We start from the raw sequence: 127,138 nt of genomic DNA, 5'->3' as shown, positions 1-127,138 counted from the left end.
TAAAAAAAAAAAACACTAAAAAATTTCCATCCGCTTTTTTTCTTAACCCAAACTGACTCATTCGAAACGGCTGTTTTGTGTGAGCCGCAGTCCCAAACCCCAAAATGCTCAGTTTACTGTTATAGAAGTGCAAATATTAACATTTCAGACACAGAAGTCGGTCAGTTTTTCTTTTTTTGCTTAAAAATGCCATGAACAAATAATCTCTGTTAAAACTGGTGCTGATTCGGTTTCAGTCAGTAGTTGCTTAATCTTCAGATCTTTTCAGGTCTAGGTAACCAAATTTTCCTTTTAGCTTATGTCTGCTGGGCTTGATTTTAAGGGTTCAAAAGCATTTGGTGATAGTCGTCCATAGTCGTGCACGTGACAATCCTAGCGGTCAGAAAATATTCAGAAATATGTTGTTTTTAAGAAGCTGCAATGAAGCCAAAACGTGCTGGCCACTGTATCTGTAGGGAGTGACTGGGCGAGCACCTGAGCACCACTGTGACAACACCTGTGCTCCTCCCTGCGCAGAAAAAAAAATGCAGAACTGAAACATAATGAAAGAGCTATTGAAAATACACCATGCACCTGCTTTTTGTTGACTCATTTTATACCTGTAAAGACAGAGAAGAATGAAATCCCTCCACCTATTCACACTGGTGGTGGTACAGCTAAAAGCTAAACACCAACAGAAAGCTGATGAGCTGCCTTTGTGACACACTCAGACTGGCTGACAGACTCAGATAGGTCAGGCCGTGTGTAATGTCCTGCCTCGGGGCATATTGTCACGGCTCTCTCCTACGTGGCCATTGTGACACTCGTCATCTGTGCTTCCTCGAATGAAAGAGACATGGACAGGAGAGGACGAGGCATGCTGAGCCACTGCTGGTTATATGGGCCATTATAGTTTGTTAGATGTGTGGACTGACAGCACTCTTTCTTTACAAACAGCTTCAGGCCCAAATTACACTCTCTGGTTTTCATGTGTTGCTTGAGGGGTTTGATGTTTATTAGAGTATTCGATGAATAGACGAGAGCCTTCATAAATTATACTCTCAAAACATCTTATTGGTCCTTGTATTTTGCCTGTCTTTGACTTGTTTTGGCTTTCTCAGATATCCCTGTGTATTGGACACAGGGGCAACACTGACGTGAATGGGGCCATTGTTTCGAACACAGCAGGCTCTTTATTTTGAAAATTAGCCAGGAATTAAAAGAGTGGGATTCATGTGGTATTTCAGCTCATGCAGACTCTGTCAAAAACACCTATCTTTTTGTATTCGGCACTAATTCAATATTTGGCTTTTGATGTCCATTTCTTTAAAATAGATAAATAAATGGACAGTCATTCTTTTGTAGAAGCATTTCTGTCTCTCTCCCAGCCTCTAAGAATGAATTAGAGTCTGCTTGTGAGCTTCTGTGTAGTAGTAAATTGTCCTTTTTTATCTGTTTCTGTGACTGTACCATCAGAGATGCATTTACAAAGACCAATGTACATATTCTCTACTACGCTGGGGTCATTAAGATGTCTGCAGTGGTGTCTGGCAGACTTGGCTCCAGCCTAGTCCTGTAAAATCCCAGCAAACACACCATAAATCTTACAGCACGCTTGAATCTGTCTTTCATTCCCCGGGCCAGACAGGCTGATATGATGTCCCAGCTTTACAATACTTGCCTGTTTTGCTCCTTCCTCCACCTCACGCCCCACAGGAAATGGTCCCATTGTCCTTGGGAGAGGAAGTGGCCTGAAGAAGACCACTAGCTCACTGGATTAAGGGATACTGTGGTAAATTATTAATCATCACTTACAAATGGAAGAAGCATGGACACTGTAGTGCTGGCTCTCCACTGAGGAATGTTTTGGAACAATGGACAGTGGAGCTGCAGCTGGCCACGTGTACCATGAGAGATACCCTGGTGTTTTCAGTATAAACACATGTTTTAGCGGCTCTAGCATTTGCTATGGGAGAGAGATATAATACACATCAAGAGTTTTTACCAGATTCAGTCCAAGAGTTGCAGGATTTTCCAAACCCACTGAGGTGCTCAATCAGAGGTGATTTGAGAGTTCATTTCTGCCCTTGGAAACAGCAGTTGCCTCTCCACTCAAGGTTCATTTACTCACTACTTCTGGAGCTTTGGACCCTGTCACTCTGTCTTCATGGAGTTTTCTCAGTGCTTAAGGAACTGTAGATGTTCCGACTTACATTATTCTGAGGTAAGATTTGAAACATCACTCAAGGTCCACTTTCTTAATTATTCTAGAGCTTTCAACCAGATCAAGCAATGTTGTTTATAAAGCTCTCATTACTCCATAAGACAAATTCACCGGCTTGATTTTAAATTAGTATTTTTGTATCTTAAGTGAAATCTTCTTAACTTAATTGAAATATTCACAAAAGCTCACACATGATTGAGCCAGAAATCTTTGAACAAGATGGTAAGGATGACGACAATCGTTCCGTTCATTCAGACTTTTACCACTAGAGGTCGACAGAGTCTCATGCGATAAGTTAACGCTCAACATGCAGTACCGCAGGCATTTGTTATGGACACATAAATTTGTGTAAGTTTGAATGTGCATAGTATGTCTGTCCACATCCTTTGCCAGTCTTGGTGGTTGGGTTCAGGCTTTCAGAGTTAAAATAGCTCAGCATTTGGTACAGTCACATAGTCAGCCTGTGAAAATGTGAAAATGCCTTGCAGTCACTCCAGTATTTGACATATGAAGAAGTTGTCCTGTCCTTGTTAGTCATGCCGGTGAACTTGCAGTAACAATAACTTCTGTATACCTTAGGTTTTACTGCAGGTTCAGACAGCACAGACTCCGACAAGGTGCACCCTCTGTGCACACATACTGGTGGGAAATGAATGGCATCTTTGTGTGTAAACCGCACATTATTCACTGTGTATTCAACACAGAGATTTAAAGCAGGGCACTGGCTTCCTGTAGGCTGATTGGAAAGCATTTTTAACCCAAATACAACCTAAAATCAGATCTACCAAATAGCTCAGCATTTGGTACAGTCACATGTTGGTGTCCTTATTAGTTAAAGAAGAATCATATAAAGCTAGAGAGGCAGCTGAAAATAACTAGATGTTGTGTTAAGGCACACATAACATTCAGGCCAACATTAAGCTTGTAAGGGTCATTGTTGCTAATGAAATGACATCTATGTTTATCACAATACATCATTTTTATGATAGCTAATTTTTATTTGTTAGCAATGTAGCCCTTCATGTCCAGGCCAACATGTGGTACGTGCTGTGTTTATATAGGCCTTTTTCTCCAGCAGATAGTGGTGAAAGTCTGTCACCTGTCACACACTGTGTAAGCTCGATCTATGTCAGATAGGACAACCAAAAATATCAGCAGGGCTTGATGTAGTTTCTCTGGCTTAAAATACTCGGCATGTGACCAGTTGCTCCCAGAGCCTTGCTTAATTTCCACGAGTCCATCACCATCTTATTTACAGTGTATTAGGTGGAGGCATCTCAAATTGCACCAATCAGAAACAAACAAACAAACAAACAAACACAGCCATAAAAAATACTGTTACTGTCAGATACAAGTAACATAAAAAAAATGTGTTCAAATAGTTCAAGAGGTTTTTGAATAATGGCACCAAAACCCAAACCTGTTATAATTTTCCCCATACAGTAAAGGCATGGAGGACTCGGTCTGTGGTGTAGCTGACTCAAGTTCAGCACAGACTCTTTAACAGCTCTCCCAGCAGCTAAAAAATCTACCCGTCTTTGCGCGTATTACCCTGGGTTCAGCTTTACCATGGATTTGTTTACTTCTTACAAACTCCACTGCTATGTGATCAGTGCTGCGGCATTCCGTCGAAGAACTACACGTCCCATGATGCCTCACGTTCAAGATGACCAAATGGAACAGAGTAGACCAGCCGCCGTGACAGCTGAGACTCAAGTTTGCTGCGACCACTACGACCTTGAATAGACACGAATAAAATAAATATGTAAGTTTTGCCCCTCTTTCTTCACATCTTACTGTCATTACATAGACACTTCTGCTATAGTCCTGTTGCCTCGGTGTTGTTTAACTGTTTGTCAAGGGAAATTTCCGTAACGCTGCAGGGTGGGTGGGATTCTTCCGTGGGTGTTGATTCAAGTTGTACTGTTTTTATCCTCTTAACGGCTACCTTTTTATTAACATGTGAAAACGGAATCATTACTTTATTGTACAGAGCTGAATGAAGCAGATACTAATCATTAAAATGTGCTGTTTAAGGTATATGTTGCCAAAGTTTGAACGTTAACCTCTGACTTGATCTCTGTAGTGTGGTTTTGCTAATTATCTGTCACAGTGACAGCTAGCTAGCTCTGTGCCTCATGAAATCAAATAAAAGTTAGATAAAGAATGGTTAGCACTTTATTGTATGAGTTTTGTACATTGTTTTTGTTCCTTGACAGTAAAACGTTCAACACAGTCACCTTTTCAGTCACATTAAGTTAGCCTGTTAGAATGAAAATGCCTTTTATCTCCAGTCACTCCAGTATTTGACATATGAAGAAGTTGTCCTGTCCTTGTTAGTCATGCCGGTGAACTTGCAGTAACAATAGCTTCTGTATACCTTAGGTTTTACTGCAGGTTCAGACAGCGCAGACTCAGACAAGGTGCACCCTCTGTGCACACTTACTGGTGGGAAATGAATGGCATCTTTGTGTGTATTCAACACAGAGATTTAAGCAGGGGACTGGCTTCCTGTAGGCTGATTGGAAAACATTTTTAACCCAAATACAACCTAAAATGAGGTCCGGGTATTATATTCTGTATGGAGAAAAAAGCACATGATTCATCTGTGTCAGCCTGCCTTTCTCTCCTCTGGCTCTCCTGGTTGTTTGCTTCCCTCATGGTTTCATTTATTATATAAGAATATTGACAAAGAATATTAACACGAACAATACCACAATACATCAAAACATTTTTAGAGTGTACTGTTATCAGGAGGGCTGTCTGTTGGTAAAAATCTGGCAATACAATATATATGCCTATACAGGGGTTATAATTCATAATACTGAATTGAATGTATTGAAAACTGTCGTGGTATAAAGAGCCCAGCGCCATGTGCATGAAATCTGAGTAAAAAAAAAGGTTTCCTTTTTATGTACTGAGAACAATTTTTATTTAACACACTCCCTATAACATCCAACACCATACTACACTATACCTTATATACAACCCAAGTAAAGGAACCATTTATTTATTCAGTTGTTTATTTTAAATGTTTGCATCAGTAAAAATAAGCAAACAAATAAAGGTGCATGCAGAATTTTTGGGGTAAACAAACTAAGAAATAAATATTGTAACAATAACTGCCATAACGCTTTGCATGTAAACTATTAAAAATCACTAGCGTTTTTGGGAATCAGTATCACAAAACATAAAATCACAGTACTCAAGTATCAATATTTTCTTACACAGCTAATGAGTAATAGAACTGTGGACATAACAGTAAAAACTGTGTCTTTAACACTTTGAGTTGGCGAGCCATACATCTGAAGGTGTCAAGAAGGTATCATTATTGCATTAGCACCAAAGTGCAAGTATTATATGGCCATGAGTATCATGTCAACAGACACAGTGCCCTAATTAATAATAGATAACAGTCTATGACATTTCATAGACTGCTGTTTGCTTTATTTTAATTTATTTATAAATTATTATAAGAGATAACTAAAGTAGGTTTAAACCAAATTACAAAATTTTAAATTATTTCTTTCTTAACAGTTTTTTTTTCTTTCTGAAGGTTTATTTCATCTGACCATGCAAAAAACAAGTGGACATTTAATTGCCGTAGAGTGTCTTACCCTGCATGCACTACCGCCAACATTACTTCCCGTATTTTAACTGTTGCTTCCTTGTTGTGGTGTATTTGACTTAGTGTTTTGGTTTTGTTCCTTGATCTTTGTGCTTCTTTGTTGCTGAGGGATAAAAAAAGCTAATTAATTTTTATTGACACACGTGTTTGTGGATTGTAGAAGTGGGTCTTTTTGAAGAGCAGAATGAGCTCATAGAGTTCAGAGTACTTGAGGAATTTAAGCCCCTTACTTTTGGACAGCATCTTTTGTGATGTAATGGATATTTTAGCTATTTCCTGTGATATCATGACTGTATCAGGTTATGTGCTGGACAACAGAGGGGGTGGGAGTCTTGCTGCTATTTTAGAACAAGTGGTAGCTCTATAAGAAACTTCAATGACCATTTTTGGTAAACATGCAATCCTTAAATAACACTTGCCCATGCCACAATTTGAACACGCACATCAGAAGGAAATACAAATGTCATTTGTTTGGAAGAATGAATTTCTCTCCATCTTCTTGATGGTTTGCTCGCTTTTAGCAAAAGGAAAAGAGATGGGAGAATTTCGAGTAGCATAAGCAGTACTGTTGATTGTTTTGTGATCATGTTTTGCCAGTGTTCTTGTTTGTTGTTTCTTATTATGACTAAACTAGCTCAGTGTGACCCCCCCGGTATTAGGATAAGCCAGCTTTAACAAAAAGTTTAGGCTTCTGAGAGCTTCAAGTTGAACTAGTTACTGTGCACAACAGTGCTGTTGTCCTGTAAGTCAGTGTCTGTGTTGTCTCTCCCTCAGAATGTTGGCTAAGCTTCCCATCAAGAAACTGTAAACCTTTCAGATGTAAACATGCAAGATAAAGTAAAGTCCGAATAATATCAGAGACAGACACAACATTCACAAGATTGCTTTATCAAATGTAGCCATTGTAACAAAATAGGATTGTTTTTTTTTTGTTTATTCAGTTTCAGATAGCCAGTAATTAATCACTGATTGAGGATCAGTTAATCAGTGACAAGTAGTGCTAGGAAACACACTTGGCATTGGTCACTGTGGTAAAGGCTGCACCAAAGGCGTACATTTAATTTGTATAGAGTAGAAATTGGAGCCTGGAGCTTTTACGGTGTTATGATGATGCAAATGACTGTCTATAAGGAAGAGGGAAATCCTGGCCTGCTGCTGTAGTATGATAACCTGGACAAGTTCTGGCCCACAAAGCTCCGTCATACTCTTTTATTGCTTCTGTCTACCCGTTGTTTCTCAGGCACACAATGCACCAACACGCCTTTTATCTGAACGTCCCTCCTCCTCCTCCTCTTTCATTCCCCTTCAGCCCCACCTCCGCTCCACCTCATTATTGCTTTCTCTCTCTCCTTCTGACAGGACACACTCAGGACAGGACAGAAGCCGGCCGGTAAAGCAGCATTAGCGGCAGAGAGCATTTAAGCATTTTATATACACACAGTAAAGGAGTACCCTACATACTCAGAACATCACATGACAGAACACCAAGATAACTACTGCAGCAGCGCAGTAAGTCTGTTTCAGTTTTTTTTTTATTAATTCTACAACTTGCTGGTTTGTCCACTGTTATTAGCATTTAGCATGTTGTCTCTGTGGCTGTACTCAGCCTGTGTTGATTAGCCTTCATCCAGCATAGAAGCCTTTACCTGTTTGTATTAATTCCCTCCTGCTCCTTTATATATCTATATGTTTTGTCTTTTGTCTATGCTTTAATCTGTGCCAAAAAAAACAAAGCAGGAATCTATTTTCATATGCTGTTGATCATTTTGTTTTAGTTGAGTTAGTTGCAGTAATGTTTAGATTTTGCCTCAGGCTTGTCTCTTTGTACTCTTGAACCAACCTTGCTGATTAGATGTCCCGAGGCAATTTCATTTTTCATAACACTGTGTGTTAAGAATTGTCAGATGTGGCTGAACAACTAATTTAGATAGATAGATAGATACTTTATTGATCGCAAGGGAAATTCAAGATTCAATTTGTGCATTTGTATGATGAGACATAAAACTCCAGGATTCAAGACTGAACATGTTGACTTTGTGCTGTAGCTGTCATTACCACTGACTTAAAGGTCCAGTGTGTAGGATTTAGTGGCATCTAGAAGTGAGGGTGCAACCAGCTGAATCCCCCACATCTCACTCTCCCTTTCAAAGCGTGTTGGACATTCTACAGTAGCCACTAAAAATGAGAAAGGCGCTCTTTAGAACCAGTGTTTGGTTTGTCCATTCTGGGCTACTGTAGAAACATGGTGGTACAACATGGTGGACGGAAATGCAATTTTCAATATTATATGCAACTTGAGTTGAGAATGGCCCCTAAATGTGTGCAGAAATGCTTTCTGATTTCTGATGTCTTAGAGTGTCTTAAAGCCACTTACAGTGGTGTACAGTAACCTGCAACACAATGAATGAAATACACCTGAGCTACAGTTTAATCTGTTGTAAGCTGAGGTAGTTATGTGTGGCTTGGGCTCTATTATTTTTTTTCTCCCAGATTTCAGTTCCATATTCAGCTTTGGGTTATGGAAGTGCTGAGAGAACTTTCAAATACAGGATATAATAATCAGATTACAACATTTTTTTATGGAAATAAAATTGATTGAGGTGGATTTAAATGGGCTCCAGATTGCCTTGAATCTACTGCTTCCATCTGTTAGTCTGTTTTGGAAATAATGATGTGAATTTGCAGCATGGGATGATTATTTCAGCCTTGCCTCTTCATCAGTCATTCGCATCTCTGCTTAAAAAGTCAACGCGGTCAGTAAGTCAGCAGACTGACTCTGTTCAAATCTGAGTCAGAATCTCAAAGTCCAAATCTCGAAGATCTACAGGATGATTAAATTAGAATATGGGCCTGGTCTCTTGAGCTGAAGCTATGTGAGTCTCTTTTATGCTCCTCTTGGAGTAGATTTAAATGACTGCACGTTGAGTGAACAGGACAGATTGCCCTTTAGAAAGTGAGCAAGTGGTATTTGGGTTTTTGTGACCACTTTCTTTTCACATGGCGTTGCGGTCCAGATATAGCTCCCCAGTTGTCATGGTGGCATTCTTGCTCGTGTTGAGGTCCTCTGTACATCGACTTGTTGTTTGTTTCACAGTGTTGCTCTTGTTGTTTGTCTGCTTTATCTCTGTGTCTAATGCTGTCTAGCTGCTAAGCTGTCTTTCTCATGTCTTCTCCTCCCACCCATCTGAACACCATATTCTCTCCTGTAATTAGTCAGTTAATCACAAATTCAGTTATTGTTTGTCATAAACTAAGCTGTCTTTAAAGTAACTTAAGTTATCAAAATTGCCTCTAATATGTAATGGAATGGAAGTATTAAGTAACAAATATTGGAAATACTCAATTGTATTACAAGTACTACAACTGTACTAGAGTAAATTATGCATATTTTCTGTACATTTCATTACTGGTTATTCTGAACTTTAAACAGTAAGATTTTTAGTTTTACTACAAATGTATTTTGGTATCGCTTATGGGTCTCTTTTGATTACTAATTTTTTTGTGTAATATAACATAGTAATTTGGCGTAATAATATTTATGTTAAGTTCAATATTATATAATATGTACAATAACATATTTGGAATCGACTTGACTCGGACTTGACTGAGATCAGTAGTAGACTCGACTCGAATTTTTCTCTGATAACTTGTACTTGACTTGGACTCGAACACTGTGAGCTTGGCTACAATGCTGCCGATATGTGATAGTTGCAGCCCTACTCCCTCCTTTCATTCTCCAGGTTTTCATCTAATCCTCATTGTAAACGTTTCCCAAGCCTTTCCTGTTGTCTTTAACATGGCAGACTTCAATATTTGTTTTGTGGCAGGCCTGAGTTTGATATTGAAATCAGGTGTTGTTAATAGTACAGCAACGTATCAGCACGTATGTCATTTTATAGCATATGTTGAGAGCCATAGCCTCGTGGCAAGATGACATCAAGCTATATTGCTGTTTACTAGATTTTGATATCCTTTTCATGCTCCCATTTCCCAGCTCCAGTTACCTTTATGACTGATATCTCAGACTGACTAATAAACCTGTCCCTTCATGGAAACCTACTGGTAGTGTTAATGGTTAACCAAACGATTCTCCTAATTCAACGCTATGGGAGAGTGTGGAGGTGCTTCAGAGCAACTGTCAGTGACAATCATGAGTGCATGATGTCATTCATGGGATACATCAGGATTAATCAAATTAAGGTTCCCTCAAAATTTTTTTAAACAGGTTTTAGAGAAGATATTTGACAGCTGAAAAGTAAAGTTGTCATTATTTTTTGGTGGACAAACTACAAACCGGTGACCTTGTTTTTAAATATATCTGTGGGATTTCTGTGTATCACTTTATTGGCATTTATGAGTTGACACATGCACCCATACTGAATATCTGCTATGGGGAAATATCCTTACCACAAAATTTAGTTTTTTTTTCTTTACTTTAGGGTGATAGTCATTAAAAAGGTTCAGTGTAATTACTCAGCCTGCTTGAATGTCACGTGACCACACAGATAGACATGCATTACTTGTTAAACATCATATTGCAGTTTGATTGGTCCATAAATGTCTTGTGATGCAGAGTGTGTGTGTGTGTACAAGCAGGTTGCACTTATCGGGAATTGTTTGTGTACTGCTCAGATCGTGACCTGATCCACGCCCGCTTATCTCTGGATGATAACACATTGCAGATGCACTGATGGGTCATCCTATTCTCTGAGGTGATTACCTTTTAATCCAGCCCGAAGCTTGGATCTTGGCAGTTTTACAGAGTAGTATTTGAAGAACTAATTCATGTTTTGATGATTTTCTGTTGTGCTGGCTTTGTAACATCATCACCATGTTTCATGACATGAGATATTTTTTTCAAAAGTGCTTGTAGTTTATTCCACAGCGCATTAGAACAGAATATCTCAAAGCATTTCTGTAATGCATAGCCTCTTAGCTCAGCCTGCAAAACTCTCTGATGACTGTGAAGTGGTGCATTCTAGAGTTAAGTGACTTTATTTGCACTCCAAGGGTTTTAAAACACTTTGAGCCAAGTCCCTCTTTACTTAAGCTGCTATCTCACAGATTTGCAAACAAATTCAAAGGCAAATCATTTTCTATTTAATATGGTTAGCTCTCTTGTTACATTAATAATAACCCCAGAGGCTGGATTCAGACTGTCATGTAAGTTATGAAAGCAACCCTTTACTGCTTGCTCTTTTAGGCTGAGATGAGATGAAAGTGCCAGTAAGAGAAGAGAGGAATTAGACAACTTTGCTAAATGAACAAACTACAGACAGTTGTTCCTGATTTCCAAGGAGCAGCAGTAACTTTAGAGATGTAGATCCCTTCAGCTAGTTATGTAGATGTCAAAAGAAAAGCGCCTTTTGGCCAGCATAGTCAATCTGTCAGTGACTAAGTACCTCATGTCTCAAAAACACATCACCTTCAACCCATTTAGTCCATTCTCTGTCCCTCCCCCTCCTCCCCCTGTCTCGCTTTCACTCCTGTGTGCCTCTGCTCACGTACACACCCTCCTGGAAGGTCATTGTTTGCCCAGAGCACCAATGTCGAGCTTTTCAAACAGCCTTTACCTCTGTTGAGTTCAGCTCAGGCCCAGGCTTCAGGGTCAAAGGCAGAATTTTCTACAACTTAGTTTCAGTTCATATGTAACTTCAAGCCAGTCACATGAAACACCAGGCTCTCTTACTGAAGTTCATGTGATTTGTTTTGTTTTCATTTTATTTTATTTGTTTTATTACATTAGTGTCACATTGATTCTGATTACAGTGCACTTTCTTAAACCCCTGATGGTATTTTAAGTCTGTTTTGCATTTTTTCTGGTGCTGTTACTAAACACAGAGGTTGGTGTGCTAATCTTTCTCTGCAGCTCCATTATGTTCTGCACAAATGATGATCTAGCTGATTACTCAGCTGACAGTTTTCCCCCTCTGGCATCCTGCCTAGCTCACTAAAAAGATGAGGATACAAAGGAGAGAGAGAGAGAGAGAGACGGCTAATAACCATGTCCCCTAGTGTGACCCCTAAGTGGGTGACAGGGTCTCGCTTGGCTGCATAGTTAACTGTGTGTTTCACTCACTGCTAAATTGGAACTGACAGAGTGTTAATGTGAAAAGCTTGGAGATGTCTGTTTTTTCCCTCCTCCATTAGTATACAGCTTGTGTTTTGTATGCATGTGAAATTAAACTGATATTTTTATACCCACAAAATCACCAAGAAGCGATTGTTGTTCTGTTGTAGGTAATTGTGCGAACCTTTTCCACCCTCGCTGCACACATAGATCACTGCCAGAAATTATCTGTCAGGTGGGGTCGAATATAAAGGCTGAAGTGTATGCAGGCGGTGTGACTCTGCTGACATCTGTAAGAGAGAGAGAGAGAGACACGATTGATGGGGAGGTGTTGGCGACACACAAACGCACTCAGTTGATTGGATGGATTGTGTAGTGGAGAGCAGAGGAGCTTGCCCTCTGGCTAGCATGTTTTATTGACTGTGATAACTGGGTTGTGATATCAAGTGTCTTTTTATTATTAGTCTGGGTAAAGCATGAGGCCTTTATGTGACTTAAGGAACAGTATTAATGTAACAGTAATACACAACTTTTTAAACCTTGTTAGAATTATTTTTAATATCCATGTTAAAAGTCTCTTAAGGCAGCCATTCACACTATGCCTCAAAAGCACCTTCTATTCATCTGCAGAGGAGGTGGTACTGCCAGTGAGATTATATGTTTATTAATTTACTCATGTATTTATCTATTTGTTTATAATTTACAAAGCTAGTTGTTTCTATATCAGAATGTGCCCGAACAATTCACAAAAACATCAAATAAAAATGGCTAATTTCAGTGACCAGTTACATTTGAATATCACCATGCCACTCATGAACAAGAAGTAGAGACAGACATGTTTTACTGGTGTTAGTTAGCCAATGTTCCCTCAGATGCTGTGACACAGAATGTCAACTTTTGATATGACTATAAAAACATGTGTGTCACAACGTCAAAGCAATGAATGAAGTCAAAACGACTTTTGAATGCTACTCAGGTGCTCACACATCTGAACATGACTTGATCTCATTATTTTCCCAGAAGAAGCCTAAATGTCCCACTGAGAGTAAGCAGAATATTAGAGCTAGCAGTGGCATAATGCACATTTACGACCCGGTTTAGTTTTTCTCTTTTTTTGTTTTGTGAAGGTGATCCTCTTGATTTTTGAAAAAAATCTTTTCTGCAAACATTATTCAGCTAACAGTTATTAGAACATGTACATCTCTGCCCCATGATGTGTCGTGATTTGTTGTGGTGATATTTAAACGTAAGCAGATTTGTATATCAAGAGACCAGGCTTTGTGTTACTAAAACAAACCTTTTAAAAAAGAAGAAAAAAAAAATCCACTTGGCAGTAGCACTCCCTTTATTGTCCATTAGATGGCGCTCTAACGCGTGGATCCACAGGTTGGTGGATTACGGTTACTAGAACTTAATATTTTTGAGCTTATTGTGTACTGTTGTATGTACATAATATGTTACATAAAGTTGAATTAAATCTGTGAGTTTATATTCTTTAAAAACATCTACATGCATTATACACTCTGTAGTCCCCCCTCCCCCTTCATGGAGGTTATAATGTTTAGTTGTTGAAACTGTTTTTGAGAGGTGTTGACTCATCTTTGAAGGATGTAGTTTGTGATGAACTCAGACACCAGACAGGTGTTTCTGTTATTAAGCCTCATTGATATAAATGGGTTGTATTAGACTGCATGGGTGGACTTAATACTGGCAAATGAGTGTATGCTGAAATGCAAAGATTGTAAACCTTACAACAGTCACAGATCTTTTCGAATGTTTACTGACCTTTTGTATTATACTGTATGGAATAAGACAAGTCTTATGGAATAAGACATGTCCTAGAAGTAGCTGTTGGTGTTACTGGTTCTGTGTGTAGCTCGTATAACGTGTGCTGCTTAATGCTCTGTGTGCTGAAAGTGTTGTTGACTGTGTTACAATTATGCTGAGGAACTTGATCTGTGTGTAGCCTCAGGCAGAGGTAACTCTATCTTTGTGACCCTGAAACACAGACGGGAGAGCAGGCCCTGCTCTGTTTTATAGTGAAAGGCTCTTTGATGAAACAAAAGGTTTGATGGTTGGAGGGCTCAGATCTTCTGAAAAATGAATGAATCTCAGATGAAGTAGAAACTGTAGCCTAGATCAGTGGTTGGCAAAGTTTTTAACATCAAGAACCCCCAAAGTGACATCATTTAGATCCCATCTGATGTTTTATTAGAGAAAAGGCATGAAAGACATCACCACAATAGTAATAAATTCTGTTATAGTGTTACTTACGGATTAAGGTTGTCACAATATCAGAATTGATTCAATACTACAATAAAAGCAAAACACAACAACAGGTCACTGAACTCATTTATGATAGTATTAATATTATCTGTCCAGACTGGGGTTAAATTGGTATTTTGAGTACTATCAAATGTTAATATTAAGCCATTTTAAAAATGTGATATTGAAAAATGAATGATAGTTTGATACTTTTGACAACTTAATAACTTAACTTAATTGACTCAATTATAGTGAAAATAAATTATTCTCCTTTTTGTTTGGGATTCCATGGAAGTCCCTTGAGAACCCCTGGAGGTTCCTGGACCCCTCTGGCATAGATAACAAGTATTATACTTATAACTTATTACTACATTTAAGTATTGTTGTAATTTGTAGCAAATTAACTGTCATATCAGTGTCATGCAGATACTGATATATTAAAGACAGTCCTTCACTTAACTTTGTTAACAATGATTTTGTTTCTGCCCTCTTGCATACCCTCATTTCTTTTTTGTTCTTTTCCTTTCTTTAGTCATTATCCTCTCTGCCAATTGGAGCCCTGATGCCCTGGAAGCCTGCGCTGTCTTCCTGAACCACCAGGGGGCCTCAGTCCCACAGTGGGACACCCAGCTCAGAGTTTTGCCTTCACCCTGAACCCTCCAGCCCCAGTCAAGCTGTCCCACCTTGCTTCCTCTCCCTTGTCCTCTTCTCCTCCTGCTCCTCTTTCTCCTCCCTTCTGGCCCCTACAGGCCCACCTGGACCCCCAGTCAGCCTTCTCCCTCTATGAGGGGCGAGGGGAGGTGTCGGGGACACTGGATGTGGTCCCACAGCCTCTTCATCTTGTCTCACCTGGGAACCTCAGGGACCTGGGCCACCAATCCCGCCATGATGTGTCAACTTTAACCGGTAAGTCAGAAAGAAAACTTCAGAAATCATCATGTGTTGATGATAAGCAGAAAAGGTTAATTATGTATTTCATAATGTGAGTAAGAGAACAGTGTAGGTTCATGGATTTATCAGCAGAGGGCAGTGTGTCATTGTATGTGATATGTCAGCATAGTTGTGATTGTTGCACTGCTGCTTACTTTCTCTTTGTTCCTTTGTCTTTCCTCATACATAAACCCATATACATGTAAATGCACACATGTGCATTCAGACCTTTGTTCAGATCTGCCGGAGTTGGAGATAGTGAGCCTCCTGTCAGAGGGTCAGCCCAACTACACTCTCAGAGCAGACAGTGTGTTTGGATACGACAATGACGACTGGCTTCACACCCCTCTGCTGCCACCAGAAGTCGCTCTGGGACTCACATACGAGCAGATTGAAGAGACGCTCAAGTACTTCTGTGAGTACTATTTTATTACCACATAAAGTATATACACTGTACATATTCTATAGTGTGCAATAATGGGATTAACAATGTCGGGCTCTGTGGGCTTCACTGAAGCCTCACTTTTTGTTTCCGACGTTACCTTTTGACCTTTTAATGTGAAATATTTTGGGACTGGGTGCTTTGTCTCCGGTGAGGGGTAGGGACTATCATTTAATGGTTCAATCTCATTTTAGGCCATATGTGTGCAGTGTTGTCAGTCCATTCAAGCTTCCATTCCATTCAAAAGTTGTTTCATAACACTTTCCAAGCAGAGCAGGTCTAGTCTGCCTTCTCATAACGCAGTCCTTAATGTATAGAGACCCCACCTTTCCCCATGAGCAAGCACTGTGACAGTGAGAGAGAGACCGAGAGGGGGTCCACATAGCAACAGCAATAATAATAGAAAGAATGGAACAGTAGCTAACAATAACATTAATAATAATGATAGTATAGAAATATGACTAATATTATTGGTAGCAGCCAGCGTCAAGCAGGTCCACAGCAGGGGGTCCACCCACAATCTGTGGGAACCTGTCATACATATATTTTTCTGTTTTTGCTGTATTGGTGGCTTCATGTTACAAGACATTGTACAACTGAACAAAAATCTGATTTATATGTGGAATATGTTGGGTAGCAATGAAATAAATATATCTTAACACGGAAGTAAAATATGAGACTGCAGGGATTGTCCCAACATTTCACCTCTGAGTTCAATCTTTACACAAGGTGTGTTGAGGTTTGTTGAAAGTTAATGCTTCACTTTTGACGGCTTGCCAAGAAGCTGATCAGAGCAACTTTGTATTTGCAAACATTGAAGCAAGCCATATCTAATGCAACTGTCACCTGTCAGCACAGCTGAGAGTTGAAAACAATAAAAAAATAATCAAAGATCTTTACGGGACTGTATGGTGTTGTGTCAGTGCTTAAAAGATGTGTCCTTAACTGTGCATTGCATTGTACATCTGCTTGTTGATTTTCATAAATATAAAAAAGAAAATGGCCCTGCGATTGACTGGCGACCAGTCTAGGGTGAACCCTGCCTCTCACCCGTAGTCAGCTGGGATAGGCTCCAGCTCCCTGACGGATAAGCGGTATAGAAAATGGATGGATGGATTAAAAAGAAAATCAATCAAATCGAGAATGCACCTCTGGTGTATCATTTACTGATAATATTAACATTCATTTGTTCATTTCTGTTTTTTTGCGAGGTAGACCAGCACCTGTAGAGCATGAACACTAAAAACACTACATTATTTTATCATCATCATCATCATCATCATCATCATCACAGTGCATCAGTAACTGCGGAGTTGTTTGAAGTGGTTGTGAGGTTTTGCTTCTATTATTACTTTCTGTATCTGTACATGCTGAACTCTTAGCTTAGTTAACAAGCCTCTCTATCTCTTGAGCCACAGCAGACTCCCAGCTTCCAGGGCTGTTTTTCGTTACTTTAAACTATATGAATATGATTAATGTTGTATTGTTATTCTCATATTTTGCCCAGAAGTCATCAAGAACTCAATTAGCTCAAGTGTGTGTGTTTGTAATGACCTGTGTGAAGCCTAACCTTCCTCCCCTCTCCCCCACATGCTCACATTTTAGTCACAGATGTCAGATGTCACCAAGCCGATTAACCTGCCGTCACTTGGCATCCTAAACAGTTTCCGCTGGAATACTGGCCACAGACGACATATCCCAGTGGCCACTCTGACATCATGATGACATTGTTGACATGTCAGTAGCCCCAGCAAACCAGAAAGAATTTATAATTGAATACACAGGTTGTCAGTGTCTGTGGGATGATGGCATTTTGTGTGCATCCAAATTACTATAACTACTTGGCTTGATGTTATAGTTATGTAAATGAGTGATAATTTTTTAGACTTTTTAGTGACTAATGGACAGTTGTTTAGCAAGCGTTAGAAGATTTTCATTAAATAACATTATTAGTCATTAAATGTTTAAACTCACCTTTTTAAGACCCTTTTAGTACTGGAGGCCCTCATCTCAGAACAGTTTGACATTCATTATTCAAAGCCAGTAAATCAGTGGTTCAGTCATCAACTTATATTATTCAACACAGTGTGAATGTGCAAGTATCAGCCATGTTTGCTTTGCAAAGATATCTGAAAAGATTAAGAAGCGTTGTTTTGTGACAGAAGTTTTATTCCCAGACATCTCTTTAACCCTGATGACCTTGCTATTGCATGATAGGATTTTATGAGATCGTATGGCTGCATCCTCATAATGCTAAGTAGGCTGTACCTACTTGATGCCAAGCCACATGTTCCCATCAGGACCAGGACAGACTAACTTGATCTGTGCAGACTGTGCCATGCTGTGCCATGCTGCAGTGTTTGACTCTTTTTGGCAGGTGGCATATGGTGTTGTTTGTTTTTAGTGTTCCCTCTCTGTTCCATCTGTTTGTGGTTTGATTCCAGATTCGTATTCTGTTTGCGTGTCTCCTGTAATTTAGTGAAACACTTTTTCCAGTCCATTTTATAATTGAGTTTTCATCTGGTCTTAAATATTCATCCAAGTTATATAGCAAGCTGTACATATTGCAGTGCCATGCACCATATGTGGCACATCACACAGTTGTTAAAGCTGCAACAGTCAATATTTTATATTAACAATACATCAAATAACTATGTTCTTTTGCAAGGGCAAGATCATACTGATGAACCCACCCTGACTTGGCAGTTCCATCAGTTCTATGGAGTGTTTAAACCCTTTCAGCTGATTGTTTTGGTTATAGAAGACAGCTGTTTTCAGTGGCTACAGACCCACTATAAGCTAAACAAAACTGCAGACAGGTAAAGTAAGCAAGTAGCTAGTAAACATGTTAATGCATTTAGCAGCTGACATTTTTCTCATAGATTGGTGGAGATCAAAACAGAGCTTTTATTCGAGTGCACTTTGGCCTTACATTTATCAGCTTTATCAGCTAACACAGCTCTAAATGAATGCTCGTGTCACTCCTTGTCTGCAAGATCTAAATAGCCATCTGTTAATTATATCAACTTTATAAAGTGAGATAATGTCCATGTTATATACCAAAATTTTATTTTTATTCAGGGTTTAAGGGACATCTCCTGCAGAATTTGATTTTGTTTAAATCTTTTTTTTTTTTTGGTAATGTTGTCTGTCACCTTTTGTCTTCACATCTTCTCAGTTTCAGCAGTTGCAGATCACAGATCACATTTCAGTGAATTACGCAAGCAGTATTACAAGGAAGCATTTGAAGCCACACACAAAAATAACATTAATGATAATCCCAAGGACAGATCCACAACAAACGTTGTACACGGGAAATACTCATGAATCACCTCAGACGTGCAGTGCTGCACGGGAGCTCGCCACTCTGGTTAAAGTGTAAACACTGTCTGCAGCAAGTTTTATTGTTGTGATGGGGAGTTAGAAGACTGTGGGTAGAGCATGTCTAATCAGTAAAGATTGTTATTTATTAGATCAGAGGTACCAGCATAACGTGATGCATTGATGGATTTCTGTGTGTGCTCTGGGCCAAACATTGTGGCAAATGACCTTTCAGGGTATGTGCTCTGACAAATATTTACCTGTGATATCAGTTTGCTGAGACTTATATTGGTGATAACATACTTATTATTTCTTTGCTTTCACTGCAAGCAAAGATATAATAAGCATAATGGTGAACTGAGCTGAGATTTTATTCTAACTGTACCTTGTTTCCTCTATTTTGTAGCCAGCTGTCCCTCAAGGATTTGTTAATGAATGGTTAATATAGCTAATATAAGATTTTTATCGATCATCCAGGTCCGGTGTATGTTGACTTTATTACTGGGAGGTGACTCATAGGCGAAGCTTTTGTCATGTCTTTGCTTGTTATTGTGGGCAAAGTACTTCAGATATTACTTCCTTATTACCAGTTTTCCATTGCAGCATTGGCTTGCAAAGACAGCACAAAGAAGATGGGATAGAGAAGATGGTGAAAGTTGTGTCTGCACTGTCTCTTGCGTGCGGCATTTGACCTGGAAAGAGTCACTTTGTGTATGAAAAATGAATGAGGTGGTTAATATTTGATTGTAAGAAAACTGCTGTGTCGAGGGTAGCAACTGCAAGGGCATGGGATGGACAGACACAAGTTGGTGAACATACTGACTGATCATCGCAACACAATTCAGTTCAGGTGGATTCATTAGAAATGTTTTAAAGTCTTTGTGACTGCCTTTATAATATAGGAAATCTAATGTAGGAAATCATCTCATCCTCAGAACTTATGAAATATTATTTTTCTGCAATTAGTTATTTTATTATTAATTATTTTTATCTGTATCAACTTAAAATGTACAATTACACAAAATAAATTAGGATTTTACTACAGGGATAACAATGTATGAGGAGATAGAATTTTAAAAAAGGCTTCATGAATACATTATGAATTCTTCTAACACACCCTAAATAATCCTAGTCAAAACATAAAATCATAAAATGTGTTCACTCTTTTGCCTCCGTCAGGCCCCTGTGAAGTGGGTGGGGCTCTGTCTGCAGCAGTGTGACGCAGTCCCCCCTTCCTATCTGCTATAATGTTTGTGTGCAGCACAGTCATTGGCATGGATGGAACCTACCATTTGTCAATTTCACGGGGGTGGGTGGTCTTAACGCACCATCCTTTTATACAGCACCGGCTTTTATATCCTGAATTATTTTCTCAGTTGTATGACACTTATCTTATTGTGCTTGGGCAAGGTCAATGTGAGTAATATCAGCTTTTGTGGCTTGTGGTTCAGATTCTGATTCCCCCTTTATCCCTCGTCCTCTTCCTCCCCTCTTTTCTTACCCAGTAGTCCAACGTGGCCAGGTGAACGAAGGCAGGAATGACGACAGATGGCCCTTACTGTCTGAGGGATTATATATTAACACCATGCAGCTCAGATTCCTTTGCACACACAAACACAGGTGTACACACCCACTTGTGTAGGCTAGTGGGTACTGTTTTCGCCAACACACAGGCCAGCAGAATGATGCCAGACACACAAGCAGTGTGTCACAGCACAGCGAATGCACAGTAGAATCAGAAGAACAAGGGTTTTAGCCGATGGACAGAGGAGAGATGGAGGGTTTTTCTCCCGTCATCATGGAGGAGTGGAGCTGCTCGGCATCTGACGAGGAGGACGAAGAAAAAAGCATTTCCAGCCTTTCAGATGAAGTCTTGGTGGAAGAGATGGCATGCCATAACAGCAATAACAATAATAACAAGGACAGCTTTTGCCAAGAGGTGACACAAGGTGGGTTAAGGGAATACGTGACAAGGCAGAGGATAGGCAGAAGATATGCACTAGAAAATGCTCAGTGATCTGCAGGGACTATGCATGGAGAGAGAGTTGAGGAAAATGAGATATCGGTATGAAGTGTCATGATTGTCATTGTTCTCCTCTGTGAGACAGAGCTGTCTTGTGTGCCTTGTACATTACAGAACTATGGAAGAAGATGGAATAGTGCAGATGGTGAAAGGTCTTGGTTATCTAAGTGCTTAAATACTTTATAGCACACTGCACGTACTGCAGGGTGCAGTGATGTCACTGAAGATACATCACACGCACAAGGACTACCATTCAAACAGAATACTTGTTTTTCTAGCTCTTGTCATAAGACTCCTTTACTTCAATAAGAAAGGACCCTGAGACATGTAAAACTTTGTGTTGTAAATATATCCAGGTTGTATGTTTCCTCATAGTGTGGTGAAGGTCACTCAGTGTGTGTGTGGGTATGTGAGTGACCACACATGCTGCAGCAGCAAAATCGAGTCCTGTGTACGTGTAAGCCGTTGCGACTGAAGGCATTGTGAACTTGTGTCCCGTTTGTACTGAAGTTATTCAATGGAAGTCAGAGGTATAGCATTCGAGAATGGCATTTTAATGCTATGTTTCCTTTTTTATTTTTTTGATTTCTTTCTGTCTGATGTGGTTTAGCTCTTATGTAAACAAAAAAATGTAACTGTTTAATTGAGACTGAAGGAATGACCTGAATGCTCTTCTGAAGAGGTGACTGATGCTGAAGATTGTCTACATTGTGGTCTGTAGTTCAGAACAAAGACTGCAGTTACATTAGCTGTACCACTGCCCTGTCTTCTCAGTTGTCCTTGCTTTTCCTGTAATGAAATGTTGATACATTTCATTTAATATAATAAGAACAAGTTTTGTGTTTTGTTTTTTTAAAAAAGCGATAATTTCCCGGGCTTTCAGTATACAGCAGTTTGTACTGGCACATTTTAACCTTATTGCAGTATTTATCAAAAAGATGTGTGCGTTTTTTAGGAACATGATCGTACATCGGAGATTAAAAAACTGATGTTGTGCTTTAACATAGCAGTTAATGTGAGAAGGGATTCTCCTCTATGTCTCCTCTGTGTGGGACATCCTTTGTTTAAACGGGCATGTGGCTGGCACCCAAACCAATACTGCGACATGGTCACCCCACCAGAGATGCAGGACAGAATTCATTAGTAACACTGATAATATTAATAACGCTAATAATGTTATTTATAACTCCTCATAATTCTTTATTGTGAAATTGATGTTACCACTATAAAATACTTATGCTCTTAAGATATTTATATGAGACACGTTTTTGCTCCTGCCAGTCTCGTCAAGTCTGCTCCTTCAGAACAATCGATAGGGGGATCAATGTGAATCTTGTTTTCGGAGCTCATCCATTCATGTCTGATCCCCACAACATAACAGACGTCATAAGTATACCTAAGTCAGCAACGTTCATCCATAGGTACAGTATTAGGCCAACAGTTCAGGCTTCAGCTGCCTGGATTTAGCTCACCCTAAAACCTCAAGCTGGCATAGCAGCACCTCTTCCCTTGATCTGCTCTATGCTGTGGCGGTCAGGTCAAGAGGAAATAGATCAGGCATTTCAGCAAGTGAGACTTAATGGATGCCCAGTTTAGGTGCCTACCAAAGGATGCAAAGCCACTCAAAAAAACCACTGTGTCTGAAATACCACGATGTTCAATTGACAGAATTACCATAGTTCATTCCTTGTCAATAATAAACAGCAGCAGTACTTTCATATTCCTGGTTCAGATTTACTTGACCATCTGAATGATTTTGAAGTGAAGTGTGTATCTGTGCACTCACTGTATCTGAAACGCTGACAGTCTTGCTGCTGACTTTATTTTTAGCACAAGTGCTACAATACACTTTAAGTACAATAGGATTTGTGGAAGTTGAGCTGTTATCTGATTAGCTTTGTTAATTTGTATAATGTGTTTGGATAATTACACAGTTAGCCTTTTACTGCTCATGAAGACTGGTATGTAAACGTAATTATGCGTGAATCAGCTTGCTGTGAGCTGTATATGAAAAAATCAGTAGATGTGATTTGCCCAGTTGTCATGGAATCGTAGATTTTAAATTATCCACTTTTCTGAACACACTAAGGACCTTCGCCAACACTGGCTTAAAAGTTACAATTTAGAAGATTTTGAGATTTGATGTGGCTACCTTATTTGGCTTTTCAGATTCCAGCAATATCTTTTTAATTTAATCATCAGAACTGAATAAATTAGAAATCCTTGAGATTCAGTGTTTCATTTAATTAACCCTGGTGCCATGTGCTGCCATGTACTCGAGTGGAACACAAGCTCCTGCCTGCAGGCCTGTTACATAGCCAACAGAGAGCTCTGAAATTAAATTAACATCATTCGTCAGCTTTTTCATCTTCATAATTGAACTTTTGCACGAGTGACGCTGACACATTATTGTTAGTCTGCAACGAATGGGTTAAAATGTTTTCAGTACCACACTCAGATATTTTTGTTTCATTTTCATATATACTTAGTCAAAATGGAAACATGAACTTTTCCTTATAGTAAATGATATAATGACATGATATAATGCTTCATAATTCATGGCCAGGAGCAGTATACTTTACAATGCAACAATTCAGTCCAAGTGAAGGCTCTTTCCATTAGGCTGATTAGACACTGATACAGCCTCCCAATCGCTGTGCTTCCAGGCCAAATTCAAGGAGCTCAGTCTAATTACTTTGCTGTATGACAACTTCCCTTCTCTTTAGCCCAGCTAAGCTTTCTACCAAAGTAAGATTACACAACAGATCTTGGTTTAGAAGTATACAGTGTCATTCAGAATCACCTGTCAGTCCAGACAAATTTTTAACATCTTTGAGCACAGATAAGTCAGGTGTTAAAAAATGCCTTGTAAATCAATGAGTTCTGCTCAAAAAACATAAAATCTGCAGTTGCAGGTATTACAAAAGTAGCACAAATGTAAAACACGTTGTACTTGATGATAATTAACAACTTAAAAATAATATTTTGTTTTCATTGTTTGGCTAATGTACATCCGTGTATGTGTGTTCATTACTGGTTTCAGTTCAGAGGCACGTCAGTACTAAGTTCATTAGAACTGAGAAAATGTCTTAGTGACCTTCAGTGCTTCTTTACCCTCATTAACTTTGAAGTGGACACAAACAAACTGTTCTCCAGGATGTAAACAAAGTAGCAGTAGCCAATCACTGTTATCCTTTCCATGCTGTACATGTCTTGCTGGTGTGAGCACATTGTCAGTACAGCCCTGGCAGTCTCTCCCATCGAGCTATATTGGTGTCCAGTGGGAACGAGGTCTTTATTGGCGTCTTATCTGGATCAGGCTAAGAGGATCAGTATCTGGCTGACCGCGTGGAGATGTTGTGGTCTGTTGCTGTGGAAACTTAAAGCATAAATAAGATCTACTAAAAGCATTCATTCATATGAAGAATGTGTGTAGTTTTTGTTGTTACGGGTTAATATCAAAAATTAATTATGTGACAAAGGCGTAACAACACTGGAGATATGAGTTAATTCTTAATGCACTGCTCAGAAACAGCATTATCACCTTAATAAATGAAGTTAATTAACTTGTTACAGTATCCTTTGTGTGTCATCTACAGCTCTGTCTTCATTCATTAAATCCCACTCTCCCTCCTCCCTCAGTGCTGTGCTCAGACAGAGTGGGCCAGGTCACCAAGACGTATCATGACATCAAGGCAGTCACCCACCTGCTGGAGGAGGTAAGAGGACAGCAGCTGAGCAGCAGCGGATTATAGAGGATTAAACTTATCTGCCTCACTGACCATTGCTGTTTGTCACCACTTTCAGCACTCAGTTCAATTTGGTTATAAAAAAAACATAACTGCAATTGTGATTTCTTTGTTGAAACTGGGATTGTGTGTCTGCAATGTCATCATGCAAAATAAACGCAGTAATTATATGTCACTTTGCAGAAAGAGCGGGATCTTGAGTTAGCAGCGCGGATCGGTCAGTCCCTCCTGAAGCAAAACCAAGAACTGACGGCACGCAATGAAATGCTGGATGAACAGCTTGACATTGCAAAGGAAGAGGTATAAAGAAACGTTATGACACACAGCTGCACGGTCTCACTGAAACACATCATCCGTTTGGTGTTAGCAATGTGGTGCCTCTTCTGCCTGCTGAGTTCAAATGATGTTTATTTGCTGTATGTTTCTAGATCGCTCAGCTTCGTCATGAACTCTCAATGCGAGACGACCTCCTTCAGTTCTATGCGAGCTCTGAGGAGATCGAGAATGCTGAATCGCACTCACTGTGAGTTCACACACACACACACACACACACACACACACGGGTTGAAGTGATACCATTGGAAGTATTTAGATTTATGAAAAGTCCTGCAGTAGATCATCACATCACTAAATAATTTAAACTCCATGATGGCAGCACCGAGTTGTGGCAGCTCTGCCCCCTCTTCTCTTCTTTTTAGCTTTTTCTACTGTCTCTTGGCGTGTTTTACTTGTTTTCTTTAATGTGATCAAATCCTGTCACAAATGTGCACACAGTCTCCCCGCTGTAGGATCAATAAAGTTCATTTTATCTTATCTCAAGGAAATTCAATCGAATGCAACTGGACTTAGTTATTTGTCTTTGAAGACGTTTCACCTCTCATCCAAGAGGCTTCATCAGTTCATGCTCGCTTGACTAGGCTGGGACAGCATTCGATTGAATTTCCTTGAGATAACCATGACCTGGATGAATGAGAATATTCACAGGCTCATCTTATCTTATCTTAAAAAGTGCCCTTCTGCTACAGTTGTTCATCATAAAAAACAATCGGAATGTTTATGGTGCTCCGAGCTCTAAGCTCTAAGCTTTGTGATTAACACATCAGCAATTAATTATTAACCCTATTCTTTACTGTTCTCGTTTAGTTTCTTTTCATTGCATCGACTTGTTAAAATATATGCTTGTTATAGTATAAAGATATTTATTGGCACCGCCCCCCCCCAGTTTATCTTTTTATAGTTGATACTGAAGGATGTCTAATGCAGACAATATTTTTGTTTTTCTTGTTGTAGAATAAAAAGGAACGAATCATGCAGTTCTCTCAGCAACTTCGTCCACTACGACTTCCTGCAGCAGAAACTGAAGGGTTTAGAGGACGAGAACCGCAAACTGCGATTAGAGGTGGGCAACAGTGAACAGTTCTTTCATTGAGTGAAATGAAAGTCCCTCAAACATACGATACTGAATAAGACTCTTTTTTTTTAGAAAATTTCAGGATAATTTCTTATGGTCATGTCAGTGTTTGATATTGTTTTATGAACTACTAACTACATTCTGTTTTAATCCTTAATGAATAGTTTCAGTCATACAGTAGCATTGCTTGCTTTATTCACTCTCATATTACACTGCACAGTGCAAACTAAATACAGTTCTAACTGTGATACTGATGAGTTCTGTCAGTATTTGGAGAAGTAACATCCATTTATTTACATGGCTTTTTTATAGTGTGCATACAAATATTAGGATTCATTCAGGTGTGCTGTGGATTTAATTTAACTTTAATATTTTAAGTACATTAAATACATGTGGTACCTCAAAATGGCACAGAAAAATATCAAGATGTAAGATTTCAATGTTTTATTTACCCTGGCATTGAAAGTATGACATTTTTGTGATGTTTTTTCTGCAGGCCAACGAACTCACAGCAGAGACGACCAACTATGAGGAGCAAGAACAGGAGCTGATGATGGTGTGTGTGGAAGAACTCTGTAAGTGCTACAGTCTTTTTGCACTCTATGAAAACACAGCATAGATGATCAGTTACAGGTGTACTTATCGGACTTGTGTGTTTCAGCCTCTGTCAATAAGCAGGTGGTCGACCTGTCAGAGGAGCTAGCCAGGAAAGTAGAGGACTGTGTCCGACAACAGGAGGAGATCAGCTCGCTGCTCGCTCAGATTGTTGACCTGCAGGCCCGTTGCAAAACGGTAAGAGAAACTCAAATGCTTATGTAAAACATCTACTGACTTTATAAAGAGTTAATATGTAATTTCTGTAAAATGGGTGCGTATACTCTTATTATGTCACATTACATTAAAACTCTCCTAATTTTCTTGTCCCTCCAGCTCACCCATGAGAATGAAGAGCTGAACCAAACCCTGGGTACCTCCCGTGAGAGCCAGCTGAAACTTAAATCAGAGGCAAGGATCCTTACTCAGTTTTGTTTTCCTTTTTGAGAGGCAACACCCAGAATGTCGACACCTAAAACATGTACAGGTGTCGTACGTAAACATTTGTAAAGCCAATCTACTTTTTAGCTACTGGTTGACTTAACCGATCAGGGCGTAGTAACCTTCAGAACTCTTATCAGTCCTCTGGAGGCCTGGGCAAAGTCAAGATACAGTTGATTGTCTTCAGACGTCCACCAGCTGCTGTTTTTGGAGCTGGCGTTTTTAAAACTCGCTTTCAATGGAACCACTTTCATTTTTCATGTGTAGATTTATGCACATCATATTGTCTGAAAGCCTTCACGTAGTTTCCCATAATCATCTTCTGTGTGGGCCCACACAGACCTGTTTATGTGTGTCTTTGCAGAAGAACACTTTATCCTTAGTGTAAATAGCACAACATATTGTCCTTCTACTATAGTCTGACATATATGTGTCCACATGTGTGCAGCTTAAAGACCTGCAGGACAAGTACTCTGAGTGTGAGGACATGCTTAGCGAGGCCCGAGAGGACATCAAGAACTTGCGGAATAAGAGCCTACCCAACAGCACGGTGCAGCGGTACACTGCACTGGCCTCTGTCCTCCCCATGGACTCCCTGGCGGCTGAGATAGAGGGCACCTTCCGTAAAGGCCTGGACACCCCGGCTCCCTCAGAGTACAAGTGAGTCTTATATATGTGCAAGGCTTTGTCGGAGTTCTCTTAACCAGATAGATACAATTCAGGATTTCTCCTGAAAGGCCCTGCGAGGTCTGCACGCCTCCTACCTTTAGCAGGCATTAAACTAAAAAGTGACCCTCCAGAGTCTCTTTAATGCTCAAAATCTGTTTAAGTTTTTGTGTGAGGGAGCTCAACTTTGTCGTGCAAAAGGATAGCAAAGGAAGCAGTTTATCTTGTCATATGTGTGTGTGTGGGGGGGATACGTTTTTGTATCAAGCTGAGAATACTGCAGGACTGGTTTACGAAGTTTCAGTTGGTGTTTTTTCTTTTCCAACTGCGAAACTTGCCACTGTTGGAATTTGTTGTAATTGGCAAAAATCCAAGCTGCCGTTCTCTGTAAAGGAAAACAGTTTGTTATGATTGCAGGGGTTAACTACTGGTCTTTGGCTAAATCCAAAGATAGTAACATAGAAAGTTGAGATGCATTGTAAATCGTTTGCCATAATCAATATGCAGCGCATGTGTGGAGACAGCAGGTCAACATCTTTACTACTCAAATCACAGTGTGACGTTTATCATTTGTGGGTTTTAAAATGTTCATGTCAATATTTTCTAAAGTTAAAATGTTTAAATGTTCTGAAAAAGTATTAATGATTTGCACACACCATCAAGGGAAAGCCTCATAGTTGGGTAGGAAATCTAATATAATTGAGTATTTTAGAGAACAAAATCTGAGAAATGACATTAAAATGTGGCAGAAAAAAGTGTTCTTGAAGCCACATGTCGGTAAAATGCTGACACTCAAGGATTCAAGGATTCAAGGAACTTTATTGTCATACCAGCTCACATTCACATGTTTATGGTATGAAATTAGGACTCAGGTACACTTTCAACTCATACTGTGCTTTACCTTAGTATTCCCCTTTTATTCTACTTGTTCTATGTCAGAGGGAAATATTTTTCTCCTAAAAGCCTATAAGATGGCAGTGTGTTCTCACAACAAATGGTTGTTGGTCCAGGGTGCACATTTAGCAACATTTTAATGAAAAGATGATGACAGTTTTAAGGTTGTTGGTTTATGTTGCCAGCATCAGACAAGTCGTACCGGCACAGTGCTGATAAAGCAGGCTAGCTGTGGTCTTGATTATTAGACAACACCTGAGAATGCTCTTTTCCAAACTTGTGGTATTGAAATTTTATTGTCACAGAGAAATGCCTTAAGCCTTTAGGTTTTAAAAATGTTTTAGAAAGCAGTCCAAACCAACCACAATGTTTGCTGACAGCAATTTCCAGGTAGAAAATACTTGTGTTACATAGCTTACATACAATTTCATTTTCTTTTTTCATTATGTTATTTCAGAGTGTATTCATCACATGTATCTAAAATGCATGTTTGATACTTGAGTTTACCCAAAACTAGTGGTAGATCAGATGCTATCACAGTACATAAAACAAGCATAGCAGGAGTGTCAGATAGACCAGACCACTGTGTATAGCTACATACCGTATTTTCCGGACTTTAAGCCACTACTTTTTTCCCACGCCTTCAACTCTGTGGCCTAAACAACGATGCAGCTAATCTATAGATTTTTACGGGCTAACGGCCCGGTGACGTGAAGAGGAAGACGCTAGTTTTAAGCATAACTTTTAACAGTCATTTTGCGTGTCATGCACATACCGTCAGCATGGAAACCACTCGAAAAAATGCATATGATGCAGCTTTTAAGCAATCGAACTGGCTGTCCAAGAAGGAAATAGAGCTGCTGCACGTAAGCTTGGCATAAATGAATCAATGGTGAGACGTTGGAGACGGCAGCGTGAAGAACTGATGCAGTGCAAAAAGACGACAAAAGCTTTCAGAGGTAATAAAAGCAGATGGCCCAGACTTGAAAACGTATGTCATGTTACAATGTGGACACCTGCAGGTTATAGTCAAGTGCGGCCTATATATGTCCAAATATTATTTATTTATTTTTTTTTCACTTGGTGGGTTCGGCTTATACTCAGGTGCGTTCTATAGTCCAGAAAATACGGTATTTTGAAACATTTCTGTTCTGGCTTAAAATCAGGGCAGAAATAAACAATCTGTCATCTGCAATATCACAATGATTCAGTCTAGTAGGACTGGAAATAAAGGTGACCTTTTTCTTTCAGTGCACACCTGAGGGAAGCTCCAAATTGGAGATAAATCTCTGAAGGGTGGGCGGACACGTGAACTTCAGCTGATGGACTTATTGTAACCCTAATAAACTCAGTAGCATTCTGTCCAGTCAGTCTGCCCAGTCAGTCTGAGTGACTGTGGGGCCCATCAATCTAAATGTGCATGACACCACTATGTAACGATGAAGAGCATCCCTCCTCCATTACCAATTTCTTCACATAGTTCTGCAACTGAGATGAATAATATAGATTAGGTGTTGTCATTTTATGCCCACTCAGGCCTTGTTTCTCCTTGCAGGAACCACCCGTGGCGTGTGTTTGAGACTGTAAAGGTAGTAAACAAGGCTGTGAAGCAGCGGTCTCTGTGCCACTCCCCGGCTCTGCCCGGCTCCAGCCCGGCGTCCACCCACTCCAGTTGTACCAGCACCCCCCGAACCAGCTACTATGGCTCAGATAACGCCAGCCTTACTCTGGAGGACAAGCCCAGCTCCAATAACACTCAGAAAGAAGACAACAGGTGTGTCTCAGCATGCATTCATCTACATATTTAAGATTCCAGATCTATTTTTTCATCATTTTATTTCACATATTATTTTTAATTGATTGATCTAAAGTAAGAATGTCTTTTGTGTTACAAACTTCACGTTTCAGCCACATGTATTTAGTATATTAGAACACTGTCACATGTATTTCATAGTGGGCCAAAGCGTCTGGGCCAGCCAGGCACACCGGGGGGCCAGGACCTTGAAGCTGCCTTGCGCACCCTGTCAGTCCGCCAGCAGAGACACTCCTCCGAGCGGCCTTTCTTTGATGTGGAGCGCGAGCGTAAACTTCACGCCTTGGCAGCGAAGTGCGAGGAGGGTGATGGATCCAGTGGCTTCCTGACACCAAATGACAGCTTGGTCTCCAGTCCAGCAGCATCGACAGGCACCAACTACTCCAATGGCAGCTCACGACATTCTTGTGGCTCCTCAGGAGGATCCAGGTCCTACCTTCCAGACCGCCTGCAGATTGTCAAACCTCTGGAAGGTAAAAGCGTCAGCTTGATATTGTGTCTTTTCAAGTTTTTGGAGCTTATCCCAGCAAATCAAATGTGTTGGGAAAAAATCCAGATAAAGAAATGCAGCAGTGCATCAGAAAGGCAGACTGCTGGCAGGTTAACATGGATGCAAACAGTGAAGCTTTCATATTCTTGTAAAAATTTGTTTTGCAAATGTTTTATGAGGAATGAAATGCATTTAACAGAAATGTTAAATTGCCAAAAAAAAAATAAAAAAAATCATGATGTACCAAACTTTGCAATGAGCAAGAGCAATTTATAACAGGATATCTCTGGACTCTCCTCAACAAACAAAAGTCTTCAATATTTTCTCTTGTAATGAAAAACCCAGCAGAGAAACCATGCCCCTCAGTCTGCCATACATATAATTCATTTTAAAATTAATTTTAAAATTTTGCACCTGGTAAGTTTTTTTTTTTTGAGTTGTCTTCAGTTGCTACAACACATGTTATAAACATCTCACTCCATCCACCTCCCTCCATTGACTTTATATGCATTTATATACACATTACATACACACTATATACTTATTATAGTATTTTTTTACATTTCATTTTTAATCTTTGGACCTTCCCAGCAAAACAGACCAAGAGTGTTAGTAATAAATGGTAGTTATTTCTGACAGTCTAACTCACATATTAGTGCATCATGTCACATTATTCTTTAGTTACATTTCTCTCTACTCTCTCATCTTTAGGCTCGGTGACTCTGCATCAGTGGCAGCAGTTGGCCAAACCAAACCTGGGTGGCATCCTGCATCCTCGTCCGGGAGTCCTGACTAAAGACTTCAGGGAGCTAGAGGGTGACATACAGCATGTGTACAGTCTGAACGACCTGGAGGAGGATGAACCCGACCTGTCTCACTTCTCCGCAGCACATGGCCTGGGTATGACATACGTAAATGCACATGCTACTCTATTGCACTAGCTTTGTTGTTCCTATTCATGCCTTTAAATGCCCTCTAATATCCACATTTCCTGCTCTCTTTCCTCTTTATTCAAGTTTCATTGTTTGTATCCCTTCAGTTATGTAGTATGTAGCTTCATTGACTCCTACAGTTTCTGATTCAGTGTAGTTTTGTTGTTTAGTTTAACATGCCTTTTTTCCCTCCATGACCTCATAGTCTGTCCATCTGGTCCCAACCTTCCTCAGACCTCTCCCACACATACCATTACCACCTGCCAAGTCCACCAACCCTCCCTTCTCATCCCCTCCTTCTCCACTAGGTAAGAATATACATATCCTAAATAGAACAATTCGCCATTTGTCTTTGTTGAGCATGTTATGTTGTCTTTCTGTATTTCTTGACAGGATAACAAAGCTAAAACTCAAACTTGATTTGGTATCGTTGTGATGGACCTGAGTTACTGCAGCGGACTCCTGAAAGACATTTTTTATGTTCATTAACTCTCAACTTTTTACCCCCTTTTTTGCAGTGTTACTTCCACTCAATAAGTGTGGATATTCCAGATTTCCTGTCTTTCATGCTGCTCTTTCTCTCCCTTAACCTCTGCTCTTCACACCTGCAGTGGCAGAAAGCGTCTGTCGAGGCTCTTTCTCCAACTCTAAAAGGAGCCTTCGGGGCAAAGTAAGAGTTAGTGGTTATGGACACCCCATGAATGCTCGATTTCAACATTAATGACGGAGGCACAGTACAACGTTTGTTTAATTTAATGACATTAAGGTTAATAATTTAAGAGGCCTTTTATTTGTTGGTTGCTGTTTGCCAAGACAACATTCAAAAGTACAGTAAGTCAGTCTCATTCCAAGGTTATGAAATTCGGGTTGGCGATGCACCAACTCAGATCGTTTGACACTTGACAATTGGCTGTCATTCAACTATCCATTTTCTCTATGATCAGCAACGCCCATAAAAGTCCCAAACACAGATAAATACTGAGGAAACAAGAAATACAGTTCACTCCAGTTTATTTATATAGTGCCAATTCACAACAAAAGTTATCTCATGATACTTTCCAATTAGAGCAGGTCTAGATCAAACTCTTGAAATTTCAATTTTTAATTAAATACAGGCAGCCATAATCCTGCACAGTTTATATCCTGTCCCACTTTTCTCCCCATATCACATTTGCGGTGACCTAGTTGAACTGCTCATGCACTGTGTTAAATGCACACCTATCCCTTACTATTAACACTTATTGCTGAGAAGGTGTTACAACTGCTCTAACTTGTTTTTGATGGCTGCATGTTCTTGGCTTGTTATACAATAGTTAAATGTCTCTTGAACTTTTTAGGTTTTCATCTCAGCAAACCGCCAGATCCTGTTTCATCATCACTATCTGACTAACAAACCATGTTTATTGGGTTTACAGCAGCGATACAGACACTAACATGAACTAACTGAACCTGTTTGTTGTTCATTTTTTTCACTATTTGTGTATGAACTTGCATGTCTGTGCAACAAGAAACAGTGTGGTTTTCTTAAATGCTGCTTTTTCTTTTTGTTTTTAAATGATTATTTTTTTTCCATTTTCAGCCTTCACTCTTTCGGCCTGCCATCTTGTCGGAACTGTGAGCTCGTGAGCACTTCCTCGCCATCCCACCAACAGAACTTTGGCCTGGCAGGCCACTCCTCCACCGCCACCACAGACGTAAACGCTTCATCACTGGGACTCGTGCAGCTGCTGCAAGAGCGTGGCATCTCAGCCTGTCCTCATCCCAACCACAGCTGTCAGCACAGCCACAGCACAAAACCTTCACATTCAACAGCAAAAGGAAAAGGTGAAGGCTCATCGTCAGACAATAAGGGAAGAAGGAACGTTTTCAGTCTGAACTTGTTGCAGAAGCTTCACAGTCTGGGGTTGCACAGAGTGGCAGCCTGGGGGATGATGGGCCGCAATGACACCTAGAGAGAGAGAGAAGCAGTCAGACATCCTGTGAAAGTTTGATGAGTGCCCTTCACCACCTAACTCGTCTCTCATTCACCGTAGTGACTTTGCATCCAGCCATGTGCTTCCCACTGTGCACTTCAGGGCACCACGGCTCTGGGGCCTTGAAAACAAAAGCCACAGAATGTGCTAGAGCCATACTTTAAGTTGTCTGTAGTGTACAGTAATATTTTTTTCTATGAATTTGTGTACAATAGTTGTCTGTAAGTGTGTGTGTGTGTGTGTGTGCGTGCGTGCCTGTGACATCTTCATCTCAGGACAATCACCTGGTCACCAGTCTGAATGCAACCTTCAGAAATAACTTCTTTTTACACTCAAAAAAGAAAACATCACCAAGAAAAAACATATTTTTTATACTTTGTTTTGTGATTGTCATTTTACACATTTTCCCTGCTGTTGGTTTTAAAAAACCTCTTCACTTGTCTTTTTTGTTGTTGTTGTTGTTGTTAGTTTCCAAAGTAGAACATCACTTACCATATATGTATATAACAATGTTGTCATTTGGGAAAGTTAAAAAGAAGACTACCTGCCGTACATTATTGTTATCTGAAACCACAAACCAATGCTGTCACACTGAAGAACGTTCAAATGCACTTAAATTCACTCTGGTCTTCCCTGCTTATTAGCTGCTATACTGAGAAAAGCATGTTGTACATAAGACTGTCAAATATACTGAATGAAACACTTGATCAAGGAGCTTTTTAATACACTGGCTGAACTGAAAAACGTTACGCTTTAACTGGCTTGTCACTTGCTCTCACTGAGCACATGTTGTTATGGCTGCATACAGTACAGCATCACCTGTTCGCTGGTCCTGACCTTGTGGACTTTATCCTGAGCCAAATCTCTCACTAAAAGCAATCAGGTTTACCATGCTGCATCAAAGACAGTGAAGCAATATGTTTATTCACTAAAAATCTTTCTTGTCCAAATCTGCGTTATTTCACGTCATCAGGAATTTTGAAATCGCTGGTATGTAAATGAAATCACATTTGTTTCAGAGGCATACAAAGTGGATTCTCTGGTGACATCCATTCAGGGGAGTCTTTATTTAAAGGTAGGTAGTGAAGTGGTCATAGTTATTTCAACAGCATATTTCTTTGAAATTTTCCTGAACAATGGACTGTAGTGAAAAGGCATAGGATACTGTGGATTAAAAAGGGAAGAAATCATCAACACAAATTGTGATGATTTGTGTTCTGACTTAAATCAGCCAAACCACTGTTTCTCTGCACTACTGTTTGCTCTGTTCTGTGTTAGCACCACAGCTCTATATACTGTATGTAGATGTGTGTATAAATTTTACCACCTGTGAATAAAACTTTGCATTTCCATCCAGTGCATTTCTGTGTCTCTCTTACTGCCTCGTAACAGCGACAAATGAACACATCTCGTGATGATTCTGCAAGTTAGTTTATTTATAAAGTTTCAGATAAAGTAAAACATTGACTTTATATAAAATCTGAGCAAAAAGCAGGAAGCCTGTGCTCTCAGGTTGCTGTTGGCATAGTCGTGGGTCAGTCTGCGTCTCGGCGTCCGAAGTCCACCCAGCCCTGGTAGTCTCGATCTGACATGCACTCAGAATTCATCATCTCTGTGAACAAACCATTCCTACATGAACCACACACAAGGGTCGGGTAAACAGATCTGAGCATCTTCCTTGATCTCTGCCCACTCACTCATTCATCCAAATGACACATGGGAAGCAATGAGAGCACTTTCACACCTCAAACCACAACATACCCGAAATGGCTTGCATTATTTGCTTGGTCATAATCTCGCGTTCATCCTCTGATAGGTGTGCCCGTCTCTCCACCCTTGTAGCGTGAGCCCGAGGCGCTGGCTCCTGTATGCCATTTAAGTTTGTCACTCTCTCCCTCTTGGCCACGAGCCGCTGTAGTACATTAGTCTCTGCAGCCTCTCTGGGCGAGGAGGCTGCAATGGATACCAGCAGTGCCACCAACAGGGCAAACACCACAGCAGCTTTACCTGGCATGTCTGTGTTTAAAAGAAGAAAAGAAAAGAGTTATGTTTGTTTGAAGAGGCAAAATAATTCAACCTTTTAACACAGAATGAAAGAAGTTACCTGATACCTGAATAATGACTCTGTGAAATACAAGCAGAACAAAATCCAACAGGTGTGATGTTTCTGGTGCACAACGAGCAGATCTGCTCTTTTATACTACAAGCTTGGTTTAAACAATATGGCCTAAAATCAAAGATAGATAACAGTGTTCGCTGATTGATTGGTGGGCTGGTGCATTGAGAGGATGTGCGTAGAGGAAATGATGGACCACTACACAAACCACATTACTATTGCGCTTCTTTTACCTTGAAAGGCCTTTTTTGTACTGTAATAACAATAAAACAAGTCAATGTGTTTACACAAGAATCCAATACTCCTTTAGAGACCCACACAGAGGATCTGATGTAACTCTGAAGCTACCGGCTGCAAGACTTGGCTGTGGAGGCTCAAAACAGGGAGTTGTCGGTGTTCTCAAGTTGTCAACTTGAATCAGATATCGCCTCTCTAAGCACTAGAAGTTAGTATTACAATTCACACACTTGTCAACACACATGTGTGTCTTAATTTCATCACCGCCTAGGCTGAAGACAACAGTTTGCACTTTTCATTTCAAGAAAGCAGAGCTGGTTGATGATGATTGACAAAAAGCAAAGTGTGTATAATTTAATGATTGGTTGGAGGTAATTACCGCCTTCATCGTGTCATGTTGTGACCTGGACTTTCCACATGACGTACGTGCTAGCCTTTTAGTAAAAATACTACAGAGCGTGGTTGACATTAGTGCTGTTTACATACTGTATAGATTTGTGGTCCAGTTACTGTGTGTCCAGTTTCCACTGACAGCATGTCATGTGCTAATGTTTAGAAAAGCAGACATAAATGCAGCTTTGTTATATTTTTACAGCATCATTTGTCAGCTGGATTTACTCGATGACAACAACTGTGTGATTATATGTTACATCTAAATGTATGCAATGAGTGGAAGTCACAGCAGGACAATGGAAAACAATACTCATCCATATGATCACCCACAGACAAACCCCCAGGAGGCTGTGACTAATGACTAAATCTTTGCCACCTTCCGTCAAATGTAATCCTATACTTGTGTCATGATTTTGCTGGAATGTAACTTGTGACCTTTAGTTAGACTTCTGGCATCATTTCTAATGATCTTGCGATGGAACGACAAACGTAGGCCAAAAGATTTGACATTTATGCGCTCACTAGACCAAAGAGACACACACCCATCAGAGAAATCCGATTAAGGCCTCGACAGCACATACCGCAGACAGCTTCTTCTTTCTGTGCTGCACAGGTCAGATGCAGGTTTTATCAGACAGATGATCATCTCTGCTTCCGGATTATTTTCAGATTTTCACTTTTGTCCTCTGTCAACCAAGTGAATTTTTTAAAAAAAATATATTTCAAGCTGCAGCCTTGCAAGACTTTTAAAAGGTTGTTTACCTGTAGTATAAATGAATTCCTGGTTGTGCAGTCATCTCAGTCTCATCTCCCTGGTTTAACTTTTATGTTTTGGTCCTGATTATCTCTCCAAAGCGAGCAATAATAGCAAGAGTTTTTTTTGTTTGTTTGTTTGTTTTCTTAAAGTTTTAAATACTATTTTGACTGGTATGTTATCCTATGTTGTCCTCAATAAAGCACTCAAAACAAAAGGACTCTTACAAAAAAAGAAAGATCATGTTTGGTTTTCTGTAGTGAAAAAAAAAAGAAATGATTGTGATGCAAACTCTACTGTCATTTAAAGCATCCCTTGGAAAAACGATCTTAATATGTATTGCTGGTATTTGCAAAAGAGTACATTTTCAAAGTAAAGGTCTTAAAGGTGAATGTGAGTGGAAACCAATTATACACAACAGTGGCGTGCAAAGTGTTATCTCTAACTTTCCCCTGATGGGTGTGGTGCACAGAAGATTGAGATGGTTTGGAGATTGTTGTGTCAATCACTTTAGGATGTTTTATTTATTCTGACCCCATGTTAGATAAGCTTTTAATGAAAAGGGTGTGGCAGCTCTCTGTGTGTGTGTGTTGGGGTGGGGGTCAGGTGCTCAGTTCCCAGTCCTGTTTGGAGACATATTTCCTAAATGATTTTGTTGGCCTTGACAACCTCTATTAACTCATTTGCATAATATCTTTGCGTCTCTGGAAAACAGCTACCCGATAGCTATTCAAAGAAAAGATGAATCAATTAAACAAACCAGTTTGTGGTAAAGAAAAAGAGGCCTGTTTTGTTTCCCAGACATTCTGTTCATAGGTTTATTTTTTGCAGTACAGTGTGAAAATTAAATGTGCACTGACTTTGTGAAGTCACTATGAGCTCTGCTATTCTCTAGATGAATTCTACACTTACTCTTACTACAACCGCAAAACCGGAAGCAAACTGCAGGAAGAAGAGAGGTTGACTTGGCTCCCTGTGGTGTTGGACATTTGGAAATTGTAACTTTAGCTGCGCAGCAGGAACTTTGGCAGAAAAACATAATTTAACATTACAACATTAGTGCAATGGTTGCACAAAGAGTCATGAAGTCAGGCAACTGACTCAGTGATGTCAGCCAGTCAGAAACATCCATCCCATTTGTTTATTACCATACTTTTATAAAACACCACATATAAACTACTATTAGCTGGACAAACCAGAACAAATAAGTAGTTATTTAATCCAACTTTTCATTTGTAAGACAAAACATCCAAAAAATGAAAAAAAAAATACATTTTAAAAAATGCAGTCACAGGGCAAGGAACTTCGCAGATCCGGACACTGACACATTCTCCTGGTAGGTCCTAAGTGATGATTGGGATTATTTTTGTGTGAGTCTATGCATTAGTTTTTAAAGGACAGTCTTGCATATTATTTCTTTCAATGAGTTTCTTAAATGCTCTGTACACTGTGTGAGATTAGAAATACCTGAGGAGGCGCTCTAACTAATGAGTGCTCTTAAATCTAAAACAGCCCAGGTTTAACTGACACTAAAGAAAACAAAACACACACAAAAAACAATTATCTTCATGTCTGGCTTAGTATCAGCCAGCAAGTTGCAAAACTAGATGTTCAACCTGTCTTTCGCAGATCATCACTAATGCTGCTGTACACACCTATTAGGTTCAAAAACATTATTTGCATGCCACACATTGTTGTGGCATGGGACCAGACCCGGTCTTCCCCTGTTACACCTATAAAATGCTCGCTGTCCCTGGCACCTACACTCCTCGGAGACTCTCCAGCTCTGTTCATCCCCTGCAGGTCAGCTCCAGGTCCAGCTCTAACTCTCACCATGTCTGTTGTCGGTCGTCAGAGCAGCAGTTACAGCACCCGCAGCATCTCCGGCTCCAGCGGCATAAGCCTGAGCGGGATGCAGCTGATCGGTTCTGGTCAGACCCGCATCTCCACCGGGTCCTTCCAAACTCGTGCACCCAGCGTGTACGGGGGCGCAGGAGGCTACGGGACCCGCATCTCCCAGTCCCAGTCGGTCCTCTCCTCCGGGTCACTGAACGCTTACGCCGAGAGTGCAGTGATCAACAATGAGAAGGTGACCATGCAGAACCTGAACGACCGTCTGGCCTCCTATCTGGCCAAGGTAAGCCATGATGATGATGATTTAGATTAAACCTATAAAATGTTGCACAATCCTCTGAATCCTTGTTAGATTTGCAGTTATAGAAAAACACACTTTTAACCTGCGTCAGAGTGGTACTTTTTAATGGGCTTTTTAATTGTTTTCTCCACAATAAACTGCTCTCTCCTAAAACACACTAACTCGTACCTCACATGCACGCATGGACCCCGAAATGGTAATCTTTAAAGGGTAGATTCACAATAATTGCAATAACGTAATAGAGTATATTACTTATTGTGGTTATTTGTGCATTCATGTGTACATCACTTTAATATTGCAGTATGTAAATGTGTAGCTAAAATTAACTGATGTAATATTTATGTATTATTATTTTATATATACTTATACTTATATATACTTTATGTATACTTCCCTACAGCATGTAAAATATTTCACATGCTGTAGTATGTAGTAGAAGTTCAAAATACTGTAGCAAAGTACAAATACCTCAGAATTGTACTTTGAGCAGTACTTGAGTACATGTGCTTAGTTACTTTCCACCACTGAGTAAAGGATCTGAATATTGCGTCAGACAGGAGGCTGTCAGTAGACTTAATTAAAATAACAATGACAGCATATGAGTATGTATCTTCACCCAACATGCAACCACAGACAACAAACAACCTACAGTCACAAACAATATGATCCACTACCTCCTAAACATCAAGCTACAGGAAGTGTAACTCAACATCTAATTGGCAAAAATAAAACAAACAAACCTCAAACTGCATCCAGGTAGCAGCCAGGAGTTATAACTTAAGTGTTTTTTTTTACAATATCCTCATCTGTCATCTCCCATTGATCACCTGTCATGCGTGATGCCATGGTTGTGTGTGCAGGTGCGCTCCCTGGAGGCGGCCAACAGGAAGCTGGAGCTGCAGATCAAAGAGTATTATGAAAAGAAATCTTTTGGTGTTTCCAAAGACTTCACCAGCTTCTTCGCGACCATCGCTGATCTCCGGGCTAAGGTACTGCACATTGTTTTCAGTACAATAAACAAGAAAGCGCATGTGTTTTGTGCAAGCAAGGATGGATCACTGAAGGAGGCAGCCATTTCTTAATGATTTATTATGTCCGCAATTGTTAATCAGGTCACAGAGGTTAGCAACACATCTCCCTTAGTCAGTCATCGATTTCAAATGTTTCTGTTGCTGACATCTTTACAGCTTAGGTGCAGTTTGGGGTGACTTTCAGTGACTTCGAGGATGATGATGATCAGTCACCATCCAATAGCTCCCAAACAGGTTAATCTGGCCATTTGTACAGCTAGACACTGCATCAAAAATGAACAAAGCAAAAGTGCACTGATGAAACAGATATGGATTTCCTGTTGTGTAAATCCAGGATCTAAACTCCACATCAACATTTTAATCATCTATAGTGGCTTTTATTCAAAACACACCTTGGAAAATGCACCCTTTCATCTTTGGTGTCTCTTAGTGCGTGAAAACAACACACAAATTTACTGATCAGTCTGTCCAGCAAAACAAGCAAACGAACATATGAGTAAATAGAGACTTTTTCCCCCATTTAGATCCATAGGAGATGTGTCGAGAATCAGACCATCAACCTGCAGATTGACAATGCTCAGCTGGCCGCAGATGACTTCAAAATGAAGTAGGTTTACGATTCTTTGTTGCTTAATGCTAAAACTCACACAAACCCCCCAATAATTAAGTTAGGATATACATCAATCAAATTTGAGGAAGTTGTTGTAATGATATGTTGCAGTTTTGTAAACATATATTTATTTTCAAATATTATTAGAATAACATCAGAAAAGCATAGAGACTGAAGATGTATGTTTGCTGTTTTCTTTTGCTCTTTTGATTTAATCACAAGTACACCTGGCTTCCCTCTGTAGGTATGAGATGGAGCTGAACATGCATATGAATGTGGAGGCAGATGTGGCTCGTCTCCGAGGGGTCCGGGACAGCTTGACTCTCACCATCAGTGACCTGGAGGTGCAGATAGAAGGTCTGAAAGAGGAGCTGGCATACATCAAGACCAACCACGACGAGGTGAGAACCATCACGTTACAGAGAAATTCTGCTGTTGTCTTGTTTAAAATAAAATTTATAACAAAAAGACATTGATGATGCGGAGTGATTTAAGAGAAGGATGTCTCAGTGTCTACTCTGTTTTCAAGTACAGTGACGCCATCTGGTGGTGTAGACAGGAGATAACAAACGTGCCCCTTCTTTCATGTTGCAGGAGATGCGCCTTGCCAGGGTCCAGCAGAGTGGCACAGTTAATGTAGAGGTTGACAGCACAGAGTCTGTTGATCTGACAAAGGTCCTGGAAGAAGTGAGGGAACAATATGAGTCTGTGATGATGAAGAACAAGCTGGAGCTCGAGAAATGGTTCAAATCTAAGGTGAGAGATTTCGAAACGAGTCCAAACAAAAACTATGGTGAATGACAGATTGACATTTGACCTTGCGTTTGTGATTTATTATATTATGTGTGTGTGTTTGTGCGTGTGTAAAGGTGGAAATCCTCCAGTCTCAAATCCTTACAAGTACAACAGAGGTGAAGACGTATCACACAGAGCTGTCAGACCTGAAGAGAACCTACCAGAGTTTGGAGATAAATCGCCAAAGCATCCACACAGAGGTAGGTCAAAGGTGAAGTGACTTTCACTGTGTAGGGTTAGCTGATGCAAAGTGTGAACAACTGTCATTCTCGGAGTCACATGAGGCAGGGTGTGGAGGCTCACCCTCCTCTTGACGTCAGAGTTTTTGTCCTGATATGTATCAGGACAAAAACTGAAACTTTAGAACTTGAGAAATGCAACATTGTTTGTGTCTGTCCTGCAGATTCAGTGCCTGCAGCAGAGCGTGGAGGAGGTGAAGAGTCGATACAGTATTCAGCTCAGCCAGCTACAGATGACCATCAACTCCCTGGAGCTGGAGCTGCAGCAGCTGAAAGTGTCCATCGAGAATCAGCAGGCCGAGTACAAACTGCTGCTAGACATCAAGATGAGGCTGGAACTGGAGATCGCTGAGTATAGGAGGCTGCTGGATGGAGAACATTATGAGGAAAAAAAGTGAGAGACAGAGTCCTTAATGTCTTTAAAGCCAAAGTAGTTGGCTGACAGTTAAATCATTAAAAATATGTTCCCACTCTCCATAGGGCTGTGGTCATCAGTAAGGTTGTGGAAGTGCAAGGTAAGAATCCCATATCATTCATTAAAGCCGTTATACATTAGGCTCTCAGCGCTGTAATCACATGATCCATTATGTCTGTTCTCCACCTGTGCAGAGACTAAACCCCACATCGAGAGGAGGGTGAAGACCATCGTGGAAGAGATTGTTGATGGGAAGGTGGTGTCCACCGTTGTTGACACCCAAGTGGAGGACATTCAGTAACCCCTCTGCTCACCTCTGCTGCCACTAAACCTACGTTTTCACATTGATTTGGCCCATGAATGGTCTTAATTCACTAATTATGTGTGCTTAATAAATAATTTAGAGTCAGCTCTTAGCTTCAGCCAGGTGACAAATCACTTTTTTAAACAGGGATTACCTTGACTTTTTCTTTCTTTTCTTATGATTGCAAATATCTAGCAAGGTTGCAGCATGTGACAGTCTTCCCACAATGGGTGCTCGCTCTGTCCAGACAGACAGAAATATGATTAAAAGTCAGAATGCAAAGATAAAGATGTGTATTGTTAATTACTTCTGTGTATTACAATTCATATAGGTGGATTATAGTTTGAACTTGGATTTTTTTTTATTGGCAAAACTCAATCACAGCATAACCCAGCCACCAAAGACATTATTTCACATCAAATTTTGTCTGTAAAAATAACAGGAAGTATGAAGGGGTCAAAATTCAAGCCAGTTTTTATCATACAAAGAAATGCTAAAAAGTTGACAATACTCATGCTCGATGTTGGCGTCTCCTATATATTTCCTGTGTGGATGTTTCAGCGAAAATCGTAACAATACACAAAAATAAAGCAAATTCTGGCACTGATTACAAGTGTTTTGTTGTGTGTAGGATGCAATTTCATTAACGACCACCAGGTGTCACTGTGGCCTTAGACTCAGCTTTGCTTTGGTGGATTGTATAACTTTGCTGAAGGCGTGTCTGCACGAGATCATTGAGAAACAACTGTTTTAACTCAGTCACAGGACAGTAATAATAAGGCACTTGTTGTACAAAACAATGATCTGACACTGATTATGGTTTTCTCACAGAGAAGAAAAGTTTTTTTTCCCTCTATACAACTACAGATTTGATTTACAGTCTTCCTCGAGTCTCCAGTGGCTTCTTTGGGTGGAGTCTTATCAAGTGGAGACTTGAGACCTCCAGTCATCCAATCAACAGTGATTCACCTGCCTATTCACCTAAAATGACTAAATTCACAAGACACTCCCTTCCCTTCTTGTGCTGCAGTCTATGAACACATTTTTGCTAGTCATCTTCAGTGTTATTAAATGTAATTCGTGGCCCTGACAGAATGAGACCGTATTCATTTGACTCACTGTCTAGACCTTGCAATCTTAGGTATACTGCACAATTAGACAAGACGAAATTGAGAAAACAGTGTGTGTCATTGATGGATGCTTGTAACTCACACCTAACATGGAGAAAGTCCTATTTTAAACTGAAATCATAATGTTGAATTCACCCTCCTGGTGTCAAACTTGCCAGATGGTGAAAGTAAAATGCTGTCATGAAGGGTTCCCTGCATGTCCTTTTTCCTGCTGAAGGAAAGGTTCTCCCTGAGCTGACCTCAGGTATCTTGATTGTCAATTTAAACTGTGTGCGCATTGGCTCCTCGTTCAGTTCAGTTGACTCGCAGTAATAAAATGAGGCTGCTGAATTAATATACTGGTAACTTTCATATCTTGTTAATAACAGAAAAGGTGAACTTTGCTCTGCTCAGTTCTGAGTTGAGGAGTTTCTGTTGTAACTTTCTAGATTTTTCTGTGAAGGCTGCCCGTAAAGGGTGTGGTTCATACCTGCAGGGCATAGCAGCAGAAACCAGTCTGAGCCTGAAACAAAGCAAACACAAAGAGGATCATTATTTTTAAAAAAAAATCACTTGATGTTGCAGTGAGTCATGGCAGCTCTCTCCCACATGAGATAAATGAGAGTCAGATATTGTTTCGTGTTGGCCCGTACGTGAGAGTTACACACCCAGGTAAAACTGCAAACTATGCTTCAAGTCACAGCACATTTCAAACACACTCTTCCCTCCCAGGTTGGGGTTAGTTATGTCAGCAAGGCACTTCATACTGAGATCTGAATGGATTTTGCATTCTGAGAAAGTATTCCCATTTACATGAAAAGTGGGGGGTGTTAGACAGTAAATGCGACAAAATGGCTTATTGCCATAACTGATATGGTTTTTGGCAAAAGTCCTGCACTTCCAAGTAGAGCTCCTGCACACCGTTCACTGCTTAGCATACTGTCAACCACTAGACACAAGGTATCTATCAAATATACTGCAGTGAGTTTTGAATACATTTGAATCTTATCTCATGAAAAGCCAAACATTTATTCCAGTGAACAAAGAACACGCTAGTTTACAGGAGTATCTCAGCTGAACACCTCATTCATGCTTTGCTTCCTGCATGAAAACCACAGCCACACCTTGCACTTTTACATAAACCAAGAAGCAAAAACAGGAAAGCTTATTATTTTACTTTATTAACTTTTATATGTACAACCACAGTCTGATGTGAATGCTAGTGAGCAGCTCTTTTGAGTAGCATGGGTTCAAGAACCCAGCTCAGTGGCACCGCAGGCAGTAATCTTCAGGTCACAGGCACAATCCTCCTAAAACTAGCTGAATGCAAGTATAAAGTGGAGGGAGAAGTGAAAAATGACAACTCACATGCAGCCTGAAAAGACATCAGATCTGCTGTTGGAATGCAGAACAGAGAGAGAAACATGAAGTGTTTTAATATGTGTGACGCTAAACTGGCAGAGTTTGTTGCACACCGCTTTCATGAGCAGTGAACCTGCTGCGTTCTGAGACAGAGTATAAAGAGCTGTAAGATCAGCAATGATGAAGCCACAGCCTGTGAGTCTTTGCATTTTATCAAGGAAAGGAAAAGTACCAGTCCTGACCACAGTGGGTGTAAACTCCTGAAATGCTATGGTAGACCACACAGAGTCATTTTCCCTTACAACCCCATTCCAAAAAAAAACAAACAAACAAAAAAAACAAAACTATAGACATTGTGTAAAACATAGATAAAAACAGAATAAAGTGATTTGCAAAGCCCTTTTGACTTAAACATTAGGTGACAGTGAACACTGAAATTGACCTTTGGCCTTTTAGATATAAAATGTCACTTTCATCATAATTTCATCTGATATGTCGGACATTTGCGTGAACATTTGTTATAATTAACTTGTGAGTATGTGAGTTATGTGAGTTATTTTTTATGCCTCTGGTGCAGAAGCATAAAAAAATTTGCTTAATTTTCATACATAGTATTTTATCTTATTATTTCATATTTTTCGCTGCTGAACTCGTTCAGCAACTTGCACATTGCATCATATTTCACAAAAGGAGAGTTAAATCTGCAGATTTTGTCCACAAAATGCAGATTTACAGTTTTACTGAGTCCTGTATGCACTCTGTGACTATCACTGTGAAGCAAGTTTTTCAGGGTGTTGCATGTTTGAAATCTCTAATACATTAAGACATCATTGACAATAGCTCTTTTAATTCTGACACTCATATATAGTAAAGTTTATTTAGAGCAACTCAACCAGCTTTCCAGCAGTGCCACACCCTCATAGCATTCTATCTCAGGGATGTCTCGTTGCATACATGAACATATTTATGTACTTAGAGTGGGAGCTACATGTTTGAAATGTCAAGAAACAATGGTACTCTTCTTTTTGTATTGCTCTGGTAGATTTGCTTTGCTACAAATATTTATAGAGTAAAAGGGCAGGTTTTTCACTTCTCTTCTCTGCAGTAGAACAGAGTGCATGTATCACCAAATGGAGCTGTGAAACTTTTAATGGAGTGCAACTTGAATGTGCAGGGCTAAATGTTACAATGTGTGCACACAAGAAGCTGCTGTGTTGGTGTGAATATGCTGTCTCCAGAGGGACAAAAATATACTCACTCATATATTAATGGACTTTCAAACTAAGCTATATCTTTGGCATTATTTAAAACCACCACAGCATTTGCATAAGATGAGTTTGCAACCTCAAAGTAAAAAAGCAGCAGTGAAAGGAAACATCTGGTTTGTATTACTCAAAGCTGCATTGTAGTAGTCATTAGAGGTAAGACAACTCTTTGTTAGATTTATAAGCAAAATGACTGGAATAATACATGCGTTGTTCTTATAGTTTTCAGTATATGAAAATGAATACAAAACAACCAGTAAATGTTTAAATGACTATGTTTTTTAATTTATTCAACCATTGCTTCATGTTAAACGTTTTGTGGAAAATTTGGAAGAAATGCTGTCGTGCAATCCAAAGAAGCAAACAAGCAGGTGATTGTTCTTGTTTGGGCATGATGCACATTCCTAAGTGCCATGCCAAGTAAAATAAAAAGCATGCAGGCACATCTGTGGTGGCTATTTGGGCAGCAATGTGCCTAGTCTTGAATGAGGCCAGGTATCGACTCACAGAGCCTCTAAATCTTCTTCCCACTGGTTTGTATTGTGCTGGCTGAGAGTCAAGTAAAAAAAAAATAATACTCATTCAATTTACAGAGTATACAAAGCTTGTTGCCTTGGTAATGTAACAGGTTTGGCCAGCAGGGTATGGCAGTCTTGCTCAAGAATTATGGCAAAGACACATCACTTGTCAAAACACTGACACAGTTGAAAACCTGAGAGATTTGACTGGATAACTAACCTGAGGCTAACAGTAACGGGCGTGGCTGTCTGTTTTACAATTCACAGTATACTTTCTGTTTATCCTTACTTTGTAAGGATGAATGGAAAAATGAAGCCATCGTGAAGAGGTGTGCAGGTGAGACTTGAATGAATTCAGTAAATTGCAAAATAGCATTAAGTCTGATCCCACTCTCTCCTTCTCATCATTGCGCAAAATGAACTTGAAGAGTGCATGTGATGGGTAGGGCAGAGCAATCATTTTAAGAAATGCTCCTCCCTTCAGCCCTGTCTGACCACACCCAACCAGAAGCAGCAGCAGCAGCCTCGTGGAGGATAAAAAGGGGACAGAGGCAGATCTACGCATCTCAGTCCATCTCATCGTTTCCTAGGCAGGCAGACCTCCTGAGCAGTCTTCACAATGGCCGCATCATTTAAAACCGTGTCAAGCAGTTTTTCTGGGCGCTCCTATGGTGGTGGAGCCTATGGAGGAAGCCTTGGTGGAGGATTGGTGCGGAGGGAATATGCTTCAAGTGTACATGGTGCAGGTGGCAGTGGTGGAAGAATCTCCATTTCCTCCGGTTCTTTTGGCAGCAGTAGAGGTGCTGCAGGTGGCAGTTATAGTTTTAGCGTGGGAGGGGGTGCAGGCTATGGTGCAGGTGAATGCATTGATATTGGAGCAAATGAGAAGGCCACAATGCAGAACCTGAATGACCGTCTGGCCTCCTACCTGGAGAAGGTGCGCAAACTGGAGAAGGCCAATGCTGAGTTGGAGCTCAAGATCCGCCAGTTCTTGGAGAGTAAGACCTCGCCCACCGCCCGTGACTACTCAGCTTACGAGGCCACCATTGCTGACCTGCAGGGAAAGGTATGTCACATGACTTTTGATCCCCGAATAAGACATCAAAGCATGTCACACTGCAATAACTACTGGATGAATATGTCCAAAATGATGCAGTGGAACTTAAACTCACTCCATGTGGCAATGCATATACATGATTTTGTAGATAGTAATTGAAAGAGACCATCACTGTCATCATGAAGAGTGCTTGACAGTGTACTTAATGTTTACAGAGTATGTTTGCAGTTTGATGAAATAATTACGGTAATTATGTATAATTTTCCATCATCACACAGATCCAAGATGCCACACGTGCCAACGGAGGTGTCTATCTGGCCATTGACAATGCAAAACTGGCAGCAGATGACTTCAGAACAAAGTAATTAATAAGAAGAAATGGAAAAAAAAATGCAAAATGACTCTGAAGCAACACATGGAAAATGTGCAAATGTCTTATGTATTACTGTCTCACAGATATGAAAATGAGCTAGCCATGCGTCAATCAGTTGAGGCAGATATCGCCGGTCTAAAGAGACTGTTGGATGAGCTGACACTGGCCAGATCAGACCTAGAGATGCAGATTGAAGGCCTCAGGGAGGAGCTGATCTTCCTCAAAAAGAACCACGAGGAGGTGTGTAGCAAATGCATAGCAGACATCTGAGTGGACTTATGTCCTAATTGTCTTGAATGCAGAATAAAGTATAGGCTACTCCAACAGCTCCACAAACATGCGCCTCTTACCAAACTCCTCTTATTCAACAGGAAATGGCAGCTTTGAGAAACCAGATGAGTGGACAGATCAACGTGGAGGTGGACGCAAAACCACAGCAAGACCTGTCCACCATTATGGCTGAGATCCGTGAACAGTATGAGAATGTGGCAGCCAAGAACAACAAAGAACTTCAAAACTGGTTCCAAACAAAGGTGAGACTGGACCCTGGTGGTGATGTTAATTGACTGAGTAGACTGTCTTTTGAGCATATGTAGTTATACATAACACTGATGTTGTACTGCAGACAGAGGAGCTGAACAAGGAGGTGGCTGTCAGTACCGAAACTCTCCAAACATCCAAGTCAGAAATCTCTGAGATCCGTCGCACACTCCAGGGACTTGAGATCGAGCTACAGTCACAGCTTAGCATGGTAAGTGACAATCTGGGTTAATTTTTTATTCTTTTTTACCTTTACATCCTCTATCTACCCCATCCTCAAGGAGATACATTTTGATAAACACATGCTATGGTTCAATTTATTAATTCTTTCTCTTCTCTGTCTCTCTTGTCTTTTCCAGAAAGCAGCCCTGGAAGGCACCTTAGCGGACACAGAGGCACGGTATTCCCTGCAGCTCCAAGGCCTCCAGGCACAGGTAATCGCCCTGGAGGAACAACTGATGGCCCTACGTGCTGACATAGAGAACCAAAGCCAAGAGTACAAGCTGCTGCTTGACGTCAAGACACGGCTTGAGATGGAGATTGCACAATACAAGAGGCTGCTTGACGGAGAGACTGGGTAAGTCTCTCTTATCATAAACTAATAAATAACCCTGTAAATGAAAGCATGATGGTGATTATACTTATTTTTAATGCACACATTGTTCTTTTCCCGCTCCGCAGTATCGGCAGTTCAACTTCCACTACTTCTTCCAAGGTCATAGTGGTAACACAAGAACTGAGGGACGGCAAGGTGGTGTCCTCCAGCACCACCTCATAATTTGTCTCATGCAGCAAACTCAGCACAAGGGGCAACACCTGAGGAACATGAGCACAACAACTGAACCTTATATTTTCTTCACAAACACATGTGAACGCAATAAAAGGCTCTCAGTTTGCTGAATACAATTTTGTCTTGTGTGTTTTATTTTATGTCTCAATTCCAATTAATATCATAATGGTGGGATTGTTTTGTCAAAAACCAAATATTGTATAGAATTGCATTTTTTTATTTTTTATTTTTTTATTATATATTATATTATATTATTATGTTTATTATTTTTATTATTTCATCTTCATCCTGACAAGAGTTACTTTAGGTGTTTCCTGGGTCTGATTATTTGACATTATTTATGTGGGTAAAACCTGCTCATAATGAAATCATAAATGCTTGGTCAGACAATTTATGTTCTTGATGTAAAAAGATGAAAAAATGAGTCTGTGAATTTAGGGTTACTATTACACATCCCAAGGCCACTGAAAATCTGAGCAATAATGCTCTCCCCTTTCCTCAACAATTTCCCTTGAGATACCAGTGAGTTCAGGACCTAAGCTCCAGAGGCTACACAGTGCTCAGCATTACAAATGTACAGATATGCAGCAGAGCATGCATGCTCAGCAGAATTTTCTTGTGCAATAACTAAAGATTTATAAACATTTGAAAACACATATTTAGGAATGGCACTAAATATTGTGCCAGTGTAATTCTTTAATGCTTTATAACAATAATCCTGAGTGTAAACCTGCTTCCTTCGGCACTCCAAAGCCAAAGGTGGACCTGAGCATGAATTTGACTGGCAATTTGACAGTCATCTCCGCTTTACTTTCACCCACTGGATTCTGGGATGGGTTCCAGGTCTTCAGGTTGCATTTATTAAAGCTAATTCAATCATTGTTTGACCACTAGGGGGCAGTCCATGAATGCATTTTCAGAAATGAATAACAGATAGTGCTCGTTGAATCCAGAAAACAATTCGCTATGGGCTATGGAAAAACAAATGATGGGTCCCTAGCTGACAGACACAACGTCCTAGACTGACAGGCTACCAAATAATGACATCCCGTAGAAACACATTAATATTATAAGTCCGTTTGAGCCTTTTAGCTCTGGTTTCTCCAGCAACCCTGAAGAAATGTTTGGCTCTTTAGATTCTAGATCGTCTTAACCAGCCAGCAGCTAATTTTTTGCAGTTACTGTACTTTGGTGTTCCTTTCTCTGCTTTTTGGTGCTGTATGTTTAGGTAGCCAGGTAGTGGATAATGGGTTAATTAGAACTTGTATGCTGAAAAAACATCTTGTTTTGGGAGAACAGCAAGGTGGAACCATAAAATGTGCCATAAAACAAGATCTATAAGCTGAAAAGGCTAAAAATAGTACCGTAAAGGTGGAGAACTGAGTAACCTGAGGGTCTGTTATTACGTAAGACCCCTTTCTCACATTGTTAATATAAACATATTGATTGATGCAGCTTTTGAAAATATATGGATGAATATGTTCAAGATTTGTAGATAACAAAGACATTAATAATTAATCAGTGAAGGACAATAATAAAAAACATGCTGTATTCTATTCATTATGAAATTCACACACACACATAAGAAAATTTAATTCAACTGCACGATCTTTATTGATTTTTGCTTCTCATTAATCATTCAATCTGATCCACATCCACATCAACAGTCTTGCTGCTCTCGACCACCTTTCCATCAACAACTGTCTCCACCACTGTGATGACCTTTGTGACCACTGAGGGACAGAAATGAAACAAGAATCGTGAGTAAATCACAATGCATTTCTTAAAACAAATATAATGATAAAATGAGAATCATTTTCATATGAAAAATTGCTTACCTTGTTTTGAACTGGTAATGGAGAGAAAGAGAAGAAAACATTAGTGTTGGACATACCTTCCTTAATTCTCCTTAAATATTAATTTAAATGCTGTTTCTGCCTCTTTGTCAGGTCTCACCTGTCATCCTCCCCATCCAACAGCCTCCTGTACTCTGCAATCTCCAACTCTAGCCTGGTCTTCAGGTCCAGCAGCATGTCGTACTCCTGCTTGTTGCTGGCGATGTTGGCATGGAGCTGAGACAACTGAGACTCCAGGCTTGTGACCATGTTCTGGAGGCTTGCTAGCTGTGCAGCGTAGCGTGCCTGAGTCTCTGCCAGGGTGCCCTCCAATGAACTTTTCTGTTGTGGTTGGAGGAAGAAGTTGTCAGGTGAGTAGGCACTCAGCAGTTAAAATTCAGACATGTCAGTTCTTCACTTCAGATCTGCTGCAAGGCCTGATATTGCGTGACTAGCATCATGTGGTTCTGCATACTTCTGAAAGAGGATTCAGTCTTCTTATCTAACTTAGGGAAGTGGACGTACATATTTCCGAAAACTACAGTGTTGTTAATATGTACAGTGAAATCCAGGAGATAATCAGTCTTTATTGTAAGGATTAGTTGACATACCATGCTTAAATGGGACTGCAGTTCAATCTGAAGTCTCTGGAGGGTGCTCTTCAGATCTTTAATCTCTGTACGGGTCGTCACCAGAGACTCTGAGTGTGTGATCACATCCTGCTCAACTGCTGCAAGCTGAGCATACCAGAAAAAGAACATTGTTTGTTTTACCCATTAATTATAGAAGACGACTGACCTACTAACAAGATAAATAAGTGCAAATGAACCCTTCTAAGCAGTTGTAACTTCTCACCTTGTTCTGGTACCACGCCTCAAGTTCCTTGCGGTTCTTGCCGATCATGCTCTCATAGTGTTCCCTGATATCTGACATAACCTGGTTCAGGTCTGTGGATGGAGAAGCATCCACAGCCACATTGACCTGTCCACTCATCTGACTTCTGAGCAGAGCCATCTCCTGCAGGGGTTAAAGGACAACACATCAGTCAGCCAATAATAATTACTTTATTACTTATTATTTTTTGATTATTAAAACAAGAGTTGATCTTTGTGTGTGTGTGTGTGTGTGTGTGTGTGGAGGATGCAGGGTCAGTATGTCTGAGCGTGTGCATGAGACAAACAGTAGCAATGAGCTAATGGAGGGAGAGAAGAATACAAGGAAGTGTGCAAAGGGAAGAGGTGCCGCTCTGGGAAAAGAGAGAAGGCGACAGGCCTGTTTATAAAAATATTAACCTAACATGGAACATGGAACAGTGTTATCAGAGGTTAAGAGGAGGTCATGTGTGCAAATTCGGACCGGCTTCGGCCACAATAGAAGGGTCTGATGAATGATGACAACTTTATCTTACAGAGAATAGCTGCTGTGTTGAGAAAAAAGATGGATGATTATGAGCAGTGTTAGATCAGTCACCAGTGTGGTAACTTTCAGGTTATGTGCATACACACAGTGGGTGTTGTCCTGCTTGTTAAAATGTATCAGGGAGTGTTGTCAGATGTAAACTCATCAGTTTTGCTGCTTGTAAAACTGCCATCAACAGACTTTGGATTGGTTCCAATCAAAATGCTACTCACTGTCCCTCATCTCTTTCCTCTCACCTCTTGGTGATTCCTCTTGAGCATGATGAGCTCGTCCTTCAGGGCCTCATACTGGCTCTCCAGATCCATTCTGGCCAGGTTCATCTCATCCAGCACCTTCTTCAGTCCAGCAATGTCCGCCTCCACGGCCATCCTCATGGCTAGCTCGTTCTCATACCTGAGAGGATGAACATGCCAGAGGAGTTTTAGTGGATCTTTATCATTAGAAGTTGTCAGCTAGGCATGAGTTCATTCTTTGATGTGCATGTGAAGTTTCACAAATGTGACAATGGGGCATAAGCACGTAGAAGCATGTAGAACTCACTTCATTTTGAAATCATCGGCAGCCAATTTTGCATTGTCGATGTCCAGGACTGTCTTAGCATTGAGCCTAGAGGCGATACGAATCTGTGGAGGAAAAAGCAAATAAGTCAGAAAATGTTCAGTCAAGCTCATGTTTCACACAGTGTGGGATCACCATATCCACTGATACAGGATTTTTGAGACGTGGATACTGATATTACCTGACATACTGATTTATTTATTGATTGATTTTCAGCTCCACTTATTTGGAAAGGATCTGTTTAAAAAATTGTGCTTAAAGAGTTGACAAAAACTTAATTAAATATTAATTAATCATAAAATCATCTGTGCATGTTATATTATATATTCAGCTTGCTGATGCATTATTCTGGCGCTACTGAAAACATCCTTTTGTATTTATTACTTTAACACTGTTGGCTAAGTACGCACAGTTGGAATGAATCTGGCAAGGCATGTCAGTCATGATAATTACCTCGTTACTGCTCTCTGTTTGTGGTATCTGCTTCCTGATACATGACGTGCTATTGAACTATGGCAATGGTGGGTTTTCTAGTTCTCTAACTCAGTTGTCACACATACAGTACATACCAATAGATACATAGCCCTCCCACACGTTCACAGTGAATCCAACAGAAAACCCTGCAGCACAGACTCATATCTGTCTCCTTTCTCTTACCTTGTCCTTCAGGTCGTCAATGATGGTGAAGTAATGAGTGTAGTCGTGGGTGGTGACAACCCTGCTCTGGTACCAGTCTCTGATCTGCTTGTCCAAGCGGTCGTTCTCCTTCTCCAGGTTGCGCACCTTCTCCAGGTAGGAGGCCAGACGGTCGTTCAGGTTCTGCATGGTGGCCTTCTCATTGGCCCCAACGTGGAGGTCCAGGCCATCAGACAGGTTGAAGCCTCCAGAGGATGGTGCGTAGCTCATCTGGGAGGAGGAGATGCGGGTGCCGCGGCCACCTGCTCCACCATAGACACTCAGGGTCTTCTGACTGTAGGATCTGGAGCTGAACGACATGTTGGAAGGTCTGGGAAGTCTGGATCTGGACCAGGGAGGATTACTGGAGTTGATCTGCAGTTAAAGCCACTTTGGTTCTCCTTGGTTATATAGCTGTCTCAGGGGGAAGGGCTAGTTGACAGAGAATGCGGCTGACAGGCTAACCCCTACTCATCTATGCAATCTCTCCATCACCGCGGGTGTGGTGATTGGTAGATGGAAGGTTCATCTGCCTTTTTTCAGGTTGAACTCGTGGTTCCACATTTTATCTTTTCTCAGCCACAACACATTTTTTAAATACTATTCGTTTTTTCTTGCAGAGCCCTGAACCCCCAGCAATTTGTAATGACAACCTTTATTGCTGGTTGTTAGTTTCAAATAACGTGTTTCTATAGCAGAATATGTGAAGCCGGCTTGTAAAGTACTCGCTCACAGAAGTGACAGAAATGGCACATACCAGTCACAATTACACCTCAGTGAAACGTGGGGACAAAGGTTGAGGGCAAGGAATTTCTAAGATAGCCAAGGTTATTTTTGTCAGATCAGTTTAGACTAAATGCTCAAGATTATACAATCTAATCTCTTACTCAAGCAATGTATATTTTTATTTAAGTGTTACACAGTGTCCAGCCAACATGGACTTATAGGAAGCTACTTCTATTACCTACAAAGGCAGGCGAAAAGGACTAAGCAGAACATATTGTACTGTATCTATACTGTTGGTCACAACACATATCAAATATTTTGAATTAAATTCAACTTGCTTTCATGCTGTGGAAAGTCACACATTGAAAAAGGATGTATGTAAACATGTTGTGTAATCTACATTCATCTTTCATGTCAAACAGACAAAGCTGAACACAAAGATCATGTTAGAGTGAGCAGCACAGGTGACAAAAACACACCTCACAGTGAGACATACTGCTCTCGAGGGTAAATGTGCTCATTAACACTCTCATTTCTGGTTTTCTTGCAACCATTTTTGTGGATAATTTTCAAATCTTCTCAAAATAAATAACACCACAGGGCAACTCATTTTTATACACGGTGCATATAGTAAACCAAACTTTGAAGTTAACAGATTTACTCTAGTGGCAGACATGTTAACGAACCTCTTTCACAGTCACATCGTGTCACTCTTGTCTAATTGCGTGACGTGCATCCCATATCACCACACGCTACAAGTTATATGTGATTCTGTATGATAATATCTTCAGAACATGCACCTCAGGGGAGAAATCAAGAGAATCTGTAAATCTGTAAATTACATGTGCTTATCAGCCATGTACATTGTTGTTTTTTTGGCTTACATTTAATGTTACAAAGACACATGACTGCCTCTTGTCTGACAGTGTCTGTAACACTACATACAGTAATTTGTAAGCGGGACTTCTTTAAATGCAGTGAGTTCCAGCAGAGGTGATTTGAAGCTGTTTAAGGGGGTACACAAAGAACAGGTTTTTCTGTTAGTACAGGCCAAGAAGACATTAACTGATTATGTGATTCTAGGATTTCATATGATATCGAACGAAGCACTGAGATTTGCTAAATACAACAGGAAACACTGAGTGTAGGATTCCTTCACAAGACAAACAAGACAAGTTACTGATAAACTAAACTTGTTTCACTGGTGAAACTGCACTCACCACTACCACAGACCCACGTTAAACTGAAGCGGGGCTGTAAGGGGTACTTATCCATTGTCAGGGCTGGGTCAGATTACTTTAAAATGGAGTCAGTTACTGAATACAACGTGACAATTTTTGTAGTTAGTAATATAATACATTGGAGTACAAAAGATGTAATCCAGTCTAAATACCTTGGGATTAGTTTAAAAATTGAAAATATTGTAGCTTGTATCAAAAAATGAAACCATTCATGCAAATCCACAGATATTCTGGACAGACTTTCTTGTGTTGCACATTTTTGAAGTGATGCTGATTCTACCAGGAATTAAAGGCTGTTTTGGAGCAGCTGCTGCTGTTTGAATCTTCGGTCTTGACTCAACACTGTTAATTTTTCCTTCTGTCAGGATCAACACAAAGTGGAGTACTGTTATAGGTTCTTTCAACACAGAGTGAGCCACTGGGTTTGAGCTGGTTAAGCGGTTTGCCCACTGAGCTGCGCATGCTGCTTTGGTCAATGCACTGAAAATCCTTCGTGGCACACTGCAGGCCAGAGGAAATAATGGATTTTAGAGTGCAGTGGTGTCCATGTGGCATTGTGTCGGAAAGGGTCAGACGTTCTTCTCATGAGTTAACACAACGTTTGATGTCAAGACAAAATGTTTCATGATATAAAAAAATTACATATAGGTATACATATACATATAGGTTCCGGATGAAGCGGAAGAAGATGGATGGATGGATGTTACTACCCTACCCTGTCCATAGTTGGTGTATGACCTACAACAGATGGGGGTCAGTGTAGGATGCTTAGCACAGTCCTGCTGTTGACAAGGGCAACAGTAAAACATATTTTAGTATATTTTAAAAATTTACCTAAAAAAATTCCAATATATTTGAAATATTTACCTTATCTTGACAGACTATGGTACAACAAAACTTCAAAATACCCAATCTATCCTTTTAATCCTGCTGTACCTGAACTACTGTGAAAAAATCTGTAGTAAACACTAGCATGCTTCTATAAGTTCTGACGTTAACTTATTAAAAATGTACCAGCTGGTTTCACTGCTTTCTAATTATCACTGTAGCTGACTCACAACAGATGCATATCTCCGCGTGGGTAGAAAATGATCAACTTGTTGCGTTTTTTTTTTTTTGCTTGTGTGAACAGCATAGCTGACTGGCTTCCTCTGTCATCATTTTACAACCTCTTCAATCAGCAGTCACACTGATAAGCAGGGTGAGGCCTGAAAAAGGGGATGAGGAGAAGACTGATGGCTTTGTTCACATCTGCAGGCTGTCAGTCAGTCTGCTTTCTTTAACATAACACAGTGTGAAAACTAAAAGTACATGACACACATTTTATTCCAGTGACAGATAGCAGGTAACAAAATGATTTAATGTCTGACCATGACTGTTTGAAGCTGTTTGAAGCCTTTGACTTGAAGTTTTAGATTTTTCAAATTTTAGATTAGGTTGTAGCTTTATGTGATAATTAAAATGCGTTGAGTGTTGACCACAAAAAGGCAAATCAGGTAGCAAAGAAAAAATACTGAATTAATGTCATTATTTAGAGGAGCAAAACTTACTTTTTTGTTCAGCTTCAAGAGTAAATCTGACAGCAGCATGTTTTCCCAGGTGATTGATGTTGGCTCAGTTTGATTTAAGTGTTCCATAAGACAGCATGCACAGTACCAGGGATTAATGTCATCAGTTACTCTTCTGGTTTTCCTGCTACTAGTCAAAATGTCTGCTGTGAAAATGATCTTGTACAGCTATCTTGTAACACTATATGCATGATTTGGGTCAACACAAGTTCTCTCTGCGTTTATAGATGACCCAAGGCCAAGTCTGGTTTTATATTTACAACACTGCACAAATCTCATTTAAGCATTTTGTTTTTTATTGTAGGGGTATGCATCATGTTAATTCTTTTAATTATAAATGGTTTTACAAGTTCCACATTTGTTCCACCAAATCCTTGCAGGCCCACAGGAGCAGCCCCGATCGGCCTGTAAAACTACTTTTACCTTAATTCTTTCAAGGTTCTTCCTGAGCTCATTGTAGGACGGATCTTTTGTTCTCTCAAACACTCAAGACAAAAATGTGGTCCTGCTAGTCTTCTCTGCCACGCCAACAAGACAAATTTCCTTATCAGCATAGTCAGTGTTGATGTTATTTTTGTCTTGTTAAGAAGAATGTCTGGTATAGTAAAGCGTCTCCTCCCAACAGGGTCAGTTTTCATGCGGCAACATTTTCAGCTAATCATTGATGAAAGGAATTGTGTGGGGCGCAGTTTGTTACACACAAATCAGAAGTCAGAATCAAAAGCGGTTTAGGTGACAGTTGTTATACATGCTTAAGAACGATTATTACATTTATCTACATCTGAATTTCCACATGTCGGTGGCAAAAGCTGACTAGTTGTGAGTTGCAGAAATATGCAATTAATTTTCACCAGTAAGAAAATAATTGTTGATATCTTTAATGAGAATTTTTACTGGTGACTATTACATTATGAACACACTGCTGGCATCCCAACTTGTCAAAAATCAACTTCTGATATTTCTGATTGAAACACTGATTAAATATCAAAAACACAAACAGCATGCATACATTAGTAGTGAGAATGAGGAGGAGTTTTTACACCAATAAACTCAAAAATATAAACAATTACTGACAGACCTAAATATACAATATGTTAAAAAAAGCTCACATAATGTGTTTTCTATGCAAGATGAAGGATGCAGAGCGCAGACCCTCCACGCCCAGTGATGCACTGCAACGTTGTAGAAAAAATGAGTTTTATTTTACATTGAAAACAATCTGATGCAAAACAAATGAATAACAAATCTCAGTGTTAATCACATTGTTGCCAGGTTTGTTGAATTCCAGAGGTGTGCTTGCAGGTCACAATGAAAGCAGTCCGATTAAGAGCTTCAAGTCATGTAGTCTGTGATACACACTAATTGGTATTTTGTTCTGTTATGAAAAAACAAAAACAAAAACAAAAACATGCAGGTTATGTGAGCTAAAGAAAAAAAACACTCTCAGATATAAAGCCCCCTAAAAAAGCTTCAACTCTTGGACCAATCCGGCTCGAGCACGATCACACCACCTCCCATCAGCTCTCCACGCCCATGTTCTTTCACTTTTAAAATGGAGCAGCAGGCAGTGAGATCAAGGCGGACGAAAACCTGCTACTGAGAGCAAGAACAAGAACAACTGCATTCGGCCTCCTCAGTCCACATGCCTTCACTAACTCACACAGAACGTCACACAGGGACATTCTGCAGCTGTTTGCAGCTCTTTGTGCATGCATGTGTGCGTACATTTGCAGTTATGTGTATTGAGCAGCCACATAGTTTGTGTCTGCCTGTGTGCAGCGGGAGGGGGAGAGGAGGGAGAGAGGGGGACTTTAGACCTGCCTTTGTGTGGGGCCATTCAGTTGTGTTTTAAACATCTTGTAACCTACAGGAAATCAGCAGTGCAAGAAGTCTCCAGGCCATTGTCATTTGTTTGTAATGTTGCCCTCCTGTAAGAACCATGTACAGTATCTCTAAAAAGTGAAAAACAGCCCTGGTTCAGCTTTGTGACGATGCATTTTCCAACTCATCCAAAAGGGGTTTCTAATTTCTCTTGAAATAGTTTGTTTAACAGAACGAGGAGGATTATCTAAACACATAAAGGAACACTTTGTCCTTCAGTTTATCACAAACATTTAAAATTAAAATCAGCCCAGACAGGAAAGGTTTGAAAAACCAGACACTGAAAAGTAACTAGTAACTAAAACTGTCCAAACAAATGCAGTGGAATAAATAGTGCAATGTTTGACTCTTAACATGCTGTGCAGTAGAAATACAGGAGTGGGTGCATAAAATGGAAGCACTCAAGTAAAATACAAGTACATCAAATTTGTACTTGGGTATATGAGTAAATGTACTCACCTCTGCTGACATTTTATCACATTGTTTTATTATTGCAGTAATGTGTCAGGTCTGAGTCTCTTGTCTACACTGTGGCCATCTGATGAGGTCAAACTGTGTTTCAGGGAAAGAAAGTTGGGTAAGTCAGCAGTTCCACAACTTTCCTGACTTCTTTGGGTGTGGCATGATGATTCACTTGTGCCTCCTGCGCAGAACATGTGCTTGATCTCCATACTGAGTAGTGACTATCACTAGATGGTGCACTTTGGCTGGAAATCTCACCTCCACAGCTCAGACATCTGCTGTACAGGAAGGGTGTGGCTGTGTGATCACCAGTTACATTTGTCAAGCCAACTGAGAGATCTATCAGCACCTAAAGGCTTCATAACATCATCTGTTTTCTCTTATATGACTGGTGAACTTTTTGTGGGTTTGAGACTTGACATTTTTTATCACTTCTGGCAGTTTCTCTTGAAATTTAAACAGCTGTAGAACAAGCATGTTTGCTGAAGCATTTTAAAAGTCAAATAAGTTTTGTTTTCATTATCAGTTTAATATTCAAATATAATGAAAGATGAGACACCATATGTGACACCTTCCTGTAGCATATACGCCCTGCATCGCTGTTTATCTCTCTCTCTCATTGAAGTTATTTCAATTTTCAGCTTAAGCAACAGTTTACACATAAAGTAGACAGAACAAGCTTTCTTCACTGTGCTGTTGGAAGGGACAAAGGTAAGTGTGTTGACACAACAGACTTTTGTTTAGTCAAGCCATAGTGGATGAATGGAAGAGTCTAGACACGCTGCTGTTAATTCAGTGTGTAGTGCGCAGGTGAGTGTTTAACTTGTTGAATGTTTAAGAAGCACACACACACACACACAGACACAAGGGTAATCCCCCCTCTCAACACATTTGACTGGATGTTCTATCATTGAGCAGGATGAGATAATGCCTTTGGATGGGTGTGGTACAGGAGCCTCCCAGGACTGTGTTGCTCCGTACAGGCTCACATCTGTGATTCATAGTTACTAACTCTGAGAGCTGCTCTTGCTTTGTACCATTATATCCATCGGTCTGTAAGTGGGACATTTCAGAAGGTACTTTAAAATTGTGTCGAAGGATTGGCTATTGAGAAAGAATTAAATGATTAACTTTTAAATGATTAACTCAGAGTGGATTTAGAAATTCATGAGAAGTCATATAACTTTGGAACTGATTCACAGAACACTATCAAACACTCATAAAGGCAAACCCTGTATAATTGGTCCACACAAATATGCAAGGTCATAGATGTCAGTTCTGGTCCACTGCTGTGTACAAGTTAGCCTCTTTTATGAACAGTGCTGTATGTCTACACTGTTAGAGACACAGTAAGTCTTTGGATTTAGTAGTCTAAAGGACACTTATGGATCACCTATTGATTGTTGAGATTCTTACCTGCAGGCTGTGCATGGCTTCCATTATGTGTTGCTATGGTGCTGATAGGTAGCAGCTGATAGGTCATTGAATGTTTGTTTAGTGACAAACATTCAAATCTTGTTTTTTCTCAAGACAAATCAAAAGATTTTAGACTTTTCAGTGCATACAAAAGACTTATTTTCCTCAAAGAGTACTTGTCCTGTCAAGACAATCCATATCCATATCAAAATATTGATTAAACAACATGATTATTGCTTGGACTGTTCACAATAAAACGCACAGTTTTATCACACAACACAATACCACAGATGTCACAAGCTTTGAGGGAGTGTGCAGTTTGCATGATGGCGACAGGAACGCCCACCAGGGCTGTTGTCCATGAATTCATTCATTCGTCCACACCATAAGCTGTCTCCAGTGTTGTTCCAGAGATTTTGGTGGTACATCAAACAGTCCTCACAACTGCTTTGCACATGGAAACATGCCAGTCCAGGACCTCAGCATCTGGCTTCTTCACCTGCGTGACTATCTGAGAGCAGGTGAAGTGAAATCCACTTCACTGACAATGGCCAGCGGTGCAGGACACACGGCACAAAAAACTAGGCTCACACATGCTCAGGGACCTTCAAGTTAAACAGTACGTTAAAATCTGATTCTGAGAACATTTCAAGTGAGAATAGGCTATGCAGTAGACAAACTGTGATTCATATTTGATCAGCACTGCCTAAGTTTACTCTCAGATCTGAGTGCTGAAGTGCTCTGTTTCTTCCCCCAACTTACTCAGTGACTGATGCCTGCATTTTGTTTGGTCTGAGATGCTGGTGCTCTGATGTGATATCTACATAATAAATGTTGTATATTTGACCTTGAATAAATTATGGTTTAGTTATTTTGAACAAACTATATATCTCTGTGTGTACTCTACGAATAATGCGCATCTGAATCTCCGCACCTAACATCTGGTGGCTTAAGGTAATAAGTGTGTTGTTGTAATAATAACCTGAGACGAGCAAAAGTTTATGTAGGTATATCTCATATTCTATCTACATTGCTAAAAATGTTTTTTATGATAAAAAAGCAAACTAGTAATGAGGCAAAGTCTCAACTCTTACTATTAGGTGAAATATTTAACATGTTGATTTGACAGCTGCATAGTGTTGGTGGAAATATGAGCTCCACTTGTGCCAGCAGCAGTGACACACGTCAAGGTGCTAAAAACAAAGAACAAAGGTGCATTGATGTGTTGATATTACATGATGTGCCAACTTTTCATAGAGGAAGTGACCACTTTGTGAAAGACATGGGAACGCCAGCCAGCTGTCATTCCCATAGCATGTTGTAACCAATGGCGAAGACACTGATTTCATCTACACAGAGGTGCAGGAATCCAGACCATCCTGACTTCAAGACAATGGATGAGATTCAAACATGGGTGCTGACACACTCTGCCGGTTGCTATGTAGCAAACAAACAGTGGTTGGTTTGATGCTGTTTTGAGACTATGGTTGCTTTAAGGTGGTATCCCTAAGAAAAGAAACAGAACAGTGGACTTCCCTTCATGTCTTCTTGTTGTTTTAGAACAGAAACAATCCCTTTATTCTCTAGAGCTCAAAGAAGGAAACTCAGAACAGAGCATCATGAATGAAGCATTTTAACTGTTAATAGAGGAGGCTCCCTTCTTTTCCAGTTCACTGTGAAAATTCTTTTCTATTTCAGCAGTGTTTTTCAAAGTTACTTTTGACACATTTTCCTTCTCTTTAAAATTTTCTGCATAGTTGTGATTAACGTTACATTCGATGATAACACATTGTGCAACTTTAATTGCATTATGATAGAGAAAATCAAAAGTGCAAAAAGTGTCATGCAACCTCTAAAAGTTACTCGCTAAACACTAAAGGCTGGAATCTATTTATCGAGAGATCTGTATCTTCAGTTTGACTGCATATCTTTCAGTATTCAGAGGGATTTGAAGGGTGGAGGTGGGGGTTTTGGGTTGGGTGGAGTTTATATTTCACATATTGCGTAAAAAATTCCTATGAAAGACAAGCCAAGACACCTTATGATTCAGATAAAGTAATACGGAATGCTTTCAAAGACGTATTGGATTTAATTGTCTGAATCAGTGATTAGATAAAGCAAATAATGTGTTCAAGGTGCAGTGTTTCTGGATGTCTCACAGGCAATGTTTGTTTCAGGAAATATTCAGTATCATAGACTTTGCTCCCAATACTGCTGAGCTACATATCAAAAAGTAGTTTAATCTGGGTTTGAAGCTCTCACGAGAAGCTGTGAACACAGCCATTACATGTCTTACTCATACCCATAGTAATTACAATATAACTGGAAATGGTTGCCTTGATACTACAAATAAAAAGACACAAAAAAGAAAAAGCGGTGGAGTTTCTTGCAAGATTTTAGAGGCAATTTCTGTCAACCGTGTGCATGAGTCATAAGGTTGGTTTTCGTGAAAACACCCATCTCCAGTGTCCAGCCCATGTACACATGAACTCATCCACTTTGCTTTGACATACTGCTAATGTGAGACACTCATTTGTCTTTGTCTTACTGCACATAAAGCTACTTTTCAGCAAATGACTGAAGCAGAAAGCAATTTCCCTGTTTCTCTGTTATGATTGGCACTGTACAGTACAAGATGTTTCAGCACAAAAAGTATTCATAACATTGTGATGAATTCATTTCCATGGCATGCTGTGGATCTGGGATCAGAGTACTTAGTCTTCTGTTGTAGATCAAAAACAGAAAACGTACCTGGATGCAACATTCAGACAAACCCTGCGTGAGTCTGCAGCCATGAGATACCTAGCAGAACCTCCCAGAGGGTTTGTGTATTTTCCCCACTGAGCTCTTAGTGGGAACTTTTTCCTTGTTCTCAGCGAGGGTCTTAGTTTGGAAGACTCATTTTTCAGTCGCTGTTTTCATAATGTGGGTACTGACGGGCCCACTGAGACCTTAAATAGCAGCCATTAAATGCTACACAAATAAACTTGACTTGTTTTTAAGTCCAATCAAGACCAACCTGGAACACACATGCTGAAAACTTTTGCATAAATACTGTAAGGGTTAAAGATCCAATCTGACTGTTTAGACTCTTATTGTGTAATAATTTATTTTAAATTATTCTATTATAATAGTTATTTCCACTTAAGAAGGTTTTTTTGTTTTGACATAAGATGCTGCATTAACCCATATTGTTTGAGTTGTCTGGGTCATTTCAGGAATTGACATTTTGGGATATATACCTGTAAGCTTTCTTACCATTCTTATCTCCTGGCCCTGGCTTTATACTGACCACTACAACCTGCAAGTCAAAGGTTGCAGTGACCAACAAAGACAGCTGCAGGCTTCAGTAGGATACTTGTCAGCAACCTTATTAGCTTGCTGTGGCGTTAACAGCAGTTAACATAACTTTTTTAAATCAGATTTCAAAAAACACATTAAAGGGACAGTTCAGCATAAGTTATTTTAAAATTTCTGCATTTCTGTTCTATCCTCACAGAATCTTTCATAAATCTTTGATGTGTAGCAGGGCCAGCTTCGTTCACAATGTCTAGAGAAGTTTCAGATTGGACTGAATACACTGCTCATCGTAACAAACAGCAAACACAACTAACATCTTTTCAATAGTGAGGTTCTACTGTGATATATTAAATGGACCATTTTTAAATAGATTAAATAAAAACTCATGACAAGTGTGGTCTGTAAGATAACGTTATCAGAGAGCTGGTTTTGGTCAGTAGGCAGTAAACATGCTCATTGGTCAGCTCTGTATCGACAGTGCGTCTCCTTTAACTCTCAGCAGGAACTTAAAAAGCTAACACGTAAAAGTTAATTTTTACTGAAAAACCTGCAGTTCAGTCATATAAGTGATTAACTGAAGTCCGTTTATTATACCATAATAAAGGCAGAGTTCACTTGGAGAAAATGTGTTTGTCGTTTGCAGAAAAAGCATTTAAATTTAGAGGATTATTTCTCATTCCAGAAAAGAATCCTCTAATTTGTCCACAAGTATCTTTGATCAAAATCCCCACTCTTTCCCTATAGATTATATAATGCATACACACAGTGGGCCAACATAAGAAGCATGATTCACTTCTCCCTCTGACTGAGAGGTGACCCCCGTGTGCCTCCCGCACCTCCCCCCCAGCTGACACCAGATGTTACACTACAAGAGCATGGAAATTGGCCAGAGCTCACCACTGAGATAAGGAGGACACACAGACACACACACACACACACACACACACACGCATGCACGTACACCCACACAAAAACTACACAATCGCTTGGGGCTCTCTCTCTCTCTCTTATCCCTCACACAGCCTGAAACACAGGCCAAAACCAACAACATGAACTGCACACACATACACACACACACACAGGATACAAGAGTGGGGTGGGTGATCTGGTGAACAATGGAGTCTGATGAATTTCCTTAAAAGGGTTTGACTGAAAATATGGAAAACAAAGCTGGTCTGTTGGTCAAGCGTGCAAAGCCTTCATGTGGCTGTCATTCGCTAGCACCTTTATATTACTTCATTATTATTAGCATATAATTAAAAAGCAAAGTTTGTCATTTAAATTGCCTCGGATTGCTTACTATTCTATTTTGCCACTAAAAAAATACCTGTTTAAAAACTCTATTTGCTCAAACAGTAACAGCATCTTATTATGCAAACAAGTTTTTGTGAAACCAGTTTGGCACTAAATATTAAATATGTGTGACTGTGATGTTTCACTGGGAAAAACTCGGCTCTAATGTGATCTTATCATCTTTGAGTACTGATGACAGGTATTATTTGCAAAGTGCTGGATGTGAATGTTGACTTATGGTGGGACACTAAAAGAATAACTCTGCACCTTTTCTATTTGCAGTAGGATACCAAATGACTGGTGAAACTGAGGCTAGACCTTCAGAGAATTAGAAAACCATACACAAATCCTACATGTAAATGGATGCACAAACACACAGAAATGCACACAAGAACACACACACACACAGACATCACCACAGACCAACAGTAGAATCCTCACACACACAGAAGCAGAAACACACACACACACATTCCATAACAGTTTCCTCACAGGAGTGGAAAGAAACCGAACCCTGGTCCTTAAAGGAAAATAAATGGAGGTTCTGCCAAGCCAGTGGCTGAACCGTAAAGGAAAACTCCCTCCTACCCACTCCACCTCCCTCCTCCCAGCTAGGCCCGCCCAGGTCCAGGACTATATCAAGAGCCTGCCTCTCTCTATCAAACTCCACAGCCCTGCTACAGTCTACAGCTGTATAACGGTCCTCTCTCCTCGAGTCCTCTCTTGACGAGCAGACAGTCAACCATGATGCACTACAGCCAAAGCATCACTTCTGGTCCCAGCATGATCAGACAGAGCCGCAGCTACACCTCAAGCTCTGCTCCACACAAGGCTCACAGCGTGTCAGGAGTCTCCTTCAGAGCAGCTCCCCGCATCTCCTCTACCAATGTGCGCACTGTCTCCTCTGGGTTTGGAGGTGGCATGGGTTTCAGCAGCGGTGGGTTCGACCTGTCTAGTGCCCTGGACCAGAGAGCTGTGCACCTGAATGAGAAGGCCACCATGCAGAACCTGAATGACCGTCTGGCCTCCTACCTGGAAAAGGTCCGCTCTCTGGAGGCAGCCAATGCCAAGCTGGAGATTCAGATCAGAGAGTACTATGAGAAGAAGGGCCCTGCAGCAGAGAGGGACTACAGCAACTACTGGGCCATCATCAATGACCTGAAGGACAAGGTATAGTGTGTGTAAGCCTCAACGGCTTAAACACTAGACAAGTCAAATGTTTACTCTGCTGTTAATGATTATCATGGGAAGGTTTTAAAAGGGTAGAGACATGACTAGAACTTGCATAATCCCTTGTGTTCTTGTGTTGGCCTTTTGATGGACAACCAACAAACTGGTATGAGCTCAGTACAAAGAAAATGTTGTCATGTGTGCAGGGGAAAACTGTACATGCATGGTTTTCCCTGCACACCTGACAACCTTATATGGTAACATGACCTCGAAGAGTGTTGCTGCTGATTAGTGTGTAATTGTAGCAGCAGATCAAAATCAGCCAATGCTACTGCACAATTACTAATTTGTGACTTTTGCATTCTGATCAACTCTCATTGTTAATCTTATCTGAAGATCGCTGCCGCCACCATCGGCAATGCCAACATCCTGCTCCAAATTGACAACTCTAAACTGGCTGCAGATGACTTCAAGACCAAGTAAGCTCAAATAATTATATTTCTGTGGACCTACTGTAAGGTTCTTAATGTTAGCCAAGAAGGCTCGAGATTACAGTTGGCTCAACAGTGTTCTTCACTCTCTAAACTAATTAGATTCGAGCACGAGCTGATGATGCGCCAGTCAGTTGAGGCTGACATTGCCAACCTGCGCCGCCTCCTGGACCAGACCACCTTGACCAAGGCTGACCTGGAGATGCAGATCGAGGGTCTGCAGGATGAGCTGGCCTACCTCAAGAAGAATCATGCAGAGGTAACTGATGCACACCCCTTAGCTATAATGATTACTGCTTGTCGTAAGATCAGGGCTTGCTTCATCACACTTCTGGAACTATTTGAAACTCTGCAAACAGATCTTAATACTGACTTCTTTTTGCTCTTGGCTGCTTAGGAGCTGGCAGCACTGCGCTCTCAGCTTACTGGCACAGTCAACGTGGAGGTGGATGCTGCACCCCAGCAAGATCTCAACAAAGTTCTGGAAGAGATCCGCGCCCAGTATGAAAACATCACTGACAAACATCGTCGCGACCAGGAGGCCTGGTTTAATGAGAAGGTGAGAAGATTTTTCCATACACAAAGGCACTATATCTCGCAAACTGCAAATGACTGGGCTTACTACCTCAAGAGTCTAACCTGCAATTAAACATAATCTTCTGTGAAACTAAGACAAGTAATCACCAAGACTTCTTCACAACTGTGTCTTTGTTTCTTGCTTTAGTCGGCAGTCCTGACCAAAGAGGTGGCCATAAGCACAGAGACCATCCAGACGTCCAAGACAGAGATCAGTGACCTGCGGCGCACACTGCAGGGCCTGGAGATTGAGCTACAGTCTCAGCTCAGCATGGTAAGAAAAACAAAAAACATCTGTTCATATCTCACTGATCCTGCCTTATAAGAGCAAAATTCCCAGATCACTGTCTTGTCAGGGGAAATGGAGAAACAGACAGTGATAGAGGGTGAAAGATCAGAAGGGAGGGCAAGAAAGGGAGAGAAAGATGAACATGATGGGAGCTGTGGAGAAGGGAGGGAAGGGCTCTGACATTTCACAGACATCTGCTCAAACTCTGGAAGACATAAAGGAGCTTGAAGAAAGCTGAAAGAATGCTGAACTGGATGACCCAAAAGTCATACTCCCATGGATTATCTGTGCCCAGCTGGAGTAAATCATTCTTTACACTCTCTACAAAAACAGTGCACTCCTGCTGTGTAACAATGGTGGAGCAGCTAAACGACATGTGCATTGAAAACCCTATATATACACCTCAGTGAATAAATGAAAGGAAAATACTTCACAAACACAGGCGCCTGTCTGACATATATAATCCAGGGTGTGGTTGCTGGTTACAGACTACAGCTTGAAATTGTCATAACGATCATAAAAGATGTACTACATTAACAAACAATATATGTCACAGCTATATGTACCTGAACTCAGCTCCCTTTGTGTTCCCCTCTCTAACAGAAAGGAGCTCTGGAGAACACACTGGCAGAGACAGAGGCTCGTTACAGCCTCATGCTCGGAGGCTTCCAGAACACGATCAACATGCTCGAGACAGAACTCGCCAACGTGCGCGCAAGCATCGAACAGCAGGGACAGGACTATAGGTTGCTGCTGGACATCAAAACCAGGCTGGAGCAGGAGATCGCTACCTACAGGAGCCTGCTGGAAACAGAGGAGTCCAGGTAGACACAATGATACAGGATTCATTTTGACCAAAATGCACCAGATAATAATGCACATGCTTCACTGATTTTTTTTTTTCTACTTTTCTCCTGCCTCTCCTTCACTCTAGAACCATTGGTTCAGGTAAGTGTCTTGACAGGACATTACATAACGATACTGCAGTGACTGTAATAAAAACTCCCTTCTGATTTTTTTCCTTCTATTTTACAGGGGGCTCAAAGACCACAGTTACAACCACCACTGTGCGCACTTCCAGCTAGGAGGTCCAACTGGCAGGACAAGCTGTTCTCAGACTCACATATGCACAGACACACACACCCACACACAGTTTGACCAATTAAAGTGGTTACACGAGATAAGTGAAACTGTACTGAAAAAGAAAAAAGAAAGAAAAAAGAAAGACTGTTGAAAGTGAATCCCTTTAAAGTTAGGTATGAAATAATATTGGATATTTAGAAGAAATGACTGACTGAATGTGTGTGTGTGTGTGTGTGTGTGTGTGAGATCTGTCTGAAAAATAAAACTGCTGGTGAATACAAGTTGTGTTGTTCTGTGATTTTACTGAGCAGAAAAACTGAGGGCCTACATCATTTTCAATAACATCACTCTGTTTATGCTGCCGTCATGGCAACTACAATACATTCTGGGAGGCGGAATGTAAAGTTGCGGAAATCTGTTACGTAACAGGGTTGTTGTCAGGAAAGCGTGAACAATGGATAATAGGCCCAGTGAGCAAAGCCTTAGGACTGAGTGAAAAGACCACTCAGAGAGCTGTGTTGAGCTTTATGTTCTCAGAACTCAAACAAAGCAAGAGAACTTGAAGAAAAGTGCAAGTTATGTGACCAAATAAAGTGAATGACCCAGGGGTTTGCCCGAAGAGGTTTTTCAAACAAGGCACGCCCGAATGGTTGACTAATCTTTGCCCTGGAGGCTTTCAACATAGTGTTACAGTGAAGTCTGTCACCTAGTAACAAGAACGCACATGGTGCAGAACAGAAATACTGAGTGAGAATGCAAACACTGACTGACTGAACAAAGAGACTCACTGTGGAAACAGGTGCTATCTGTACTGCATGTTGGCCTCTTTTATGAACTCTGATTGATAACATAATGCATTATGTTAAAGTGTAATGAAAAAAGGTGGGGCCCCTTGGCTGCTGGCGACTTAATGTAAGTTCTGTGTCAAAGAGAGGCAGGAAATTGCTATGTTCATATGGTCTGTGTTTATGTGTGCAAGAGAGAGGCAGAGAGGAGGAGAAAGTGGGATTTGAGTCTTTGCACTCTGTACAGGTCAGCAGCTACAGCCCGAGACTAATGAAATCCTGTGAGGAGTTCATAATTCTCAAATGATGGTGTAATGTTAGTTTTGGCGAGGAGAGAGATTAGACAGAGGATCAAATTGCAAAATCCAACCCCCTTTGAGGAGTTTTACTCACCCATATTTGGACCCATTTTGTTGCACATCAGCGTCTCCCCCACACTGTGATAATGATAGTTGATGACAAAGGCCTTCCAGATGAGTTTACAACTTAAACTGAAAATCCAGAGCTCATAAAAGATGTGGCAGGCCCTTTTCTCAGATCAGTGTTTAATGCCACTTACTTACATTTCAGGCTTTCATGTCTGTTAATACATTTTCTCATGTTCAAAATATGCCTGACAGTACAAATGCTAAAGGTCTCCCAAAATGCACAACGGTCTTCATAATGACAGTTGTGAGATAACGTAAGTTTTAAAGCAGTGAAAGTTATCACAGATTTTATATATGCCTCAAAAATCTAACAAATGTACCAAAAAAGAGCAGTTCAGTATTTACGAAGGAACTCTTAGGGGAGGATGACTCTGAGTGCTGTAACTGTAATAACTGCAGCACAAATAGGCAGACTGTCTACACGTGGTAACACAAAGGATTGTTTTCTATCTGCCGTGGCTGTCTGCCATCCAGGCTAGCCTGAGGCTAGCAATGAGTGAGAACAGAAGGAAAAAGAAGATTTTTCTGACTCGATACTATGAAACACTTGACATATAGAGAGTTCTATTCAGTTCAGCTATTGACAAGTTGATGGTGAGAACAGGAAAGCGAGGGACATTAGGATGCTTTAGATTTTGTCTGCCTTGATATTAACACTGTGGAAGCACCAGGGACTTTCCCTTTTTCCTTGTCCTGCAATGCCTGGCCTGTGAGCTGTGCTTCCAGGCAGCACAGTTCAGCTCCATATGTTACACATTAGAACGGTTATTTTGTGTATCCATTGGCAAAGATTGTAGATGCTATCACTCAGTTTCCACCCATTAGGTACGGTTTTCTAGGGTACTATAATGAAAGTGCTTGGTGGATACGCGTTTTAAGTTGGAGAATGTTGACAGTTTATTTAGTGCAGTAAATTTAAGTGACAACTTTCACATCCGTATGCTAAATATGAAGCAATTGATTACTGCTTTTAGCTTTGCACAGTGACTGAAAACACAGGCAATTCTGTTTTTGAATGCATTTAAAAAATATTGTTACTTCTGGGGAGGCTTAGCGGCTTCCAGTCTCTGTGTAATGCTAAGCTAAGCTAATCAGCTGCTGATCGAAGATAAAATGAAATGAGAATTACAAAAAGTCTAATCAGAAAAGTCCGCTTAAATGTCGCATTCGAGCTTTCATATCAGTGAAATGTTTAGTTAAGCATAAGTCATGAAGGCAACAGTTAAATTGGTGGCTGACATCTGTATCAGCAGGAATGTTCAGGGTCATACAGTGCGTTACGGGGCTGCAGAGAGGAGGAACATTCTTCACTTGACTGGTGGAGACTATTCTGGAGCAGTGTTAGGTTTGACACACAAGCTGAGAGGAATGCCGAACCTGTTTGCTAAAGGTCTCAGACGCTGCATGGCATCAGACCTTACTGTGAAAGTTTTCAAACGGTGCTCAAGCTGCAGCAGGGCTTAGGAACACTTGAGAGAGTGAGAGAGTGAAGCAAGGCCAAATACACTTCGGGGGCTCTCAGGCCCTGCCAAGCATGAGATTGATGTGATTTTTCTTCCATTTGCATCACTGTGAGCTTGGTCCTCCTGTGCAAGTGAGAAGTCCATTCGCACCATTGAAATACAGTCACTGACAATGAGTGTTATCTCATACTTTAATAAGAAGAAAGGCACATGACTGGGCAGTATAGGATGCCGGAAGGGTGGGGGTTTAACAGGTAGGGCTGGTTTGAGGAACCACACCCTACATACAAGTCCAATAACATATAGTCCAGGACAAACTTACTTAGGCAGGGCATACAATGTTTACTTCAGCTTAGTAGCATTCTAGATACAATGCATGTTATTATTAGGAGTGAGCTTATAGAAAGAATGTTTCCATCCTATTACATTTTTCGACTGTGACTGTAAAGTTATTTTTTAAAGCCAAACCTAGATACAGTAGGTGTGCATTCTGTTGGAAAACACAAAACTCAAGAGAGAAACTACCCAATAAAAAAAACTACTCATCAAAACAGCTCAGAGGCAGCGAGGGCACATTTTCCCTACAAAACTGCTACTGACTCACAGGATGACGCTGATTTTCCAAATTCTGTAATTTTGTGTGAACGTGCCTTAAAGGTTCACAATAAACTTGAACAAAAGTGCATTCATTCACCAGCCAGAAAAGAGGTGGGTAGGAATAATAAACCTGATGTCCTGTATGCAGAACTTTACAACAAATGTTGGCAAGGGGAAAAGCTCAGCAACAAGTGAAATGTATGAATGTGAATAAATTTGTATTAAATGAAAAATACAGTGTGGATACAGTATAGAGAACATAATGTGATTTTGAGCACAGGCTTAGCTGGGCAACTCCCTTTTCTTGTAAAAGTTAATGCTATACTGCCACCAAGCGCCGGCTTCCTGTGTGTCTAAGAAAGAGCACATCATGCAGCCAGTGAGCGACACATTGTGACAAGTCTCATTTTCCAAGCTATGCAACGACGTTTGCTGCACCCTGTGAAAGCCAAACCGCACAGCCATTAATCAAGTCTGAAATCATCACAATGCAGACGCTTGCAGCAAAATCCCATCATAAATCAGTAGACTCTTCCTCATTACTTGGCAAGCCACACACAGTTTGATCATGTGTTGGTTTACAAATAAAGGAGAGTTATGTTTAAAACTCACATTTGTTTGTGCCACAAAAGGCTGAATCAACTGAATCACAAACAAACAAATGTTATTTGATGTGGACGTTACTGAACTGCAGTCTATTGTCAGCTACGATGTCGTACAAAAATTTCAAACAAAGATGAGTGAGGGCATGATGTTTTGCCATTGCTAGCTGGGGCAACAATGGTGGTAAGACTCAGATGAGCAAGAGTGCACAAAGAACAGATGATTCTGATCTATCAGGTCCAGTTTACACTAAAATATTATTTCTTTACCTCTACAAGCAGACAAGTGTGACACACAGCAGCAAAACAACTCATTGCCCACAGTACTTCTATGCTGACTTTAAAACAGCATTTTCTTCACATCAGTTCTGCATGGTCATGTTGATATTACGCATTTCTGTCCTGCTAGACTTTTCTTGTTTGAGAGTACTGCCATCTAGAGGGCAGGAGCAGTAACAGACTGTCCTCAGCATAAAAACTACCCCAGCTTTCTGTACGTCATGGCTGTCAACCAACAAACTTTCTGAAGCTGCACCTCACACAAGCTCTTCCATCTCTATCATCCATCCATTTTCTATACCGCTTATCCGTCAGGGTCGCGGGGGAGCTGGAGCCTATCCCAGTTGACTACGGGCAAGAGGCTGGGTTCACCCTGGACTGGTCGCCAGTCAATCGCAGGGCCAACACACAAAGACAGACAACCACACACTCTCACACTCACACCTAGGGGCAATTTAGAGTAGCCAATTAACCTAATGTGCATGTTTTTGGTATTGTGGGAGGAAGCCGGAGTACCCGGAGAAAACCCACGCAGGCACAGGGAGAACATGCAAACTCCACATAGAAGGGCCCAGACCGGGATTCGAACCTGGAACCCTCTTGCTATGAGGCAACAGCGCTAACCACTGCACCACTGTGCCGCCCTCCATCTCTATCATTAAACAACATAATGGAGTTTCAATTAAAGATCCTCTAGCTGTTTACGGTGGCCTATTGTCACATTTAGAGTTTGTTTCATGTTATGTTTTCACTTCTCAGTTGTCACAAATATATCTAGTCATCTATAGACCTTGTTCATTAACCAGTATCTTCTGGGCACTGAAATCCATCCATCCATTATCGGTCATCTCTTATCCTTTGCTGGATCGCTGGGGATTTCCCTGGCTCCCTCTCCCTGTCTTTGGACTGTGGGAAGAAGCTCGTGCACCTGGAGGGAACCCATGCAGACATGAGGAGAGCATGCAAACCCAGAGCGAGACCAGCAGCCTTGCTGTGAGGGAACAGTGTTAGCCACCGCACCCCTATGGCAGTAATGTTACACAATATGTTGGGAAAGTGGATGTCATGATCTCCTTACTGCACACTAAAGGGGAAGAGGTCCTATCCATTGCTCCTGTTCATGGATTTGTTAGTCAATTACCAGCATACAACATGCAGTGTAACTCACTCTGCAAGTCAATGTCAGTGCCTCAGTGGAAATCTGGATTGGGAAAATCAGATACGCGTTACATACAGGAGATAAAAGTGATTGTGTGTGTCCCTGTAGGCGTGTTTCCTCCTATCAGGACTCACAGTGAATGACGCCCACTCCACCAATACAAGCACAGTCCTCCCTTCCACAATGCTTTGAGCAACATTTTCCACCAACACACTGACCACACTTTACTGTCAAAAATGTAGCAAAGATTAAACATTACAATAAAAAAAAGAACACAATATTCATTCCCTATGTTCAGAATGTTGCACATACAGTCAATTAAATTCACATTAGAACATAAAACTGCTGAGTTTTAGTTTAGGATGCAAACACCAAATCCCAAAAGAACCCAAAGATACTGCTTACATTCAGACTGGGTGTTTAACAGCTGTAGTGCACTTGAATCATAGAGGACACATCACAACAAGCAATTTATTATCACTTTAATTTCATAGGGGAACCACAAGTACTTTAAAAGAAGGTTATACAGCGCTGTACATTTGGGAGTAGTACTGACAGACTTGACAGTCACATCTTCTCCCGTTAAATACTATTCATTTAAATGTTCTATAATCTTATAATGATACAGTGATACAATAAAAGCTTGTGTAACTGGTCCTGCAGCTTTTCTGATATGTCGATATCATTTTTGTTGGACTGTTATTTCCTTGTAATTTTTTTCCCAAAAAAGGAAAATAAAAGTTATGATCAAAAACCATACGACAGGCAGAAACTGCCAGGCTGTAATCATGTATGACTCCCAATTCACTCACACAATAGAGAGAAAGAGAGACAGAGAAAGGGAGGAGGGGGGAAAAAAAGAGATACAATTTTCATGTTCTGAATGCTGGTCCGTGATGGAAAAGGGCACCAGTTCATAGTGAGGCGCAGAGAAGCACAAGATATATTTTGCACTTTCTGTAACCTCGACTCTTACTCTGCCTGACCATCAAGACACTCGAGGCCTCACTTCCACAGCTGTGTGCTTAGAGTCTGACCGGATCCAGTGGCAGCCCATCCACCCATAGCTGACGGAGGCTGACCAAAGGCCATCTGGCCACCTGCGCCGTTTAGAGTCAACCCTGACATCTGCTGATTGACCTGAGGGTATCAAAGAGATCTGAATCAACACTGGAACGTAACATCACAGACTGAAGACTGCAATATCAATATAATCTTTTCCGTCACCACACAACACATTCAAACCTGCTTAGAAATTTTTATGTAATATGGGTTTGTGCCGTCATCTGGTGGCTGCTGGTCAAGCTGTAAAGCACATTATAATGTACTCCTATGCAAAGCATCATCACAGCTAGGTGTGATGAGACAAATCACACCTGACAGATGTGCCACACACTTGAACACAACACACAAACCTCACAAAATAAGATTCAATGTGGAGTTGCTTTTAAAATAACCTCTCACAATATCAACACACCTGACCCATGTTCCACTGTGCCTGCTGCCCAGGCTGGATGGCGTACATGCCCTGAGCAGGCACCATGCCTGCTGGCATCGCACCGCCCTGCGGTCCCATCATCCTCGGTGCCATGCCCATCACACCGGTGGCTGGTGCATTCCCCATGAAGCCATTGGGCATCGTCATCCCAACCATCATGCCTGGGCTGGGTCCCATCATGGCTCCCCCGCTCTGAGCCATCATGGCACCCATGACAGTTGTAGGTGGCATTGCTGTGCCCATGCCAGGGTAGGCCTGATAACCAGCAGCGGCCTGGACAGGAAACTGCATCTGGGAGGGGCCCATGAACATGCCAGCTGGGAAAAAGACAGAGGGAATAATGTAACGCATGCAAATGTGACTTTCACCACATCCACAGATCTCAGCATTACCTTGGTGAGTAAAATGGTACTGTAGCCCAGAGGTTTACAAAGCCTGGCAGTGTGGAAACCCTTTAAACAAAATCGAGAGGTTTGGGGAACGTACGACTGAGTATCATGTTTCCAAGGGGTCAGTGTGTTAGCTTTGGGCTACTACAACTTGAACCCTGCTTTTACAGTCTCCATATTTGTTTACATTTTGGCAAACCAGCACCATCCCATGTATGTAAGATTAGCTGTTCTGGTTTGTCGTGTAGCCATATCTGTACTGTCAAGTATCACTGGACTGATAGCAAAGAAAACCATATCATGATTCTCAGGCCAGTTGTGGAGTTGGAGCGAGTATCTCTATATTTTTATGATTTCTAAGTGAGTTTACGGACATTTATTTGCAATGGAGTTAGAATTTGCAAAACCTCAACAGCTTTTTTTTTCTTATAGATCAAACATGTCTGTTGGACAGAGTATTGACAGCTGTCATGTCATCTCAGAAATCTGTATTGCTCATTCTCTGATTTTATCATTCCTGATTTAAATATAACATTATATATAATGGTGTGGTGGGAAAAGTATATATATAATGTTTGGTGGGAAAAGTATATATATGATGTTTGGTGGGAAAAGTATTGGTCAGTGTCCAATATAAAAAAAAAAATCATGTCTTGTTAATTAAATAAAGACTTAGCTAGTGTTTCACATTAGTTCTAAATGTTCGCGTCCTCACCAGCTGCAGCCTGTTGGGACATGCTGTTGGTCCCATACAGAGACAGGATGGAGTCCTTGGACAGAGGCTTCTTGGCCATGTCGTCAGTTTTAGTGGTGCTACTGCTGTCACTGAACAAGTCGAGGTCTCCCTGTCCTGACCCTGAGCTAGCTCCTCCTCCTCCTCCTCCTCCTCCCGTTGCTACTGGAACTTGTGCCGGAGTGCTAGTCACGTTACTGGAGCTCACCTGAAAGGAGGAAACAGATTATTTTTGGAAATCTTGGTGATGAAAAATATTAAGCAACAGCGGTTCACTTGTTCAAGATATATATATGACACTTCATGCTCATGCTTTACTGAAAGAAAAAAGATAGCCCTACACCCACTTTGACAATTTAGCTTCTCTCCCTGGGTGCTGTTCTGACACGGCCCAACAAATCACACCAATTACCATGAATAAAGCTTTCATAATTAAATATTCAGTGCCTTCTGATACTTCTCACATAGGAGTGAGGCCAAACATGCGCACAAGCTTAAACCTTCTTAACATAAAGGCAAACAGCAGTGAGCTGTTGTTTGCCACATTTGACAGAATGGTTTTCATATTTTATTCATTTACAAATGGAGTGATAATGGCCTGTCCTGCATAATAATGCCTAATGTTGTGGCCTGTTGGCAGGCTGTTAGTAGCTGGTGCATCCAGAAGGCTTGATTATAACTGAATCCCAGAGACATGTGCATGACACAGCAATAACGAAGTGATATCCTGAGGATGTATTTTACATAACATGAACGTAATTTTATGATTTCCATACATAACCTTTAGGGGCTCTGCTTCATTGAAGAGACAAATAAAATAACCAATGAAAGAAACAAAGGGGCCCATTGGTATGTGCCTGGTGGTCCAGTCCAGGTGACCCGTGGCCCAGCCCACTGTCTTCCAGTGGGGCCACCACCCACAGAAGGAGTGAATTGGGGTCAGGTGCAGTGTGAATTAGGCCCTTGGTGGTCCAACTCTCTGTTACTGAAGCTGGCTGTTGGGACACGGAACGTCACCTCTCTCATCGGGAGATCGAGAGATACTGCCTAGATATAATTGGGCCCACCACTATGCACAAGTTGGACTCTGGAACCAACCTCCTCGAGAGGGGTTGGACTCTCCTCTTTTCTGGAGTTGCCCAGGGTGGGAGGTGGAGGGAAAATGTGGGCTTCCTTATAGTCCCCCGGCTTTCTGCCTGTATGTTTGAGTTTACCCCCATGAACGAGAAGGTTGCTTCCCTCCACCTCCGCTTCAGGGAATGGGTCTGACAGTTGCCTGTGCTTATGCATCAAACTATAACAGATCAACCCCTGGTGGTTAGTTGGATCAGCTGGCAGGGGAGGATCCCAGATAGACCTGGAAGACCTAAACAAACAATGAGGTTTTGCTGGGAACGTCTGATTAAGAACCCCGCCAAGACGGCCTTCAACTCCCACCTAGTCACAGCGGCAATCCCCAAACCTGCTGGTGGACACCAGGGGTGAATGGTGCTGTCAAGCTGAAGCAGGAGTCCTACAGGGCATGGTCGGCTTGTGGGACTCCAGTGTCAGCTGACAACTACTAACAGGCCAAACAATGCGCAGTCGCTCCATTGAAGAAGACATTCTGGCAAGCTGTCCGGTGACAATCTTACAAATTGTATCTTTAACATTGTTGTGCGAAATAAATTACACTCAAAATATGAAAGTAGGGAGGTGGAGAGAGAGTCCAAAATCAAAGTAAAACCAAAGAACCAAAGTATGGAGAGAGGGTCTGTAAATGGCACAATTACACTTGAATGGTGAAAAGGCAACTGGACAAACTCATAATGCACTCATTTTTATGTTACTGTAAAATATCTTTGGCTTATGCTGATCAGACAAATAAAACACAAGTCATGTGACTGTGTAAATACAAGTCAAGTGGGTTTTAGAGACCTTGGTGATGGGCGTTTTATCACCAATTTTACTCTGAATATTTAATCAAACAGCTCTATTGAAATGTTTAGCCAACCATTGTCCTCATTAGCTGTATTCATTTTCCGTCTGGTTCTCTTTCACTGTCTCTCAGATGTGTTTCAGTGGTGTTGCTGTCTTGTGCACTATTAATGCTGACTGTTATCATTTAACTTTATATTTTTTACTGCACATTTCATTTCAGTTTTACAACTAGACAACCATTACTGTCAAACCCTCCTTAGCAATGTTCAGAAATTAGTACCAAATCTGAATGAGGGAATTCTTGCTTGTTTTTACCTGAGAAAACTGAGCTGCAGATGTGGATGCAGGGAGAGGGTTGGACACCATGGGGCCAAATATATCCAGGTCGGTGCTGTTCTGGCTTGTGCTCGTGCTACCATTGTTAGTTGATGCAGCTGTTGGTGCGTCTGTGACAGAAATGTGAAAGAACTGGTTTTACAGGTGGAAAATATGCCCATTCATTTAGGAAAAAAAACAACCCCGTGGGGCCTTTTAAATGGGGTAAAGCTCAGATGACTTCCCAAAGATATACCACCTGAATTCACAGAGAACTTATGAAAGATAATAAATTTAATCCTAATGCACTACGTAATTGCTGTGAAAAGTGGTGTAAAACAAACAAGCGCTTATATTTGCTAATGTGAGAACGTACTGTCTTGGTATTTGACTGCAGGGCTCTCATAAAGCTGCACAACTGCCCACACAGTAAGCATAATGGTTAGTACAATAAAAAATTAATCAGCTTACCCTTGTTAGCTCATCGGCCACAAAACAAAAATAACAACAAATCCAAATAATGTAATGCCCCTTCATGCCAATGAGTAGCATAAATGTGTCATTGTCTTTTAAACTGTAAATGAAACTGCTGTTATGAAGGGATAACGCCATTACTCCTGTGACATTCAGTCACATCAGCAAATAAACAGTCAAACAATAACCTGTGGTTCCATCCCACTATTTGACCATGAGAAATAATAGGTTTTAATAAAGTCACAACTGTCTACACCTCACACCACTGCCACCTGCCTGGACACTGAAAAGATCTGCTCCAAGTCATCCACAACGGATCCAAGAGCAAACGTAGCCTGAAAAACAAAACTACCTCACAAGAATCACTCAGATGTGATCAGATGTTACCTCCTTGAATGATGCACCAAATTGCCACCAGTCCCTTTTCATTTAACAAGTTCACTGCGTATTATTTCACCATTTGCCCTTATAATATAAAAGCAAACAAACAAAAAAAAAACAAAAACAAGAAGTTACTCGTCAGCCGCTATCCTCAGCGGTTTCAGTGCTTCCTCTAACTGGCTAAAAAAAATGAAAAAAAACATTGCCTTGCTGTGGTTCACTAGTAAGTTTTTAAATTGTAGAGCAACAGGAGAAGAGCAGCAACTTGAAAGAACACAAACTTCATTACAGCAAATGCACAGCATAGGAAATCTGAGAGTGGTTAGACCACTGGTGGTTAGATGAAACTAACAGGAATGTACAGACGTAGTGACTCCTATGTTGCACAGGAGTTAGAAACTAACAGAAAAGGGGAACACAGTCAGTGAGTCTTTTAAAGCTACTGCTTTCTCTCAAGCCAGCTACTTGATTAATAAACAGCTAGACAACAAGTTTACAGTGACAACATGAGCTGAAGACAGAGACAGTCATGGTTTGGCCTAGCGCCTATGACAGGACCACAGTATCTTTGTTCAGTGCAGTTACACACTGCTGCGCAGAAAGCCATAACATGCCACAGCATCAGCGTGCTACACTGAGCCAGTTACAGACAACATGTCCGCATCATATATACTTTCAATTCCAATACACTACGGTTTGTAAATGCTTTATACACACTAAATACACTATTAGTATATCAGTACGCAACACAGCACCAGAAGACCATAAAAACTCAAAACTTCCAGCTCAGGGAGGTTATAGTCAACATTTATGAGACAAACAGAACTGGCAATAAAAGAAAACAAGCCCAAGTTGGAACCTTATTTAGCTTGATTCCGTTAATTCTCTGTTAGCACATTCATGTGACACATGTGGTAAAGATACTCACCAAGGCCTAGTAGGTTCACAGAGGGTTCTGAAGTCTTAGCGGGGCTGATTTTGGGAACTGGTCTGGACTCCTCACTCTTTTAAAAATATAAAACAGTTAAAATAAACAAAGTAAACTCTATGTGTGACAAAAACAATGGTGAGGAGCATGTTTATACAGCTCTACACATGAAGGATTACATATGAAATACTGACCTTGTTGTAGGATGACACCTTGCTCCCTCTGTCTGGCTCTCTCTCTTTCTTACCATCTTTTGGCTGAAAAAGACAAAGAAACTCAAAATGAACATCAGAAAAACTGAGACCAGCTTACACTACACTGCGCACCCTGCTTTTAAAAGGCATATACATAAGACCTGCATGGTATAAGAAAAATTCACTGATACATACACTGCTTCCATTGGTCACATTCTTGCTGTAGTATTTCTTCTTCTCATATTTATCCCTGATGAAGTATTCCACAGCTCTTGGGTCAAAGTTAAAGAAAAAAAGAGGCCACAAACAAACCATAATGAATTACTTTGTTATATCAAGCATGGCACATTTAAGTTCCTTTTTGCTTGTCTGTTGATAGTCAAGGATACTGGTCTGTTTGAGGTCTTCTGAAGCTTTCTGGAAGATTGGCCTCATAAAGTTGCCTGGCCTTGGTGTTTCCCATATCCTGTATACTCTGAAGAAGAAGTCACAGGGGTAAATAGAAAACATAAGCATGTTGAAATATTTCTCAGGCCACTGAATTTACACATGACAATTGGTTTGCTCCTCAGAAGGAGGACTACTCAGCCTGTAACAGTGGTATGCTGTCTAATATAATCATAAAACTGTCTACTATATGAAAAAATAACCATGATGATCTCATCAGGGCTATCTTGGCTTGGGTTTAGGAGTCCAAAACTTAAAGAAGAAGCTTGTATTACAAACTGGGTCATGGTATTTGTGACAGATGTGTATACCAGGCAGGATGAGTGGAAGCCTGGAGGGTATAGATGGGAATGTATAATATGGGTTAAATTTCCAACAGACCTTGGCTGATGTGAGACATTCTTATTTATTCATTCATATTTTTGAGGGACTTTTGTATTGAAAGGCCAACTCATAAAGTGCCAGGCGCCATGTAAGCCGTAACAAAACTGTGTTCCTGTTGTAATTATGGCTTGAGTGTTCATGTTAACAGTAATTTACAAGTTAAAACCGGTAATTAGGGTAACTTCAAAATGACATGAATGCAGCATACTGATAGACACCATCAGTTTGCATCACAGGAAGTGGAGGACCCATTATGTTTGAAGCTTTATCCACATTAGGCACTAGAAGTCAGGACTTCTTGCCATCTGCTAATCCAGAATTTAAACATTCCGTGTTTATCTCTGTTAAAGTACAGTGCTAAGTTACTGAGAATACTCCTTTAAAGTGAAGATTAATATTACTGAAGCACAGGAATGGGGCACTGAAACTGAAAATTTGGCTGTAAGTGGGGATCAAATATGCACACGTAATATAAAGCTGAAATCACTGTCCTTATGTTGCATACAAACAAGATTTTGCACTAATATGTCAACAAAACTACTGATTTAGCATTAACATGATAAAGGGCATCTTCTTCTGCAACTGGACCAAAGATGATAAGAATGAAAACAGTACCTGGATTTGTTCTGAGGTCCATTGGTCCAGGTTTACTGACTTAACTCTGGATATGTGTACTCCCAGGTTCCTGTGGATGCCAGCACACCGTATACAAATAAATACTCCCAGATTCCAGGATGCCCATCTTGGACCTGATAAAGCAAGAAAACAGACTGTGATTTAAACATGGAAGGATATCATAAACATAAACATGCATGATCTTGCAGTCACTTAAAAGTGTCAAGAGTATATTCGGCATTCTTTACCGCTGACCAAATGTGGAAAAAAAGGGTAAAGTTTCACGGAGGAACCTGCCACACTTTGTTCAACGCTTGTTAGACGAAGCGGCTAAGCTGAAGGCAGCGGTAAGGGAGAGGCACTGTGGGGAGCTTATGTCGGTTTAGAGAAGTTAGCTTGCTAGTTAGCTACTTCGTTTAGCTTAAGGGGAAGAGATGTCAGATGACTACCCTGAGCCAGACACACATTAGCGAGTTAGCTTAGCTAAGCTAACCAACGTAGATGCTATATTGTAAGTTACTGTTAGCGGTGGGTTCTGGGTGAAAATCTTAACTTTGTGTAGTAAAAATTAAAAACATTCGATAGTGTGTATGTCGCACCTTTCGCTTCACAGTCGGCGCAGTACTTGTTGTCTTCCTCTCTCAGCATTTTGGACAGGATGGCCTGGTGCTGCTCGTTGAGTTTTTGGGCCTTCTCTCTCTCCGAGCGGGTCGTCATATTCGCGGCTTTAGTTAGTCTTTCTTAATAAAAAGAACTCTACTTTAATCAGTCGTCAATCGAAAGAAGTTTCTGATAAAAGATCATAATCAGAGGGATGAACGCCTCCGAGTCGGATATGAAAAAACCCGGAACCGGAATCTCCTCTCCGCCCACAGGAATTCTAACGCTGACGCGGCGGCCGCACCGGATTGGACGACACTTCTTACGTCGCCTGACGCAAAGTTTCTTCGGAATTAAGTTTTCATAAAAAATTCATGTTCCACACTGAAAGTGCATCCACCACTTCCCCTTAAGACTGGAAAGATACCTGCTGGTTGCCTAGGGAACCCGTGATAATTGATTAAATGCGTTTCTTCTTCTTGAACAAAACACCAGGTCTGCACTTTCAGGTTTATTGAACATGAAGAAAAATATGTACAAACAAACAAAAAAACAAAAACAAAATCTACATATATACAGGACTGCAATGGGATATGTGAAGGCACCAGAGAGTAAACTTTTAAGAAACTGAATAACTTAAAATGAAATTGAACGTCAGATTTAAAGAATATGGATACATGATAACATACATCACTCACTGCTGATTAAACATTGCTTATTGAGATAGAGGAAGGAAATATGAAGTTAAGAGAAAACCTTCACTTTCAACAAGTATTAATGAATTTTCATGAAATCAACATTACATTGTCCAAACAGTTAAAATATATTTCTAAAAGGTTTGAATACTCACTTAATATAAGGTATTCTCAGACTTTTTAAACAGGACCCATGGTAACTTTGCATACAAAACAATTCTTAGCCAAAAAATGTCTGTAAAATCATATAGTGATATACATATATTACAGTGAATCATTTGTCTCATTGCTTTCCCAGCAGTTGGTCCCCATATCACCTTACATAAATATAATGATAGCACTTTACAAGCAGACTCAAGTTAGAAACACGAGCACTTAAGTGGTGCCTAATGCGCCACTGTCTTAACAAAAGGTTTCCAGGCGGATCTTGAAGTTATTCTCTTGGTGCCTCACTGCAATACCATAACGGAGCAGCATCTCTATGTATGGTGGCCAGAATGTGTTGTCTATCGTCACGTAAGGGTCGTGTGGTGTGGTCAGGACCTTGTTCATGAGAAGCTGTGGGGGTACAGAAGACAGAGGGAGACTAGGTGTAAGTAAGGATGCAAGGCAAAACTTATAAAGTGTGTAGGCAGGTATTTACATAGTCAGTTTGGTTTGTATTTCTGTCTCTGTTTGGTAACACGCACTGGAAAGAGATGGTAGGAGAGAGATGAAATAAGCAAAGTGCTCACCCACACTAAATGTTTTTGTGCACATACAAAGCATTTACAAAAGGATCTGAGTTTGAGAATAACATGTGCAATGTGTGACCGACAGAGTGGACACTGACAACCTTACATCACTCTTGTCATGTGACTGTCTTGTTATGTGGCTGAGTGGTTAGAGCAGGAAAAGCACAGATCTAAATAATTACCATTAACACTGGCTCTGTTGCCAGTGAGCCAGCATGCCCAATACTGGTTGCTAACATGCATCTGTTACTATTGTGATTAATTATAATGTGTCAAAGTATATGCTGTGAAGAAGAGCCTGCATCCTTCAATGCACATGGCCCTTTAACATGCATCCAGCAACACAGTTAACAACACAGTTGCTACCATCAAACACCATCACCATCGTACTCCTCTGCTCAAAAACAGTGATCTCCTTTGAAGGCTGCTCTGACTGACTGACAGAAATAACAGAAATAACTAATAAACACAACAACCTTTGATCAAACTATATCATTTTAAGGCCTGAGGTAACAACTACTAGCTTAGCTCCTCCTAGATCTCATCTAAGTGCCACCCATTTATGGTTGAATCCCCACACATTCTGAATACGGAGACAGAGATAGATACATTGGTTGGGTGAACAGATACAGATGTTGGTATACATGCTCTGTACTATGTATTTCTATAGCAAATTTCCATTTTATATTTACGATTCTTGACTTTCCGCTTCTGACTTCTGCTTTTGATTGGTTTTAGTTAAAACAAGGGAAATTAACTAGACAAAGATGATGTAGTGCATCAAAACCCACCTCAAGAATTTCATTAAGTGAAATCAAGTCTTCGTCTAACTCCTGTGTGGTGTTCTGAAAATGAAAACAAAAGATGATGAGTTGGACTGGAAAACAGCGGGGTTTTCTGCGTAAACAGGATGCAAAAGTACAAGCAGTCATTAAACACATAACAGGTCACTACACCTTCTTCTTCTTGTTTGCATTGGATCCATTCTGAGGGTGAGGGACATGCTTTTCCAGTATGTCCCCCAGACACTCCATCAACCTTTCCTCGTAGACCTTCATCTTCTGGATTTTCACCTTGGTGTCCTGCAACACACTGTGAAATGCGCATGCGCACACGCTTAAAATCTTATCTGAAACACAGATGTCGAATATTTTTAAAAAGGTTCTAAAAGTTTGAGTATATTCCTCTGTTGTAGTGTGACTCTGCCTTCACACTCACCTAAGCTCTGATAATTTCTCCTGTTCCATTTTAAGTCGTTCGATGTGATCACCGGCAGCCACGAGCACCTGTTTCTTCTCCTCCAGCCACTTCTGTTCACTTAAAAACACAGAACAAAACAAATGAAATGTCTCACTTCCATTCACTTTTGAAAATCATTTGAATGCCCTAAGCGAGGAGAGTAAGCTCTGGAAAGCCTGCACCATAACTAAAAGTTTACATACAGTTCTTTGGTTTCTCTCAGTTTGTCTCTCTTTGCTTCATAGCAAGAAACAACCATCTCAAGTTCAGAGCACAACTTGAGCATCTGCAGAAAACAAAGTGGGTTAAAAAGTTAAAAATGGAATTTCAACAAAACACAACAAATCAACAAAACACATTGTTCAATGCTGCGCTTTACTCACAGACTTACCTCCTCTTTTCCAGCTTGAAGTAAAACTTCTGAATTTGCTGCCAACACTGAATGAATCAAAACAAATAAACAAACAAATGCAATTTTTTTTAATACCAAACATAAGACACATGTGGTAAATATATTTCAATTTGGTTTGACAACCTGGACTCGCGCTTTAATATAGTAATAAAATCTGAAATTGAATCTTAATTAAACGCATACTATGCAGGATTTCTTGGCTCACCAGGTGCAGTAAACGATTCTCAGGGAAGATGATCAATGAGACTCAAATGAGTCTCCTGCCAATCTCTTACCAGTCTAAGCTGTGGTGTTCACTTGTGACATTCATACTTCTTTTTAATACCTTTATGCTATTATGGTTACAGCTTCTATCACAGTGTGAATGGAGGACTTACATTTCGGCTCTACTGTCAGCCACTGCTTCAATTCAGCTTCTGTTGCCATCAGTCGATTCACTGACTATTGGAGATGACCATTCACAATACACAGAACAAACACAACATACGTATGACGGAGGATTCAGTTGTTACTTATTGAATTGAGTTATTTACATACTGAAATGTCACATTCTATAAATGGAAAACAATTGCTGGCAACATCTTTGAGCAAAAATGCTTTTGTGAAAACTTGAATTTTCAAATATTACGTAAAAATGAATGTCCTATTTTTCACCATTTTATAAAACTTTAGGAAACCAAATGTTTCCCAGTGCTACTTTGTTCTCTTAGCCGATTAAAACACTCATAATGAGCATCAAATAAAAACCTGAAATGACAGTAAAGTGCCGTAGCACAGAAGAAAACTGATACTTTTGCATTCTCTGTTTGGTGTGGTGAAAAACTCATCAATTTAATAGCATTTAATAAGTGACACAACACAAGACTTGGTTAGATTTGGTGATATCTTAACTGGAATTTAGTTCGTTTGTAGGTGAGGATGAGGTGACTCTAGTTTGTGAATGCTGGTTAGGTTAACTTGAAGACAGGTTCAGCTTAACTCTGGTCAGAAGAGATGAGGTATGAGTCGCAGTGAAGAACTGTGGTCTGTACAAGAGTATTTGCCTTTTGTGACGTCATACCTGTATACTGATAAGCAGTGTGTGTCATGCAAAAGATCCTGAATGACCCAGTGCTGCACTTTTCTGGATTGTTATCAACATCTTTGATATCTAACTCTCATTTTGCTTTCTGGAGTTCTACCTTAATGTGTACAGGGTTTCAAGATGGTGTTATAAAAGTTAGGAATCACAAGGTTTTCTGTTTATGGCGGCCCAAACTGTATTTTTGCATTGTGTCCTGTATTTCACCATCATCTTGTTTTGTGATTGACTGTTAGATATGGTTTTGCTTGCCTATCTAAGGACCTTTTGATACGCATTATTATGATTATAACAAAAGGTCTACGTGAATAAAATAAGTTGAAGCTTTGAATAAGATGTGATTTACACCCTAGGAACTGAAAAGTTCCAAAAGCAAAATCACAAACAGGGCAAATCAAATGTCATTTTGAGCAAAATGTATTTTGTGTAACCAAGATACCTTAAAAAGCGTAAATAGAAACACTGAATCTATTTTGAGATATTCCACTTCAGGGTTTTCCATGATGTATCAGTAACACTGGGGCGATATATCATAAAGCATTTTCACAAAACATCATCAATATCTCACCTGCTCTTGCGGATTAACACAGAAATCTGGTTCAGACAGTATAATCTCATTCTGCAGCTGTAACACAGAGAGACACAGTGTAGAGTTTGTACCACCTCTGCACATCAAGCGACTGATAACAGAGGACAGCGGGACTCGTCAGGTTCAGACATAACTTCACCTTTTCCAGCTGGGCAAACTGATCCTCACACATGTCCATCAGCTCACTCCGAGCGGCCTCTGACATCTCTGCTGGCGCCTGGTCGCCGAGCTTCTCTTCAGCCTGAACACGGACATGTACAAGGTCAAAAAGGTGTGAGGCTGGTTTCTGAGCTGTCTTTGATAACTGACAATGTCGCAGACAAGGTTGAAACGACGCACAAGTTGGGTCTTCAATTGGCTGTCGGCTAGTTATGGCTCGTGACGAAGAAGTGAAAAGTTGAATTGACATTAGCTGGTTTACGATAGCAGGACCGATATTCTGTGTAAGGAAAGTTAAAACATCTCACTCTATACTATTATGTGCATATCTGCATCACAGCTGTTAGGCACAGGACGCGTAGTCTTACCATAATTAGTATTTTTACTTGTTTTTTTTCTCCACGACGCGAACTACAACAGACGCTTCCTTTTCAAAATACCGCCAACATTGATGACGTAACTCCTGCGACAGAGGGGAGTGTTCAGGAGCGCTGATGCTGCGCAGGTCTGCGCAAATGCAGTGAACGACGTTTTTAAGTGCTTTAAACTGTGACCCGCAGTTATGTAGTTTAGATTCCCAACTAATTACGTTTCTGCTACCAGGGGAAATGCGTAAATGAATGTAACGCTGTTGAGTTCCTGCGCTGTTTCACATGAAGCAGACATCCCGCAACAATTAACTCACAATCCTTCAGCACTGAGGGGCTAATGCTTATTGTTTTCTCATTCAACCGACGAAAATATTTCTGATAAATCCAGATCCAGGCATAATCGTAGGTCTTGAGGACAATAATAAAAATTTAAAGAAAAATACACAAACAAACTGCACGCAAGCATAATTTTTGAGATGCTTTGCTGCTTTCACTACATTATAGAGAAAAATATTGTACCTTTTACTCTACTACTTCATCCACATTACAATTATTTGACAGCTATCATCAGTAGCTCAATATCTGATATTACAAAAAAAAAACATTTAATCTAATCTAATTAAGTATGACTCATTGTTACAAAGATAACTTACCCGACATATGTTAAAATGAGCTCTTTCTCAGCCAACTACTTCACGAATATTCTACTGATGAATTTATAATAATAATAAGCCATTAACGTCCTGAAACATTCTGTGTTTTTTTCTTTTGATACTTAAACTCCATTTTATAATAGCAATATACTTTCACGTAAGGACTTCTACTTTTGGAGTACTTTGATGATCAATACTTTTCCCATCACAGGGATCAATAAAGTATTCTGCTTCTAAATCTGATTCTGATCTCGATAGCGTGCTTGAATTTAACTGAGATATATTTATTTATCAGATTCCTTTAATCACTACAGCAAGCCTTTTCTGATTTCTGATTCTGATTAAAAGAGCGTGGATGTGATCAGTAAATGTGACAGGGAAACTTTGTTGGTTCAGTAAGGGTCCAGAAGATGTCATTACGGCTCCAAATGTGTTGCTCAGTAATGCAGTATTGCACAGTGTGGTACAAGCTGACACCAGAGAACTATTATTATCCTGAACATGACACTACAATTAGTCTATTAAGATGTTTTTTTAATCTGAGAAAGAGATAGTATGAGAAAACACGCTGCCAGATCTTAGATATAAGATATAAGATTTTAAACTAGCACCTAAATCAAACCTGATGACCGAGAATCTTTCCTGGGAAAGAAAAACAAAAAACTGCCACATGAAAGCATTAAAAATGATGCAGGAAAAGCAGTGATCTGCATGTGAAACTGTATTGTACTCCCTCACAGTCTGTTTTCTTCTTATCTGGCCATCATTACCATTACTTTCGTTTCTAAACTATATCTTCACAGAAATTATTTTTGTCTTGTAGTGATTTGCTTTTCCTCCGTTATAATATGTGCAAACTTCTTTTTGCCTTTAAATGTGCACATCATGCTCAGTCAGTATATTTCTGATCATTCAATGAAGCAAATTTACAGACAGAGAGAAAGAAAGATACTGTGAGTGTGTGTGTGAGATAGAGGGAGATGGGAAAACCAACACGTGCTGAGAATTCCCTATAGGACAGTAATTATAGACAATTAATTTACAGTATTTATTCTTGATAAATACGCACTTTTTTCAAAATATACTTCTTCCTTTTTCTAAATTACACACACACACACACACACACACGCACCACGGCTGGTTAACTGCTCAGTGTGGTGGTGCACACTGTCCTGTGATCACCAGCAGGTGTCTCTGCTTGTCTCTCTCCTCAGTGACCAACCAGCTGACTGGAGTTTTGAGCTTGTTAACATCTGCACTTCCTTTTGCTTTTCCACGTTTCCCCCGTTTTTTTCTTTCGTTTTTTTCATGTAGTTCAGAATTTCATGTCTGAACAGCTTGTCGTGACCAGAACGTTATGATCTGTCTCATGATTTAAACGATGGAACCATCAGATCTGGATGTGTTTCCAAATGGATACCATCAGGAACTCCTTCATTTCACTCCACTCATCCACTCATTTATCTGTTTATTTGGGTGTTTTTGCTCCGTGCAATGAAGAGGGATCCCATCACTTATATCTAGTCTACCACATATTTTATCTTATGTGCTGTTAATTACTGATAGGATTATTTTTAATGTCTGGGGATTTTCTCTACATTCTTGATTTACATCCCTAGTGAAAAATACTAAGCCTGTAATGCTGATAGTTGTTTGACTTTATTCATTAGAGACCTTAACCAGCAAAGGACAATGCTGATCAAGCAGCTTTGTGAGGAAAAATTTAAACAAATTTTAAAAATAGCACCCATTTAAAAATTCTTCAATAGTTTTTTTAGACAGAATGGTCTGTATATTTCATTTCTGCAGACTGTTTGTCTGATTTCTCAAGCTGCTTTAACATTAATTAAAGCTTTCTTTTTTTTCATCATTCTGCTGCCTATCTGTAGCATTTGTTAACCTGTCTGTCTGTGATGTGAAGCCTACCAGTCTACTACTAAACTCTTTCTGAGTGTTTGATTTTAATAGAGTGCAGCAGCAGCAGCAGCAGCAGCAGCAGCGTTAGAGAATATATATGTATATGTTTACTGGTTTGCCTGGTATGTGTTTTCAAGCTGCATACCCGGAAATCACAGCTTGGATTATTTGAATGATCAACTAGAATTTGATTAATATGCAAATTTCCGAACAAACTGTTCCATTTGAGCCTTCAGCGCAGCCTAATTAATCAACAGTTAAAGGAAATTAATACATACATCAATTCTGTCAGGAACATGCTTAGTTCAATCGCCCGTAAAATTGAAGTTTGAAGTATTAACTGGCTCCACAGGAAGGCTATGATTAAAACTCTACAATTCAGGCAAATATAAAGTCATTTACTGATCTCCTTTGTGTAGGCTACTTATTCATTAGTAGTCTAATAACACTAATAACATTGATAACAATAACAATAATAATAATAATAATAATAATAATAATAACAATGACATCTGGTAGTTTTAGTATGTTAGTTTAGACTTTGCACCTGAGACCTGTTTTCCACAAGGTGCAAATAATAAGAGACACACAGTGAGAGAGAGAGGGAGAGTAGGGTATAAAAAGGGGAGGGGAACATATGAAAAGAGAGGGCTGTACTATTGTTTCAGTAGGGACTCATGCATCAAACTTCAATTTTCCGGACGATTGAAGTAGTGATTTTTTTCCATCTTGAAGTGAAATACTGAAATACACTTAAGACCTCCAGATTAATTACCACGAAGTGGTCCCACAGACTGTAGTATTACTTATCGCCGGGCTGCCTGACAAGCCCTCATAAAATAAGCAAGTGAAATCCATAAACTTAGCCTGCCTTAACACTCTCTCCCTTCATAAATATGCTTGATTCAGATTAGGCTGCAGAACACACACACACACATTGTTGTAATATAACCTGTACTTCTCAAAACCAAAACAAAAGATACATTTTTCAGAAATAGGATTATTTTTAAGTAGACATATTCATATTTGCAGATTTACAAATGAGGGAAACTGAACAGATTTTTGTGTTGTTTTTTTTTTTGTTTTTTTTTTGGAGGTACCTTAGAAATCAAAGATTACCTTAGATTTACCAAAACCTTAATGAATATGGATTGAGGGTAGCACTTAATTCCCCTTGTTTAGCATTGATACAAAACATACAGACATTTAATAAATTGTTTGTATAAACACAGTGTGATGCAGCTGGAAGCAGACAAAATGGCATAAGCTGTTATTAATGGACAGTATTTGATAACAATTATCATTTGTATGAAAACATAGTTTATATTATTACAACTCATGTTTTAATGTATTGACACTCGTGTTCAGCATCCACTCAGAGGTGCCCAAAGGAGGAGTTGTAGTTTTTGACAAATACATTAACAAACAATTTTATCTGCTTTCAATTGCATTTTAATGCATTAGAAACCAGTTATTAATTTGTAATGTACTGCTTAGAAACACTAGTGTTGTTGAATTCTACATTTTATAGGACTAATTTTCCTACAGAGAATTAACAATAGCTGCAGCCCTGTTAAGTGCTTACAGATCTGTAAACTTATTCAGGTTGTTGGGAATAAAAAATAGTAGAAAAAAAAAAAAAGCTCGCTCTATAAAACAAGACACAAGAAGACAGGCCTACTTATCATTTCTTTTAACAAAGAGAGTTAAACGGGAGTCTTTTGAGTTCCTCTTCTGGACACTCTCTTTCTCACATCACCATGTTTTCAGCTTCATTAAACTCCTTAAAGACAAAAGAAATAAAGAAGCAGAAGAAGGGGAAGGGGGAAAAAGAGATGAGAAGAAAACAAACAAAGGACTCCCTAACCAGACTTTGGCATAAATGTCACAGTCGAAACTCTTTATGGCTCCCTACTTAACATTAAAAACACTTTCAACAAAATCCATTTCTTGTTTAGAAAAACGTTCTTGGACAGAAGTCAAACATATTCCAGAGCTAAAAAGCGGAGAAAGACAAGCGGCTCACAGAAAAGGGGCAGTTTCATTGTAATTCATTGACTTGTTCAAAACGCCAGGCGAAGAAAAGGGCCAGACATTAATAGCCGCAGATGCCCTCATGAAGGGAGAGTCTATGTAGGCATTATGGTCTTTGTTCGCACCCAGTTAAACTGTTTAAAAGGAGGGTTAACTCAATCCATCAAATTGTCTGAAATTGTGAGGAAATTTCAAAAACCATATGGCCTCCAAACGTTTGCGTCCTTTTTGTGCGGTGGGACACACTTGTCTCAGTATTGCTGCCTGCGGGGGACCGGTCCTGCTCCTTTGTGGCTCGTCCCATCAGGGAACGCTGCTCATTTGTCCCCACTTTTCATGCTTTACGCTCAAAATTACGGCCCAGTCCCGCAGAACAAAAAAGGTCTATAAAGGCCCGGAGAAACTGGCCCAAAACTTTGTGTTTTTGTGGCATCCTCGTCTTTTTTCCCCCGGCACCAGATTTGTGTTTCTCACATAAATTTTTTGCCACGAATGGAGAAACACGTCTGAGGGTCAAGAAGCCACGATACGCATTTAGGATGTGAAAGGAGATGAGAGATTCCGGGCCACAAAATGTTTAGAGCATCCTAGTAGAAAAGGACACAAAGGGACAAAATAGTTCAGTATAATAACCCTAAATAGGCCGCTTTTGATAGGCTTACACGGCGAGATTTGGCAACGAGAGCGTGTTTTTCAAATGATTTTTTTTGTGCTCCCCAGAAAAAGAAAAGCTCGGGCTATTATGTCCATAATGAAAAATCTCAGTACTAATTCAAGAATTACGACATTAAAAATATATTCAGAAAAGCCATTTTATTCCCATAGTAGCCTATATACATTACAGTCTGTGCATTGGTTTTCAAATAATGTCCTGATTTTAGAAAGGCACTTACAGGTGTACAAAACATAACAAATTTATAACTGTAAATCTATTGTATCCAAACAATAAATCTAAAACGTAGCATATAGCTCGTCAAAATCACCGCAATGTTCACTTTCGTTTCTCGCCATCGCTTGAGCATTTCCACCAAACATATAACTGTGAATGTCCGAGTTTGTCTTTCCGATCATCATCATCATCATCATCATCATCATCATCATCATGCACTGCAGCATCGGGACGCCGAATATGAACTGAAGTCAAGGGTCACAGTCAGATGAGGAGGAGAAGAGCCGTGTAGTGACAAAGTGAATCAATGGCGATTTGGCTCACAGAAAACACAAAAAACAATTAAATAAAAAACGGTCAAAATAAATAGATAATGATCACAAATCAAATCATGCATTTACATGCAAAAAATAGGAAAAACAGGAGCACTTTCATAGTGGTGTATGAGGGTAGGCCTCTTAGGAACAGGTGTGTGTGCGTGTGTGTGTGCGTGCGTGTGCGTGTGTGTGTGTGTCTGAGTGTGTGTGTATCTGTCTGTCGGCCTATAGTGTAAAAAAAATAATAAGTTAGACTCGTGTCATTTTAGACCATATTGCTTTGATTGCAAGAAGTAACAGTTTGCTAATGAATACATTGTAAAATACCACTGCATATTTCTTGTTCTGTGTTCATGCTTCACTATGAATAGGTCTATCTGTGCCGATATAAAAGTCATACATTTTGGTACATGTTCTGAGATATGGTATACAATATAAGCAGTTAGTTACAAGTCCCCCGTAGGATTTTTTTTATCGTCTTTTTGTGTTTGTCGACCTTCTAGCCCCACGCAGCGCCATCAGTCATCCACATCAATCTCCACGTCCTCGTCCTCTGAGCACTCTTTACTAGTTGTGTGGTCTGAGAACGGAGACAGCGGCGACGTCCGCAGTTTCTGAGCGAGCTCGTGCTCCTGCTGGCCGCCTCGCGAGGGGGACTCGGCGCGCGGGTGGCCCAGCGTGCCGTTGGCACATTTCTCCAGGTCCGCAAGCTTGGCGAGCTTGTCCAAGGGGACCTGGCCGATGGCCTTGGCCGACTCCACGTCGGCCTTCATCTCCTCCAAGTCCCGTTTTAGCTTGGCCCTCCGGTTCTGAAACCACGTGATGACCTGCGCGTTCGTCAGGCCCAGCTGCTGCGCGATCTGGTCCCGGTCTGCAGGGGACAGGTACTTCTGGTACAAGAAGCGCTTCTCCAGCTCGTAGATCTGGTGATTTGTGAACGCCGTTCGAGACTTCCGACGCTTCTTCGGGGTGCTTCTCTGGCCGAACAGAGTCATCCCGTCCCGGCCTGTGAGGGAGAGACAGAGGCTGGTTGAAAATCATTGAATCGTGCAGGTGCAGGTGCAAGGCTTCCTCTGCACAGCTGCTGCGTGCGCTTAGAAGAGATCCGAACGCAAAAATAACAATCAAAGTGACACAATGTGAAACAGTAGACCTCCAGCTTGTGCGGGAACAGGAAATTACAACGATATTACACCGACACCACTGGGAAATATTGAGCACCAGACACACGAGACTCCAATATTATAGAAAAGCGAATCCAATTTATTTCGCTGAGCAGCAGCCCAGAACGTTAAGGCGCCTTTGTTCGATAGGACATTTTTAGAGGACAAAAGTGTATTCACGAACAGAAAATAAATATTTTGCTTTGGCTAGTGAGCAAGCACATTTAACGAATTTATTACACTGTGCACAAAGCACAAAGTGTAATCAAACGGTCCGTTTCTGTCTGGTGCAGGCCACTGAGTACGAACAGGAAAACCGGAGAGAACGTCTGACACTAAATTCTAAAAAGGTGTATTGCGGCTGTAGTTTTGGGAGTGGGGATGTACCTTCCGCAGCCTGCAAAACGCTGACTTCCAGCCCCTTGAAGGTCTTGCTGGCCAGCTCCTCTAGTGCGCAGAGCGGGGAGGTTTGGGTGAGGAGAGCCCGGCTGGACAGAGGGATGCTGGACGGACGGTGCTTCTCCGAGGACGAAATTAGATGAGCCGTGCCGCAAATTGTGTAACTTCGTTTGACAGACGGTTTGTTCAGGATATCTTCGATGCTGAAGGGGGTCAGCGGCTTGTTGGAGTTGGCAGGAGGCGGCAAGTGGTCCAGCGGACTTCGCCTCCTGTTCTCCACTGCATCACATTTGGCCACTTCTTTGGATGTCATCATTGGTTGTGCGCAGAGTTTATGCAGGACTTCGTTGAAATATTCAGCGGTTAAAAACGAGCGAGGCTGGTGAGGGGGCAAAAAAGTCACATAACAGTTAAAAAAAAAAAAAAAAAAACAAAGACACGGCGGAGGGGACGAGGAAAAGAAAATCTTATTCCAAAATGGGATGTCTTCAAAGTGTCGATCCACGGGAGCGGCAAGTCCGCAGGAGTGAGATGCCTCCCTGAAAATGGCGAGGTCCAAAGAGTTGACGATTACTAACAAGTTATCATTGATTGGTAGGTAATCAATTATCTCCAGTGGCACTTTCGCCCTCTTCCCTTTCACTCTTTGACTATGTTGCAGTCCAGTGCGGGGCTTTTTGCGACTGGGGGTGTCCCATTAATTAGGACGCATGGCTGGAAGGAGGAGGAGCCCGGCGGAATTATAACGCTTTGTGCTCTTATCATCTTTGGTCTAATTTAGTAGTATGGCGAGATACCAGAATAGGTATATGGGGTAAATGAGGAGCAGAGTGAGAGAGTGAGAAAGAGAAAGAGTGAGATGAGTGGGCGAGAGATCACTAACATATTTAAGGGGTTTTAACGCGTAAAACTTTGGTTTTAGTTCATCAGGAGCTGCTAGTCTTTTATGTAAAAGTATTTGGATTACCCGGATGTTACCAAAAAAGACAAGTCGACTCAGGTGCTATGTTAGATCTCGCAGATAGTCAGAAGGATATTTTCCTCGACCCAAAGCGTGGATGATCCTTTGTTTTGTAAAGGTAACGTAGAGCTGGGCCATATATCAGCTCTGATGATGCCTCCTCTGGGGCGGGAGAGAAGGAGCAGCATGCATCCCTCTCAGCAACGCCAAATCCGGGCCATAACTCAGGCGAAAGGGCTCCTTTTATCATCGGAGAAATATTTTAGCTCCTCTCAAATTTCCCGGCGTCCTCCAGGTTTGCCATGATGAGTTTATTTTGGCGCTAGTCGGGGGGAAATAAAACGGCGATATGGCTATTTGAATAGGAAAAACGAATTAACGCTGTAAGACAAAATATTAGATCTTTAAGGGTAACTTAAAAAATGAAACATAGCATTTTAAAAATTTGATCAGGAGAAAGAAATTGTAATTTTTTTTTCATTTCAGTTTAACAAAATCTTTACTGTGGAAAAGGGAAATTTTAATCCAACAGGCCTACTGTTCTCATTATTATTATTATTACATTTATGTATTTTATTGTCGTCGATGCCGTTGTTTTATAGTATTATATTTATTTATCTTAGTAATGAATGTCTGTTCGGGATGCTTTGAGACAATATTGTAAAGATTAGCTTCACTTCAGAATAAAACAAGAGTGAAGTGATGATGATGATGATGCTGATAATTGTGATGATGATGTGCTGGGGGAGCAGGATAAATGCACAGTCGTATTTTGCTATTTCCGTGTAGATTATTTATTTATTTTAAAGTTCCCTTTGTTGTTCTACGATATTATTTAATTCAAACATTAGATGTCTGTATGTATGAGCCAAGTCCTTTGATGTTACGCTGCATTCAACCTAACGTTAGTTAGAGTTCAGTGTCTTGTATGAGACAGACTGAAACCAACCTACCAAAATAAATAAAATAAAATAAAAATAATAAATAGGAGCAATAGAGCAGCCTGCACTCAACTCCCCTTCCCATACCGTATTTCTATTAAAACACAGACAGACGGATCCGTGATTTTACCCAACTTTTCATTGATTTTTTGTCGATCTTGTAATATCAAAAAATGTCTTTGGCTGTAGGGGTTTGGATTTATTAAGTTATGAAGGAAAAATAATCTTATGTGGAAATACGATTAACTTTTGAACACGTATCTCTCACGTTCGCCTTTGGTCTTTCAGTTATTTTCACAAAATAATTTGAAAAACAGACAACAGGGCTTAAAAGAACTGAGAAAAATGATTAAATAATATATGGCAGACCAGTTTAACGAGCTTACGCAGAAACGTTTAAAATAGAGTTTCGTGCAGTCAGTAGCATTGAGGACACTTTGTTTCATATTTCACTACCAAACACATAAATTAACTAATTAATTCTTTGGAAAATATTCAAAACAAACAAACAAACAAAAACAACATAAAAAACAAAAACAAAGCTATAAACCGCGATGTCTTCACTTTTACATGAGACGAGTGTGCTTCCAGCCGGTGCAGCTGATCTGGGTGGTGCTGCTCGGAGCCTGTTCATTAAAGACAGATATTTGTCGTGGTGTGTCATCATCTCTGCGTCTCGCTTGCCAAGGTCAACGACACGGCCTTCCTCTCAGCTCTTCTTTAGCCAAGACTGTAATCTCTTAAGCTACTAGACTGTGCAGGGGACAGTACAGACCACATCACTGACTGTCTGGAAAATCACCCTCCCTGATGCACTGTTCACTCACATACTAATGCCTTCCGGTGTTCGCTTTGTTTTTTGGTTTCCTTTCTGAAGATGCACCGTTTTTTCTGTCATTTTCATGGACTGCTATGGAATTTATTTTTGTAATAAACCCCCCAAAGCTCTTGTTAATCGTAATCCACTAGTGTTAGTCTACAATACTTTTACAGCACTCCTGTAATCTGCCACTTAAATGAGTCTAGAGAACACAAGAGCCCCTTTTTCTTCCCAACCAGGTGTTGATTTAGGCCTTCCACACTGCGGTCGGGTTAGCTTAAATTGCCATCCTGCATTATGTGTTAGTGACCTCATGCAGGAGGAGGCACAGCTCACTGTGGGCTTAGGCTGCTATTAGACAGCTGCAGGAGAAACTACCCACATTGTAGCCATTTTGCGAGGCCCCAAAGATGGGTGTCATGTCTCCCCTCTCCCAAAGGCCTGCCTGTTATCTCACATGACACCAGATATAGATACAGGGAAAGAGAGAGAGGGGGTGGGGGGTGGAGATGCCTCGGATGTGTCCCTCAGTTTAAAACATGTACTTTATAAATCACACGTCATTACCAGAGGTCACTGGCTGAGGTACACCATTGGATGGTTTTGTCGCCAGGGCCAGTGTGGTTGGAGGAGAGTGGATTTATCTAGCAGTAGGATCTCTGGAGAGGCAGCCATATTTTATGTGACTAGAGATGTAATAACAGGCCTCTGACAAATCCCTGACGGCCCGGCCTTTCCTGCCTCGCAGTGCAGTGCCAGCGCTGCTGCACAGCGGATCATAAGCAGCACCATTATCACCGTTGTGCACGTGGACTACACTGTGCCGCCCAGCAGACTGTTTCCTCCACTGTTAGGAGCGCTTAGCTGTCACTTTCACAGGGGGTTGGTTCAATCAAAATCAACAAAAATAACCTTATCATTTACCTCTAGTGTTATCCATCTACACAACTGTGATTTTATGTGCAAAAATATTCACCCCTGAGATTTCACATTCAGATCCTTGTTCATTCAAGGCCATAATTACATGGTGTAGAACACAAACATGTACAACACACTGGTGAATGAACTCATAAGTAATCAAACACACCCTTGACCCATTACACTCAGATGTTTTGTCGCTGCAGCCTCACTTGGTCTGTGAGCAGTAGCTTATGGTAGCTAATGTGTGCAGTCACTGATCTCTTCTTCTGTGACTCTTACACAGTAATTTAGCATTTATCATCATCTCATAATTGTTACTTGCCAAAGTTATACACGCTTGCTCAGAGACAAAACATAACTTTTGGGTTAAATTAGCTGTCACATAAATTTGTGGTTTGAAAAGTGCTTTGACAAGTACACCTCTGTGTTATTGTGAAACTACTTTTCTTTTCTTTCTTTTTTTTTGACCAAAAAAAGAGTCTCAGAATTTTCTCTTTTACCAAAGAAATGTCTGAGACTTGGTCCGACATATTGTCACTGAAAATTGTAAATGTACCTTTTCTGTATTTTGAGCATCACAAACAAAATTTCCTGATTGAGTAAGAAGCTGAAATCTCTGATGCCACTTTGAAGGATAAACCCAAAAATATCTTCATGGCAAAATACCTCTGTAGGTGTGAAAATATGACTGGTGGCTGAGGAGTTCAAATGCATTACTTAAGTATAAGTAGAGATACCAAAATCTAAAAATACTCCAAGTAAAAGTCTTACAGTCTGTATTTTGTTTAACATTACGATAAATTAATAAAATAGGTATTTCTGAGAGAAAATACTCAGTAATGGAATTTGCACTCATTGTAGCTACATTTTAGCTAAAATGCATCATCTTTTATAATCTCATCATATGTTTGCCAAAATTTTAATCTACAAAGTAGGTTAACAAGCAAATACAGCTGTCAGATAAATGTAATGTGAAAAGTACAATATTTCCTTCAGTGAAGCAGGAGGAAAAGAGAAACACTCAGACATACTCATTGAAAATGTTTTTAATTACTTTTTGCCATTAAAAATATATTCTTTTTTATTTTAATATTGAAAGCTAATCTATACACACACACATACAAACTGCAAAATAAAGCAGAAACTTAAAAACTGAGTTGAACATAAAAGTCAGTAAATTAACAAGTCATGACATTATCCGCATGCAAGGAAAAGCAAAAACAGGTGCACAGTCTCCCAAGAAATATAAGAAGTGCTGAAGTTACCCCATGGGGAGTGTATAATGCAGACTTACTCTCTCCTTAAAGAAACCTTTTCATGGGTCTCTGGCTGAAGTAATACAAAACACACTCACTGCTGTGGACACCATAAAGAACCATTCACTCAATAAATAGTTTGACACAAGTGTTTTAATACCAAGACTGTGCCAACATTGTTTGTTTTTCCTCCTGAAGCCAATAAAAACCGAACCTAAACCCCATCAGATATGTTTCCTGTGTCTTACCTGGTAGAGCAGTTTCTCCTCTCGCACTTCTCTGCCAGCCAGTAACAGACTGGCTGCCCGCCCCTGATCATACTGGTGTGGTTTGGGGCCTGTACACTTGTTGTTGGCGCAGCTCGAACATAAGCATTCCTAATTTACAGAAAGCACACTCTGAAACGGCACATATGTGGCCATCGGATACGAGTCCGTGGTCACGCCAATGTTGACCAATAACCCATCTCCGAAAACTTATTTCACCTTGTTTTTATTCACCCTCTCACAATCTGTTCTCTTCGTTTAAAAGGTGACCAGTTTAACCGTTATACAACAGCCACTTCCGCATGTTCTCAGTGAACTGTTTTCCCTTTGCTTCCCTCTGTTCACAGGCTGCTGATGAACCCCTCCACTGCACTATGAATGCCATAGTGCAGCACCAGATAGTGCTTCATTTGAATGTTCTTCCTTTCTCATCTACACTTCACCATAAAACACAGTAAGCAGTGATGCTGAAGGATTGTGTTATTTGGGATGGCCAGAATGGAAAAGATTATTCACCGCCTTTGGTAATAAAAACTGCCAGAGGAGAACTGGGGAGAATTATGACAGCAATCCTTTGGTTTTCATTTGTGGAGGCTGTTTTTTTTTTTTTTTTTGATGCAAAGTCTTGCAAAGGAATATAAGGAGACCTTGAGGTGAAAAACCACAGAAAATCCAATCTGTCACTTCAGAAGTGTAAATACCAGCTGGATTTCTGTTGATTACTCTTATGTAAAATTATAGATCAAACTGGGTTTTATTATTTATCATTTACTGTTTATTGCAGGCTTTAATTACCTACTCAGCATTTTCTAACCTGTGATCCATCCAAGATATCAGTTCAGTTTCCATCATTTAAAGAATGAGCCACGTTTCGTGTCTGCTTTTCTTAACCGAATTGGAGCCAAATTATATGATTTAGACATGTATTTAAAATAAGATAAGACCACAAGGCCACGCTAATTACATGAAGCAGGTTTGGGTTGTGTTAACTCAATGCCCACGGGGGCTTTTCCAATATGGCCGCATGGGAACAAATGCTGACAGGTCAGCTGTTCTTTCTGTGAGGAGAGGAATGTTTCTCTTTCTCCTCCTCACTGCCTCTTCTTCATTCTCTCCATCCTTTGTTATTTTCCTCTCTTTTTTTTCTTTTCTCTCACTCTTTTTTCTGTCAAGCCCCCCCCACACACAAGCACACACACACGCACACACACACACACACAAGCATACACAAACACTGTCTTTGAGAGATGGCCTCTGTCTTTCAATTAGCCCGCAATGGCCCTCTTACAAGGCTGGCGTCTGGCGAGTTAGGCCCGCAGCAGATGCTGCTGTGGATTGGCCGTTCATCTGCAGCCTGCAGACTGTATTGAATAGTCATTAGGGTGGAGCTGACTATTCATGACAGAAGAAGGGGCTTTGTGTGGGAGGGGATGCAACTACATCAGGTTATCTTTATTCTCTTGTTCTCTGTGGGGTATTTCAGCATTCAAAGTAGGGGGCTCTCATTAGGAAGAGCATGGTTGTTTTTTGTTTTTTTTAAATGTTAGCTTGTTATAGTTTGTTATGCAATTTTGATCAGAAATGAAGAGGGGAAAACAGAGAAATAAAGTTAAAGAGACCGACAACGACAGCGAACGCCCCCCACCCTCCTTTGGACTGAAGAGCCACGAGTCAGTCTGCTGCGTTTGTGTATGATTTGTCGACTCTCAGTGGGTCTGTTCATGAAGCACCTGGCAACCCTCTGCAGAGGAATATGGTAGCTGCCATGACCATGCACCAACACACACACAACCATATGCCACCATTGTCATTTCAATGAGCTCGGACAACATTCACTTTCTCCTCCTTTCAGCAAATGCTCTCAATACAAACCCCATGTGGAGGGGCCCGGGTCAAGAGGATGACTCACTACAAAGTGGCCCCTGACACACAGAGAGGCACAAGCAGACATGCACACACACACACACACACACACACCCTGCTGCCTCCCTGCCTTCTCTTGCTCCTCCTTCCTCTCCTGAACCCCCGTAGGCTGGACTGAGGAAATGTGAATTAGCTTCATCAATGCAGAGGTTAACATTGCGCAAAGACGATGTTGACCTCTCGTTGTATTCTTGGTTTGATGTCTTTCTTAGGGCCAAATGCTTATGAATAAAAATGGCAAGGGGAGAGGTTGACAAAGGGATTTGCCTGACTAATGCCGAGGAAAAACCCCTGAGGGAAAGTCTGGTTAAGCCCAACACCACTGAATCCCCCCTGATGTATTATCAATCATGGAGTGGCTCACACAGCGCTGTTATTGTTTTTGCCATAATTGTGTCACAATAGCTTTCATTTGTCTCTAATAAAAAGTGTCTGCATTCATCATGCTAATGCAGTGACAACATAAATATTACACATGGCAGCCTATAGCGCCTTCTTAAACATGCACCATTTCAAACGTGCAAGAAGCATATGTGCTGCCTGGTTGTGCCTGTGTGACAATAAATAATTTAATTTAATGTTGACGTGTAAAAACTGAATTACAAGAAAAAAATAATTCTCATTCACAGCTTGTATCAGGCTGGTTTCAGTTTTATTTGTCCAAGTTTTGACATCTTCTGAATGTAACTTTAATTGTGATGATTACAGTGTTGAAAATCACATTTTTATTAAAAAAAAAAAAAATAAATTCTACAGCAATGCTCCTTTTAAGAAGCAGTGGTTTTGTTACTCTGGATGGTCAACTGAACAAAACAACAACCGTTTTCATAGAGGCTTTTTCTTTGATCAAATGTAGGAAGTAGTTCTAATAAACTAAGTTATAAACTGAGAAATAGTTTATGTAAAATGTCATTTTGACTGCTTTAAGCACAACAAACAAAATTCCAAAGCAAAACAAAATTCCTTTTCAATACTGGAAGTCAGAAATTGAAGTGAAAAAACCTGGACAAACAAAACTATTTGCTAGTGAGGAAGAAAATATTGTTTGTCTTTTTGTAATTTGGCTGAACAGACCCTTTAAACAGTTTAGGGGAAATGTGCTTGTATTCTTTCTAGCTGATTTATGGGAAATGACAGCTTCATTCAGCATTTGCCATAACAGATTTAACAGAATCAGCACTAATTTTACAAGCAATCTAAAAGGATTTGATGGCATTCTCCATAAAAGCGTTGATGGCAATAATGATTGGTAAGAACATAAACAACAGAAAACCTGGGGCGAGAAGGGTGAGGCAGGTTCTCAACCTTTAACCCTGATATAATTGAAAAACATGTCCGTGTTGGTTGGTTACACAAGAACTCAAAATGGTTTGTTTCAGAAGGACACTAAAACACAGCCTAAAAAAATGACATACAAGCTTTCAGAAGTGAGAGCTTGTTTCACAGTAAAATATCCCATTTTTGTCAGTTTTTGTGTGTGTGACTGGTGCAGGTGGAGTCACTTTGTATGGAAACAAATTAAAGGCCACACACTCCTACACACACTCACACATTATATGCTCCACGGGGCCTGGGCTTGTCTTTATGAGTTTATTAAAAGCGTCTTGTTTTGTATCATGCTCTCCCAGCAAAGAACCATATACCCAATATATCATACTGTTATTGTAGGTAATTAAGGCCAAAATTTGGTGTTGTACGGTGCCCGTTGTGCATAAGCAAAATTGACCGTTTTAATTGCAAAGGAAATATTTGCTTGCACTTTATCTAGCGTGAAAGATAGTATTACTCTTCTTAATATTGAAGGAGGAGGAGGACCCTGAAAAGAAAGCACAGGCATTCATTATACTAACAGTCCCCTTTAAAAATGAATGGTAATGAGACACAACAGCTATTTACTTTGCTTTAATGCTGTGGCAAGTAGCTAGCAAAACCCCCCTCCTTCCTGCAAATACCCCCGCTGCTGCCCAAAGCTTCAGACTTGTTACACTGCAAAATACAACACTGCATTAAAAATTTAAGAGATATGAGTCGAGCCCAGGCGAATTCACCTCACGCTGATCATCCTGCTAATCAGTGCAATGCAACTTCTGCTTTCTGCTGCTGCTGCTGCTGCCTGCCGTGCACCCTCACCCCTTTTTTTAATTATTATGGAGGGAACGTCTACCTCATCTACCAGTCATGATTTTGAGTCTCACACTCATCTTTTCCTCATCTTCTCTGTCTTTTTCTGTTTGTGCCTGTTCTTTTTCGTCTTGCAGTGCAGCATATTTCACAAGCAAGCCCAATAACCAGCCTCTCTCTCTCTCTCTCTCTCTCTCTCTCTCTCTCCCCAACAGATGAGTGTGGCCGGAAGGAAGAGGGCTACCATTCATCCAGATCTGTGCCTGTTCCTGCCGTTTAAACTCGAGCAGGCTCGACTAATGCCCCTGCCTCACATCTCTGCCGCGCTGCTACTTTATGGGCTTTGTTCGAGGCAGCTCCTTTATCCACCCCCCTCATCCATCTTTTTCATATTTCTCACCTCCTAATTCTCTCCCTCTCTCTCCTTCACTCTGATCTCTTTGTTTCTGTCCTCTCATCACCCACTTCCACCTCTTTCTCCCACTTCTCTTGTGCTTTCATTTACCTCTTTTACCTTTCACATCCCTCCTTAGCAATTGCTTTCTCCATCTCTTTCTCCTCTTGTAAAAAAAAAAAAAAAAAAGTCGGTGGCGTTGAGCCGAAGAGGACACACTCCACTTAGATAAATATCCCCATCGCTCTGAGCAGAGCCAGGGAGATTTATTCATCCGCCGAGCTGGCAGAAAATTGACTTGTTTCATGGGGGCAGGCTAGTGACGCATCGCCATGAGAGGCAAAGAGACAGGAGGGATGGAGGGAGGTAGTGGTGGGGGTGGGGGGGTAAAGAATGAGAAAGAGAGAAGGCACAAGGAGAGGGAGAGAGAAAGGGAGAAAGGAGGGAAAGAACCACGATGGAGAGAAACAAGGGGAGAAAAGGGGAGAAAGAGTAAAGCGATTTAGGGAGTGGGGTGGGAGAAAAACGATAAAGAGAGATGAGCGAGAGTGATGTCCCTCCCCTTGTACCAGAGGATAAAGCCAGTGGGGTGGTGAAACAGTGATGAGAGAAATGGTACAGCTGACATTTATATAAGAGGATATTGATGAAGCAGAGACAATAGCAGACTCAATCCACTCCTCCTCTTCCTCTTTTCCCTCCTTCCTCTTGTTTACCACTTTTCACTCTTCCTCTACTTGTCTTATCTCCTCTGTCTCCTTCAACTCTCTCTGTCTGTGGACTGACAAAGCGCTGTTATTGGCCACTACATCCTCATTGGGAGAGAAAGGCCACAACCTTGGGTGACTTAAGACTGCAGTCGCCAATGCATCACAGTGATAATCTCTTATTTTCACCACCACATACACACTCCAGCCGGTCATGCAGCAGCATCGTCTCTCAGCAGAAAAACTACAGTGTTCCCGTGTTTCATATCGCATCCATGCTAACACAGCAAATAGAGAGGAGACTAATGCTGCTTCCCCTCGGCTTTTCCGAAGAGGTGTAGTGAATGGGGGTGTGTGTTTGTGTGAGAACGTGTTTGTGTGTGCTTTCTTTGTATGTGTGTTTGTGCGTTTCTGTAAGTGTGTATGTGTTCTGGGAGCGATGGGGCGTGGAGGATTTCTGCTTGTATCAGCACCTGGGCTGCACTGAGAGAGGTATACAGGGGAGAAAGATGGGGGAACGGGGAGCCTGTGTGTGTGTGTGTGTATGTGTGTGTGTGTGCGTGTATGAGAGAGAAAGAGAGAGGTGGGGTGGGGGTGGCTAGCAGGGAGTGGAGTATAATTTAGTTGCACCAAAGCTCAAGGCTCATGTCAACCTTGGATAGGGACCCAGGATGATAATTTGAATTGGGAATTAAGTCACCAATCAATGGTTATACTTATGCTGAATCAGTGGTTTATTAAAGAAAGAGAACTCAATCATCTGATTGTGTGTGGGTGTGTGTGTGTGTGTGTGTGTGTGCACGCGCGCATGTGCAGGCACAGCTATGCAAGTGTGAGAATTTGCACACGTCTTTTCTGTCTGACGACATGCAGGTGTTTTATGGCATATTTGTTTGACCGTGACAGCTTTATTTTAACATGCACATCCTCACACATTCATCAACAAACAAGTCCTCCGCATGAAATCACAATACATTGTTTGTCATTGCCATCTCAAATACATATAAATATTGGAAAATTCACATGATGTTTTCTCATCTGCTACCCATGTGGTTGAGGTTTGGAGGTTTGGCTAGGTTTAGTCACAAAACGACGTGGGTAAAATAAAGAAAACATCATAGCTAAAAGATCTACTCAGTGCCATACCTAAAAGAAAGGAAATGGTGTCTGACAGCAGGAAATGGGAAGCTATTTTCATCCATCTACTCACCCTGACCCAGTTCCTACAGTGTCACTGTAGATCTGACTTCACCGTTTAGCCAACAAACATTTTCATTGTGATAAACTGGTGCTGAACTCTGCCACTGGTGGCTTTCATACATAAGCTTATTAACACCACTACAATGTGAGTTTGGATGCCCCCCCAAAAAAAAATTAATTTGAGGATTATATATAGTTAATCATGTGTATCAGCATGCTTTTTTTTATTGATCTAACAAAAATCTACAAAATGTGTAGCTTGCTTGAGTGTTGCTGTGTGCTTGGTTTCAGTTAGGCAACCTAACTTCATATGAAAACAAGCATCAGAATATCCACAGAAAATCCTCAGTCTGTTGTTAAAGTTTTGTCCGCTTATCATCTGCCCTTTCATATGCTTCACATGTTCCAAACAGCCATGCTACCTTCACAATAGCAAACACTGTGTGTTACTGTGCTGGCGACAAACCGAAGCTGTAAGCTGGTTCACACAGCGTCAACCGAATGGAAAGAGCAGCAAAGCATCCAGTTTTTCTGACTTGGCAGAGGTTAATTCATTATTTCAGTCTGGTTAGCAAGTGGCTGCAAAGTGGGAGATGTTATAGCTGTAAAAAAATTACAATGTGTCCAATTACAAATCAGAGGCTGATGTGAGTGGTTTTTCTCACTCGGCTGCTTGTGATGACAATCTCATATTTTGACAAAACTATGGGCATTTTAAATACTGATCACAGAGAATGTTTGAGAGGTTTCTGAGAAAACTGTTATTTGTTTTTTCAAAGTGAGTCATTGTTGAAATTCTCAAGTCACGTGCCTTAATTCGAGCTAGACCCGAGTTGTAAATTTCCGAAGATGAGACTTACATGACTGACCTTTATTAAAAAACTCGACTTGAGTACTAATGACTTGAGGCTTGACTTAGACTTGACACAGATCACTTGAAATGACTATTGTTTGCATTTTTCTTGATATTGAGACATTGAATTCGAAACATAACTGAGTGATTTCTGATGCATGAATGTTTTTGTTTAGCTGGGCTCATATTAACTAGAAGGCTAACGTTAAGTTTAAGCTGTGTTTGACTTGACTTCAAATGCATTATGCATTTTAATGAATGAGAAGACGTATTGTATTTGTGTGGCAGAAAAGCCCTGGCAATGTGCAGGGGAGCGCTGGGATGAAGCACTTGTGTGGTGAGAAAAAAAACCACTGCATGTAGGTTTTGTTCCTATGACAACATATTACTGTTCTGGCCTTCGTTGCATAAGAGATTAGCTCTGGTAATGTCCCTGCTGTAACCGCTCAATCTGACAGCCATAGAGCAAGGAGGATGTATGGGTGGAAGATGTATGACATTATCCCCTTGAGACAACAGTACAGTGGATATCATCGCATTGTCCAGAAGCTACGGTTTGATGGAGCTCGGTTCCAGGCCTACTTTAAGCTATCCAAGGGGCAATTTGATCAAGTCCTTCGGAAGGTTGCCAGTACCATCTTCAGAGCACAGACAACTTTCATTGAGAGGATCAACCCCACAGAGCATCTGTGCATCTGTGAGCTGCTGTGTGTGCTGCCTTTTCAGTTGCAGTGTGTGCGACTGTTTGCCTGAAATAAAGAGACAGCAGCGCCTTCAGCTCATCAGGTGTAGGCCAGGACAGGAGACTTCACACTGTAATGTAATTTTTTTTTGCTTTGTAGTCTTGTTTTCACGTCACAATCTTTTGGAGCTAAAGGTCGATATTATAATTTCATAGCCCTCTTCACGTTGTTTCTTTAGGGAGGAGGGGACTTGCTTGATTCTTACCACAGTAACTTGGATCTCGCTTGAGACTTGAAAGCTGACTGGAGGCTTGTGATTTCCCCGTGTGTTTTACACCCACCTCTGCTCTCTAGTGATCCACCTCTGCTCACGGTGAGTGTTTCCTATAGTTTAGGGTAGAAGGTTCTTTAAATTGGAACCTGAACAAAAGAATAAGTTTACAAAATTACAAATCAGATGTTTTATGCCAGCTTCAGATACTTGATAGTTGTAGACTATGGATACATTTTAGCAGTCAAAATGTATTGAGGCTTGATACCCAGCAATAACTCCACTCTGATCTACCATGGCACAATTGTAAAACACCCCTGAACAAACAACCTATACACACGTGAGTTTCAAATGACCTCAGGTTTCCTTGAGGGATTATAAGGTGTGTGTGTGTGTGTTATTGTGTGAGTGTTTGTACCTCTGGAGTCTGGGCAAATGTGAGTGGCAGCCGTGTTGGAGAGAGACCGTGACCTTCTCTCTCTGGACTGTAACTCAATCAGAGCTCAAGGCGTGACACCGTAACCCTGCGTGGCAGGAAGCGGCCTGGCTGCACCACTCTCCTAATGCCTTCACTAACGGCCGTGACCGCACCGCGCTCATATCCCCTTGGAAAACAAATCTGCTCCACTGCCAGTTCCTTACCAGCGAGAGATAAGCCTGTTTTTGTGATTCACTGCAAAATGTGTGTTCAGGATGACAAGTTCACAGGTTAACATCTCTCGGGTTACAGGTTCATTAAGGGAATTAATGATGCTTCTGTGGCAGCTGGATTAAGAGAGTATCTGCTTTCCTTCCAGGCATGCTCTCCAACAAGTCCTTTGGAAACAATGTGTATTAACCACGATTATTTTAAATGGCCTCTAAATGGACAATGGCCACTTTAAAGAACATGAGCCTGGGTGTTGATTTTTCTCAGGCTATAAGATGGCATTAGTTTAGGTCAGTAACACTTGTAGATGTTTAGATAAGGGAAGCTAGCTAATCTGATTATGTGAAGTTCATCACTGAGTCCAAAAGGTGGAGGCTGGCTGTGTTTCATCAGCTGCTGAGAGAAACCACACAGCTTGTGCTGCTGTGCTTACAAACACCTGTATGCTCACTGAGTGGGGTGTGTGTGTGTGTGTGTGTTTTGGTATTAGACTCTAGAGTAGCCTATCTCAGCCTACTTTCTTTATCCAGTTGTTGTCAAGACACTGAATAAATGTACATTTATCAGTTCAAGGATTTTTCAGAGATTTTCATATAAAACTCACTTAATGAGAATAGCTCTTGGGTTGCCATGTTGTGAAAAATCTCTTTGGCTTGGCTTATCACATAAAGCCTTTAGCTGGTTGTTTAGCTGTTTAGAAAGACTTCTCCCGGCTTGTTTGACCGCAGCCATGCATCCCAACCAATATGCCTTTCAGCCTAACATTTACACCAGAGCTGCTTTTAAGTACGATTTCAGTTGTGGGACATCTTATTAAAGTATGAAAGATAAGGCTAGCAATTTTATTTATTTATTTATTTGTGTTGTCAGTTTGTCTCTGGATATTTTTCCAACTTCTCCATCACGTCTCTGCCCAAAACCCATTGATTACGAGTGACGAAGTAAACCTTTTTTTTTAAACCTAAAAGGCTTTTTTTTAAAAAAAAAAAAAAAAAAAAAATCTTAAAACGAAATCATTCCCTAAAAGAGCTGAGCTCTGCAATTTCTATCAAACAATACTCAGGAGTCAGGAGTAAAAGGACAGGAATAAAAAGTGTATTTGTTGGAGACTCCAGTGTCCATGTTCATTGCAACGAGGTAGCATGTCACCCAGTGCATATTTCAATCTGTGGATACATGACATTGCTGCTTAGTAATTCATTCTTAATTAATTTATTAGTGGAATTAATCTTTGGGTGGAATTAGGTGTGCTATTAGGAAAAATACAGAATATCACTATTTAACAATTCACTAACTGCTGTCCTGAAATGACTATTATTAATTGAAAAACAAACAAACAAACAAAAACATCACCATCACCCTCTATCAATGATTCACTGTCTAATAAAATCTTTAAAGTGCCTCAATTGCATGTGAGGCCATGAAGTCAAATACATCAGTATATTGTTTTCTACTTATTTAATTATGAATGATGAAAAGAGACTAAAGAGATTATCATCAACAAGCAACTGCAGATTCTGTTAAAAAAAAAAAAAGAAAAAAAGAATCTCATAGTATTATCTGCTTCTGCACTGTTATTCCGATTATGTGTAAGTGTATGCAGTGTAAAAATAGATAATCAGGCCTTTATGTTCATACATGTGGTGAAACAGGTGCAGCTTTTCAAACGAGAGCAGCTCATTCTTATCGCTTCTCCCTCTGAGTCAGAAATCGTGAGAGGGGAGAAGGTCACTCCAATGAGACGAACAATCTCGACCCAGCTCGTAAACTCGGAGGTGCCGCACAAAAAAAAATGTCAGAAATTCACGTTTGGAAGTGATGGAGAAGTCTGTGGTGCTGTGTGTCGGTATGTGCGCTCAGCTTCCATGTGCTATTTCAGTCTGCTGTCAGTTTTTGGTGGATGCACATGCAAAGTTTTGAATCGGATTACATGCGGCTGAGCGGAGAAAACACATACAGGGAAATGGGAAGTTGTGCAGGCACGCACCAGCCAGCCAGCAGCATATGAACACACAGTTCCACAGTGATATACTCATGTTTATCATCTGGTCGGTGTTGGGGAAAGGGCTTAGCTGTGGGTCAGAGGTCACGGCGGTGGGATTTCATGGCTAATGCAGAGAAATGGGGGGCACTTGTGAAAGAGCGTGGCCTCGCAGAGGTGCAAAAACAAAAAGAATAGCAAATGAACACAATGGGCAAACAGAGAGCAATAACTGAAAAAGAGAGATTGTATGTTCTATCTGTCAGCGAGGAAAAGAACTGCATTCAGCATTCAGCCCGTAAAAAAGTAAAAATATTAATATTGTTTACTGTCCCTATTTTGCTATCCCCGCTCTCCCCCGGATTTGCATGTGTTTGAGCTCTTCATTTGTCTTTGCTGGTAAACACAATTTAATATTAGAATAAATTACGAATGGAAGACTGATGCCTGGGATAGATTTTTCTTGCGGGAAGTTCAGACTCCGCCAACATTAATGTCCCTCGCCACCGTTGGAGGCATAAATCTCTTTTTCCCTCTTTTTGCCTTGAATCATATAGGGATATTGAATTACTCCCCTGCTCCACACACATAGAGGCATTGTGCATTACATTGACTGATAAGCTGTCACCAGCAGTTTAACTTAGAGACATTCAAAGAGTAATACACCAGTTGAGGATAAACTAACCCCAGTCCCCTTAGAGTAAGCTATGGCGCTGTCAGCGTGAAAAATACGACGGGGGCATTTCATATAACATGCAGCATCTGGCATCTGAAAATGGAGGAAAATACCTCTGAACAATGCTTGGTTTATGGCTGTTTTCATACTGGGTGACAGTTTTACCCTTGAACATAAGGAAAAGCTTGGATCAGAGAACCAAAGCACTATAAAAGGCTGATATACAGGCTTCAGTGTCATCTTTTGACTCTGGTGGAAGAATCGTACCATTTTTGAATCAGAAAACTTGATAAAACAATATAGTTTGTTTTATTTACATCTATTATTATTGTATTTGTCCTCATTACAACATCCACCAGCGGTTATATTTCTGAGCTTGTGTGTGTGCAAGCCTTCATAACTCCTGTGATGGATCAGTCTTTTTTTTCTTTTCTTTTTTTTTTTTTACCATATTTATGAGAGCAGCTAAAGGGCCTTTTCGTGCAACAATCTGGGAACAGTCATTAACGCTTGGAGACGGACCAATGGGAGGGAGCCATGTCTCGCTCGTCGTAGTTGGCATGAGAGTGGGCCGATCCATCACAGCAGGTTTGGCGGCAGTGTAACTCGTGGTACTGTATGCCCCTGCGCTTCAGGGTGGTCTGTCCAATTCAACATCTGCAAGAGACTCTGGTAGAGCAGCTGTGTGTGTGTGTGTGTGTGTGTGTGTGTGTGTGTCCTGATTGTTTTGGTGCTAAAGTGTTGCACTGTATTACCGTCTGGCCTGTGAATGAGTAGAAAGCAGAGACAATATTACACCATTAATAAAGCACTGCAGATTAACACAGGAGGGAGAGAGCACAGACAGCATTTTTCCGGCATCTTTCAATTCCTGATGTTGAAAATCAATGGTTACACAACAGCAAAGGCATTTCAAGGTTTCAGAAATGTTTACACGTCCTGACATGACAGCAGTGAACAAACCTAATAAGTGTCTGTGTGCGGTTTCATTGAGGGACACAGCCTTGATGAAAAAACGTCAGATTTTCACAAATTAAAAAAAATAAATACACAAATGTATTTTTAGGTTTTTCAACCATGCTGTGATGACAGATGTGAACATTTAGAAGAAAGTACATGTACTTAAGACTACTGCAGACCCCAGAATTTGTGTGTATGATTTTACATACAGAGCTGCAATCTTGACAAAATAAGGATGAAAACGCCTTATTTGTAGCTTGACAGTCATGCTGATTGAGAATAAGCAGTGTTTACCAGGTTTTCCTTACAACAGCAGCGATATGTCATGTGTATAGAGTGTATCTTTTGAATATAGCTGCTAAGGATTAATTCAACATCTTTAAATTCAAGGCTCGGCGTGACGAAGAGCCGCTTAAAGGTAAGGCCATAAAAATGTGATATAGCAAAGGACTGCCACTGACTGAGAGGCTGAGGGAGGACATAAACAAGACGGATGCCCGTCCCCTTTAATATAACATAAAGACTGAGCTGGAGAAAATAAAACACCCCATTGTAATGAAATGCATTTACTGCAGCACAGGCTTGAAATCAGGCAGAAGTGAGCACAAATGTCAAAAGAGCTCTCCTGTTGAGCAGAGCGGTAGAATTAAGAGGCCTGATATCTAATCCATTTCCTGTGAAACCGGCGGTGTAGGGGACATCAAAGAGAGTTAAAGGGGATTCAGTGAGAGCTGTTGGAGTGGCGAGGCGGTGAAATATGGCACATTTGGTTTCTTCTTTCCCCCGGCACTGGGCCTTTGGAATAATTAGAGCCTAATTCTGTCTAATTAACGGACTCAATTACTCCTGAAGAAAGCTCATCAAAAAGATGGCGGGAAAGCAGGGAAGAGAATGGTAGCGTTTTTTCTTTAATTAATGAACTGAGTTGAATAACGGCCATGGAATTAAACATTTCCCCCAATGTGTATGAATTGCAAATTGGAGCATCGTTTTTTTTTCTGAGACGGGAGCCCAGGGGCTAACGCTGCTGTCAAGTAGCTTTCTAAAAAGTCAAAGCGCCGATGCAGCACTAACAAATTACTTAAGATTACCATCTTTAGCACATGCGGAGGTCCTAACGAATAGCGATGAATTAATATGCCGTCTGTGTTCCAGCACTCCCATTGGCTATGAGTTTCACTGATCCTAAAAGAGCCAATAAACCAGGCATGAGCGTGAACTTTATGGAACACTTTTCTTCCTGTACAATTGGTTGTCTGTCGATTGCATATTTCACATCCTTGAGACGTTGATATAAGTCTTGTTAAATTACTCAGCTGAGATGAAGCTGCGCATACACGAGTGTTTTCAGGGGCTGAAAACTTTTTATGTGCTATCAGGGCCGTGTATGTGTGTGTGTGTGTGTGTGTGTATGTGCAAAGTGCTGTGCTGTGCTCAGCAGCTTTAAAGGCCCAAGGGTCGGCTAAGCTAACTCACTGCCTCAGCACTCTTTAGCTCAGCTCCTCAACACATTCGCTGAGGCACTGGGAAACAAACTTAAAGGCCCAATATTATCACCCATATGTAGACAAGGAGAGCAACACAACAGCACAGAAGACATTTGTTGTTATCCTCAGTGTACCCAGAGTTTTTCTGCAAACAGACAGATTTTTTTGCTACACAATAGCTGCACACACATAAAGCTATGACCTCATAGTATAAAGTTTTGAACATGCAGGGATTTTTTCAATACATGTTGCTTTTTTTGTTTGTTTTCACCTATTAAAAAATAGGCGACAGATATTATGACAGAATAGTGTTTTTCAGTTTACTTACTATTTCAATTGACTTTGATGTTGTATTCCAGCTGACTCAAAGTTTCCAGTATGTGAAGTCAGAAGGGAAGACTAGTTGGATCAGCCCACAACAACAACAAATGTAGGTGCTGATCTATCACTGTAGAGGCTGTACGTCCCTTCATCTTGATTCTTGGCTGTGGTACTCACATAAGTGTTCAATCTTTACAAAACTGTTAGAAAAATCCCAAAGTACAAAAAGAGGTTTAAGTCTGAAACCACAAATAAATCATTTAAAGTTAAAATTCAATATCACTGGTTCTGAAACAACAAACAGCTGGTAGTAAACTGATTAATAAGCACTTTCCGCTGTCATGGTTTTGTGTCGCTACAGTCTCTTGTGCTATAAGTGGACCAGTTATATCAGAACAGTGAGAACGGCCTAACGCAGGTTTAAGAATCACAGCACCCAAGTTTGGGTCAGTGGGATTCATATTTAAGCAAAGAGAGCAAAACTATCCGCTATTATTTGTGTAAACAGGATGCATCTTCAAGATTTTTCAGCTCATTTATTCCACTAATTTTAATTTTACACCGATTTTACCTTTTAGCAAAATATTAAATTTGTTAGCCATGTGAGGTTGAAAGCTTGCTGTTTCTTTTCTTTTCTTTTCTTTTCTCTTCTGTATTATAAGTACATTGTTTCCCCATGAGGTACACGCAGGAAATATTAAGATTTACATTTCTGGATTAAGTGAAAAATGTGAGAAGAAGATAATGTGTGGAGGCTAAAGCAGCATCATCAATACAAGATATAATTAACTTTAGGCCCTATTTTGAAATACATTTTGCCACATGTTCAAATTAGATTCTTTACCACTGGGTGACTGTAACCATACATTTTCACATGTCATTTGCTAATTCATGTTCATGTTACTTTTGAACCAAAATTCTTGCTAATGACATTCCTGAAAAAAAGAAACACTACGCAGTCAGCAAAAAAGTGATCAATAAAATAAAATATCAGAGAACCCAAGATGACCGCTGAAAGAAAAATGTCAGTTTCCCTCTCTCTTAATAAACAGGATAGTAACAGTAGCAATAGTAATAATAATAACAACAATAATAATAATAACTAATAGTAGTAATAGTAGTACTAACAATAAAAAGGCCTGTGCAGTTTATTTTATTATTATTATTTTTTTTTTTGGAAAAGAACAAACAATCAAAAACATTTTCAGACAAATAGATTAGTCACCTTTCAGTAATGAAATGATTAGGCAAATAGCTTTTACTTATTAAAGTCATTCGATGAGTGAAACTGTCAAAGTTTGCTTACTCCAGCTGCTTATATGAGAGGAGTCTTTGTTTTTCTTTTCACGTCACTGTAAATTTTGATTTGGGCTGTTGATGGGACAAAACAAACAAACTGAAGGCATCACCTGTAGAGCACTGAAGAGTGGTGATTGTCTTTTTTCACAATTCAAGACATTTTATCGACTAAACGACAAATTGATGATTAAATAAATAAAATATTCTACAGGTTAATCAATCATAAAAATAGTAATTGGTCAGGACAGCCCTGTTTCAATTTTTTCCCTGTTGCTGTGATGTATCCAAAAGATACAAGAGACACTGAAATTAGCCAAGAGACTGACAGAAATGTGACCTGACAACAGGATCCTGCCTCAGGTTGTTCTCTCTCTGCTTTATATTCCAGAGAAGAAGAAAACATACATGGACGTGTGTTTCTATTTTTTAAAAAAAGGGGGGGAGAAAAAGACTAAAAAGAAAAAAGAAACAACGCTGTTAAACTTCTTTGAGGCATTTTCAGGAGGCTTCTTCATTTGGTGTTAGATGTGCCATGACATGCCTTGTTTACATTTGGAATTGGGAAAAAGGACTTTCAGATCATCCAATTAAAGTTGTACCCCTCCAGAGACCCAATGCCCTTTCTCTGCTCAGCTTATTGGGCTGCACCCACTGAGAAAAAGCATTTGACTGCATTAACAGTAAATGAGGCCAACTTCGTTTTGTTCATTAAAGCGCTGTTCTGAAGATGATGAAATTGATAACAGTCAGCGGCATGTATTTCCAAATTTGCACTCTTAATTTGACATTTTTCATATTTTGGTAGATTGGTGGCAGTAATTGAATACATTTATAAAAACAAAAACAGATATTGTTACGGTTCGACTAGCAATATAAAAAAGATGTATGATAGCCTGCTATTTCAGCTCTGTCTCCAATGATCATCGTTTAGGAGCACCTACTGTGTTTTTAATATCCTGTAAATCTAATTAAGAAGCAATACTGTGGTTTTGGGGTTGTGTGCAAACAACTGTTGGCCCACGATACCATTGTGGATACAGAAATTGAAATTAAAATTGAACTAAAACAAACAAATCTGAGTCCTCATAATTGTTTATGTGAAGACGTTAAAATCAATAACAAGCGTGTTTATTATTTTAATGACCTTCCACTCATGTTGTTTGAACTGTGGGGCTCATATCTCTGAATGACCTTCGTGTTATTTCGAAGCAGCTGAACAAGAGAAAGCAGGTAGACTGTCTGAGTCATTTCTCAACCTAAACACATTTAAAACGCTGGAGAAAAAAACAATACAGATGGCTGGGGCATCCCATCTGTTAAAGAAATGGTGCAATCTCAATCCTCAGGGTTGTTTCACTTTTAGACTGAATAGCATGTGGCAGGACATAAACAGTATCCTAGCTTATAAAAAGCTTCACTGGTTTTACCATTTGTAATTAGCAAAAAATAGACACCAGTAATTCGCCCTCTCGTAATAGTCTACAAGAAGTCATTAGTTCATCGCATTAGTTTGCAAAGTTCAAAGATATTCTGGACGACGGAGAGTGGCACACATACCTCTGACTGATAACCGAACGAGAGCTGAAGCTGATGAAGATGAAACATAGAAACACGTTTGTTGGGAGAAGAATAAAAACTTGTCTCGCTTGCCTCTTCGTTTTATTGCATTCGATGTTCCACGAGAGCAAAGACACACACCAACAAGCTCACAGATGCACACAACAACAACACACGCGTTCACACAAAGGGACAGGTTCCACTGGGGGGCATCCATCTTATGGTAAGCACAGCTGAACCATTAACCTCATTAGTATAATGGTCACACATGAGTGGAATGCAGCTCCATGCTTCATAATGGCAAATTGATGCTGATACACTCCTAATGTTGCTTTGATAAATATAGGCAGGAACAGGGAAGCCACACAAAACCGGTATATATCATTGTTAATGAAAAGAAGCAACCGCGGCCATTAAAGTCTCCTGGCTGCTGATGGAGGTCTGTTTACAGACGGGGAACATGGCGAGGTGACAAAGAAAACGACTGAAGTGTTCCAAACTGCCAAGAAGCTCAAACGGTGCTTTTCATGCATTCAGTGAGTTTTTGACCTACCTGCATGAACAAAACAGGCTTGACATCCATCTGTACTTCTAATAAGCTCACAAAAATTATACACCACTTACAAAATGTACATGCACACAAGCGCGCACACACGCACACACAGAATGACCTATAAATCTTTTAAGCACATAAAGATTCTTTGCTGCATTCGTAGCCTTTTGGAGCCAACTTTGGTCCAGCATATTGAGTCAGACTCTAAGAGCCTTAGAAAGACAGTCAGTGTGTCCACGGTGCAGTGCACAGGCCGTCTGCCATGACGAGGAGCGCGTAGCTCAGGCTGCGCCCCAGTGTCCTGCAGGAACCCTGTTAAAAATGTCACTGCAGGGAAGGAAATGGCCGCCCCGGGGCATCACAGCCCCCTTTTTTCCACGGAGATAGAACACAAATTGCATCCTGGCAGTCACGATGGCTCTCCAAATGTTAGATTTCAGAATCATTTCCTCCACCCAGTGGCCTCAGAGAAAATAAATAAAGAATATGTTTATAAATATAAATACATTCAAAGGCGGCAAAACGTGTCCGATAGGGCAGTAAATGATAACGCAGTAGGGAGCCATGTGGAATGTGTGTTTATCCCTTTGGAAGGCAATGACCTCCATCCCTCCTGACATTTCCCTGCCGCCCATCCCCAGTCAACACCAATGGGGGTAGAGCGTATATGTGTGTGTGTGTGTGTGTATGTGTGTGTCTTACTACTTTACAAGAGACTAACACAACATGCCCCCGAGAGGTACCCTTTTCAGCCCAAGCCATAAAAAGCACCAGCTTCAGCAGCCTTTGGAATCATTCAGGATGAAACATCGGCAGTTCGGTATTAAATGTTTTTGATAAATCACTTTTATGAGAAATGCTCGGAAAACAAACCGGGGATAAACTGCAGTGGGCAACGGCGAGTGAACTGAAGGAGAAAAATGTCTCCACCGCATTTGGATAGACATGTTCATTAGTCTTGCTTACTAACATATGGCATGGGCATGAAAAAGAGCTGCTCGTCCAATGAAAAGTGTAGCTTAAAGATACTAAAGCACTTACATCTTAAAGGAATTCACAGCAGACAAACAAGACAAAACAATGAGAGAAGAGTGTGAGGTGATAATATGAGAGAGCAGGGTGGGGGGGTGATAGGTACAGGAAGTTGTTGCACCACTCCTCCTATTTGGCCTTTCGCCAAGGCTCCAGTTTGGGTTGGATCCCTGAAGCATTAGCATCACACATTCAAGCTGTTCCAACAGCCTGAGCGCTAAAGGGCTAATGGGCTAATGGCTAATGGAAAGACTGCATCATGGGTGCAGGCTCCATCTCACCAAACCTGCACGATAATACAGACCCATGACAACATGGTAACAAAAACTGTGCTATCATTAATGAATTTGTGGCACCACAGTTAGACGTGTAAACCTGTTTTGCTAACATCTGCCTGGCTAATTTTAATTATGGTAGATAAAGTCAAAAGAACACTGAAATGTGACTCAGTTGATTTATTTACTTGTTTACAGTGTCAGGTTTGCTTTATTATTACTTCACTACCTGCAATAACAACATGTGAACCTGCAAAAACACCTGCCTTGTATGTGTGGGTCTGAGAGAGCAAGTGAGCATTTTGTAATGTCTTTGCACAAACATAAATACTGCACTGGTTGTGCAGTGCATTCAGAAGACTGGGATGATTTTTATGATTTACATGATGCCAAGTTATAGAAATGAAATTTTATAATGTAATAATGTAATTTGTAACTCATGACTTTAATAATGTTTAATAAATCATTTACTAACGTTTTATAGATGTGTTTTAAGCCATTAATAGTAACTTTTGGGTTGCCAGATTGTTTTGCAGGTTTCTAGAAATGGTCTATTAATGATCTGGAACAAAATCCTTTAATTAACAACTTATTAACTTTTAATGGCTATTATTGAGTATTTATTAATGAATTGCCAACATTTATTACTAAATTGTTACCATATAGAAAAGATAAAAGATAGACAAAATTAGTCATTATTAATAACTGATCTATAAATTATGTTACAAAGACATTCGCGTTCACCTACAAGGCCTATATGAAAGGTGACTTTTTCTAAATTGATATGCACTTCCGACTGTTATTATTCTATTTTGTATTATTAGGGGGAAAGACACTTGAAAGTTGTGTGATGATAACTTCTCTAACAAAGGTAATAATCTGTAATCTGTGAGCCTGATTAAGTTTCTCGTTTGATTAAAGATCATTTATTTCACTTTCATTGCTACTTCAAACATGCAACCACAATAATACAACAAATTACTTAAACCTAATTTTACCTCATTAATTTTTCATCTATTTAATGGTAGCTGCTAATGTAGTGAGATAATGTAATTTAGCCTCTCTCTATTGAGGCTCTTGAAATAGTCTTAAATCTTAAAATTCGTTCAGTCATTCATTCATTCATTTACTAATTCATTAATTCAGTGGTTGATCTGCTCTGTATTAACTGAGTGCACTGGTTAAGTTGTCAGTGGTGTAAACTACTGCTATCTAGTGGTGTGAGGATCCATTACACATAGGCAGTTTCTCCCACGGATGACCAGAGTCACCATTGTTTCGCTTCACCATCTGATGTCAACATGTGTTGAAAAAGGTGTTTAGAGAACAGTGCAGTTTCATTTCCTCTCTTAGTGTTGCATATTTTTGTCTTCTGCTTTTAAATGAACAAATAACTGTAGAAAAAAGCATGTCTGCAACTCACAAGTTTCACCTGTAATTTCCTTCTTTCTTTACTAATGAAACAAATAAGACATCATTCTTGTTTTTGTCCAAAGAAAAGGACATGGAGGCCAAATCCTGCCTGCTCTGAGGCCAGTGTTTCTTTTCCCACCTTTCTGACACCATCAACATCACAAACAGACAGGTGACAAATAAAAGGAAAACTTAAATAATTAAACATTAAAGCCCTGGAATGAGGTACTTATGACTATATAAGCATCAGTCAGAGTTTAAGACATCCTTAGGTTATATTTGTGAAGAGTTTAACATTAAAAAGGGTAATTTGCTTCATGGTGTGGTTTGATTGACACTAGCCAGGCAACACACTCAAACAACCCCACAACTGTCATTTTAATTAAAATGTGGCTAGAGGCCAGTCGCTACATGGAAACAGGATCTCAGCTTCAAACTAGTGAGAAGAGCAAGGACGAAATCACAAGAACAAAAATCTTTCATTTCACACCAAAACTGTTCTTTCACTTTGTTCATAATGTGAGTGAGAAGCTGATTCAGACACAGATTTTCAGGGCCTTGAGCCTATGCAGATGTTGCCATAGAGGATATAAGATATCACTGAATGGTTTGATGAAAATTGTATATATAATAAAGTAAGTAAGTAAATATGTGAATTATATGTTGTGGCCTTTGCAGACACCACATCTCAACCCAAATTAACATACTGGTCCAAAACTTTGAGAAGAAAAAGAGCACAAGCAAGCAAAATCATGTCAACTTGAGTCATCATCACCAACAGCACCAATAACATCGAAAACTTTATTTAAAAAAAAAAAACAACAACACACATTTGAAATCTTGCACCAGCCAGTAAACTCTTCATCAATTCAGGTCATAGTCTTATTGGTCGTTGTAAAAGTTTTGGTGTGGCAGCTGTGACACTTTGAGAGTTTGGTCCTAGATTTCTGACAGAATTTTGGTCATCAAAACTCCAGATTTCATGATCTGTGATCCAGGAGTACCACTCTGCACTGAATAATATTTTACTACATTTCTCTCATGATTGTCAACTTTTGTCAAAGGCAGCAAGACCCAAAATTGCAGTGTGAAGAGGCCGTTGGTCAGCGTGGTCCACCACCATCAAAATACCATATCAGGAAATATCTTTTGGAGGAAAACTGTTCATGGCAAATGGGGTGGCCTAAAACACTTTTTTTGCAAGACTGGAGAAAATACTTTATCAAAAATTACTGACCTCTGACACTGTCAAACACCCATCGTGTCCCTGCAAGGTTGTGCGTGTTACATCTTGCAGATGTAGTTTCTGAGGACTTGCACAACCAACACTCCACACTGAAGGAGAATAGAAGGAAGTGTTTCTCTGGCTTTACCCATCTGTATTTTCTATTACTGTGAGCAATTATTAACAACTAATTAACACAGGAATCACATCATACCTCACACACAGCAAAGTTAAGTTTTGTAGGCTTTATTTAATGAAACATCTGGGACAGTAGCTTAATAATGTAAGTGCACTGACTCAGGCTCTTTAATGAAACATTGATACCAGAGTTCTTCTTTAGCAGCTTCCCTGCCAGGTAAATTACATCCTGGTTAGTTATATCAGATCATGCTTATAATGAACCCTTTGATTGTTTGTGTCAAAACACTTCTCCTTCTGATACAAACGCTCACCTCCTCCACCATCCCTGATACCCTCCCATCACCCAGCCACCACTGCCACACGTAGTGACATCTCCATTGTCCCCCCCTTTCCTGCCCTCCTCCTGCTCTCTAACTGAAGTGTGGCGGGAATGAGTGATGAGCCAGTGTTTGGGTTAACGACAGGGATGGGGTGTTAAACCTGAAGTGTTTAATTAACCCCACAATGGGCCTGCCTGTCAGCCCGTGCCCATTCCGTCTTGATGGAGACTTCAGCTCACCCACCGACTCACACACATGCACACACACACACACACACACACACAATCACAGGCAAGTGTGCACACTCATACAAATTCACACGAACATGCTCAGGCCCTTGGAGACACACATAATGGCAGGTGCACACACACACACACACACACACAAGCACACACACCCCACCCTGGGAGGGGAGAGGACAACGGGAGGGGAGTAAAGTGATAATGCTCCGCCACAAACGCAAGATTGCTTTTTTTTTCTCCCTCTCCTTCTCTAAAGTCCATTTTCTGGGTCACTGCATTGCATTCATTACTGTCTTTGAAGACATTGGGCTGGGAAGGAATAATGCTTCCCTTTCACTCGCACTGAGAGAGAGTAGAGAGTTGTGAGCACTGGAGTTGGGGCCAGAGGCTGGGAGGAGGAGAGGAGGAGGGCGGGGACACAGTAATATGTGACATCTTTATCTGGTTTTAATTTCAGTCATAAATATTGAATGCTTTATTTGCTCATCTGCAGCTGCCTCCACTCACTCAGTGTTTGTGTCTCTTGTCTTTTTTTTTTTCTGCTTTGCCAGCACACGCCATGTTTCTTATGTTGTAGCTCGCGGCCAAAGCAATAGGATTAGGTAACGATTTTTCCATTTTCAAATGAACTCTAAAATGGACTTTAGCCGACTGAAACACTAAAAATCCAGTCTGTGGATCCCCTCCAGATTGAGCGAATATGAATAAAGCATGATTTAAAATACCCTTGTCTCAGATCTACATTAACAGACAGAGGCTACCGGCCGCTCTCTGAGATGGTGACACTGACATAGTGAGCATTATGGGAGTCATCTCATCCCCTGGGTGAATCAATAGGTGCCATATGACAGTGGCTCACCCATCAAGTGGTGCGGTGACTGGGGGTGCTGCTGGAAATTTGCTTAAAGCCTACACCAATTAACTTCAACATGACAGATTTAGGCAGCCAATGAGTGAGCACTTTGCATTCTGCCTCCTGCCCGACTCTGTGGGTACAGAAGGGAAACCTCAGCTGTTAGACGAATGGTGGGCTGCTTTTGTGTGTGTATGTGTTTTCCTGCATGCACATAAGCATCAGTACATTTGTGTGTGCACGCTGAGGTGGTGTGTGTGTGTGTGTGTGGGAGGGGAGGTGGTGGTGGTAAGGAGTAAATCTGCAGTGATTCAGGCCCTGCTCTCGCTCCTTAATGATGATGTCAATCTGTGAAAATGCACGCACACATTGGAGCTGTCAGGGCCTCATCAATCAGAGAGGGGTTTGTCAAAGGAGCCTAGGCCCAGATTAACGAGGCGGGGACAATGACGGCGGCCCATTTGCATAGAAAATTACCCTCGTCTTTAGGAAAGTGATAGCGCCAAGGAACAGAGGCTGACAATGGGGATGTTAGCAGGCGTTGTTACAACAGTTATTGAGGGACCAAAGCACTTTGATCTCTGTTTTTATATTTAACTGAAATGTAGGAATGTAATTAGAAGATTAGATGGCAATGCATTTCATAAAATTTAGCTGTAAAAATGGATTTAATAGCTAACATGTAGGCAAGTAAACACTTTTCACTGCCGACTCCACATTCAAAGCTCCCCACAGAACACACCAGCACAGTGTATAACCCCCTTCTGTCCATTTGTTTTCCTGCCCAAATGAGACAGTGATGAATCAAGTGGGTTTAGGCTCTGTTTTTATGAACTCCTCTAAGAATACATGTAGAGTCCATCTTTAGTTGCAGCTCCAGAGAGAGCTCCTCCCTCCTAGCTCGCTCCATTGTCAGGCAGAGGAGACAATGGTTAAAGCTACATATTAACTCAGCCTGTTGTTCGCAGCTATTCTGCACTGCGGCCATCTGGCTGAATTGGCTCCTCTCTCTTTGACTGTAAGGGTCAAGTCACCTGCAGGGACAGGCCAGAGTACATTAAGGCAAACTGGTGTGTGTGTGTGTGTATTCATGTGTGTGTGTGAATGAGGGAATGAAAAGGAGAATTGTTTCTGTCGACTTGTGTGAGTAACAGAAAGCGTTTGAGAAAGTGTGTATTTGGCGGGTTTATGCACCCAAGTACATGTGCACACATTCACATTTGCACCTGTGTAAGAAAAGAAAGTGACTGTGTGCACTTTGTGTCATTGTATTTGTCCTTTCACCATCACAAGAGAAAGAGTGTGTGGTGTACTGTGTGTATGCGTGGTGGCAGGGGGCCTTCCTCACTGAGCGAGAGCAGGACAGTTAAGGTGTCACTGCCATGATGGAGAGGGTCCTCCTTCACAGGAGGCCAGCAGCTGCCAGGTTTTCAGCAGCTTGTGCAGAGGACTCCACATAAGTTAGTGGTCAGAGGTTCGGGTAATGTGTGAAGAAAAGGAGGAAAACCACAAGATTTACAGCAGAGGTCAAAGGTCGGAGGTCAAAGTGTGGAAGGTCAGAAGGTGCACTTTCTCTCGCGCACACACACACACACACACACCCTTCACAGTGCTTCATAAAGCTGATGTGAAACAATGCTGTAAAATTGCTCTCAGTGAAGTGTGTCACCAGGAAATATGAATTTTTAATGGTATGAGTCTCACAGACCATGTAAAATAAGCAAAAAGTGCCAGATTTTAAACAACATTGGCATTTTTCAACTTATTTTAGAAATAATAAGACCCAGATAACAATCAACCCTCTCTGCAAAGTGAAAGTTTTAAAATTGTTTTATTATTTGGATTTTCAAATTTTCTTATTGCTTAATTATACTTTTTGCAAGTATAATTTTCATTTAACATTTGCATCTTAAAATTCCTCCAGAAATCACCAGCCCAGCAGTCTGCAAGTTAAAGACTCCAAAAATAAAATGTTCATACAGTATGTTGCATTTACAAGTTAAACCAGAAGAGTCTACAGCTGTCACTTCTGTTTACATTCTTCAAAAACATATGAAATCAATAGCACATGTTTGAACTCTTTCTACTACATTTCAAGGTTGA

At 40.5% G+C, this 127,138-nt stretch overlaps 9 protein-coding genes across 9 annotated transcripts; 4 read left to right on the top strand and 5 right to left on the bottom strand.

The window, feature by feature from the left end:
- Window positions 1-14,729: 14,729 nt before the first annotated feature.
- On the top strand, window positions 14,730-35,205 carry hap1 (huntingtin associated protein 1; the record flags this gene model as incomplete). The annotated part of the gene is made up of 15 exons (XM_046378418.1): window positions 14,730-15,072; window positions 15,323-15,511; window positions 24,525-24,601; window positions 24,815-24,931; window positions 25,060-25,154; window positions 25,922-26,030; window positions 26,539-26,617; window positions 26,704-26,834; window positions 26,973-27,047; window positions 27,526-27,737; window positions 30,193-30,411; window positions 30,592-30,923; window positions 31,652-31,840; window positions 32,078-32,180; window positions 33,452-35,205. Coding segments are annotated over 15 exons (2,643 nt in total), but the record flags the coding sequence as incomplete, so codon positions are not given.
- A 145-nt stretch (window positions 35,206-35,350) lies between these two features.
- On the bottom strand, window positions 35,351-35,993 carry LOC124067794 (gastrin/cholecystokinin-like peptide). Its single transcript, XM_046405422.1, has 3 exons — window positions 35,957-35,993; window positions 35,607-35,861; window positions 35,351-35,457 (listed from the first exon to the last, which is right to left on the bottom strand). Exons 2-3 carry the CDS (start codon window positions 35,857-35,859, stop codon window positions 35,381-35,383), a joined length of 330 nt encoding a protein of 109 aa, XP_046261378.1. The 5' UTR covers window positions 35,860-35,861; window positions 35,957-35,993; the 3' UTR covers window positions 35,351-35,380.
- A 3,018-nt stretch (window positions 35,994-39,011) lies between these two features.
- LOC124067788 (keratin, type I cytoskeletal 19-like) lies at window positions 39,012-43,502 on the top strand. The gene is made up of 9 exons (XM_046405394.1): window positions 39,012-39,482; window positions 40,361-40,489; window positions 41,056-41,138; window positions 41,386-41,542; window positions 41,736-41,897; window positions 42,011-42,136; window positions 42,340-42,569; window positions 42,656-42,690; window positions 42,785-43,502. The coding sequence occupies exons 1-9, from the start codon at window positions 39,027-39,029 to the stop codon at window positions 42,889-42,891; spliced, it is 1,485 nt and encodes a 494-aa protein (XP_046261350.1). The 5' UTR covers window positions 39,012-39,026; the 3' UTR covers window positions 42,892-43,502.
- Window positions 43,503-47,705: 4,203 nt separating this feature from the next.
- Window positions 47,706-50,024, top strand: LOC124067793 (keratin, type I cytoskeletal 13-like). Its single transcript, XM_046405408.1, has 7 exons — window positions 47,706-48,214; window positions 48,484-48,566; window positions 48,662-48,818; window positions 48,950-49,111; window positions 49,204-49,329; window positions 49,478-49,695; window positions 49,800-50,024. The coding sequence occupies exons 1-7, from the start codon at window positions 47,768-47,770 to the stop codon at window positions 49,894-49,896; spliced, it is 1,290 nt and encodes a 429-aa protein (XP_046261364.1). The 5' UTR covers window positions 47,706-47,767; the 3' UTR covers window positions 49,897-50,024.
- Window positions 50,025-51,498: 1,474 nt separating this feature from the next.
- On the bottom strand, window positions 51,499-54,797 carry krt98 (keratin 98). The gene is made up of 8 exons (XM_046405383.1): window positions 54,378-54,797; window positions 53,703-53,785; window positions 53,399-53,555; window positions 52,599-52,760; window positions 52,355-52,480; window positions 51,865-52,085; window positions 51,747-51,757; window positions 51,499-51,641 (listed from the first exon to the last, which is right to left on the bottom strand). The coding sequence occupies exons 1-8, from the start codon at window positions 54,714-54,716 to the stop codon at window positions 51,544-51,546; spliced, it is 1,197 nt and encodes a 398-aa protein (XP_046261339.1). The 5' UTR covers window positions 54,717-54,797; the 3' UTR covers window positions 51,499-51,543.
- Window positions 54,798-66,938: 12,141 nt separating this feature from the next.
- Window positions 66,939-70,098, top strand: krt94 (keratin 94). Its single transcript, XM_046405356.1, has 8 exons — window positions 66,939-67,452; window positions 67,849-67,931; window positions 68,046-68,202; window positions 68,341-68,502; window positions 68,668-68,793; window positions 69,412-69,632; window positions 69,743-69,756; window positions 69,844-70,098. Exons 1-8 carry the CDS (start codon window positions 67,027-67,029, stop codon window positions 69,891-69,893), a joined length of 1,239 nt encoding a protein of 412 aa, XP_046261312.1. The 5' UTR covers window positions 66,939-67,026; the 3' UTR covers window positions 69,894-70,098.
- A 5,573-nt stretch (window positions 70,099-75,671) lies between these two features.
- LOC124067759 (stromal membrane-associated protein 1-like) lies at window positions 75,672-84,357 on the bottom strand. The gene is made up of 10 exons (XM_046405343.1): window positions 84,082-84,357; window positions 83,483-83,616; window positions 82,426-82,511; window positions 82,232-82,307; window positions 82,037-82,099; window positions 81,843-81,918; window positions 80,060-80,190; window positions 77,807-78,032; window positions 76,682-77,019; window positions 75,672-76,344 (listed from the first exon to the last, which is right to left on the bottom strand). The coding sequence occupies exons 1-10, from the start codon at window positions 84,197-84,199 to the stop codon at window positions 76,210-76,212; spliced, it is 1,383 nt and encodes a 460-aa protein (XP_046261299.1). The 5' UTR covers window positions 84,200-84,357; the 3' UTR covers window positions 75,672-76,209.
- Window positions 84,358-84,580: 223 nt separating this feature from the next.
- Window positions 84,581-89,512, bottom strand: cenpk (centromere protein K). The gene is made up of 10 exons (XM_046405371.1): window positions 89,360-89,512; window positions 88,972-89,073; window positions 88,812-88,868; window positions 87,540-87,603; window positions 87,142-87,188; window positions 86,954-87,036; window positions 86,730-86,828; window positions 86,468-86,603; window positions 86,303-86,356; window positions 84,581-85,335 (listed from the first exon to the last, which is right to left on the bottom strand). Exons 1-10 carry the CDS (start codon window positions 89,360-89,362, stop codon window positions 85,180-85,182), a joined length of 801 nt encoding a protein of 266 aa, XP_046261327.1. The 5' UTR covers window positions 89,363-89,512; the 3' UTR covers window positions 84,581-85,179.
- A 5,270-nt stretch (window positions 89,513-94,782) lies between these two features.
- lbx1b (ladybird homeobox 1b) lies at window positions 94,783-97,364 on the bottom strand. Its single transcript, XM_046378950.1, has 2 exons — window positions 96,723-97,364; window positions 94,783-96,178 (listed from the first exon to the last, which is right to left on the bottom strand). Exons 1-2 carry the CDS (start codon window positions 97,048-97,050, stop codon window positions 95,691-95,693), a joined length of 816 nt encoding a protein of 271 aa, XP_046234906.1. The 5' UTR covers window positions 97,051-97,364; the 3' UTR covers window positions 94,783-95,690.
- Window positions 97,365-127,138: the final 29,774 nt, after the last annotated feature.

The sequence above is a fragment of the Scatophagus argus genome, chromosome 2 (genome assembly GCF_020382885.2).
Source record: "Scatophagus argus isolate fScaArg1 chromosome 2, fScaArg1.pri, whole genome shotgun sequence".
Classification (NCBI taxonomy): Eukaryota; Metazoa; Chordata; class Actinopteri; family Scatophagidae; genus Scatophagus; species Scatophagus argus.
Note: the sequence above shows the minus strand (reverse complement) of the source record. Positions and strands in the feature narration are given on the sequence as shown.

Coding starts and splice junctions, on each gene's coding strand:
- LOC124067794 (XM_046405422.1), bottom strand. CDS start 35,859: ATGCCAGGTAAAGCTGCTGTGGTGTTTGCCCTGTTGGTGGCACTGCTG. Junction 35,458..35,606: donor AATAATGCAAGCCATTTCGG/GTATGTTGTGGT, acceptor GTTTGTTCACAG/AGATGATGAATTCTGAGTGC.
- LOC124067788 (XM_046405394.1), top strand. CDS start 39,027: ATGCCACACATTGTTGTGGCATGGGACCAGACCCGGTCTTCCCCTGTT. Junction 41,543..41,735: donor TCAAGACCAACCACGACGAG/GTGAGAACCATC, acceptor TTCATGTTGCAG/GAGATGCGCCTTGCCAGGGT. Junction 42,691..42,784: donor TAAGGTTGTGGAAGTGCAAG/GTAAGAATCCCA, acceptor CCACCTGTGCAG/AGACTAAACCCCACATCGAG.
- LOC124067793 (XM_046405408.1), top strand. CDS start 47,768: ATGGCCGCATCATTTAAAACCGTGTCAAGCAGTTTTTCTGGGCGCTCC. Junction 48,215..48,483: donor TTGCTGACCTGCAGGGAAAG/GTATGTCACATG, acceptor ATCATCACACAG/ATCCAAGATGCCACACGTGC. Junction 49,696..49,799: donor CTGCTTGACGGAGAGACTGG/GTAAGTCTCTCT, acceptor CCCGCTCCGCAG/TATCGGCAGTTCAACTTCCA.
- krt98 (XM_046405383.1), bottom strand. CDS start 54,716: ATGTCGTTCAGCTCCAGATCCTACAGTCAGAAGACCCTGAGTGTCTAT. Junction 53,556..53,702: donor GCCGATGATTTCAAAATGAA/GTGAGTTCTACA, acceptor TCATCCTCTCAG/GTATGAGAACGAGCTAGCCA. Junction 52,761..53,398: donor TCAAGAGGAATCACCAAGAG/GTGAGAGGAAAG, acceptor TAACCCCTGCAG/GAGATGGCTCTGCTCAGAAG.
- krt94 (XM_046405356.1), top strand. CDS start 67,027: ATGATGCACTACAGCCAAAGCATCACTTCTGGTCCCAGCATGATCAGA. Junction 67,932..68,045: donor GCAGATGACTTCAAGACCAA/GTAAGCTCAAAT, acceptor TAAACTAATTAG/ATTCGAGCACGAGCTGATGA. Junction 68,203..68,340: donor TCAAGAAGAATCATGCAGAG/GTAACTGATGCA, acceptor TTGGCTGCTTAG/GAGCTGGCAGCACTGCGCTC.
- LOC124067759 (XM_046405343.1), bottom strand. CDS start 84,199: ATGACGACCCGCTCGGAGAGAGAGAAGGCCCAAAAACTCAACGAGCAG. Junction 83,617..84,081: donor CGCCGACTGTGAAGCGAAAG/GTGCGACATACA, acceptor TTGCTTTATCAG/GTCCAAGATGGGCATCCTGG. Junction 82,308..82,425: donor AGAAGACCTCAAACAGACCA/GTATCCTTGACT, acceptor CTTTGACCCAAG/AGCTGTGGAATACTTCATCA.
- cenpk (XM_046405371.1), bottom strand. Junction 88,869..88,971: donor AGTTTGCCCAGCTGGAAAAG/GTGAAGTTATGT, acceptor TCTGTGTTACAG/CTGCAGAATGAGATTATACT. Junction 87,037..87,141: donor TTCAAGCTGGAAAAGAGGAG/GTAAGTCTGTGA, acceptor TGTTTTCTGCAG/ATGCTCAAGTTGTGCTCTGA.
- lbx1b (XM_046378950.1), bottom strand. CDS start 97,050: ATGATGACATCCAAAGAAGTGGCCAAATGTGATGCAGTGGAGAACAGG. Junction 96,179..96,722: donor CGTTTTGCAGGCTGCGGAAG/GTACATCCCCAC, acceptor TCTCCCTCACAG/GCCGGGACGGGATGACTCTG.